The sequence below is a fragment of the Phyllobates terribilis genome, unplaced genomic scaffold (genome assembly GCF_046119375.1).
Source record: "Phyllobates terribilis strain yellow unplaced genomic scaffold, ASM4611937v1 Scaffold_14__1_contigs__length_39327217, whole genome shotgun sequence".
NCBI lineage: Eukaryota > Metazoa > Chordata > Amphibia > Anura > Dendrobatidae > Phyllobates > Phyllobates terribilis.
Genome location: NW_027362774.1, coordinates 5,769,410 through 5,913,588, shown reverse-complemented (window position 1 = coordinate 5,913,588; position 144,179 = coordinate 5,769,410).

Here is a 144,179-nt window from a genome sequence, read left to right as displayed (position 1 = left end):
GGAGGGATGTTATTGGTGGGCCATTGGCACCACAATCCGACACTGATGACATCCCTTTAAAATACTGATTGTGAGCATTGGTTTGCTGGATTCTATTTTCTATCAGGCCTTCCAGTTCCTTGCAGGACTTTCCCCTGGTCGTATAATTTTGTCCATATCATATAAGAAAAAGAGTGATGAGGCCATGATGATCTTTTATGGGACATATGCCACTGGGGATTCAATAAGTAAGTAAGACTATGGCCATTGGATTGTGCAGTACTTTATTGTATTACATGACATATCTGAATCTTTCCGCTCCTGATTACATTTCTGGTCACTTTGACCAAAATCAATTTTAAATGGTTAATGTCATTTTAACAAACTCTGCAAAAATCAATAGTACATTGTATTAGATAAATCTGCTTCCCTTCTCCACATATGAGCCACTTCTTCTCCGTTCTCTGACTTGATCGCTCACTCTGAAAAATGGCTAAAATCCATTTTGCTCAAGACAAGACTGCCTACTAGATCACTAAGAGATCAGCTTACAGCTGCCTGTTGAAGTCTGTGACTGGACAAGGAGGGAGGAAAATTGACAAAGATAATATTGCTGCTTTCCAGTAAATATTTATCTCATACCACAGATGGAATCACAGCTATGCTGCTCAGCACTTCTGTATTATTTCCTCTAAGATGCTGCATAATAGTACGTGGTTTAACTTACATGAGCTGCATTCACAGCTAAACTGCTCAGTACTGCTCTCTAATGTCCTCCAAGCTGCTGCTCTCAAGTAAATATTTATCTGACACCAGAGCTGGAATCACAGTTAAACTGCTCAATACTTCTGTAATATGTCCTTCAAGCTGCTGCTCTCTAGTAAGTGGTTTAACTCAGATGGGAACTGCTTTTACAGCTAAACTGCTCTGTACTGCTCTATAATGTCCTCCAAGCTGCTGCTCTCTAGTATGTATTTATCTCACACCAGAGCTGGAATCACAGTTAAACTGCTCAATACTCTTGTAACAAGTCCTTCAAGCTGCTGCTTTCTAGTAAGTGGCATAACTCAGAAGGGAGCTGCTTTTACAGCTAAACTGCTCTGTACTGCTCTATAATGTCCTCCATGCTGCTGCTCTCTAGTATGTATTTATCTCACACCAGAGCTGGAATCACAGTTAAACTGCTCAATACTCTTGTAACAAGTCCTTCCAGCTGCTGCTTTCTAGTAAGTGGCATAACTCAGAAGGGAGCTGCTTTTACAGCTAAACTGCTCTGTACTGCACTATAATGTCCTTCAAGCTGCTGCTCTCTAGTGCGTTAGCAAACCCCAGAGCTGGATTCACAGATTCATTGCTCAATATATCTGTATAATGTTCTCCGTGCTGTTTCTGTGCATTCTGATAGGGGATAAGGAATTTAAGTTTATAGAGAAAGAAAGAAAAGAAAGAAGCAAAGTAAGAAAGGAAGAGAGACACACAGATTGTGTTCCTACTCAAGAACTGGATTCACAGCTACACTAATCAGTACTGAAATATAATGTCCTCCATGCTGCTTCTACTGCTATATTGTGTTAGGGAAGAAGGAAGTTCAATTTATAGAGAGAAGAACAAAGAGGATAAGCAGATTGAGAAAGGCAGAGATGTAACATGGGTACTTTAGATGCTGCTTCTGAACATGTGCCACATAGATATAGGAGAGCAAGAATTCCTCATGTCTGTGTGTGTTCCTCTATGGAAGACATCATAGCAGTTATTTTCCACCCACTAGCTCAGAGACAACTGAAAATTAGAGATGCCGACTGAAGAGGGGAAATATCGTGAAAAATCCAGAAAATAAGTCATGCAATGGGCAGAAATAATGTTATACTTCATGTACACACATGCCAACTTATACCAAGTACGCTTCATGCTTTCATTGCCCCCCTTAGGTCTTGCTTGGACAGCCCTTATACTAGTCTGCATTAGTGATGAGCGAGCACTAAAATGCTCGGGTACTCGTTGCTCCGGTCAAGCACATTGGAATACTCGGGTGCTCGAACCGAGCAATGAGCCCAATGTAAGTCTATGGGAGACCCGAGCATTTTCAGGCGGCTCCCCCCGGCGGTCTGCAGAGGGCCGAAAAATTACCCAAATCGATGGGAACAGTGCTCAAATGACATGAGAACAGCACGGGGAAGATCCCTGGAAACATTTCTGACTCCCAGGTCACTGCTGTCAACAACGTGGTCAGAGTATTACACCACTTTTAAGGACTCACAGTAAAACATACAAAACAAAACCAAAATGGATTTTCCTGGGAAATATGTTAAGGAACATCCTTTCCAGGGTAATGACTTGTGTATAAGGCAAAATAAATCACAAAAATCAAAAATACTCCTCCACAACTTGAGCTATGTTCACACGTAGCGTTTTTGATGCTTTGTTGCACTTTTGCATTGCTTTCAACCAAGACAAATGCATTCACCAGGAAATGTCATTTTAACATTTTACAACCTTATCTGGCCATGTGGTGTGTGACACATCATCAGACACCAGTGCTGAAAAGACATGGGAACAGCATGGGGAAGACTTCTGGAAGCATCTCTGACTCCCAAGTCACTGCCTAAAAGTGTGCCCATCATAAGTGATCCTTGGCGCATGCTAAGATGCCTCCCGCCAAGCACCTGTCATTGCAGACTTGCAACAATCACTGTCCACGTCCTTGTCCCAGTGCAGCGTTCAGTTGTCCCTACCCCATTCCTTGAAATGCAAGCGCAAGTATGCAGCCAGCCACCCACCCACCCACAGGCTGCATTACTATACTGCCAAATTTCTGACAGCTGCTTGCACTTGAAATGTGGCCTTTTAGGCTCGTGTAGGCGGAAGCTTTTCATAACCTCATGCCGGCGGCGGCCGGGTGTCCATACTCGGTCCCCAGCCGCCACTATATTTCTCGGTATCGCCTCCGCCTTCCACAAGCACGGGTCCCACAACATTACCCGTGCCCTCCCCAGTGCACTTACTGGGAAGGACCGCCTAACCACAAACACGTGGACAGGTGAATGTGGCCAGGGACGGTACGGAAACAGCCCACAACTTTTTTTGCTGAGAGTTGTATTTAGCTCGTTGAAAGGACTGGCATAGAGGGAAACCGTATGTACCCTGCATGTCATTTCTCCCAGGAAGTCCTATAATTGAGCTTGTTGCAGAAGCAATGGCAGCCCGTCCAACATCAACTCACACTTGTCGGTGGTGCTTTGACACACACACATCTTTCTTTGCGCATTTAATTTCTTGAATACAGAGTTGGACAATGGCCTGAGCTGTAATGCGTTTTTTTGAGAAATAACATGCATAAGCATGGCCGATCCACATTGAAAAAGCAGTCATAGAGTGTCCGGGAACCTTCCCCCACACTTTTCTTAGCCAGGGCTGCTTTTCGGTAGGGTTGGACGGGCCCACCAGAGAACCGGAGACTCCTCCGGCGGGCCTTGGCTTCTCCTTCAGGAGAGTTCATAGTGCCGAGGTGAGGCCATGATGATGATAGAGGCCACCATTTGCTTAGTTTTCTGTTACTTGGAATGCAAGTGCAAGTATGCAGCCAGCCACCCACCCACAGGCTGCAATACTAAACTGCCAGATTTCTGGGCAGCTCTTTGCACTTGAAATGTGGCCTTTTAAGCTCGTGGAGGCAGAAGCTTTTCATAACCTCATGCCGGCGGCAGCCGGGTGTCCATACTCGGTCCCCAGCCACCACTATATTTCCCGGTATCGCCTCCGCCTTCCAGATGCACGGGTCCCACAACATTACCCATGCCCTCCCCAGTGCACTTACTGGGAAGGACCGCCTTACCACAAACACGTGGACAGGTGAATGTGGCCAGGGAGGGTACGGAGCCAGTCCACAACTTTTTTGGCTGAGAGTTGTATTTAGCTCAGTGAAAGGACTGGCATAGAGGGAAACCGTATCTACCCTGCATGTCATTTCTCCCAGGAAGTCCTCTAAAGCTGCTTGCACTTGAAATGTGGCCTGAACATTACTGCTGGTACTTTTCTGTGGGAATTTGCTTGCCTCCTACCAGCCTGGAATATTTCCAGCAAACTATGGTACGACGCCATGGTATTAGCACTGCCCCCAGTACCAGTAGCGAAGCCATCTCCAATTTCCTTCTCAGGAATTTTATTTGGTAGACTGAGTGGCTGCCCAAATACATTAGTTTCTCACAAAGGAGCTGAAGATAGAGTGGCAGTAGGTGCAAGTTTCTCCAGCCTGTTAGATATTAGAGGGTGAACGGCAGCACATTGGATCAGTGGTTAGCACTGAAGCCTTGCAGTGCTAGGATCCTGGGTTCAAATCCCAGCAAGGACAACATCTGCAAGGACTTTGTATGTTCTCCCCGTGTTTGTGTGTGTTTCCTCCTCAGTAAAAATAGAGTGTCCCTGAACCTTCCCACACACTTTTCTTAGCCAGGACTGCTTCTCGGCAGGGTTGGACGGTCCCACCAGAGAATCCTCTGGTGTGCCTTGGCTTCTACCTCAGGAGAGTTCATGATAGCGCTAACTTTGCAGCTGCTATGGGGCTCTTGAGCAGGTGAGAAAGGTTAGCCCTCAGAATCAAATTCTCTGGTGGGCACAATGTTTTTCAATCTGAAACTGCTTCTCAGTGGGAGTTGTATTTCACCACAGCCATATTCTTTAGCTCGGTGAAAGGACTGGCATAGAGTGAAACCGTATCTACCCCGGCTGTCATTTCTCCGTCACCAGGTTCCGCCCATTGTCACACACGACCATGCCTGGCTGTATGTTCAGCGGTGAGAGCCACAGATCAGGCTGCTATGTTACAGCTTTCAACAACTCTGCAGCGCTGGGTGGTTTGTCAGTTAAGCATTAAGCATGTTATCTTCAGCACAGCCTGTTGCCGCTTGGCCAAGGCAGTGCTGAAGCGCTGTCAGCTTGTGACTGATGTGGTCATTTCGGAGATGGAGGAGGAGGTGCATGAGCTGAGCAATGTGATTACATTGAGGTTAAATTGGTGACGCTGTTTTTTATACTAAAGAAAGATCCTATTGTTTTGTTTACGTTACTTTTTAAGACAAATGCATTCACCGGGAAATGTCATTTTAACATTTTACAACCTTATCTGGCAATGTGGTGTGTGACACATCATCAGACACATTGTGTTTTATTTATGATGGAGGGACTCTGAAAGTCATAAAGCCTATTTTTATAGGGCCATCAGACGGCCCTTACTATTCTTAAAAGGCCAGCAGTCGGCCCTAGCTATTGTTAGAGAGTCATCAGCTGGCTATGCTTTGTTGTTCCCATTATTAACAAGTGGGTCTCCTATACTGTTATTGCGTATCCAGTGACTGCAAGGGCTGCCAAAAATTTGGTCGCAACGAATACCCCTTTGAAGAGACATAGAGGAGGGTCTCAGTAAAAAAATTTTTCCCATTATAAAGGAGCGGGTCTCCTATAGTGGTAATGCCCATGCTGTGACTGCAAGGGCTGCCAAAATTTGGGAAAAACCCCACTAAGAATTTAAAGACACAGAGCAGGGCCACAGTAACGACAAATTCCATTTAGAAAGGAGAGGGTCTGCTATACAGTTATAGGGTATGCAGTGAGTCCAACGGCTGACGAATTTTAGGAAAACCCCACTAAGAATTTAAAGACACACAGAGCAGGGCCACAGTAACAAGGTACGACATGTTCCCATTAGAAAGGAGAGGGTCTGCTATACAGTTATAGGGTATGCAGTGAGTCCAACGGCTGACGAATTTTAGGAAAAACCCCACTAAGAATTTAAAGACACACAGAGCAGGGCCACAGTAACGACAAATACCCATTAGAAAGGAGAGAGTCTCCCATAGTGGTGGCCTATGCAGTGAATGCAAGGGCTGCAAAAAATTTGGAGGCACTTCAATGCCCCTTGGAAGAGACGTGGAGGAGGGCCTCATAAAAAATGTTCCCATTAGAATGGAGCAGGCCTCCTATACCTGTAATGCCCATGCACTAAGTGTATGGGCAGACAAACAATTACCCCTGGGGGGTATACATGAACATACTGTATAAAAAAAATTTTTTACGGGCATCATAAACACCCTTTAAAAAAATTATGTGGGTGTTGCATCACGGACCACGGTCACCCTGGTGATATGGTGGTGGAGGATGAGGAGAAGGAGGAGGACAAGAGCAAATAGCCAAAATCAGGAAGCGTATACCCATGTGTGGGTGTGAAAAGGTGCATGGGAATACACCTCCCAAGAAAAGACACTGGATTGGAGTTTATGCTAAGCTGCTATCATTCGGTGGTGTTGAGAAGTCTGGCCCAATCCAGCCCTTGTTTATTTTTATAAGAGTCAACCTGTCAGCATTTTCAGTTGACAGGCGGATGCGCTTATCAGTTATAATTCCACCAGCGGCACTAAAAACCCGCTCTGATAAAACGCTGGCGGCAGGGCAGGCCAGGACCTCCAAGGCGTAGAGAGCCAGTTCATTCCACGTATCCAGCTTGGATACCCAATAATTATAAGGCACAGCGGAATCACGGAGGACGTTGGTACGGTCGGCAAGGTACTCCCTCAGCATCTTCCCAAACTTTGCACTCCTTGTGAGAGTACCCCGCGCCTCAGGGCCTGTGCGATGGGAGGGTCTGAGAAAACTCTCCCAGAACTTTGATAGTGTTCCCCTGCCTCTAGTGGATTGAAGTTGTGTCTCTCTTGCCTGTACTCCTTGGTTGTCCAACTAACTGTGCCCTCTGCTGCCTGCGTTTTCAGGTGGGAATTTTTTTAATAGTTCCGCAACAAGGGCCTTCTGGTACTGCCCCATTTTTGTTGACCTGTCCACCTCAGGAATAAGAGATATAAAGCTCTCCTTGTAGCGTGGGTATAGAAGTGTCACCAACCAGTAATGACTGTCACCCAAAATTTTGAGAACACGAGGGTCATGGGAAAGGCAGCGTAACATAAACTCAGCCATGCGTGCCAGACTACTAACAGGCAAGACTTCCGTGTCCCCACCAAGAGGATGACTGACCATGCTCTCCTCCTCCTCCTCCTCCTCTCTGTCCTCTGGCCATCCATGCTGAGCAGACAGTATGACAGCTGTGCAGGTAGTACCGTCTATGGTGCATGAAACTAGCTCCTGTCCTTAATCCTCCTCCTCCTCTTCCTCATTGTCACCCAATCCACATTGGTATGAGATGAGGCTTGGCTGTGTGTAATCACCCTGTATGGTTCCTTGCTCCATCTCATCGTGCACCTCCTGCAATGCATCCTCATTGATTGTGAGCAGAGAGCGTTTCAGAAGACAGAGCATCTCGAGCAGTAAGATGCTCGGGCGAGTACCGAGCAGTAGCGAGCATGCTCGCTCATCACTAGTCTGCATCCTTTATGCCATCTCTTATTCTGCAATAATACTAGCAATGTAGGAATCAGTCGACTTGAAGCTATCTATCCCTTAAGGAAACCCCTATTTTGGCAGTAAATCCAGCACATTTAATAAATATAATGAATTCCGTTCGCTTCATTATTCCAACGGTTCCAAAGCTGAGCAACAAGTGGCCTGACGGAAAGCTTCATTTTCGTGATTGAGAAAACGCTGTCGGGCGATGAATTAATTAATATTACAGGTTTCATCTGTTCCACGAATCACCGAGAAGTGTTCTACATGAAAGGACAACATGTCTCATTTTCCACTGAGGATGAGTGATTTGTCATGCAAAACTGTCCATTACTTGTAGACCATTACTAAAAACATTCGAGGTTATAAATCATCTTTTGTATTAACTGAGGAACCGGCACCTCGCTCGGTTTGGCTGCGGACTCCTAATCATGATCGATGGAATAACCGTCGCAGGTGAAATTTTAATCGACGTCCAAATGCACTCTGGCTAATTAGATAATGGGATTCAAAACTTTTTCTGACACCTGGGATAAAGCCGAAGTTCTGCTAACCTTCAGATTGCAAAATATATGACGCCCCGTAAAACTGGGATGCCTGGCATAATGTTTCCTGCCTGCATTTAGAAACAATCAGCGGTTTATGGGAGAGATTTTCGGCAGTGATTGCAAGTATGCAAATATCTCTCTTTTAATTGGCTTTTTAGTTGCATAATGTTTATCTTAAAAACAAAGATACTGGCGAACGTGAACGGCGGAGCGTAATTAGATAATGCTCAATCACGTCAAGGTTATCTCTGTCTCTGGCTCTGACATTCTCCGCTGCTAATCGGGTTGAATTTTCCATCAAGCTGCTCACTGTATCTATCCAGCCTGTGGCTCCGCAGCTGTTGCAAAACTACAACTCCCAGCATTCCCAGAGTTCTGGGAGCCAAACTCTGGCAACGGTGGGAGTGATGTAGATAGATTCCGACATTTCTATTGACTGCCCTTTGGACAATTGGAATGGCCATGTTTGATTTTTATAGACAAGCCAATGGAGTGCCACTCTTTTACCCTCCAGAGTAAGCATCAAAGTGAGGAGCAGGGATGGGAATATTTGACTTGTTTGGGCATTGTCACTTACCTGTCCCAGGTCCAGCCTGAGCGTTGCTGACTGGTGCCATCTTTTCTTTATGGCAACCCAGTCCACTCCAATAATGTCACCAAACGTGGCTCAAGTGGCAAGATGACTGTTAGAACCCTCCTGTTTGTTTTTTTCCATCTTGTGTTTTGCGGTCATGTGACCATCTGCCTTTGTATTCCAGCTCCGCCCTTTTGGCTGTGCTGGACTTCAGTGTTTGACTGTTTCTCTAGCCAGGTGCTTCGGTGCCCTTCTCTGTCAGTTCGCTTGGTCCTTCTGGGACCTCTAGTACCTTTTCGTCAGTTTGTCTTTTTGTGTTCTGCAACAACTTCTCTGTTTAGGAGGTGTCCCATTTTTGTTCCAGTCCTTAGTTCTTTTAGGGACCCCTCCCCTTATGCTATAGGTCTTCATTCAGACTAGCCGAGGACTAAGGTGGGTCTGTTCGCTAGGAACAGGCAGCCCGCTACATCGTAGGGATTCAGCTTAGTCTTACTGTAGGGACAGCTTTCCCCTATCTTTCCTTAGTACATGTTGCAGATCATAACAATGACACCTGAGTATTCTGCCACTATTCTGTGCTGGACATCTGCTATAACTTTGCCATACTGTATCAAATTATATGATTTCAGCTCTACTCCATCAGCTGTTTTGCTAAAACTCTGCTACATCATAAAAACCGCTCCAACAACTCTGCAACATTCTGGATCCTGCATCATTACTTAGAGTTCACTAGCCCTGTTCTGCTGCATCAGTCATTGCTGTGTCAGCTCTGCTACTTTATTCATTGCTGTTCCAGATTAGCTACATCAGTCATTGTTGTTCCAGCTCTTGTACATCAGTCATCACTGTTCCATTTGGCAACTCCTCTGTACTTTTACAAAACTCATTGCTGTTCCAGCTCTTCTACATCAGTCATCACAATTACAGTTGGCAACTACTCTGTACTTTTACATCAGTCATTTCTGTTCCAGCATTTCTACATCAGTCATCACAGTTCCAGTTTGGCAACTCCTCTGTACTTTTACATCAGTCATTGTTGTTCCAGCTCTTCTACATCAGTCATCACTGTTCCAGTTTGGCAATGCCTCTGTACTTTTACATCAGTCATTGCTGTTACAACTCTTCTACATCAGTCATTACAATTCCAGTTTGGCAACTACTCTGTACTTTTACATCAGTTATTGCTGTTCCAGCTCTTCTACATCAGTTATCACTGTTCCAGTTTGGCAACTCCGCTGTACTTTTAGATCAGTCATTGTTGTTCCAACTCTTCTACATCAGTCATTACAATTCCAATTTGGCAACTCCTCTGTACTTTTACATCAGTTATTGCTGTTCCAGCTCTTCTACATCAGTTATCACTGTTCCAGTTTGGCAACTCCTCTGTACTTTTAGATCAGTCATTGTTGTTCCAGCTCTTCTACATCAGTCATCACTGTTCCAGTTTGGCAACTCCTCTGTACTTTTACATCAGTCATTGCTGTTTCAACTCTTCTACATCAGTCATTACAATTCCAGTTTGGCAACTCCTCTGTACTTTTACATCAGTCATTGTTGTTCCAGCTCTTCTACATCAGTTATCACTGTTCCAGTTTGGCAACTCCTCTGTACTTTTACATCAGTCATTGTTGTTCCAGCTCTTCTACATCAGTCATCACTGTTCCAGTTTAGCTATTCCTTTGTACTTTTACATCAGTCATTGCAGTTCCAGCTCTTCTATATCAGTTATCACTGTTCCAGTTTGGCAACTCCTCTGTACTTTTAGATCAGTCATTGTTGTTCCAGCTCTTCTACATCAGCCATCACTGTTCCAGTTTGGCAACTCCTCTGTACTTTTACATCAGTCATTGCTGTTACAACTCTTCTACATCAGTCATTACAATTCCAGTTTGGCAACTCCTCTGTACTTTTAGATCAGTCATTGTTGTTCCAGCTCTTCTACATCAGTTATCACTGTTCCAGTTTAGCAATTCCTTTGTACTTTTACATCAGTCATTGCTGTTCCAGCTCTTCTTCATTAGTCATCACTGTTCCAGTTTGGTAACTCCTATGTACTTTTACATCTGTCATTGCTGTTCCAGATCTTCTACATCAGTCATCACTGTTTCAGTTTGACAACTCCTTTGTGCTTTTACATCAGTCATTGCTGTTCCAGCACTTCTACATCAGTCATCACTGTTCCAGTTTGGCAACTGTAATTTGTTACATCTTTGGTACCACTTCTTCCCAGAACCAGAGCCACCTGTCCCGTTGCTCAAGAATTGCTCATCTGGACCAGGTGCTTTTAGGATCCACCACACCAAGTGAGACACAAAAGACATTATGTTCTGGATTCATCAAGACTGGCGATGAGGGGGCAAGTTAGACACAGATGCATCTTAAAAGTGACACCTTGCCATAACTGGTAGTGTACCCCACAACTAGACACTTCCGTCATGCCCCTATCCTGCACCAGCTCTGCCCATTTTGGTGTGAAACCTCAAAAGTCACAAAATGTTGGCGTAATTCCTCATTGTGTAAAAATTTTGCAACTTTACAATCGATTTACTCCAAAATTCTGCCATTTTCCTTTGAAGAATCAGGGCCTATATTTGAAAGAAAGAGTTAAGATGAAGGAGAGGAGACTTTCTGGAGTTCTTGGCCATTTTACGGCTATGAGATTGGCCAGGTTTGATTTTAATATTCTGTACATTGTATAAGCCAATGGATCATGATCCCCTTCCCCCCCAACATTTATGTCAGTATTGAGAATAGGGGGCTGCCTGACCTCTTTGGACGTTGTAAAGAAAAAATATTGGCAATGTTAAACTTTTAAAGATAAGCCAATGGAGTATTAACGCTTTTCCCCATAATAAGTGTCAAGTCCTGGTGTCACCTGCTGCCAATCTCCATGAACATTCTAGAGCAATCTACCAACCGATCAATACAATACACTACTTTATCCCAAGAAAAGTGTTGAAAGAATCGACAGGGGGATGACTGACCTCCTTGTACAGTTTTGGACCATTAGATTGGCTGTGTCTTTGTAATATACACCATTGTCTTATTTTGCTGCTATTTTTTTTCCAGACTCCAGGCTGAAAGTGCTGTTTAACTGACAAATTCATGCACTTTTAGCAGCTGATTTTAGCTGCAGCTGAAGCAAGAATTGTACTCATACGCTGCTTCTGTGTTCAGTGGTGTAAGTCGAGTCTGATGGGCCCCAGTGCAACATTTGAACCTGGGCCCCCACCTACATGCTGTTCAGATATATTAGCGCATGTAGTATTCTATATCCTATAAAGACGTGTGTTGCCCCACCCCATAATATAATAATATCCTGTACTAATGTCACCCATCCTGGGCCTCTTGCAGTAATAATGTCCAACATCCTGGGCCCCTTCTAGTAATAATGTCCCCCATCCTGTACCCCTTCCAGTAATAATGTCCAACATCCTGGGCCCCTTCTAGTAATAATACCCCCATCCTGGACCCCTTCCAGTAATAATGTCCAACATTCTGGGCCCCTTCTAGTAAAAATGTCCCCCTTCCAGTAATAATGTCCAACATCCTGGGCCCCTTCTAGTAATAATACCCCCCATCCGGGACCCCTTCCAGTAATAATGTTCAACATCCTGGGCCTCTTCCTGGCATAATGCCCCCCTTCCTGGGACCCTATCAGTAAGAATGCTCCCCATCCTGGGCCCCTTCCAGTAATAATGTCCAACATCCTGGGCCCCTTCTAGTAATAATGTCCCCCATCCTGGACCCCTTCCAGTAATAATGTTCAACATTCTGGGCCTCTTCCTGGCATAATGCTCCCCTTCCTGGGACCCTATCAGTAAGAATGCTCCCCATCCTGGGCCCCTTCCAGTAATAATGTCCAACATCCTGGGCCCCTTATAGTAATTATGTCCCCCATCCTGGACCCCTTCCAGTAATAATGTTCAACATCCTGGGCCTCTTCCTGGCATAATGCCCCCCTTCCTGGGACCCTATCAGTAAGAATGCTCCCCATCCTGGGCCCCTTCCAGTAATAATGTCCAACATCCTGGGCCCCTTCTAGTAATAATACCCCCCATCCTGAACCCCTTCCAGTAATAATGTTTAACATCCTGGGTCTCTTCCTGGCATAATGCCCCCTTCCTGGGACCCTATCAGTAAGAATGCTCCCCATCCTGGGCCCCTTCCAGTAATAATGGCCAACATCCTGGGCCTTTCCTGGTATAATCAAGAAGGAAAAAATTGTGCGGTGTTAGGGAAGCGCTAGAACAACTAGACAGGGAATTAAGGTTATAAAACACAAACCTTTTATTGTTAAATACGCTCTCTAATGCCACAACGCGTTTCGATAGCAGAAGCTATCTTCCTCAGGTAGATTAGAGAGCAAGTGAAAGATCATCCTTTATATAGGGTAGGTGCACCAATCCAAAGACACTAACAATTATGACAACACAGGAAATACAAAACAAGAAGTAAATTTACAAAAAAAAAGGAAATGAATATCGTATAAATATGAATATAAATATAAAAACTACATTAGATCAAAAGATTAAAAAAGAGGATAAAAGATGCCACAATATACCCAATAATGTCATGATGTACTAAAAGCAGGGATTATAAATAAAATATAAAATGAATAAAAACTAGTAATGCGTGAATAAGAACCAAGAGAGAACTAGGGCTAATGAGTCGCATTCTCAATCGTTAAATTAAGGCCCTTGGGGGACAGAGTGCCCAATCTAAAAATCCAATAACTCTCACGATTAATTAATCATCATACAGACACCCACCTGGAAGCGTTTTCCCTTGTTGTGCGGGGCTCCTTGGCACAACAGGACCAGGTGAGTGGTCACAACATCTCCCCCTCCCCCCCCCCCAAACCTCAGGCTCTTCGCCATTGGCGCTCCAACTGTTATTGTTTTCCATTTCCTGGTATAATGTCCCCCACCATTGGCCCCTTCCAGTAATAATGACCAACATCCTGGCCCCTTCCTGGTATAATGTCCCCCAACCTGAGTCCCTTTCTGTTATAGGTCCTCCATCATGGGACTCTTTCTGGTATACTCTTCCCTACCTGGATCCCTTTCAGTAATATATTTCCCCTATCCTGGTCTCTTCCAGTAATAATGGCCCCCATCCTGGTGTAATGTCCCTATCCTGGTCCTTTCCAGTAATAATGTCCCCCATCCTGGTGTAATGTCCCTATCCTGGTCCTTTCCAGTAATAATGTCCCCCATCCTGGCGTAATGTCCCTATCCTGATCCTTTCCAGTAATAATGGCCCCCATCCTGGTGTAATGTCCCTATACTGATCCTTTCCGGTAATAATGGCCCCCATCCTGGTGTAATGTCCCTATCCTGGTCCTTTCCAGTAATAATGTCCCCCATCCTGGTGTAATGTCCTTATCCTGGTCCTTTCCAGTAATAATGTCCCCCATCCTGGTATAATGTCCCTATCCTGATCCTTTCCAGTAATAATGGCCCCCATCCTGGTGTAATGTCCCTATCCTGATCCTTTCCAGTAATAATGGCCCCCATCCTGGTGTAATGTCCCTATCCTGGTCCTTTCCAGTAATAATGTCCCCCATCCTGGTGTAATGTCCCTATCCTGGCCCCTTCCAGTAAGATATGTCCCTCATCCAGTTGAAATAGTCCCTTATGTTTGCGGGCCCACCTCTTGCACATGCCCGATAGCGGTCGCATCCTTTGAGACTGCGATGGTTACACCCCTGCCTATGTGAGCTTTCCTGCTCCTCTCCTCCATGTTCAAACCAAGAGTATTTATAAATACAATAGATTTTTGCTAAAGCTTCAGTTCCAATCAGCTTCTTAAACTGCATAAACCAGGCAGGTAAAACAGAACTTTCAGCATGAAGTTTGGTAGAAAAAAGGAAGTAAAAGACAAAGAATCACAATATTGATCAACAATTATTACCTAATTGATCGTATCGCATACAGTGACAATTACGACTATGCTGATGAGTATTTGGAAACATTTTCGTAAGTTTATTTTCTGCTTGGAATGGCGACATTAATTCTGCATTGATGGGGACATTTCCCTCTAGTCACTTCATTATAGAAAGTTTAGCATTGGAATTAGCATTTTTAAGCTATTGACTGATTATATTACTTTGTACTCCTAAAAATTACATTCATGGCGGCGGAGAAGTTCTAAGCGGACGTGACTGTCCATTTTTAATACTACCGCATGTATGGAAATGAAGGCATTACTCTCCCCTGCTCCTGCCCCTGGCTGGTGGAGGAGCCATGTCAGGCATTGTTCCGGGGAATCTGAGCCTTTAGCTTCTTTCCTTCCTCTGAATAATGTTAGCAGGGAACAAATAGCGACGTCGACCGAGCTCAGGTTCGCCAGAAGATAAAATAATTTGTATCCGCTGTCTAATATGCAGCTAAGAGCTGTCATATTACCGCTACACTGCGTGCACAACACCGAAGAGGAGCCTGAGTCTTCAAGAAAGAAGTGTTAATTACATCGGTAACAAAGGTTATGTGCTTAATAATAATCTTTAATTGCAGCGGAGAATCACAGAGTAAATAAAGCCCTATGAAATTCCAATCATAATATCCTCCTCTATGGCGGCATAAATTGCCATAACTGCAGACATTTCATTGAGGGATTGTCTGCGGCGTACGGTGCATTGTAAAGCTAAGATGGATTCTCCGAACACAGCAAATATATTTCATGGTGTTTTCTGGGCTTTTTTTTTTTTTCCCTAAAACAGAAGGGAAATGCATCAAAAATGGAAGCAAATACAAGGTGACTTGAAGGTTATTGTGTCATCTTACACTCTCTAAGAATTTCATATGAAGAAAAAGTCAAAATAAAGATGTCCTGCATCTATTCCTGATTTTAGAAGGCAGTATTATAATAGTTATTTTCTTGTACATAGGAGCAGTATTATAGTAGTTATATTCTTGTACATAGGGGGCAGTATTATAGTAGTTATATTCTTGTACATAGGAGCAGTATTATAGTAGTTATATTCTTGTACATAGGAGCAGTATTATAGTAGTTATATTCTTGTACATAGGGGGCAGTATTATAGTAGTTATATTCTTGTACATAGGGAGCAGTATTATAGTAGTTATATTCTGGTACATAGGAGCAGTATTATAGTAGTTATATTCTGGTACATAGGGGGCAGTATTATAGCAGTTATATTCTTGTACATAGGAGCAGTATTATAGTAGTTATATTCTTGTACATAGGGGCAGCATTATAGTAGTTATATTCTTGTACATAGGGGGCAGTATTATAGTAGTTATATTCTTGTACATAGGGGCAGTATTATAGTAGTTATATTCTTGTACATAGGAGCAGTATTATAGTAGTTATATTCTTGTACATAGGGGGAGTATTATAGTAGTTATATTCTTGCACATAGGGGGGCAGTATTATAGCAGTTATATTCTTGTACATAGGAGCAGTATTATAGTAGTTATATTCTTGTACATAGGGGGCAGTATTATAGTAGTTATATTCTTGTACATAGGAGCAGTATTATAGCAGTTATATTCTTGTACATAGGGGCAGTATTATAGTAGTTATATTCTTGTACATAGGGGCAGCATTATAGTAGTTATATTCTTGTACATAGGGGCAGTATTATAGTAGTTATATTCTTGTACATAGGGGGCAGTATTATAGTATTTATATTCTCTTACATAGGGGGCAGTATTATAGTAGTTATATTCTTGTACATAGGGGCAGTATTATAGTATTTATATTCTCTTACATAGGGGGCAGTATTATAGTATTTATATTCTTGTACATAGGGCTGGTAGCTCCACAACACACGGCTTTGAGTAACCCGAGGGCCATGCTGTAATGCTCTTTACCTATTATCATCATTTACAGAAGGCAGACCTGTCCAGCGTCTGTACATTGAGATTAGTATACAGGTCACAGACACTTTCCGGTGAGGAGGAGCAGGTTGCAGTTCACCATTCAGCGGCTTCTTGCCTTGTAGCTTTATTTGACTTCTCAGGTTTAATAAGATTTACACACTCTGCAGCCGGACTTGGGAAAGTCTTCAGAGAGGCAAAAGGAATTATATATTATTCTTTAGTAAAGTAAACTTGTGGAGTTTAGACATTCAGTACAGGTCAGGAACGATCATATCGATCTAGTTTAGCTTCATTGGGTCTTAGAAGCTCTTAAAGGATATCATCCCCAGGCAGGTTAATTTATAGCCACTGATAAATATGTATAAAATTCTACCGGGGGACGGTTCTGTTTTCTATAAATTCAGAAGTATTGAATTAATTTCAGCAGAAATGTTATACATTATTTTTATAAATAAAAAAAATTGAAAAATAATCAAAAACGTTTAAAAAAAGTGTTAAAAAAATCAGACACTACTTACGGAAAATTATTAAAGTCTAATCTTTATCTTTGGCCTTTTTGGGTGGCCAGGGATATATTATCCATTAGCTAGTTGTCTGGCACTGAAAATAATGGATATTAAAGGGATATGCCTCATATAGGATGTTGATGATCTTGTGTAGTCATCATAGTGTATTGGGTTGGAAAACCACAGCTCCATACACTGCATAGTGGCCATTCTTGGTACTGCAGCTCAGATCGCATTCACTTCTGCACCCTACACACTGCTTGATATCTTCTGTATTGATGGATTCTATGACAACAATCCTAGGAAAGTGGCCCGAAAGTCAATATATAATAGGCAGGGACCTGTTATTCCAGAAATATCAATTTTCATGTATATGCAACGATCATATCTTTATCCCTTTAAGGGATCTCATTGAAGTCAGATGCGCTTTAGACCAGAACATATCTGCAATTAATGAAAGAAAAGTTACAATTAAAAAGGGATAGCTAAAGATAAGATTGGAAAAAATATGTATTCTGAGACCCCCTGTAAGAAAGGATATAGTATTTAATACAATTCTTTGGCTCACAGATTCCGCACATGCTCGGAACAAAAGAACGTTGAACATCAATAACAAAAAAGCAACGTATAAGAAAAACATAAACAATTATCCGTTTTCAAGGATCGTTCTTTCGCAAAAGACTTCAAGGAATCTCGTTTCTTTGAGTGCATCTTATCTATAGAACAACATCTTACAGAACATTCTTACAATACCTGCACACTTAGCCTTGATTTCTTTAGACTGGAACAAAGCAATATTTTACATAGCTGGTATATATCAAGTAATATAACATATCGGTAAATTAAGCGTCATCTGTGAAATCCATTTCAGAGGATGGGCTAGTCTCTGTTGTACTAAACATGTGTCAGTTGTCAATTCTGACCTATGCTCACTAGGATTTTGTCACTATGCAGTATTATTTTTAATGCACAGTGACAGTGCGCTCCTTTGCCGGCTGTAACAAGAGATAACAAGCCTGCAAAAGAGCTCACTGTCAGTGTGCATTGAAAATGGGTAACCTGGTGAGCAGGAAGAGCAACACTTGCATGACAGGGCTAATCTCTGCTTTTCATGCTTACCAGGTTTTCTCCTTACAATGCGCACTGACAGTGTGCTTTTTTGCCAGCTCGTCACTTCTCATCAGAGCTGGTGAGGGAGTGCACTTTCACTGTGCATTAAAAAGAATATTGCACAGTGACAAGCTCCTGCTGAGCATACGTCAGAATTGACAACCGCTTTTCCTGCTAATCAACCTTTTTTACCAACTTACTGTTTGATGAAAGGTTTTTTGAAAAGCCCCAGTGAATGCTGCGTTAATTAAATGAGACGTTATCAGGGGGAAGAGGCTGTGGTCACTGACGTTAATGATGTCCATTTCAGGGACTAGATTAATCTCTGCTGTACTGAGTGAGCATGCATCGGCTGTCAATTCTGACAGATGTTCAGTGGGATCTTGTCACTGTGCAAAATTCTTGTTAAAGCACAGTGACAGTGCTCTTCCTCATCGACTCTGATGAGAAATGATGAACCGGCAAGAGACCGCACTGTTAGCGCACATTAAGGAGATTAATTTGTGAGCATGAAGAGCAATGATGTCAATTTTGGGGTGAGGTTAGTATCTGTTTTTTTCTGCTAATCGTGTTATCTCCTTACATTATGCGCTGACAGTGTGTTCTCTTGCTGGTTCGTCACTTTTTATCAGAGCTGGCAAGGGAGTGCACTGTCACTTTGCATTAAAAAGAATAATGCACAGTGACAAGATCCTACTGAGTATACATCAAAACTGACAACCTCAGCCCCCAAATGACGTCTTGTTTGAGTATCCCAGCATGCACTGGGGATTCTCAAATGAAATGTCATCAAACAGAAAGTTGGTAAAAAAAAAAGTTAGAATAGAGAGGGAACTGTAGGGATTTTTTAAATTTAGAAAAGAAATTAGATTATTACATTAAACAAATCAACATTTAGGGTTAAATCACTGTTAGTTTCAGACTACCCCTTTAAAGTAATTTTTTTATTTTAGCTTTGATCTCCAGAACAGCACTTCCGGTGGTCAGGCACGGTATTGCAAGAAAAATAAAAATAAAAATGTTTTGATGTAGCCTTTTGGCAAATATTATATCTGCATGATTTATGCAAAGTGACAATATACTTTCGCATTGCAACAGATATAATCATTTCTGAGAGAGGCAGCTGAGCTCTCTACTATAAATCGTTCTTTTCTTGGATTTAATTCCCCATTTAGCCTACACTTTTCCTACTTTTTTTTTTCTGAACGCATAAAAGAGAAACATAATTGTGAGCTGAGATAACCTGCAGGTTGAGGTATGAGCGCATCCAGTGATCACAGAGCTCTAAGCTGTTGTGTTCGGAGGTCTTTGAGCCGGTCCCTTGTATCGTTATTGATCTATCAGTGGGATATATAGGGGCTTTGTGTTTGCCTTCAAACTCCGTTACTCTACATCTCATCCAGAGATCAGGAATCGCAGCGCCGGGTTCATATATACGGATTAGGTTACGTAATCTCTGGCTTCAGGTAATTCCGAAAACACAACCATCAATTCATTCTCAGAAATAATTTTGCCCGCGTCGAACACGAACAGACTCAACGTCTGCGGTGGGGACGTCAGGAATGGCAGGTGGAATAAGACGAGACTTGGAATTATAGATCGGTGGCTGAGAGTTTTATTAATGCCTGTACTTTTCTCCTGGCATATTGATGTCTATCAGCTCGAGACACCCGGTCAAAATGGGACGGACGAAGTCATCGTCCACTGCACTTAAATTTACCAAACTTCTTAAATCTACCAACAGAAAATTCCAATTTTTTTTTATTTTTTATTTTTTTTTGTCTACTTGAAAGCCCTTAAGTGAGAGAGACTCGAATAATTCAGGAGCTTTGACTGCTGAGCTAAGGAATTGGCTTGGGATAATCACTGCGTTAAATCATGTCTGCTCAACTTAAAATGACTGGAATGGTGAGACTTCTTATTCGAGATAATGAGCGCTTAATAACCCATACAGATGATATTACTCATGCTAAGCGCAAAAATGAAGACCAAGTACTAAAAAAAAAGTACTAAAAAAATAATAATTTCACCTAGTGGCCAACTTTGATGAGTTCTCCTCTTCAGAACCACAACAAGGTCTACTGGCTCAACCGGAGTAGCAACTACAACCGCGGGGTACAGAAGAGGGGTCTCCTCAATGGTCATTTCTGCTTCCAATCATATCAGTGTGGCCCCATAGACATTTCATTGGGCCTAATACACGAAGCACTTAAAGGAACTGTCTCATTAGAGGCAGCCTTTCTTAGATCATGAGCTTCCTACACTTCTGCAAACAGCACCTTGCGCCGCGAGAACACAACAGCCAAGGCAGTGGTCTGTGTGGTCAAATTATATGGACCTCTGGAGTCCAATAGAGTAAAAGGGGGGCTCATAAAGAGGAGCATATGGAATGGGATTATTTTCATGAGTCGACCCATTTAAGGGTGGTATCACATAAAGTAAAGTATGGGATTTAAAGGAGTTGTCCACTACTTTCACATTGAAGCCCCGCACCCGGCACCCCCGCCGAACAGCTGTTGTCGGTGCAGGTGGCGGCGGCCACCGGCCGTAAGTTCTTACGGTGCTTGGCCATTAAGTTGCAGTGGCCAGCGAGGGGTACTGCACATCCTCCTCCTATTCAATTCAATGGGAGGCGGATGTGTAGTACCCTGCGGTGGCCACTACAGATGGACTGCCAAGCACCGCGGGTAAGGACTTTCGCCGCTAAACAAGGGGTACCAACAATTTTGACCACGTGTGTATATGGATATGGATTTAAGGATTTTTTTTTCCCAGGGACATTATCAGGGACACAGTGGCCCAATATCGTGAAATTACTAGGCTAATTTCTCACTTAGGATTTTAGGACATCTTGCATGACAGCCTCTTCCGAAGTATTAATGGATCCGATCACTAAGAAACACCTGAAGAGAATTTCTAAGAAGTAGACAGAAGAGGACGTCTCGAGGATGAAGTGTAGATGAGGTTTAATGAAGCTGATGTACATCGTGCATTTAAAGCCCTAATAGCCATGAGTATAACTGTACGGTCATAATGAATATACGTAATTACAGAGGACGGCGCAGCTTTCATTGCAGATGTTGAACAAAGAAGGAACAATTAGAAGGTCTCTCCGCTCGTACATCAAGAGAAGACTTCTGATGACCAACTGTGATGGGAAACTCTGGAGTAAACAACTACTTTTTATTCCGCAGATGTCTGAAATTTCTGCCTCTATTTTAACGTGAGCCGGATAAATGTGACTCATTTGCAGCCTTTATATCTCCGACAAAATAAAACCATCAGAATGGAAGAGCTAAATGCACCTACAGGTTTTTTTTTTACCAACCAAATTAAATGCATTTAAAGGCCGTCTTTTCAGGCTCTGTACTTTCAGGCTAGTTAGGATAATTAAGAAATAAAGAAATGATGTTACAGATGATTGAAAGTGATTTGTAACTCGTGTCCGTCCACAGCTTAGTGCAGTGCGTAATGACATCAACTCAAAAACTCTACTTTTTAAAGGTTCACATATTGGAAGTAGGTCAGCCAAACCCATCTCCATTGGGTTCAGGTTGGGTGATTGTGGAGGCCATGTCATCTGACGCAGTCTCCATTACTCAACTCCTTGGTCACATCACCCTTACATAGCCTAAAGTTGTCTTTGGGGCCATTGTTCTCTATAAATGAGGTTCTACTGAGTGTGGACGAGATAGGATGGTGGTCTCCGCTGAACGCTGTGGTCACCATGCTGGGCAGTGTTCCTCGAATTTGGGATAAATCACCAGCAATGATACCAAAATAGCACCTGGATACCATCACACCTCCCCTTTCATGCTTCACGGTGGGCACCATACATGTAGAAACCATCCGTTCACCTTTTTTGTATCTCATAAAGGCGTGGTAGTTGGCACCAAAAATCTAACATTTATCTCTTCAGACCACAGTACAGATTTCCACTGATCTGATGTCCACTCCTTGTGTTACTTCGCCCCCAAAAAAGTCTCTTCTTGTTATCGTTCCTCAAACAGGCTTCTTTGTACCAATTCCATCATAAAGGCCACTTCTCCTCTGGACAATTGATGTTGAGATATGACTGCTACTTGATGTCTGTGCATCATTTATGAAGGCTGTTATCTGCGGTGCTGGCAATTTGTGGTTTCTGAGGTTGGTAACTTTGATGAACTTATCCTCTGCAGCAGAGGTGATTCTTGGTCTTCCTTTCCTGAGGCATGAGAGCGAGTTTAATCATTGTGATCGATGATTTCCATGACTGCACTTGAGGATACCTTAAATGTCCCTGATTCACTGATCTTTATGTCTTATAGTAATGCTGGACTGTGGTTTGTCTTGAATTAGTTAAGTGATTCTTGCCTTTTTCGGGCTTAGAACTGTTGTGGAATATGACTCAGCACTGTATGGAGCTGTGGACCAACACTGCCTCAACAAAACACAACTGATAGTCGTAAAACTTTTCAGAAGTCCGGTGATTCCACCTATGACCTCTTGATGAGACGTAGCTGTTCACTGGAAGCCGTTCCAGGTGATGACCTGATGAAGCTTCTGGAGAGAATGACAAGGAGGTGTAAAGCGGTCATCAGAGTAATGAGGAATCTAAGATGTGACACATTTTCTGGTTTGCTTCACACTTGTTCTTTTACTCCGTGTTTCCATAGGTTTCTCTTTGTGGTTTTGCAGCCTTCAGTCTGAATCTCCAATTCCAATAAGAACAAAGAAAACCATTTCATGAATGGCAGTGTCCAACCTTTTGACTGTTACTGTACATCATGAAACTTATTTTTTTAATTGGAGAAATAAAGTTTGACCTTTTAAACATATAGCTTTCCCAGCTGGACATTGGATCTTTATTTGGAAATCCTAAGATTAGAGGAAAAATAGAGGTAAACAGGCTCCCATGAGTGCTATCTTTTACACCATGAAAAATAATAATAAAGGAGTAATGGTTTTATTTTCTGCACTGCTATGAAGGTCCAATAAAGAGACCGGAGATCGTTGATGAAATGGACCCAGGAAGCCAGGAGAAATTCAATTGTGGTCTTTATAGTCAACGCGTTTCGAATTTCACATTTTCACATGCTTCTTCTTCAGGACAAACCCCAATAACACGATAAATCCAAGTATAAATAGACACTACATTCAAATAGGTGCAGACCATGTGGGGTGTCAGATGAGGGATTAGTTGTTACTTTGAAGAAAGTTTGACAAGAGAAAAAAGTTTTACATGAACTTGACAAAGGCAAAACTTATTATAAAGACAAGTAAACTTCTGTTTTCTAGTCCCTTTCTTCAAATATTTTACACCTTGACAAAACTAATGCATCCGGCCTGGGGCAGGACTTTAAAAGCAGGAGCAAATCATAATTTGTCAATTTGTCAAGACCCACCCCCGTGGAACCAAAACTACCTATCACAAAGTGTTTCTACTCTCCCAAAGCATTGATTTAAAGGGGATTTTCAAGACTGTGACATTGATGAGCCATTCTTCGAACAGGTTACCATTATCAGACTGGTTGGGTCTGACAACCAACACCTCCAACGATCAGCTGTTAGTAGGTCCTAAGGGCATTGGAAGTGCATTGTACAGAGTCAGGACAGCACAGCTCCATACGTCGTGTAGTGGTTATTCACAGGTACTGCAGCTCAGAGCAGAGCCACAGTATGGAGTTTGTCCTGGCTTTGTACACTGTGTACTTCCAACAGCCTCGGGACTTCTTGGATCCCCCAACTTTCTGCTATGATGACCTATCCTAAGGACAAGTCATTAACATCGTAGCTCGGGAACATGCAAAAAAATGAGTTGAACCTCGCCCTAACCTCGGAGTGTGAACCTGACCCGACTGCAACATGTGAATGCATTACAATAGACTTGCAATTTATTCAGCCAAAGTAAATCAGCCGATTGCATTTTCACAGCAGTTTCCTATCGACACCGGCTAATGACTTCTAATTAAACAAGCAGTCCTGTATGTCAGTGTTATTAATTATAATGATCTGTCAGTTATACTTCTGGAGGAGTTCACAACACTAGAAAGACTTTATTTTCAGAACTTAACGTGGTTGTCATTTGCAGCAATTGGGGAAAAAAAAAGCCAAATCGTGTCCAAAATCCCGAAGCCTCGCTCTACTCTGAAGAGCATTGACTGTAGACATTGATATAATGACCAATCTGCCGGTGCGTCCAACAGATGTTCATGAATTTAGGTCAATGGGGATATAATTGAACATGATTTCCTGCCACCCTTCTCCATTCGGAGCTCTCGCTTATGTCTGTAGAATTTAGATCAGTAACTTGGATAACGAGTGTAGACTTGATATCTACCATGTTAACAAATTAATCGAGGCGACGACCATGGGTGGAAAATAGGAAAGTCAAGTCATATCTAAAATTACTAACCTTCAGATTGACTCTAATAGGAAAGTAAGATCACGCCGGTAGGTAATTTATATGGAAATATAAAATTAACCAATGGCCAACGAGATCTACTGGGAAATGATAGAATAATACAGAACAGGCTCTTGACCGCTCTACTAACGAAAAGATTAATATCCCGGACATGATTCCAGAGGAAATTTTGCATTTTCCTATAATTTCTCTTTAGAAATTAATGAACAGCGTTGATTCTTTGCACCATTTTTCTTCCCTTGGAGATACTTTTATGCCTCATCCATGTTTCTACGCTTCCTCAAAACTCTCACGAGAGTCTCCACTACTTTGATTTTGGAGGCTTCACGTCTTGGCAAGAACTTTATGATTACTAGACCCTCGGAAGTGGAGCATTGCTGAAATATGACAAAATAAAGGTGTAACTTCATGGTCTCTAGCGTAAAATCTGTAAAAGGTTTCTCCACCTATTTTCATGAGTATCAAAGTCCAACACAACAAAAATACAATGCAACTCATAAAATACATTTCAGTAGCTAAAAACATAAGAATCCAGTATATATAAATCACGGGGCCCCATAACAAAAATTCAAATCAGACTCTTTCACCCCCTCCCAACCCATAACAATCCATTAGACTCCATTGGATTCCCACAATCGCATTGCGGAGGCACAATGAGATGACAGGAGAAGGTCCTCTTTCGGTCTAACCGCTTAGATGCCATGATTGCTGTTCATCAGAGCATCTAAGGGGTTAAACAGAGGTAGCTCCAATTTCAGCAGTTACTAGTGGATGTCTGCTGTTTAAATCAGCCAGCACCAACCGAGCATGGAGCAAGTGTGAGCCGACCCCACACCGCTCTTCTCAACCTCTGCAGAGGACCCCGGGCAGTGGATAGGACTGTTCAACACTGGTGATCCCCAACTCATGGGCTCCATAGCAGCTTCATTGAAAGTTGCCAGTAGCCAGTTATACAGAAAGTGAATGGGACTGAGCTGCAATGCCACATACAGCCACTAGCCAATATATGGCGCTATTTCTGATAAGCAATAAAGGGGACACATTGCTTGTGGGAGTGCCATGAAGAGTTTATTCAGGTGGTCAGTGGTGGAGTTGGACCCCTAATGGATAATCCATCATTATTACTTTACCAGAAATCTTTTTAATAGTTTTGACGCGCCCAAGGGATGCGGACTCGGCGCGTGGGCCTTGCTGTTAGTTTTGGGGGATGCCGCGGTGGCCGGCTCCCGGGGCCATACCCTGGGGTCACTCTTAAAAAGCAAGGAATTGGGGGAAACGGTGTATGGGAAAGGGAAAGTTCGTGACTCCACCCGTGGTGTCTGGTGAGGATCACCAGTGCTGCTACAGTCCTCTGAAGCCGGTGGTCAGGCAGCTTAGTTGGTGCGGCTCCCCACAGGGCAGCGTAGGAAAAGGGATGCAGGACAGAGGGGACCCAGCCGGGTCAGAGGAAGAATAGGCACACTCACGACAGTTCACTTCAGTACCTTTACTGGTGGTGTTTCAGGCACGATCCAGGGCACTGTAGGGTGAAGGGTGCATTTCAGGACTCTCCCCAGTGAGCGGGTGTGGGGCCTCCTGTTTCTTGCCTTTTCCTGATAAGTTTATGACCTGCCTGGAGCTAGGATTAACTTGGTCTCTGTCTTGCACCCGCTGACCTGGTGGTAGGGCCTTCTGTTGGAGATCACACTCCCCGATCTCATGGGCCTCAGTGACTCATGACCCTGGTATGACAGTCAGCTTTTGGTGTTCCTGGGACATATAGTTCACCAGGGGTTCCGGTAGTTTCTGCTGGTCGTAGAGATCCCTGCAGACACGGACCCGGTATCCCGTAGATGGTTGTGGGGTGAGCTGGTTAAGCTCCTCTGCCTCCTATGTAGCTCGCTTACTCCACTTGCCTTCGGCCACGCTCGGGGCCCTCACTAGGCTTCACACTGGCAGTAGGCCTTGCTACTCTTCACCACTCTTATGGTGCCGGCACGCCTTAGGCTCACTAACCTGAGCTCCCTGAGTCTGGGCTGGACTGACTTCCTCACAAACTTCACTCTCTGTGGACTCCAGACTGAACTGCCTAGCTCCACCTTCCCTTTTTATATCCCTATCCGGGCTCCCTCTGGTGGTCTGAGGTGGAAGGTGGAGGTGTGTGTATGCTGTGAGGGCCTCTTGTGGAGGAATCCGTCCATGCACCCATCTAGGATCTGTGGCACCAATGCGCAGCAGGGCGCCACAGTTGTGATGGTAAGCTTAAAGGGGCTGTCCCATAAACAATATCGATCACCTATCCACAGGATAGATGATAAATATATGATTCCGTCAGGTCCGGCTGCTAAAACCCCCACCGATCCTGAGTATGAAAGTCCCAAAATCCCCTGTGTGGATGGAACAATAGTGAGCATGTGTGACCACTGCTCTATTAACTTCCTGTATGGTAGAGGTGGTCGCACATGTGCAGAAACACTTCATTCACACAAGAGGCTTGGATCTCCGGTTCAATGCGTGTCTCAGCAGTCGGACTCCCAGCGATCACTGTAGATAAATGTTGCTTATGGGGGACCTTTTAAGGAGAAGATAACAATCAGCTGGAATCCTTGGGAACAAGTGTTTAATTCTTCTGTAGCGCCACCACAGGGCAAATTAAGCATTACATAGATCTCAATCGAAGCAATTAATTGTCGTATATATGACGTGGATGTGTTGAGTCCTCCAGAGAAAGGACCTTCCTTTGGCTCCAATCTGGATAATAGAGAAGGTTCCTAATGTGAGACCGCCCTCTATTAACTCCGAAGGACATAAACTGAGTATTAAAAAGCAGATTCTTCAAACCTTTAGCTAAAACTCTCCCAGCATTTAGAAAATGTCATTTAGGCTCTCCGTATAAGAGGCAAAATTGTAATTTCTTTAATCTAGTTTGTTCTCTAAAGTGCAGAAATATAATAAAACAAAGCTGTCTTTGTCCAGAGCGCGGCCGGTCCGGCATCGCTGGAAGTTACAGACTTATCTTCATTCAGCAGTTTTGCCTTTTCTGACATCAGCTGGAAGCATTGTCGTAAATCAGTGATTACTGTATTGTAGTCCAGTTACTGAGTAAAGTAAAAAAGCTGAAAAATGTAACTGTGAGGCTGGAGGGACTTCAGAGCCGAGTCCCACTTCTGATGGACACTACGAAAGCTGGGAATGTTATTATGTAGAGCAAAATATCCCGAAGCTGTAACCAAATAGGTTTTATATAAGTTATTCTTCATCCAAAATAATCACAATGGCACGTACATGAACCAACATGGGAAGGATCATCTAAAAGAGGCGCCTAAAGTAGAAGAGACCCTTTAAAATGTATAGAAATTGGACTACTGTGTCAATGCCACCAGGACTGATGGACATGGATCTTGGTCACATGCCTGAGGTCAGTGTTTGCTAATGTCTCTTCACACCAATTCCCTAGCCATAAATATGAGATAGCTTCCGGCCAAACGAATGATCTATCTAATTCTTCCATATCCCTCATTCACATCTGCGCGAGAGAGAGTAGAAAGTCTAGGCCAGACTCCTCTAGAAATGGCTTATCTCCCCTGGAAAAAAAAGGTTTCGAAATTGAAATTCCATTTGCCCCATCCATTTCTTCACCAACAGTATCTGTTAAATGAGAGTCTGGTCTTGCCGAAATCAGTCAATTTGGCTGACCTTCATCTGATGTCTTTGGTGGCCAATTTGCTAAGGAACAAGGAGCGAGAAGATTATATCTGTCCTGGAAGCCGATTTATACAGAAATATACTTACCAACATTTCATTGCCCCAGAACTGTCGAGAAACTCTCCAAAAATGCCTACTTTAGGACCAGGTTTGCATAAGCACCTTCTATTGAAAGGTGGCTTCCAGAATTATCCCATCCAAATCAGGATTGTTGGCAAGTATGGAGGAATTGTCCCGCCAAGCCTTGTCTGCTGATTGAGGTTCATACCCGGTCCTGGCTCTCTTTTCTCGTGCTTAGTTCCTGATTCTGACTTTTGATTAACCCTGATCCTGACTTGGTCTTGCTGTATATCTCCAATGTCATTTACTTGGGATTATTCATCTTATGCCTGTTGTCCAGTCTCAGCTTTGTTTGGTTCCTGTCTATGCCCTCGTCTTGACCTATGGTCTGCCATAACCTGACTCTTGGCTCCATTCCTGGCTACAGAATCATTGCTGTTGGTATCGATCTATAACTTCTCAAGGAACAATGACCTTATGATCCTCTTACAGAAAAGTCCATGTGTCCTACAGGTTAAGGATGAAGATCAATGTCCAAGGTCCACATGGATTATGGCTCTGAAAACCATATTCCCAGTAAGTGCCCATAACTCATTCATAGGGAAGAGCAATGTGGCCAATCTTAGATTGGGCACCACGTCTCTAATTGCCAACATTGAGCTCTCTACTTTATGAATCCATAGTATGTCCATGCTTGGTATTAGTTTGGTCAATATGGTTGATTCATAGGTCAATGTTCTTTTTTCCTTACCAAAAATCCAACCATACTATCCCTTAGAAATTATGACTCTCTCCCTTACCCCCAAATTACAATATTGCTATACATTTTAGAAAACTGAAAAGTTAAAAAGAGTTCTTTGTCCCTATGTCAGATATTTTATAAAAGTTTAATGTCTACTTCAAAACTACTGTAATAGTGTTCTCATACATAAACCTCCAAATAACCAATTTTTTTTATCCTCAATGGTAATGACCCCCTTTTGGCTCAATGCAAAAGGCTGAAATATTAAATGTCAGGTTCCCACATCTCGAGTGAGCATAAAAAAACGGATTAATGAATGTGCAAATCCTTTGAATACAAGGCAAAGCCTTCATGGAAGACGCGGGGAGCACAATTTAAATACATTTATTGCATGAAGTTAAATTAAGTGGCTAAAAGTGGAACGGAGAGAAATTGCCGTACAACTATTCACACTCGAAAGGAGACTATGCCTGCAACCCACAAAGCCTCCACATACCTGCACTACATTAGTGGTATTATCATTTGTTTGCTATATTCATAATATTTCCCATAGCTGTGCAATGAAAGCTTAATAACATGACATGGGTAATGCTACTGTTAAAGTAGTAAGGAACATGACTGGTTTCCAGAACGAAATGATACAGTATGTCCAATGCAACCTTTATGGTACGTTCAGCTGATAGAGAAGGGTCCCTGAACGTTTCTCTCTTTCATTTGCAAAGGTTTAGACTCTAAGCAGCATATCTCTTGGACCTGAGGGTATTGTAGTACTCACATTGATATAAGAGGATGCAATGGACGCCAGTAGATATGCATGGGTGCCCTGCCAGGCTTCAGCTCCCCTCTGCACTAGCAGTCACAGAAAATAGCTGATTACATAAGAGGAGCAATAACACCATGATTACAATTTCTAAGAGGGATCTTTAGTCAGACGTGATGATATTTGGCTTCACTATACCATGACCATGGGCCATATTATACCACAACCCTGGGCTCCATTATACCATGACCCTTGCCTCCATTTTACCATGACCCTTGGCTCCATTATACCATGACCCTTGGCTCCATTATACCATGACCCTGGGCTCCATTATACCATGAGCCTTGGCTCCATTATACCATGAACCTTGGCTCCATTTTGTCATGACCCTTTACTCCATTATACCGTGATCCTTGGCTCCATTTTGCCATGACCCCGTGCTCCATTATACCATGAGCCTTGGCTCCATTATACCATGATCCTTGGCTCCATTTTGCCACAACCCCAGGCTCCATTATAACATGAGCCTGGGCTAAATTATACCATGAGCCTTGGCTCCATTATACCATGACCTTTGGCTCTGTTATACCACAACCCAGGGCTCCATTATACTATGACCCCGGGCTCCATTATACCATGACCCTTGGTTCCATTGTACCGTGACCCTGGGCTCCATTGTACATGACTCTTGGCTCCATTATACCACAACCCTTAGCTTCAATATATCACGACCCTTGGCTCTATTATACCATAACCCTTGCCTCCATTTTACCATGACCCTTGACTCTATTATACCATGACCCTTGGCTCCATTATACCATGAGCTTTGGCTCCATTATATCATGAGCCTTGGCTCCATTATACCATGAACCTTGGCTCCATTATACCATGAACCTTGGCTCCATTTTGCCATGACCCTTCGCTCCATTATACCGTGATCCTTGGCTCCATTTTGCCACGACCCCGGGCTCCATTATACCATGAGCCTTGGCTCCATTATACCATGAATCTTGGCTCCATTTTGCCATGACCCTTCGCTCCATTATACCATGATCCTTGGCTCCATTTTGCCACGACCCCGGGCTCCATTATACCATGAGCCTGGGCTCCATTATACCATGAGCATTTGGCTCCATTATACCATGACCTTTGGCTCCGTTATACCACAACCCTGGCCTCCATTATACCATGACCCCGGGCTCCATTATACCATGACCCTTGGTTCCATTGTACCATGACCCTGGGCTCCATTGTACATGACTCTTGGCTCCATTATACCACAACCCTTAGCTTCAATATATCACGACCCTTGGCTCTATTATACCATGACCCTTGCCTCCATTTTACCATGACCCTTGGCTCCATTATACCATGCTTTACCACTATATCTGAGCCTTAGTACCAGCAAAGTTGAACACCATTATATCATTCCAACATTATCCTTCATTGTGATAGTGTCCACCACCCAAGGGATACAAGATCATCAACGACTATCATCGGAGGGCTCAGAGAGCTAGCCAAATGGGGCACTTACCAAATCACAACTGCCCAATCAAACCCTCAGTACAGAAGCTATATTTTGGTGCATCATAATCTTCCGGGGTCATGGACAGAAGAACAACAATGGTGCCGACTGATACTTATGTGGAAAGATCAGCTGGAGATGGAAAATGGAGGAACTGGACTTAATATATCAATGCAGGTGTATACATCAGTCAGAGACTGTAAAAAAATGACAACTCGCAGGAACACCATAATGGTGGCCAATAATGATTGTCGCCTACAGAGTATAGCTCAAGCTCAAAATCGTGGACAAATCTGGGGTACATATTTAGGGTTATGTTTCTAGAGTAGGTAAATGATGTCTATCGTGTTGGAGCCTGTACGTTGCCATATTTCTCCATGCTCATTTTAATATCTGAGATATAGGAGGATACAAAGTGGCCAGTGTAAGGTCAAAGCTGTGGACTCAGAGATTCTACCAAATGGATCCGGTGTCTGTAGTTCTGTTTCGTTCCACCACCCTACGGAGCAGAAAGCATCAGGGCGAGAACTGTCTGATGTTCACAAAAATTCCCTCAGAAATCTGGATTTTAATTTTTTAAAGAATTCTACTCTCGAGAATAGACGCCTAATACTTCAAGGTGATGGCTTCCGATAGTCCATCATACTGAGATGATGTTGAGTTTTTTGAGTAGATGACATCCCATGATTGCATGATGTTGAAGATGTTAAGGTTTCCATGAAATATCTCACCCGACTGAACCCTTTTTGTCCGCCAGATCTCTCCTTCCTTCCCATGGCCACCAAGTTCCCTGTCAATTCTCCCTTATCTATCATTAATGCCCATCTAATTATAAGAATTCAACATTCATATAAAAATAGATTAATTAGGGTCAACTAATTGGTTAAGGCACCGGGCAACAATTAATGGCCCGGGGAATAATTAGCCTTAGAGGTTCTTTACCAACTGGAAAAACAGCAAAGTCAACACCTTTAACCTTCAATCAATCTATCGTGATGTCATCATGTGGGATAAGTGATGTCATCAGTTCTATTCCAGAAGCAATGAACGCTCATAGCTAGGGCTATATGCCATATGTGTCCCTATTACTGAACCTGCTGTTTAGCATGATAACAGCGCTCCTCTTACTGCCCCGCATAATAATGTCCCCACTGTGCCCCTTACAAAGTAAAATGCCTCATTTATACCCTCTAGATGGTAATTTCCCCCAGAATATATTAATGCCCTGTGCAAGTGCCCTAGAAAACAGTGTCCACATGTTGCCCCTACAAAGTAAAAATGCCCCCCTGTGCACTTTTAATGGTCACAGTACCCCTATAACAATAATGCTTCTTAAGTGCCCATTTAACATTTAATAAAGTCCCCTGAGTCCTCCCATGTAACGCTTCTATATACACAGTATGATGGACCCACAGCTCCCCTATTCACTGTATGATGGGCCCACAGCTCCCTTATATACAGTATGATGGGCCCACAACTCCCCTATACACAATATGAAGGGCACACAGCTCCCTTATACACAGTATGTTGGATCCACAGCCCCCCTATACACAGTAGGATGGACCTTCAGCTCCCTTATACACAGTATGATGGGCCCACAGCTCCTCTATATACTGTATGATGGGTCCATAGCTCCCATATGCACAGTATGATGGACCCACAGTTCCTCTATATACAGTATGATGGGCCCACAGTTTCCCTATACACAGTATGATGGACCTACAGCTCCCTTATGTACAGTATGATGGACCCACAGCTCCCCTATACACAATATACTGCCCCCACAGCTCCTCTATACACAGTATGATGGGCCTATAGCTCCCCTATACACAGTATAATGGACCCACAGCTCCTCTATATACAGTATGATGGGACCATAGCTCCCCTATACATAGTATGATGGGCCCTCAGGTCCCTATACAAAGTATAAAGCCCCCACAGCTTCCCTATATACAGTATAATGGGCTCATAGCTCCCTTACACACAGTATGATGGGCCCACAGCTCCTCTATACACAGTATGATGGTCCCATTGCTCCCCTATACACAGTATTATGGGTTCACAGCTCCACTATACACAATATAATGCCCCCACAGCTCCCCTATACACAGTTTGATGGGTCCATAGCTCCACTATACACTGTTTGATGGGTCCATAGCTCCCCTATACATGGTATGATATCCCCACTACTCCCCCAAAGCACAGTATAATGACCCCTACAGTAGTCCTCACTCTGTATAATGGCCCCAAAACACTGATTAATGGCCCGTACACTGTATTATAGCCCATATATTATATAATGGCTCACATGCCTCCACAGTCGCACCACAAAGGAGGACCAAATCACTAATGTTCTCATGCCAGAGCACACACAGGATGTGATTCCCGGTGTAATCATATCGCCACGTCAGGACTCTGATGTCCTATGTTTGTGACGGAACTCGGAAAGTGCATCAACCTGCAGTTCTGTAGACTGTAGGCTTAAAGCGACCTGTGGTTTATGGAACGGAGAGACGTAGTGCAGGGAGACCCCCTTCCCCGTTATTGCTTGTGCTCAAATGTCCCTATGGGCAATCAAGTCCAGCCAAAACTTTTCATATTTATAATTAATGATGGCCCACATTGGCCAATAATGATTGTCATCCAACAGATAAGGAAAATCATCAAGAACACTCAGGAACAGCTGACGTTACCAATGCTGTAATTCCAGGGCTTTCTGAATGTGACAGTCACAAGTAGTGCAGTTGCTTTAAAAGCATTCAGCAACTATTAGAAGTAACACAAGCACGAGACAGGAAGTGTTGTGCTCCAGAAGCATCCAGCAACTAGAGGGGTTAACACAGTCACAGGAGACAGAGAGTGTTTAAGCAGAGCCCCAGGGGGATTGTGGGGAAGTTGTTTATTGACTGGCTGGAGCGAAGAGAAAGGTGGTGTGTGTGTGTTCTGTATCTCACACTTGCTTTAAAAGCATTCAGCAACTATTAGAAGTAACACAAGCACATGCGACAGGAAGTGTTGTGCTCCAGAAGCATCCAGGAACTAGAGGGGTTAACACAGTCACAGGAGACAGGGAGGGTTTTAGCAGAGCCCCAGGGGGATTGTGGGGAAGTTGTTTACTGTCTGGCTGGAGCCGAAGAGAAAGGTGGTGTGTGTGTTCTGTATCTCACAGAAGCGCCCCTGCAAGTGAAAAAGATTCAAGTCAGGAATGAAGCTAAGCACAGGTCAGGTAGAGTTCCTAAACTAGCAGTGCAGAGTATTGTCAAGCAGAAAGATAAGGACTGTAAGAAATGGTGTCACAGGGATCATCTCCCTCAGCAAACCCTCCCCCCTCCTCCATCTCACTGTGCTGTAAAGATTGCTGTGTTCATTGATTTGCCTTTGCATTAGAACTGTGCTGTCCTGTACTACTGGGAAGACTGTGAACTGCTGTGCTGCTAAGGAAACTGTACTCTTTGTCACTGGAGCCTGTTGCTGATAAGACTTAATTTGCACTGGCTGTGCGGCTTCTTATTAAATGCTACTGTTCTACCGTTTATGAGGACTCTTGTCAAGTGTGTCTGGTCAGCAAGTGAAACAACCTACGTGTCTGTGCCTGAGGGTCAATACTCCTGTGTGCCTGAGAGAAGCTGCAGCACATGGTCTATGGTCACCCTGAGTAACGGTTCCCCCAGGATTCCAAAGAATTCATGTAACCTGTCTCGCCCCTATCTGAACCTAGTGGCGTGCGTGTAACAACGAATACTAAAAAATGAGTAACAGAATAATATTTCCCGATGTTCTCGCATGGATCATGGCTATATCCCAACATATAACCAAGAGCAAATGCTTTGAGAATATCTGGAAAGTCTGGAAGTTTTCAAACTTTAAAAAACAAAAACAAAACTGATTAGTTGTCAGCCTTTTGTACAAAAAACACAACTTTTTCCTATGATGAAATACGTTTCAACTGACAGCAGATCTGCCCCCGGAGGGTGCAAGCACCGAGGCAAAGTTCCAGGAAAGAATCCTGACCAGTGACAACCTCTCAGAGGTCTTAAAGTCCTTAGATCTGATGGTTTTTTTTAGCTCACAGCTGTCAAAAGTCTAACTAAAAAGAGCGAAGAGCCGCTGGTCGGAGAAAACAAAAGAAAATGACCTCCACTTCCAGTATTGCGGATGTGCGCTACATAAAAAAGACAAACAAAAAAATATCACTAGAAATAAAACAAAATAAATACTACAAATTTTGACAAAACAATTCCACAATTTATTAATTCTACTTTTATAAAAAAAATATATATATATATACTAGCTGTACTACCCGGCTTCGCCCGGGTTAATAACTGCTATTAGCAAAATAGAATGTGTTAACAAAAATTTATTCTCCACACAAAAAACACAAAACAAATAGATAGAAATGTAATTATTAAAAGGCAAAAACTAAGCTAATAGAAGCATTTCACAACATATATTTCAACACCAGAGATATTCCACACAGATTTAACTAAATTGGCTAAGTAATCTGAAGTAATCTTCTACTCCTTATTCGAGAGCCTTTTGATAAGCGACATTCTTAGTTCTTCCTTCAGGTGCAAACACAAACAGATTTTTGGCTGTTCAAACTCTTGAACAGGCCACATAAAGTTGACCACGAGAAAAGCATGGAGATTGTAAATCGATTCCAACTACTTTCAAGGACGGTCCCTGAGCCTTGTTGATGGACATAGCGAATGCCGGTCGAACAGGAAACTGGATGCGTTTAAAATCAAAAGGCAAATCAGATGGAATGAGAGGAATTGTTGGAATGAAAACATCTTCTCCTGTAGCACATCCTGTCAAAATGGTTGCCTAAATTACATGTGGAAACTTTATGTCTGACTGGTAACAAAAGGCAGCATGTTTCAAATCTCCAACCATTTCCTGTGCCCTGGTGGAAGAAATAGCAATTCTCTTAGTGGCAAGTCAGGCTTCTCTCTGCTGAGATGACTCATTGGCCCTTGAGGAAGCAGCTCTTCTTTTTGTAGTGCCGGCGTCCCTGCCCTCTGCTAGGCAGGGACGCTGCTCCCCTCACCGCTCTGCTCCGTGCCCGGCATCTTCCCCCCGCTCTGCTGTCAGCGCGTGCTCCGTCCCGGCGTCCTCCTCCTGCTCTGCTCTCAGCGCGCGCTCCTTCCCGGCCCCTGTGCTTAGGGCGCGCGCGCGCTCCCCTCCTCTTAAAGGGGCCGCACGCGCCGCCCTAAAGAGTCCCCGGCCAATGGCCGGAGGACTTCATCATATATAAGGCACCTCCTCCAAAATGGAGGTGCCCGAGCAATGTTGTTTGCACCTGTGTCTCACCTGTGCTTCAGCCCTCAGGTCCCGTTGCCAGTTACCTGCCAGTTTCCTGCTAGTTACCTGCCAGTTACCTGCCTGATTCCTGCCTGAATACTTGTTACCTGTCTGCCAGTCTGAGGTCCGACGGTCTGCCTTACTACTCCTGTCAGTCTGTCTAAAGGACCAGCCTGCCCGCTCACCTGGGAGCGCATATCAGCTACCTGCCTGCTTGCCTGAGGTCCGACGGTCTGCCTTACTACTCCGGTCAGTCTGTCTATGGACCAGCTTGCCCGCTCACCTGGGAGCGCTTCTCCGTTATCTGCCTGCTTGCCAGCCCGGAGGCTCCGTTGTCACGTGCTGTGACCACCAGCTATCTCAGAGACTCTTGCCCGCTCACCTGGGAGCGCATCTCCGTTACCTGCCTGCTTGCCAGCCCGGAGGTCCCGTTGTCACGTGCGGTGACCACCAGCTATTCCAGAGACTCTTGCCCGCTCACCTGGGAGCGCTTCTCCGTTACCTACCTGCCTGCCAGCCCGGAGGTTCCGCCGTCACGTGCCGTGACCACCTGCTATTCCAGAGACTCTCGCTTGCTCACCTGGGAGCACACATCTACCATCTGCCTGCTAGCCTACCCGGAGGCTCTGCCATCACAGGTCGTACCTACCCCTTACCCAGAGACTGCCCTGATCACTTGCCGTAACTCCCTGTCCGTTCACCCAGAGACTGCCACCCGCTCCCTTACAAGGGCCGCCCCCTTGTATAGTAGCTCAGAGGTTCCGCCTCCCGGACCCGTTACAGTCCGCCTCCCGGACCCGTTACAGTTTGCTCGGGCCATGGAACCCGGTGGCACCCAAGCTCCCTCGCTCACGGACCTGTGTCATGAACTGTCCCGTCAAAGGTCCCAACAGGAGTCCATCCTGGGTCACCTGCGGAATGTCAATACTCGCCTGGACACTCTGACTGCACCACCTGCAGCCACTGCCAGTACCATGACTCGCAACCCGGCAGCTCCGCTACCCACTAATACCATGGTAACCTATCCCGGTCCCCGGCTGTCTGCACCTCCTCGCTTCGGAGGCGACTCCGTCCAGGCTCGGGGCTTCATAAATCAGTGCACCCTGCACTTTGAACTTTTGTCCCATCAGTTTAATTCCGACCGGGCCAAAATTGCCTTTATCATGTCCCATCTCACCGGGGAGGCCCTGGCCTGGCTAAATCCTCTATGGGAGAGAGGAGACCCCCTGGTGTCCAACTTGCCTGCTTTTCTCTCGGCTTTCCGGAAAGTCTTCGACGAACCCGGACGGAAGACCTCATCCGCATCCTCTCTGCTACGCCTCCGTCAGGAGGGTCTCACCGTGGGCCAATATGCCATACGGTTCCGCACCCTTGCCTCGGAGCTGGCTTGGGATAACGACGCTCTGGTATCCGTCTTCTGGGAGGGTCTGTCCGGTCGTATTAAAGATGAACTTGCTGGTCGGGACATTCCTACCTCTCTCGATGATCTAATAACCCTTGCCACCCGGATTGACCTACGGTTCCAGGAGCGTGCCAAAGAGGTCACCCGTGAGAGAAGGATTCCACGTTTAGCTCCTACTTTCCAGAAACCCGTCATTCCCTCCATCTCTCCCCAGGTACACTCTCCTGAGCCTATGCAGGTCGACCAGACCAAGATGGTCAAAACCCGTCAGGACTCACGCCGTGCCGAGGGGAGCTGCTTCTACTGTGGCAGTAAGGAGCACCGGATCCGTGCCTGCCCGGAGAGGTCGGGAAACGCCTGTGTCTAGGTTCGCTCAGAGAGGTCCACCTAGACAAGAATAAATCCTCTCCATCCCTGCTGTTGTCAGTTTCGATCATCTACGGGGAGAACCGTTATTTCGAACTAGCCCAACTTGACTCTGGAGCAGCCGGGAACCTTATTTCACAGTCCATGGTTGAGAAATACCGCATCCCCACGAAACCTCTGGCTGTACCCTTGTCTGTCGCTGCCGTGGATGGGGGCCTCTTACCTCGCCCCATTCAACTCATCACCGAATCCATTACCCTGCAGGTGGGAATGCTGCATTCTGAAAGTATCTCCTTTCATGTTCTGCCTGGACTCTCTCACGCCCTCTTGCTAGGTCTGCCCTGGCTCCAGAGACATGCACCCGTGCTAGACTGGCAAACCGGAGAGGTCCTTCGCTGGGGACAAGACTGTCATAAAACCTGCCTGGTTCCCGTCCATCCCGTCCGTCCCTCTCCTACCCCAGCTAATCTACCTGGACTTCCGATTCCTTATTGGTCTTATGCAGATGTCTTTAATAAAAAGGAGGCAGAGACATTACCACCACATAGACCATACGACTGTCCCATCGATCTGCTACCCGGTACTACTCCTCCCCGTGGGCGTATCTATCCTTTATCCGCTGCTGAGACCCGGTCAATGTCCGAATATATTGAGGAGAATCTGGCCAGAGGATTCATCCGGAAATCTACCTCCCAGGCGGGAGCAGGCTTCTTTTTCGTCAAAAAGAAGGACGGCTCTCTCCGTCCCTGTATAGACTATAGAGGCCTAAACCTGATCACGGTGAAGAATAAGTACCCCCTTCCGCTCATTCCAGAATTATTTGATCGTCTGAGGGGGGCTAGGATCTTCACCAAACTGGACCTTCGTGGGGCGTACAACCTGGTTCGTATTCGTCAGGGGGATGAATGGAAGACGGCATTCAACACCCGGGACGGCCACTATGAATACCTGGTAATGCCCTTTGGTCTCTGTAACGCTCCTGCCGTCTTTCAAGAGTTGGTCAATGACATCTTCCGGGACCTTCTCTACTCCTGCGTAGTGGTGTACCTGGACGACATCTTGGTCTTCTCTCCGGATCTCCAGACTCACCGGAGGGACGTTCGTCAGGTCCTGCTCAGGCTAAGGCAGAACCATCTCTACGCTAAATTTGAGAAGTGCCTCTTTGAGCAGACCTTGCTTCCGTTTCTGGGCTACATTATCTCTCAGACCGGCCTACAAATGGATCCTGAGAAACTGTCTGCCATCGAGAAATGGCCCCGACCGGAGGGGTTGAAGGCCATTCAGCGATTCCTGGGCTTCGCCAACTACTACCGCCTCTTCATACCACACTTCTCTTCCCGGACGGCCCCAATTTCTGCGCTCACCCGTAAAGGTACTAATCCCAAAGAGTGGCCACCCGAAGCAGAGGAGGCCTTTCTTTCCCTTAAACAGGCCTTCTCTTCCGCCCCGGTGCTGCATCGCCCAGATGGCAACAAGCAGTTCTTCCTGGAAGTTGACGCCTCCTCCTCTGGAGCCGGAGCGGTACTTACTCAAAAATCATCTTCCGGGAGGATGGTAACTTGTGGCTTCTTCTCTAAACTCTTCTCCTCCTCTGAGCGCAACTATTCCATAGGAGACCGAGAGTTATTGGCCATCAAACTGGCATTGGAGGAGTGGCGTTACCTGCTCGAGGGGGCTCTTCACCCGGTAATAATTTACACTGACCACAAGAACTTGGCTTACCTCCAGCATGCCCAGAGACTTAACCCGCGCCAAGCCCGGTGGTCCTTGTTTTTTGCTCGTTTTGATTTTGTCCTTCATTTTCGCCCGGCTGACAAAAACGTCAAGGCGGACGCCTTGTCTCGGTCCTTTCTGGTGTCTGATCTCGAGGAGGATCCGAAACATATCATCGATCCCGCCAGAGTAATGCAGGTGGCTCCCGTGAGTCTAAATGGTCTTCCTCCTGGTAAGACGTTCGTACCAGTACCTGATCGGGAGAAGATCCTACACTGGGGTCATTCGTCTAAACTAGCTGGCCACGCCGGTCAGAAAAAGACCCTCCAGCTTATTACCCGGCACTACTGGTGGCCTAACCTGCACAAGGATGTAATAGACTTTGTTTCTGCCTGTGTGTCCTGCGCCCGCAACAAAGTTCCGAGACACCTGCCGGCCGGCCGCCTCCTACCTCTGCCAGTACCTGCTGCCCCCTGGCAGCATATAGCGATGGACTTCATTACTGATCTGCCCGTCTCTGCCGGTTGTACGGTCATTTGGGTGGTCGCTGACCGCTTCTCCAAGATGGCTCACTTCATTCCACTGCCAGGTCTTCCGTCTGCACCCGAGCTGGCTAAAGACTTTATCCGCCACATCTTCCGTCTTCATGGCCTGCCCCGTCACATCGTGTCGGATCGTGGGGTACAGTTCACTTCCCGTTTCTGGAGAGCCACTTGTAAATTGCTGGACGTCACCCTGGACTTCTCCTCCGCTTACCACCCACAGTCTAATGGTCAAGTGGAGCGGATCAATCAGAACCTGACCAGTTACCTTCGGCACTTCGTTAATGCCCACCATTCTGACTGGGTGGATCTCCTGCCATGGGCCGAATTCTCGTACAACAATCACGAGAGCGAGTCTTCCTCCAAATCCCCGTTTTTTGTAGTCTACGGTCAGCATCCTCGGATCCCGTTTCCCGTCTCCACCTCGGCGGACAATCCGGCTGCGGAATCTCTTGTTAACAAATTTTCCTCCATATGGGAGAGTACCCGGTCCGCACTCCTTCTGTCATCCGAGCGTATGAAAAGACACGCTGACAAAAAACGTCTGGACCCTCCTCAATTCCGCCCTGGGGATAAAGTCTGGCTCTCGTCCAAATATGTCCGGCTCAAGATCCCTTCCTATAAGTTAGGGCCTCGGTTCATCGGCCCACTGGAGGTCATCAGTCAGATCAATCCGGTGGCCTATAAATTGAAACTCCCGGCCAACTTACGGATCCCTAACTCCTTCCATGTGTCTCTCCTCAAACCTGTGGTGCTTAACTCTTTTTCCAAGTCTACAGGTACGCCTCCTGCTCCGGTTTCTGCTGAGGACGAGTTTGAGGTAGAGAACATTCTTGCCACCAAAAGGGTAAGAGGAAAGACCTTTTTCCTGGTAGATTGGAAGGGGTTTGGTCCTGAGGAGAGAACGTGGGAGCCCCGGGAGAACATCCATGCCCCTCTCATCCTTGCTAAATTTCTGTCTGGCCTAAAAAAGGGGGGGCCTAAAGGGGGGGGTACTGTAGTGCCGGCGTCCCTGCCCTCTGCTAGGCAGGGACGCTGCTCCCCTCACCGCTCTGCTCCGTGCCCGGCATCTTCCCCCCGCTCTGCTGTCAGCGCGCGCTCCGTCCCGGCGTCCTCCTCCTGCTCTGCTCTCAGCGCGCGCTCCTTCCCGGCCCCTGTGCTTAGGGCGCGCGCGCGCGCGCTCCCCTCCTCTTAAAGGGGCCGCGCGCGCTGCCCTAAAGAGTCCCCGGCCAATGGCCGGAGGACTTCATCATATATAAGGCACCTCCTCCAAAATGGAGGTGCCCGAGCAATGTTGTTTGCACCTGTGTCTCACCTGTGCTTCAGCCCTCAGGTCCCGTTGCCAGTTACCTGCCAGTTTCCTGCTAGTTACCTGCCAGTTACCTGCCTGATTCCTGCCTGAATACTTGTTACCTGTCTGCCAGTCTGAGGTCCGACGGTCTGCCTTACTACTCCTGTCAGTCTGTCTAAAGGACCAGCCTGCCCGCTCACCTGGGAGCGCATATCAGCTACCTGCCTGCTTGCCTGAGGTCCGACGGTCTGCCTTACTACTCCGGTCAGTCTGTCTATGGACCAGCTTGCCCGCTCACCTGGGAGCGCTTCTCCGTTATCTGCCTGCTTGCCAGCCCGGAGGCTCCGTTGTCACGTGCTGTGACCACCAGCTATCTCAGAGACTCTTGCCCGCTCACCTGGGAGCGCATCTCCGTTACCTGCCTGCTTGCCAGCCCGGAGGTCCCGTTGTCACGTGCGGTGACCACCAGCTATTCCAGAGACTCTTGCCCACTCACCTGGGAGCGCTTCTCCGTTACCTACCTGCCTGCCAGCCCGGAGGTTCCGCCGTCACGTGCCGTGACCACCTGCTATTCCAGAGACTCTCGCTTGCTCACCTGGGAGCACACATCTACCATCTGCCTGCTAGCCTACCCGGAGGCTCTGCCATCACAGGTCGTACCTACCCCTTACCCAGAGACTGCCCTGATCACTTGCCGTAACTCCCTGTCCGTTCACCCAGAGACTGCCACCCGCTCCCTTACAAGGGCCGCCCCCTTGTATAGTAGCTCAGAGGTTCCGCCTCCCGGACCCGTTACAGTCCGCCTCCCGGACCCGTTACACTTTTCTTATCTGCAAGCCTCGCTTCCCTCTCCTCAGAAAGTTCATTGGCTCTTGAGGAAGCAGTTCTTGTTCTCTTGTCTGCAAGCCTCGCTTCCCTCTCCTCAGAAAGTTCATTGGCTCTTGAGGAAGCAGTTCTTGTTCTCTTGTCTGCAAGCCTCGCTTCCCTCTCCTCAGAAAGTTCATTGGCCCTTGAGGAAGCAGCTCTTGTTCTCTTGTCTGCAAGCCTCGCTTCCCTCTCTTCAGAAAGTTCATTGGCTCTTGAGGAAGCAGTTCTTGTTCTCTTGTCTGCAAGCCTCGCTTCCCTCTCCTCAGAAAGTTCATTGGCCCTTGAGGAAGCAGCTCTTGTTTTCATGTCTGCAAGCCTCGCTTCCCTCTTCTCAGAAAGTTCATTGGCTCTTGGGGAAGCAGCTCTTGTTTTCATGTCTGCAAGCCTCGATTCCCTCTTCTCAGAAAGTTCATTGGCTCTTGGGGAAGCAGCTCTTGTTTTCATGTCTGCAAGCCTCGCTTCCCTCTCCTCAGAAAGTTCATTGGCTCTTGAGGAAGCAGCTCTTGTTTTCATGTCTGCAAGCCTCGCTTCCCTCTCCTCAGAAAGTTCATTGGTCCTTGAGGAAGCAGCTCTTGTTCTCTTGTCTGCAAGCCTCGCTTCCCGCTGCTCAGAAAGTTTATTGGCTCTTGAGGAAGCAGCTGCTGTTCTCATGTGTGTCAGCCTTGTTTCTCGGTCTTCACATTTTTCATTGGCCCGTAATGCAGCTTTTCTTTTCGCATCAGCTGACATTCGTGCCATGAAATTCCTTTTCTTATGAGGCATTATTGTGGTAAAAATAGTCTGTAACTGGCAGTTTCTATATCCTCTCACATTGAAGTAATGTGACTGACATCAGCCTTTCCACCAACACACCCTAACTGGCATCTTATTACCTTACCCAAGCTTTGTTATACTGAGAATGTCCTTTGTTGCCTATATTAACCAATCACAGCTCAGATTAATTAACTGTAGCAAAATAGAAGCTGAGCTGTGATTGGTTGCTATTGGCAGCCTGATAAATCTTTGTGAGATGAGTTTTGTGTGTGCTGAGGGTGGTATATGTGTTCAAGCACGTGGTAGTGTGTGGCGCATTTTGCGTGTGTGTTCGTATCCCCGTGTGTGGTGAATATGAGTATCCCATGTCGGGGCCCCACCTTAGCAGCTGTACGGTATATACTCTTTGGTGCCATCGCTCTCATTCTTTAATTCTCCCTTGTTCACATGTGGCAGCTGTCAATTTGCCTCCAACACTTTTCCTTTCACTTTTTCCCCATTATGTAGATAGGGGCAAAATTGTTTGGTGAATTGGAACGCACGGGGTTAAAATTTCGCCTCACAACATAGCCTATGACGCTCTCGGGGTCCAGACGTGTGACTGTGCAAAATTTTGTGGCTGTAGCTGCGACGGTGCAGATGCCAATCCTGGACATACACACACATACATACATACACACACATACATACACACATACATACATACATACACACACATACATACACACATACATACATACACACATACATACACACACATACATACACACATACATACATACATACATACACACACATTCAGCTTTATATATTAGATTGAAACTGAAGAAACAGAGAAATATGCCTCTTATGAGCCACTTCTTCTTCTCCATCTGCATCCTGAACTGATTATTCTTCCTAAAAGTCTGCTAAAATCTGTCTGGCTCAAGACCTGGTAGACTGCCAGTTCACTGAGGGATTAGATTACAGCTGCCTATTAAAGTCTATGGCTAGGTGAGGGAGGAGGAGGAGCATAGTGGGAGAGACACAGACACAGAAAGAGATACTTCTGTTTTCTAGTGAGTGTTTTATCTCAACTCAGTGCTGGACTCACAGCTGCACTGCTCAGTTCTGCTTTATAATGTCCTCTATAAAGCTAATTTATTATACATGATCCAGAGTTGGATTCACAGCTACACTGCTCAGCACTTCTCTAAATTGTTCTCCATACTGCTGATTTCTAGTAAATGCTTTCTCTTACTCTAGAACTGGATTCACAGCTTCACTGCTCACCACTACTCTAAATTATTCTCCATACTGCTGATTTCTAGTAAATGATTTACCTTACCCCAGAACTGGATTCAGAGCTACACTGCTCAGCACTGCTCTAAAATATTCTCCATACTGCTGATTTCTAGTAAATGCTTTATCTTACCCCAGAACTGGATTCACAGCTTCACTGCTCAGCACTTCTCTAAATTGTTCTCCATACTGCTGATTTCTAGTAAATGCTTTATCTTACCCCAGAACTGGATTCACAGCTACACTGCTCAGCACTGCTCTAAATTATCCTCCATACTGCTGATTTCTAGTAAATGCTTTATCTTACCCCAGAACTGGATTCACAGCTACACTGCTCAGCACTGCTCTAAATTATTCTCCATACTGCTGATTTCTAGTAAATGATTTACCTTACCCCAGAACTGGATTCACAGCTACACTGCTCAGCACTGCTCTAAATTGTCCTCCATACTGCTGATTTATAGTAAATGCTTTATCTTACCCAGGAACTGGATTCACAGCTTCGCTGCTCAGCACTGCTCTAAAATGTCCTCCATACTGCTGATTTCTAGTAAATGATTTACCTTACCCCAGAACTGGATTCACAGCTACACTGCTCAGCACTGCTTTAAATTGTCCTCCATACTGCTCATTCTAGCAAATGCTTTATATCACCCCAGAACTGGATTCACAGCTACACTGCTCAGCACTGCTCTAAATTATCCTCCATACTGCTGATTTCTAGTAAATGCTTTATCTTACCCCAGAACTGGATTCACAGCTACACTGCTCAGCACTGCTCTAAATTATCCTCCATACTGCTGATTTCTAGTAAATGCTTTATCTTACCCCAGAACTGGATTCACAGCTACACTGCTCAGCACTGCTCTAAATTATTCTCCATACTGCTGATTTCTAGTAAATGATTTACCTTACCCCAGAACTGGATTCACAGCTACACTGCTCAGCACTGCTTTAAATTGTCCTCCATACTGCTCATTTCTAGCAAATGCTTTATCTTACCCCAGAACTGGATTCACAGCTACACTGCTCAGCACTGCTCTATATTGTCCTCTATACTGATGATTTCTAGTAAATTCTTTCTCACATCTCAGAGTTGGATTCACAGCTACACTATTCAGTACTGCTCTATATTTTCCTCCATACTTCTGATATTTAGTAAATGCTTTCTCGCACCACAGAGTTGGAATCCTAGCTACACTGCTCAGTACTGCTCTATATTGTCCTCCATACTGCTGATTTTTAGTAAATGCTTTCTTGCACCCCTGAACTGGATTCACAACTATACTGCTCACTACTGTTTTTTACTGTCCTTCATGCTGCATCTTAAGATGTTACATAGAGACAGTAGAACAAGAATCTGTGTTTGCTGTCTTCACCAATTAGATTAGCAACAACTAAAATTATAGATAAAGCGCCAGATACACTTTAAGGGTGTCTGTATATGTAGCAATGACCAGCTGTAATCGGTTGGGGAACCTGACAACAAGTGTTTGATTACACCACAGCTCCACCACAGGAGGAATGAGGTATTACACATACGCAGCATATTGGGTCCTCCAAGGTGCTATTTTCAGCCCTTCTACATCAAGACAAATGTTAGGTCTCCACTTTATGTAGACTATGCCAGAATCAGACGCAGCTTTATGACTCCAGATTCAAAGAATTTTTATGATAAATAAGTTATTCCATGATAATTAAACATACTAAAGCTGCAACACTGTTAAAAAGGTCGCACATATAAAAATACAGTACATATAATAAATGTTACTTTAGGACTCTTAGGTTTTTCTCAGTGCAAATGTTAAAAAAAAAATTAAATTATATAGTTCAGATCAACATATGGTGGAACATGTAGAAATGTATATAAATATTATATAGATGTGAAAAAAATGGAAGTGTTCAACCCTCTGGCAAAATGCCGATAGAAGAAAAAAAAGAAAAATAACTGTGTGCTCCAGCATCTTGCATTAAGATAACTCATACATTACAAGTATTGATCTTCAATTACAATTGTATCTGATGACTTCATTATTTAGGAGCAGGTAAATGTCCACACAAACTATTCAATAATTTAGTTAACAAACATAGTTAGTGGAAATACTCAATAGTTTATTGATCTCATCTCAGGATAATTCTGCAGCTCCATTTATAGAGGAAGAAAATGTTTATTAGATTGTCTGGAAAGTCTGTGTATAGAAAGATATGGGAATTATATTATATGATACTAGCTATTGAGCCCGTTCTACGCCCGGGTGGAGAGCATTTTTATTGGTATATGGTCTTCCATGCTGGTATGTGCTGCCCCCCTCCTCTTATGTGCTGCCCCCATCCTGGTATTTGTGCTACCCCCATCCTGTTCCCCCATCCTGTTACGTGCTGACCCCATACTATCCTGGTATGCATGGTACCCCTTATCCTCCAATCCTGGTATGCATGGCACCCCTCACCCCCAATCCAGGTATGCATGGGACCCCTCATCCCCCAATCCTGATATGCATGGCACCCCCCTTGTATATAGGGGGTAGTATTATAGTAGTTATATTCTTGTACATAGGAGCAGTATTATAGTAGTTATATTCTTGTACATAAGAGCAGTATTATAGTAGTTATATTCTTGCACATAGGAGCAGTATTATAGTAGTTATATTCTTGTACATAAGAGTAGTATTATAGTAGCTATATTCTTGTACATAGGGGCAGTATTATAGTTGCTATATTCTTGTACATAGGGAGCAGTATTAGAGTAGTTATATTCTTATACATAGAAGCAGTATTATAGTAGTTATATTCTTATACATAGGAGCAGTATTATAGTAGGTATATTCTTGTACATAGGGAGCAGTATTATAGTAGTTATATTCTTATACATAGAAGCAGTATTATAGTAGTTATATTCTTGTACATAGTAGGCAGTATTATAGTAGTTATATTCTTGTACATAGGAGCAGTATTAAAGTAGTTATATTCTTGTACATAGGGAGCAGTATTATAGTAGTTATATTCTTGTACATAGGAGCAGTATTATAGTAGTTATATTCTTGTACATAGGAGCAGTATTATAGTAGTTATATTCTAGTACATAGGGGGCAGTATTATAGTAGTTATATTCTTATACATAGGGGGCAGTATTATAGTAGTTATATTCTTGTACATAGAGGGCAGTATTATAGTAGTTATATTCTTATACATAGCAGCAGTATTATAGTAGTTATATTCTTGTATATAGGAGCAGTATTATAGTAGGTATATTCTTGTACATAGGGAGCAGTATTATAGTAGTTATATTCTTATACATAGGAGCAGTATTATAGTAGGTATATTCTTGTACATAGGGAGCAGTATTATAGTAGTTATATTCTTATACATAGAAGCAGTATTATAGTAGTTATATTCTTATACATAGGAGCAGTATTATAGTAGCTATATTCTTGTATATAGGAGCAGTATTATAGTAGGTATATTCTTGTACATAGGGAGCAGTATTATAGTAGTTATATTCTTATACATAGAAGCAGTATTATAGTAGTTATATTCTTATACATAGGAGCAGTATTATAGTAGTTATATTCTTGTATATAGGAGCAGTATTATAGTAGGTATATTCTTGTACATAGGAGCAGTATTATAGAAGTTATATTCTTACACATAGGAGCAGTATTATAGTAGTTATATTCTTGTATATAGGAGCAGTATTATAGTAGTTATATTCTTGTACATAGGGGGCAGTATTATAGTAGTTATATTCATGTACATAGGAGCAGTATTATAGTAGTTATATTCTTGTACATAGGAGCAGTATTATAGTAGTTATATTCTTATACATAGAAGCAGTATTATAGTAGTTATATTCTTATACATAGGAGCAGTATTATAGTAGCTATATTCTTGTATATAGGAGCAGTATTATAGTAGGTATATTCTTGTACATAGGGAGCAGTATTATAGTAGTTATATTCTTATACATAGAAGCAGTATTATAGTAGTTATATTCTTATACATAGGAGCAGTATTATAGTAGTTATATTCTTGTATATAGGAGCAGTATTATAGTAGCTATATTCTTGTACATAGGAGCAGTATTATAGAAGTTATATTCTTACACATAGGAGCAGTATTATAGTAGTTATATTCTTGTATATAGGAGCAGTATTATAGTAGTTATATTCTTGTACATAGGGGGCAGTATTATAGTAGTTATATTCATGTACATAGGAGCAGTATTATAGTAGTTATATTCTTGTACATAGGAGCAGTATTATAGTAGTTATATTCTTGTACATAGGGGGCAGTATTATAGTAGTTATATTCTTATACATAGGGGGCAGTATTATAGTAGTTATATTCTTGTACATAGAGGGCAGTATTATAGTAGTTATATTCTTGTACATAGTAGGCAGTATTATAGTAGTTATATTCTTGTACATAGGAGCAGTATTAAAGTAGTTATATTCTTGTACATAGGGAGCAGTATTATAGTAGTTATATTCTTGTACATAGGAGCAGTATTATAGTAGTTATATTCTTGTACATAGGAGCAGTATTATAGTAGTTATATTCTAGTACATAGGGGGCAGTATTATAGTAGTTATATTCTTATACATAGGGGGCAGTATTATAGTAGTTATATTCTTGTACATAGAGGGCAGTATTATAGTAGTTATATTCTTGTACATAGTGGGCAGTATTATAGTAGTTATATTCTTGTACATAGGAGCAGTATTATAGTAGTTATATTCTTGTACATAGGAGCAGTATTATAGTAGTTATATTCTTGTACATAGGAGCAGTATTATAGTAGTTATATTCTAGTACATAGGGGGCAGTATTATAGTAGTTATATTCTTATACATAGGGGACAGTATTATAGTAGTTATATTCTTGTACATAGGAGCAGTATTATAGTAGTTATATTCTTGTACATAGGGAGCAGTATTATAGTAGTTAAATTCTTGTACATAGGAGCAGTATTATAGTAGTTATATTCTTGTACATAGTGGGCAGTATTATAGTAGTTATATTCTTGTACATAGAGGGCAGTACTATAGTAGTTATATTCTTGTACATAGGGGGCAGTATTATAGTAGTTATATTCTTGTACATAGGGGGCAGTATTATAGTAGTTATAATCTTGTACATAGGGGGCAGCATTATAGTAGTTATATTCTTGTACATAGGGGGCAGTATTATAGTAGTTATATTCTTGTACATAGAGGGCAGTATTATAGTAGTTATATGCTTGTACATAGGGGGCAGTATTATAGTAGTTATATTCTTGTACATAGGGGGCAGTATTATAGTAGTTATATTCTTGTACATAGGGGGCAGTATTATAGTAGTCATATTCTTGTACATAGGGGGCAGTATTATAGTAGTTATATTCTTGTACATAGGGGGCAGTATTATAATAGTTATATTCTTGTACATAGAGGGCAGTATTATAGTAGTTATATTCTTGTACAAAGCGGGCAGCATTATAGTAGTTATATTCTTGTACATAGAGGGCAGTATTATAGTAGTTATATTCTTGTACATAGGGGGCAGTATTATAGTAGTTATATTCTTGTATATAGGGGGCAGTATTATAGTAGTTATATTCTTGTACATAGGAGCAGTATTATAGTAGTTATATTCTTGTACATAGGAGCAGTATTATAGTAGTTATATTCTTGTACATAGGGGGCAGTATTATAGTAGTTATATTCTTGTATATAGGGGGCAGTATTATAGTAGTTATATTCTTGTACATAGGAGGCAATTGTTATTATAAAAACAAACATAAATAGAATTATAATAAACAAAAATCATCCAGCATTACAAAACACATATCTCGTAGGTTATATACAGCATACAAAAACATTAAAATAATCAGATCATATACATAAATAAATTAAAGAGTCCACACCTGCAGGAAAGGAAAAAAAAAAAAATATATATATATCATAATATTCCCTAACTGAATTTTACGTTGGTCCATAACGTTATGTTTTTCTGACTCCTTCCAACTTCTAGTGATTTTATCCACCGGAGTTCTGACATCACCTGATTGGCTGCAGCGGTGTGATCGAACGGCTCATTGTGCAGTGACACCCGCGTTCTCATGTGCCAGTGATAGTATTTTATGACACTGATTATAATGTACATGGTCTCTCTGTCGATGTTACTGACAGTGGATGGGACACCATAGATTATGTCAGGATACTTTAGGGTCAGAAGTCTGGGGATTTTTAGATTACCTGACACCTCCTCCCAGATCTTCCTCCCTCCCCAGCAATCACAGATAAAGTGCTCCATAGTCTCCTCCTGCTGATAACCAAGGGGACAATTCCGATCACAGACACTCAGATGTTTCAGGTTCCCCCTGACAAAGAGCCGACTATGTAGTGAAAGCCAAGAGATGTCAAACAGTTTGGGAGGAAGTCGTTTCCCGTTTAGGAACCTGAGACTTTCCTGCAGGGTGGTGGTGACACAATCTCTCAGGGCCAGTGGAGAAAAGAAGAACGTCCCACATACACGAGCATATAGGTCTCTTCTCGTATTGCTCTGAATGTAAGACCTCTCCAGTCCCCACTTCCTGACACACTTCAGACCGTAGTCCAGATACTGGGGGGGTGGTCACCTGTCCATCTCCTCCTCTTGAGACAGCCGCCTCGCACCCAAGACTCTGCAAAAGGCAATATCCAGTACTTGATACTATTCACCCACAGGGAGCTACTGTTTGAGTACATGTTCCCAAAATTCACTTTTAGAAACGGAGTCAAAGAAAACCCTTGGATTTAACATATCCAGCCCACCATCTCTCCGCCGTAGGTACGTTACTCCCCTCTTTATTAGGTTAAACCTATTCCCCCACAAGGGCTGGAAGAACAAGCTGAGGAGCCTCGCTGAGAAAGACTCTGGCAAAGGGAAAATAATAGAGACTTACAAGAAGATGGGGATCAGGTATGTCTTCAACATAGAGACCCTTTCTCTGTAGGGCAGCCTCCAGTTCTTCCATCGCTGAACCTTTGCATTTCCGGTTTCCAATTTCTCTTCCCAATTTAGCTTGCCATTATCATCCCTTCTGAATTTTTACCCCTAAGATCTTAATATGGGTGGAGACTTTAGCAAACTGTGGCAGATCAAAGCCGGGATCAGTTTCTAACGTTCACAGAGCTTGACTCTTGTCAAGGTTGACCAGAGACCCGGAGGCCTCTGAGTAGTTTCTGATGGCCGCAGAAAACATCCGCACCTCTTGAGGATTGGAGATCACCAACGTCACATCATCAGCATAGGCAACAACATTCAGAGGCAGGCAGTGGGGGACCGGCACCGCCTGAAAATCACACTCCTGCAGTGACCTCAGAAACGGGGCTATGGCGAAAACATACAGGAGCGGACTCAGTGGGCATCCCTGTCTCACCCCCGCCCAAACTCCAAAAGTGTCACCCTGCCAACCATTAATCAGAGGAAAGCTCATCACCTCTCTGTACAATGTCTTCAGCCAATCCATGAATTGTCCCGGAATACCGTACTTTGACAAAGTGGCCCACAGATAGTCATGATCAACCCTGTCAAAGGCTTTAGCCTGGTCCAGACTGACAACATATCTCTCACACCGCAGAGCTTTACATCTCTCAGACATCTCCCGTATCGAGATGACTGCTCCAGAGATGATCCGCCCTTTTACTGTGCCAAACTGAGAGCCAGCCAACAGTGCCGGGGACAAACAAACTAACCTAGAAAAGAGGATCTTTGCCAGAATCTTCCTGTCTACATTCAAGAGGGCAATCGGCCTCCAGTTCTTGATGTCGCTCGGCTCTTTACCCTTAGACAGCAGAATTAACGAGGACACTCTCATGGATGGAGGTATCAGGTGATTTTCTAGACAATTCCTATACACAGTAGATGGGCCAGTAGATGCTGGGGTTGTAGTCACCGTGGCGGTGACCCGGTCCGTGACCCAGGTGGTCAATCCGAGGCGTATTATATGTGTATAGGTTATAATGTCCGACTACGCCACCTGTGGATTGCGGTTATGGGTAACCGCCGCTGCGGATCAGTCCACTGAAGCTGATGGTGTGTGCAGCAAGGTGATGTAACTCCCCACAGGAGGAGTGTAGCTTCAGGGCAGCGTGTAAGGATGATGATGGTGGTAGTACAGGGTAGCAGTAATAACAACACAGAGTCTTTGCGGTGCAGTCCCAGGGTCTTTACTGTTGGTAATCATATAGGCCCCAACAGGAGTACTGGCTAGTGAGGAAGGCCTGGTCAGTCTGGGAGCAATCCTAGAGTCCTCCTGGCCAGGTAGAGTTGTAGGCCTGCCGTTCTGAAAGTACTCTTTGGCTATCCCGCTTATAGTCGTGTTGTAGCCCACGTCCCTGAGTGTAACGTGCTGTGCTCACCCGTATGGCTGGCGACTCGGACCCTATGTATTCCTCGCTCCTCTGTGGCGGTACTGGTCCTTTCGTGTGGCTGAGCCTCCGGGCTTCTGATGGGCCTGCAATCTCCTGCCTTGCGGTATCTGCTGCTGGGTATACAATCCCCACAGCCTTGGACTCCGGTGTCCAGTCCTCTGTGTGAACAATCCAGGACGAGCTATCTCCAGCTCCAGTCCCTGGCTTCTTACTCCTGTGTCCTCAACTCGACTACAGGCCCTGTCTGAGCTAACCCCGCCTCCAGATCCAGTTATAAAGGGCAGGATCCTCCCCTTTCTGGCCTGGAGCAGGAGGTGTTGCATGTAGTGTGTTCCCTGACCAGGAAACCCCCGTTTTGCTACCAGACGTGGTATTACTACCACTGTGACAACCAGACCCTCTGGGGTGCCACATTCCCCCCTAGTAAATTTCAGTACTCCGGGACTGAGCATATTTTGCAAAAATACAACAGGTAACAATACATTAACATATTTACAACCATTAGAGTCTTTAAAGGTCACGGTATCATCCGCAACCAGGTGTCCATTTCACTGAAACAAGGTGCAATCTGGGGAACCCGTCCCAAGCCCTCAACGTAGGCCCTGGGGTGGCTACAGGGCATTGATGATCCGGAGTTGGACCACGTCTTCAGCCACCGCCACGGGTTTTTGTTCAGTGGTCTGCTGAAAAGGGGCACTTTACAGGTGCAACTATTTACAAGGTAAGTTTTCGGTTACTCATCGTCCATAACCTGAAAGTCTTTTTGGACCCTGTCGGGTAACTGGATAAGCATGGTTAATACACACATAAAACAATTCAACATTACAGTTATAGTTACATTTAAATTTTCCAACGAGCAGGAATTTGACCTCTGGTGATTCTGGTAGACATACGTAACACACTGTCTGTTTGTGTTCTACCTTGGTCTCCTGCATTTACCCCTGGTGTGGTGGGCTCAATGTTCACCTCACTACAGGTGTTTGGAGGTGTCTCTGGTAGGTTGGGCAGCTTCCTATGGATCCTTTGGCTTACCGTGGGTACGACAGGCTGGCTACAGGTAGATTCTCCTGGTCTGCTGATGAGGAATCTTCTGCCTCAGGGGCCAACTGTTCTTCCAACTCTACTGGGACTTCTGCAGCTTCCTGAGGAGCTGGCTGGAGGAATGTAAGGACTGGTACAACAATGGCGTTATTCACTTGTGTCCATGACCGTGGAAATTCTCAGAGTACCGTGCTGACCATTTCTTCCACTTCCTCTACGGGTTGAGGGATATCCTGGTCTTCTTCAGCATGCTGTAGCTGCTCGGGACATTTCTTCAGGTGGTCTCTGGAAACTGTTGCTGTCGTTTCTCCTCCATCCTTACTTATGAGGTACACCTTGGTGTTATCATGACTTAATGGTAGAATGGTGTACGGCCCTTTTTCCCACTGGTCATCCAATTTATGGAGTCGTCTCTTCCTCTTTAGGACTTGCTCTCCAGGTGACAGGGGAACAGCAGGTGCATGCTGATTGTAAGTCTTCTCTTGCTTTTCTCTTGCTTGGGACAGACTTCTTTCAACACTTTCCTGTACCTTGCGGTATTGCTGTTGCCGCTCAGTATCCCAATCTGCGTCTGGTGAGGCGTCCTCTGGTTTCAGAACTCCCATATCCAAGTCGATGGGTAGCTTACCAGGTCTTGCCCTCATCAGGTAAGCAGGTGTGCAATTGGTGGAATTCACTGGGATATGATTGTAGAGATCTACCAGGGCTGGCAACTTTTCTGGCCACAGGCTGCGTTCCTCCAGGGGCAACATCTTCAGTAGGTCTATCACCACCTGGTTCATCTTTTCACACATCCCATTGGTCTGGGGGTGGTAAGGCGTTGTCCGGATCTTCTTGCAACCGTACAGGTTGCAGAATTCTTGGAATACCTCCGCTTCGAAGGCCGGACCTTGGTCAGCACGCGTTCTGGGTAACCATGCGGGCGGCAGAAGTGCTGTTGGAAAGCTCTGGCTGCTGTCTGAGCTGTTTGGTCCTTGACTGGCACTACTACCAGGAACCGGGAGTAGTGGTCTACGATGGTGAGAGCGTAGACATAGCCTGACCTGCTTGGGGTTAGCTTCACATGGTCCAGGGCTACCAGCTCGAGTGGCTGCTTGGTGATGATGGGTTGCAGAGGAGCCCTCTGGCTGTCACAGTCTTTTCTTCTCAGGTTGCATGGTCAGCATTCTCGACACCACCTCTCGATGGCTGTCCTCATGCCAACCCAATAGAACCGTTCACGTAGCAGGACTTCCAGCTTCTTCAACCCAAAATGTCCTGCTCCATCGTGGTACGCTTCCAGGACCATAGACGCATCGCGCCTCGGGACTACCACTTGCCAGACCAGCTCATGTGTCCGGGAGTTGACAGTTCTTCGACACAGCTTCCCTTCATAGATGAACAGCTTACTGTTTTCTTTCCACAGCTGTTTGGTCTCTTCAGGAGCATCTGAATCAGGGTATGAGTCCGCTTGTGTCAGCAACTCTTGGCGGACAGCTGGGTCACTGTCTTGCGTTTCTGCCCATCCGTGGTGTGGCAATGGATTGAATGTTGTTTCCCTGTTGGCAGAGCACCTGTTCTTCACACAATGGGAGCACTGCTTTATTCCATGGCGGTGGAAAGTGGGGATCTCTATCTCTTCCAATCCTTCTGTGTCTTCTCCCCCGTCTGGCAAGTTAGGCATCCTGGACAGCGCATCTGCGTTTGCATTCTTGTTTCCCGCCCGGTACTTGATGGTGAATTCGTAATTAGACAGTCGGGCCATTCATCTTTGTTCCAGGGCACCAAGTTTTGCAGTGTCCAGGTGTGTCAGCGGGTTATTATCTGTGAAGACGGTGAATTTGGAGGAGGCGAGATAATGCTTGAAGCACTCTGTCACGGCCCAGACTACGGCGAGGAACTCCAACTTGAAGGAGCTGTAGTTTTCTGGGTTCCTTTCTGTGGGCCGGAGCTTCCTGCTGGCGTAGGCTATTACCCTTTCTCTGCCTTGTTGGATCTGGGACAGCACAGCTCCCAGTCCCACGTTGCTCGCGTCCGTGTGAAGGATGAAGGGCTGTCCATAATCAGGGTAGCCCAGGACCTCGTCTCCTGTGAGAGCCATCTTCAGCCTGGTGAAGGACTCATCTTCCAGCTTGTCCCATTTAAATGGTGGTTTCTGGTTCTTGGCCTTTCTGGACTGGCCTATCAGGAGTAGTGTTGAGCCACCCCCGTAGTGTTCGAGTTCGGTTCGGTTCGTCGAACACCCGTGTGTTCGCCGAACTGTTCGTCGAACTGTTCGTCGAACACCTTCGAACACCGTTAAAACCAATGGCAGGCAAACAAAAACACATAGAAACACATAGAAAACACCTTCAAAGGTGTCCAAAAGCTGACAAACTGCTCAGAAGACACAACTAACACATGGAAAAGTGACAAGTACATATAGTCATGCGAAAAGAAAAGAGGTGGAGGAGTAAAAGGAGGGGGAGACACAGATATGTCATGCCCTTCTAAAATCCAAAAAGTGAGAAGCCGAGACGGCCAGTCCGCTCCTGCCCGTGCCACCTCCGTGTCGCCGGGTTTGTGCCAGAGCCGCGGTGAACCCTGACGGCCAGCCCCCCTCTCCCAATACTGGTGCCTGTCCGCTGGTGGGTCGAGAGAGCCCCCCTGTGGTGGAGGCAGCTCTAAGCTTTTTAATTTAAATTGTCCCTCTAATTTGAATGAATACACTTTAAATCCATTTACAAGGATCTATTGGAGGGCAAGTCTCATGCCAGCAGCCGCGTAATTCCAGCTCCAGTAGCGTCCACTAAAGCTGCTGCAGTTAAAAAGCTTTTATAAGGATCGAGCTCGGCTGTCCACCGCAAGGCATCCTAGTGCCAGTCCCAGCCCCTATGCCTTGGGGTGCCTCCTGATGCTCTTCACTAAGTATCCCGTGGTCCCGAAGCATTTCCTTTGAAAAAATTAAGTGTCCAAACTACAGGTGGTGTAGCTTGCTTAACAGCCGGGATAATCCGCTGACTAGCAGACACTGCTACTAGGCACAAAGTATTTCCTGGGCTAGATGCAGTTAAAAATTTGTAAGTAGATACTCTCGTTGGATGCTGAGAAAGCATTCCATAGAGTCTCCTGGCACGCCATATATGATTCTCTTAAAAAGCTTGGGGTAGGGGTCTAGGGGACCCTTTTATAGCCAAAATCACGGCCCTGTATCACAATACGTCACCTAGGCTGAAGATAAATGGAACTGTAGCACCGAGGGCTCGGTTGCTACAGACGTATTGCACCTCACCCAGAGGTGTGATATCTCACTCTCAGATAAGGATGGAGTGTGGATCAGGACCCGACACCTGCATGCATTACACCACATTGCCGTGGGGCAGGGCGACCAATATGCCCCTGAGATGGGCACGACAGTCCCTGTCCCTGGCTGGAGTGGGGGGAGGGAACACTGAGGAAGGGGAACCCTGCAGTGCAGGAGCAGGGAGGAAGCAGTTCCTGGGTGCATTGAGAAGGGAGTATAAAAGGTGGGCACCATCTTAGTTCACTGCAGAGAAGTCTGAGCAGAAGTGGCAGGGAGCAGGGGCTCTGCATGAGCTCTGCTCCGGAGGCGGGCCTAGTAACAGAGGCCCAGGCCTGCAAGAGGGAGAAGGAAGGAAGAGGAGCGGAGAAGGCTCCAGGAACGAGGAATGAAGGGATCCCAGGGGTGCGGACGGGCGAGTCGCCACCGCATGCCCGAATCCACCTGCGTGGAGGGGTCAGGCCAAAGGGGGAGACCAGTCCCCGAACTAGTGGAGGCAGGAAACGACCCTCAGCTAGAAACCGGAGGCTCTGACATTTTATGTGGCGCAGCCCCTTGCTCCACCCGCTAGGAAGGCACCACATAGGGTCAGGGAAACTGGCGCCAAGTTTACCAAGAGGAGGCCCGAGGCAGCCGGACAGAAGTGTTGGTAAGAAAGGCCAGACAAAGGACACACAAAGGGGGTCCTGTGAAGCGCTCCAAAGTTATCTGGGAGTTGTCTGAGCCCCTCACCTGGTGAGCACAGTACGACGTGGGCAGCCGTTACCTGCAGACGTGGTCTGGATAATAAGAACTGTGAGTAAAGGCCCTGAACTGCATCACTGACTCCGTGTCGTTACTGCTGCTGCCCTGCACCATCACCCCCATCCTCCGCATACACTGCCCTGAGGCTATACTCCTCCCGTGGGGAGTTATGCTACGCTCTGCTGCACCCACAACACCAGCCTCAGCGGTCTGCCCTGCAGCGGCGGTTCACTCTGACCGCAATCCACGGGTGGCGTAGTCGGACATTTAAACATCAAAACCACATAAATAGTTCCGCCACTGGTTTGACCGCCCTGAGCCACGGAACCGGATCGCCGCCACGAAGACTACAACCACCAGCATCCACCAAAAAGGGTCCGGCTCCGGGTGTCCCAAGGCCCAGGGGGTGCGTCAGAACATTTTCATCACCTTTCACAATCACCAATGGGACAAGGCAGGGATGTCCTCTGTCTCCTCTCTTATACATCCTAGTGACGGAGCACCTGCTCTCATCAATTCGCCATAACCCCAATATTAGGTGGATTGAGGTGGGAGGCACCGAGTACAAGTGCTCTCTATTTGCTGATGATGTCCTAGTATATATCACTCAATCACATATATCCATCCCTGCTGTTATGGCTGAAATAGATCACTTTGTTACATGGTAAAATTTTAAAATCAATGCAGCGAAGTCTGAGGCCCTCGATGTCTCCCTCCCCAAATCCATATAGGATTCCATCCAGTCCAACTTTCCCTTTGCCTGGCCCTCACAGGGTATCAAATACTTAGGAATTCCTATTCATAGAGACCTCTCCCATCTATGTTATCTTAATTTTGGGCCCTTTATTGAACAATTCCATACAGACCACGGTTGGCAAGTTGGAACTGTGAGATTCACTACGTGAACCACTGGTGTTTTGTGGAAAAGCACATGTAAGATTCTGCAACAGTCTCTGCTGATACTCCTGCATGCGTGCATCCCTTTCTATGGCAGGAATAATTTCTGCAAATTTACTTTTGTACCGGGGATCTAACAGTGTGGCAACCCAGTAGTCAGGATTATTTCTAATTCTCACAATTCGAGGGTCATGTTGCAGGTAGTGCAGCAAGAAGGCACTCATGTGTGTTGCGCATCCAGGAGCACCAAGTCCCTGTTGTGTTGGTGGCGAGGTAACAATCATGCTTCCTTCCTCTGTCCTCTCCCCCAAACCTCGCACAACAGAAATGTGATCAAGGTCTCCCTCATCTGATGAGTCTTCCATCAGTTCGTCCTCCACTTCTTCCTGGGCTCCTGCACCTTCCTCACTAGTTTGGCTGCTACCATGCGCCCTGGTAAAATCATCTCCCCCACCCTCACATGCCTGCCGCCCTGGTGCTGCCGACCGTCTGGACCTTGCAGATGTTAGCCCTTCCGCATACAACTCCTCCTCCTCTACTTCCTCCACCTCCTCTTGTGCCACCACCTGACTCCGAATTCTGTTTAACATGTGCTCCAGCATGTAAATCACCGGAATAGTCATGCTGATAATGGCATCGTCAGCACTAAACATCTTCGTCGCCATTTCAAAACTGTGCAGAAGGGTGCATAGGTCCCTGATCTGAGACCACTCCTCCAGCGTGATTTGCCCCACCTCCGGATCTCGTTGGCCCAGGCTATACGTCAGAACGTGTTGCACCAGGGCTTGTCGGTGCTGCCACAGTCGCTGCAACATGTGCAGAGTTGAATTCCACCGGGTAGGCACATCGCATTTTAGCCGGTGAAGTGGCAGGCCCAACGACTTCTGTAGAGATGTAAGTCGCTGAGCTGCGGGATGCGAACGGCGGAAGTGAGCACACAGCGACCGTGCCCTCTGCAGAAGGCCATCTAGTCTGGGATAGTGGGCTAAAAATTGCTGGACAACCAGGTTCAACACGTGAGCCATACAAGGCACGTGTGTGACATTGCCCCGGCGAAGGGCCGCACCCAGGTTTGCAGCATTGTCGCACACGGCCTTCCCTGGTTTCAGGTCCAGTGGAGACAACCATTCATGAAATTGGTTCTCCAGAGCTGACCACAACTCCTCAGCTGTGTGACTCACATTTCCCAGACATTTCAATGTAAAAACCGCCTGATGACGTTGAGCCCTACTGCCAGCATAGTAAGGAGGTGTGCAGGATCCCTTCTGCGCAGTTAGAAAGCTTGTGGCATGACCAGACAGGCTTTGGGTGCAGGTGGAAGACCGAGAGGAGGTTAAGGAGGCAGAAGCAGTGGAGGAAAAATGACATAAAGAGGATTGACGCACAACTCGTGGGGACGGCAAGACTTGGACAGCAGCCCCTTGTCCTGCTGTCACCATAGTTACCCAGTGCCCAGTCAGCGACATGTAACGCCCCTGTCCATGCCTACTCGTCCAAGTGTCTGTGGTGAAATGCACCCTGTCACACACAGAGTTTCTCAAAGAAGCGGTGATGTTGTGTGCGACATGCTGGTGGAGCGCAGGCACACCTTTCTTTGAGAAGTAGTGCCGACTGGGCATCTGGTACTGGGGCACTGCGACGGACATAAGGTCTCGAAAATCCTCTGTGTCCACCAGGCGGAAAGGCAGCATTTCTGTAGCCAAGAGCTTGCAGATGGTGAAATTCAACCTCTTAGCTTTCTCATGGCTAGGAGGAAATGGTCTTTTACTTGTCCACATCTGAGGGACCGAGGGCTGGCTATTGTGCTTAGACGGGGTTGATAAGGGTGTCCCCGGCAAACTGCCGGTCTGTGAGGAAGATGCAGGCGGACATGTTAGGTTGCCTTGATCCAAAGGTGGTGCTATCGATGTCGGACAGCGCTCAAGACCAGCTGGTGTTACCACCTCCAAAGAAAATGATGACCTGCCAATCACGCTGGCTGTTGCGGGTAAAGAGGTGGCAGGTCTGCGCCCCAAAACAGGTGTGACTGCTGTCCCCCCAGTCACAGAGGATGAAGAGGCCGCGGATGCACAAGATATGGCAGACGGTGGTTGGCCCGGCCGGCTAGACCGCATTGTAGCACACTGAGCTTCCCACTGCAACTTATGCTTCATGTCCATGTGCCGGTTCATGCATGAAGTACTCAAACTATGTATTTTTTGGCCTCTACTTAGCTTTTGCTGACAAATGTTACAGATAACACGAGTTGGGTCATCTTTATCGATCTGAAAAAATGCCCAGGCTATGCAAGGCTTAGCACCCATGCGACCTGGAGAGCCACCACGACTTGTGGTGAGAGGCAGAGTTGTGTTTGAGGATGCAGTTGTTGACGTGCTTCCAGTACTACGTCTCTGTCCAGGAAGGCGCAACCTGACCTCGTCGTCACTAGCATCTTCCTCCACCTCCTCTGCTGACCTCATCTCTTGGCTGACTGTGGGTTGACAGTAAGTGGGATCTCCGACCTCATCATCATCACCCTGTGCGTTATCACACCCGTCGTCCTCAGAGCCAACCTGTTCCTGCCCTGACAAAAAACTAAAGTTGTCGCTCCAATCAGGTATTTGAGTCTTATCATCGTCTTCCTCATTGTCTCCACCAACAGGAGTTACAGTTTGGGAATGAGGGTCTACATTATGGTCAGAACCTTCTGCGTCTGGTCCTGGATCCGACTCATAAAGATTCTGGGCATCAGTGCAGATCATTTCCTCGTCTGGATTCACAGAAGCGCTGGAGTCGACCTCTGATTCCCAGGCTATAGTATGAGTAAACAGCTCTGCAGACTCAACCATCTGTTCTACCTCATACTCAGACGGGCAGCTGGAGATTTGGGAGCTGTGAGGAAGCAAGTGCGATTTGGGTGACACCTTTGAGGACTGGAGTATTTGTGATGTTGAAGTTGATGTGGAGGAGAGCCCACTTAAAGGAGCACTTGATATCCGTTGAAGCACCTGCTGTTTTTGTGCCTCATCTGGAATTTGTAGCGATTGGCGTGGCCGTAAGAAAGGGATCTTATCACATTGTCCGCTAAAAGAAGTAGACATTTTAGTTTGGCTGGAAGATGGTCTTTCTTCTGCACCTACCCCACGGACACAACCTTTTTTCCCCTTCCCAACACGCCTATTCCCCTTTCCACCAGCAGCAGGCCTTTTTCCACTCATTTTGGTGGTTAACTAATTCACAACTCTGGAGTTGTTTGCACAAAAAAACAATGGATGGTAACCGAGCAGAGCTGAGTGGCCAAACTGTGGTATTAGGCCAAAACTATTGGCTGGGTTAGATGCAGAAAAAAATTATTTTTAATTTGCAACCTGATGGAGGTCAGTATAGATGGACTAATAGACCAAGTCCCACACACCGCTAGAAGCCCAAATATTTTTTCAGAGCTAGATGCAGAAAATTTTTTTATTCAATTTGCAACCTGATGGAGGTCAGTATAGATGGACTAATAGACCAAGTCCCACACACTGCTAGAAGCCCAAATATTTTTTCAGAGCTAGATGCAGAAAAAAATTATTTTTAATTTGCAACCTGATGGAGGTCAGTATAGATGGACTAATAGACCAAGTCCCACACACCGCTAGAAGCCCAAATATTTTTTCAGAGCTAGATGCAGAAAAAAATTATTTTTAATTTGCAACCTGATGGAGGTCAGTATAGATGGACTAATAGACCAAGTCCCACACACTGCTAGAAGCCCAAATATTTTTTCAGAGCTAGATGCAGAAAAAAATTATATTCAATTTGCAACCTGCTGGAGGTCAGTATAGAAGGACTAATAGAACAAGTCCCACACACTGCTAGAAGCCCAAATATTTTTTCAGAGCTAAATGAAGAAAAAAATTATTTTTAATTTGCAACCTGATGGAGGTCAGTATAGATGGACTAATAGACCAAGTCCCACACACTGCTAGAAGCCCAAATATTTTTTCAGAGCTAGATGCAGAAAAAAATTATTTTTAATTTGCAACCTGATGGAGGTCAGTATAGATGGACTAATAGACCAAGTCCCACACACCGCTAGAAGCCCAAATATTTTTTCAGAGCTAGATGTAGAAAAAAATTATTTTTAATTTGCAACCTGATGGAGGTCAGTATAGATGGACTAATAGACCAAGTCCCACACACTGCTAGAAGCCCAAATATTTTTTCAGAGCTAGATGCAGAAAAAAATTATATTCAATTTGCAACCTGCTGGAGGTCAGTATAGAAGGACTAATAGAACAAGTCCCACACACTGCTAGAAGCCCAAATATTTTTTCAGAGCTAAATGAAGAAAAAAATTATTTTTAATTTGCAACCTGATGGAGGTCAGTATAGATGGACTAATAGACCAAGTCCCACACACTGCTAGAAGCCCAAATATTTTTTCAGAGCTAGATGCAGAAAAAAATTATTTTTAATTTGCAACCTGATGGAGGTCAGTATAGATGGACTAATAGACCAAGTCCCACACACTGCTAGAAGCCCAAATATTTTTTCAGAGCTAGATGCAGAAAAAAATTATTTTTAATTTGCAACCTGATGGAGGTCAGTATAGATGGACTAATAGACCAAGTACCACACACCGCTAGAAGCCCAAATATTTTTTCAGAGCTAGATGCAGAAAAAAATTATATTCAATTTGCAACCTGCTGGACGTCAGTATAGAAGGACTAATAGAACAAGTCCCACACACTGCTAGAAGCCCAAATATTTTTTCAGAGCTAAATGAAGAAAAAAATTATTTTTAATTTGCAACCTGATGGAGGTCAGTATAGATGGACTAATAGACCAAGTCCCACACACTGCTAGAAGCCCAAATATTTTTTCAGAGCTAGATGCAGAAAAAAATTATTTTTAATTTGCAACCTGATGGAGGTCAGTATAGATGGACTAATAGACCAAGTCCCACACACCGCTAGAAGCCCAAATATTTTTTCAGAGCTAGATGCAGAAAATTTTTTTATTCAATTTGCAACCTGATGGAGGTCAGTATAGATGGACTAATAGACCAAGTCCCACACACTGCTAGAAGCCCAAATATTTTTTCAGAGCTAGATGCAGAAAAAAATTATTTTTAATTTGCAACCTGATGGAGGTCAGTATAGATGGACTAATAGACCAAGTCCCACACACTGCTAGAAGCCCAAATATTTTTTCAGAGCTAGATGCAGAAAAAAAATATTTTTAATTTGCAACCTGATGGAGGTCAGTATAGATGGACTAATAGAATGATGCTATGCCCAAAAGATTTTACTTCACTAGGTGCAGTAAAAAAATTGGTATTCTATACACAGGTGGCATATCTTGCAACACAGATAGGCTACTCCACTGACTAACACACTCTGCAATAGGCCAAAAAGGATTAGCTTTGCTAGATTCAGCCAAATGCTGTGAAAAAAACTTGCACAGCACTGGCACAGACCTGCCTGGCAAAAACTGATAGGAACTGATGTAACCTAGTCCTGAAAAGGACTCCAATTACAATTAGTCTTTACTCCCACAATCTATCTATTTAAGAGCACAGACCTGCCTGATAAAAGTCGTAGGAAATGCTGTAACCTAGTCCTTAAAAGGACTGCAATCACAACTATTCCCTACTCCCAAGCTATCTGTATATTTGTGCGAAAATTGGCTTGAAATTAACAAGGTATAGCGCACACAGCAACAGCGGTGCCGTCTAACACGCAGCTGCAGCAGTGAGAAAATGGTGGCGACGGGGAAAATGGCTTGGTCTTATAGGGCAAGGACATGTGACATACACTGCCAATCACACATGCCCTTGCTTGTGTGAAAAAAAGCACTTCGCTCCGTGTGTGCGCTGCTGATAGGCTGACAGATTGCACCTCCCCACTGCAAATGCGGGAAAGAGAAAAAAAAATGGAGATCTTCATTGTTCCTGCAGAGATCCATCCCCTGCCCCTCCCCCCACCCCGCTGTACACTCAAACTGCGTATTAACATTAATTTTCATCATTACTGATAAAAAATCCAGTTATGATTTTGGTGCACGAACAGTTATCGAACATAACCTCGAACAGCCGAATTTTTCTCAAATTGTTCGTGTTCGCCGACCGGCTCGAACACCGCCCAAAACAGCTCGAATTTGAGATTGGCGAACAGTTCGAGTAGAACAACGCTCATCTCTAATCAGGAGGTCCTGCATGGGTGCCGCCATCTTGGTGAAGCCTGGTATAAACCTTCGGTAGTAGCCTACCAACCCGAGGAACTGCCGCACTTCTTTAATGGTGGAAGGTCTCGGCCAGTCCTTGATTACGGTGATCTTGTCGGGGTCTGGTGCTACACCGTCAGCGTTTACCACATGTCCTAAGTACTGTACTTTGGGCTTCAGCAGGTGGCACTTTGATGGCTTCACCTTCAGGCCAAAGCCAGCCAGGGCTTCAAACACTTCCGCCAGGTGCTTCAGATGATCCGCATATGTCTTGGAGTATACTATGATGTCATCCCGGTACAGGAGGACTGTCTTGAAATTTTTATGTCCTAGACAGCATTCCATCAACCGCTGGAAGGTTCCTGGGGCATTGCAGAGCCCGAATGGCATGCAGTTGAACTCGCTGAGGCCCATCGGGGTGGTGAATGCGGTCTTTTCCTTATCCGCCTCTGCTACAGGAACCTGCCAATACCCACTAGTAAGATCCAAAGTAGAGAAATAATTAGAAGATTTTAATGCAGCTAGTGACTCCTGTATCCTGGGTAGCGGGTATGCATCTTTATGAGTTATGCGGTTAATTTGCCTGTAGTCTACACACATTCTCATTGTGCCATCCTTTTTCTTTACACGAACTAATGGAGCTGCCCAGGGGCTACAACTGTCTCTTATTACCCCAGCCTCCTTCATCTCTTGTAACATCCCTTTGGCATTCTGGTAGTGTGCTGGCGGTACAGGCCGGTACCTTTCTTTAATGGGTGGATGGTCTCCCGTGGGGATATGGTGTTGAACCCCCTTTACCTGCCCGAAGTCGAGTGGATGTTTACTGAAGACCCTTTCATACTCCTGGACCACCCGGTACACTCCTTGTTTTTGGTGCTGAGGGGTGGAGTCAGTGCCCACATGTAGCTTCTGACACCAGTCCTCCATCTGTCCCTTGGAGCCATTATCCTCCGCCTGTTGGGATGGAGGTAAGGGTTCCACTGCCTTTATAGCATTCTGGCTGACGGTGAATAGCTTGGCTAGGGTTGCATACCAGGGCAAATTGACTTAGTTTTCCCCAATGTTCAGGATGCGGACTGGCACTCTCCCGTGGCGAACATCAACCACCCCCCTGGCTGTCAAAATGGTGGGCCTACTATCTGAGTAGACGGGCTCTACTAGGGCCTGGTAATCTCTACCCCATAGACCAATGGCTGTCCGGCACCATATCAGCATTTCACTTTTTGGGGGCATGGCAACAGGGAACGGGTCACTCATCCTAACACTGCCAATCTCACCACCAGACAGTTCTACCTGTTGTCTTTTCATCAGGGCTCTGATCTCTCTTTGTAGAACCCGTTGCTGGCTGGAACTGGCAGTCTCCGCAACCTGCTGTAACAAGACAATTATTTCTGCAAGACAATTTTCAATGACATTAGTGCCTAAGGTTATCAAGGGATGACTTTCTCGGTGATCAATGTCAACAATTATCAGTCCCTGTGCTGGCAGCTCGACTTTGCCAACTTTTATGGTCACTTCTTTAAACCCCACCTGGGGTACGGGCTGACCATTGCTGGCATATATACTCAAATGTTCATCTGGATGGCGCGTAATGTCCGAATCAGTCCAGTATCGTTTGAAAAGAATGTAGGGAATGGTGGTCACCTGGGATCCAGTGTCCAGCAACGCGCTCATTGGAAAGCCGTCCAGCACGACAGGTAGGACCGGTCGTCCTCCCACATATTTGTTTCGCCAGCTTGATGGGCCTGGTGGTCTTATGCCTGGGGGTTGGCCCTCTGCCCCAGGTTTTGCTCGTTTAAATGACAGTACCTTGCATAATGTCCTGGCTGGTTGCAGCGGCGGCAGATGGGTTGTCCGTCCTGGTCGTAGCGGTCGCTGTTCCTCCCTCTGGATGGTGGAATCCTCTTCTGTGGGCACCGCGGGACATCCTCCGGACTGGAAGCCAGCTGGATCTTTCCTTTGGGAGACACCTGCAAGGACTGCACAGTTTTGGTTAGCGCAGCTACACTTTTAGTCAGTTCTTGGACCTGATGGTGCAGGTCTGTAGACGGGGCATTTTCCAGAGTCTGTTCATCAGCTCCTACAGGCTTTGGGGAAAAGGGTGCCACCTCCTGGTGGTAGGTGATAGCTGGGCGCTGGTGAGATATAGCGCCACCTGGTGCCGGTTCTCGAAGCACTCGGATGGCTCTGTCCTTAAATTGAGCAAAGTCTAAATCAGGGTTTTGCAGAGCCATCATGCGCAGCTGGGTTCGGTGGGCGCTGGACAGTAAACCCTCAATAAATTGCTCAGTTAACAGTCTGCTTTCATCATGCACACTGTCAGGGTCTACCTGTTTGATGGTCCTCAGTGCCTCCTGCAGGTTTAAAGCATAGTCCCGTACACTGTCCTGTGCCCGTTGTTTGCACCCATAAAACTTCATTTTGATCTCTGCTGTAGTGCGGGTGTCAAAAGTGTCCTTTAGGCGGCCCAGTATCTCTTTTACAGTCCCTTTTTCTCTGGCTGACCAGGACTTTACTTCTCTCTGGACTGCACTGTCAGGAAAACAGCACCCACTTTTGGGTCAGACCTTGCAGCTCTCTGGCGCCCCCTTATCCTGCCGGTCAAACACGGTATTGACCGACGATAAGCACGGGTGCAGCTGCTCTAATTTATGTCGACTATTGCGGCACGTGATGTGACAGGACGTATATATACCTCCAGTTCCTTCCAGGAACGTATATATACCTCCGACTAGCCACCCTCAAACCACAATATCACATAAATACTGGTATGCTGCCACCACCGATCGCTTAACAGGTGGATCGGGTACCTGGTAGGTAACGTGAATTAGCGGGTGAGGACCGTGTTTGCTCGACATAGGACAAGAAGAACGAAACTGGTAAATAATTATGATTTACTCCCAAAGGGGGGCAGTGTTTACAAAATATATATAAGATATTATAAAGGAGACAATTTACATGTATGCATAAACAGTTATTAAAATAAAAGGGATAAGTAATAGCAAAACCTGCTTCACAAGGTGATGGTCTCAGATTCTGTGGGGGGGACGGCTCCCCGGAAATTAGAGGTCATTCTTCTATGCCGCGTGGTGTGCGTGCGTCCGACGTCCCTGAGAAGAATGACCTGAAAATGTCCGATTTTCTTTTTTGAAAAGCAGCCAAAACTCTGGGAGACACCCATTATTTACCTCACAAGGGGGGCTCGGCTTTGTGAGACCACCCAGCTGCATAGAACATAAAAACCTTCATGTTTCATATCTTGGTGTGGGGGGGTCCCACATCCAAGATGGAGACATCATGTTGACCGTCACTAATTTTCATGCAGATGGATATTAAACAGGACCTCTCTATGATGCTCAGAAGCTAAGAAACCAATTCCTCGATTTCTGGGGGTATCCCAGTTATGAAAAATATATCATTGTAACCAGGAAAATGTGAACATTCCAAAAATCTGGTCCCTGGGTTAGTGACCGTCATGTGCGTTTTTAAATTCTACATTAACTGTACAAGCTTTTAAACAATGGGAATTTTGGAGGGAATAATCTAGTTTGAGCTAGAAGCTGCGCTACACTGAGGGTTTACGACGCTAATAAAAATTCTTAGGGTGGGGGCCAGCACTGCAGTTCTATGTCTTCTTACAAACAACCGGGGGGTGGGGGGTTTTCTTTTTTAAAACATCTCTCATTTTTAAAATTCGGGAAAAAATACCTTCCAGAGTCTGTTCATCAGCTCCTACAGGCTTTGGGGAAAAGGGTGCCACCTCCTGGTGGTAGGTGATAGCTGGGCGCTGGTGAGATATAGCGCCACCTGGTGCCGGTTCTCACAGCACCCGGATGGCTCTGTCCTTAAATTGAGCAAAGTCCAAATCAGGGTTTTGCAGAGCCATCATGCGCAGCTGGGTTCGGTGGGCGCTGGACAGTAAACCCTCAATAAATTGCTCAGTTAACAGTCTGCTTTCATCACGCACACTGTCAGGGTCTACCTGTTTGATGGCCCTCAGCGCCTCCTGCAGGTTTAAAGCATAGTCCCGTACACTGTCCTGTGGCCGTTGTTTGCACCCATAAAACTTCATTTTGATCTCTGCTGTAGTGCGAGTGTCAAAAGTATCCTTTAGGCGGCGCAGTATCTCTTTTACAGTCCCTTTTTCTCTGGCTGACCAGGACATTACTTCTCTCTGGACTGCACCAATCAACTGGCCTATGAGGATGCTCACTTTCTGCTCCTCAGACAGGGGGTATACTTTAAATAAACTGCTTAGTCTCACCTTGAAGTCACTCAGGGTGTGCGACTCTCCTGAGTACTGGGGCAACCACGCTGCCCCCGGTATATAAGGCATGGTGACTGGCATTACGGCGGCAGCGGCCGCGCCGGTGGTTGAAGTTCCCTCCATATCGGGTGTCTTCCTCCCCCCTAGTGAACCGTGGCCTACCTTCTTTCTCTCTTCTTCCGTAGGCCGCAGTTCCGCAGGCGAGGGTCTCCGTCGAGGACCTGGCGTCGCACGCGTCTCACGTCAGCGTTCGCTTTGGCTCCTTCCAGGATCTGGCGTTGCGTCAGCGCGCAGGGCGGGGCTTCGGACTTCGCGGGTTTTCAGCGATCACGCCCCTCTTCTTCCCTCTTGGCAACCCGAAAATGGCGGACAATGGCGAGAAAACAGCGGCAATGGCGGGAAAACTTCACCACGGTATGCGACACAGTTTCTTAAAGGCGCGCAGTACCTGGTGGTAACGGGCACGAAATCCTGCTGACTATGCCAAAATTGTCGCGCCCCCTGGGCCGTGGGGTACCCGGAGCCGGGCCAGTAGATGCTGGGGGTTGTAGTCACCGTGGCGGTGACCCGGTCCGTGACCCAGGTGGTCAATCCGAGGCGTATTATATGTGTATAGGTTATAATGTCCGACTACGCCACCTGTGGATTGCGGCTATGGGTAACCGCTGAAGCTGATGGTGTGTGCAGCAAGGTGATGTAACTCCCCACAGGAGGAGTGTAGCTTCAGGGCAGCGTGTAAGGATGATGATGGTGGTAGTACAGGGTAGCAGTAATAACAACAAGGAGTCTTTGCGGTGCAGTCCCAGGGTCTGGCTATCCCACTTATAGTCGTGTTGTAGCCCACGTCCCTGAGTGTAACGTGCTGTGCTCACCCGTATGGCTGGCGACTCGGACCCTATGTATTCCTCGCTCATCTGTGGCGGTACTGGTCCTTTCGTGTGGCTGAGCCTCCGGGCTTCTGATGGGCCTGCAATCTCCTGCCTTGCGGTATCTGCTGCTGGGTATACAATCCCCACAGCCTCGGACTCCGGTGTCCAGTCCTCTGTGTGAACAATCCAGGACGAGCTATCTCCAGCTCCAGTCCCTGGCTTCTTACTCCTGTGTCCTCAACTCGACTACAGGCCCGGTCTGAGCTAACCCCGCCTCCAGATCCAGTTATAAAGGGCAGGATCCTCCCCTTTCTGGCCTGGGGCAGGAGGTATTGCATATAGTGTGTTCCCTGACCAGGAAACCCCGGTTTTGCTCCCAGACGTGGTATTACTACCACTGTGACAACCAGACCCTCTGGGGGTGAAACACATCCACGAGGATTGGAGCCAGGAGGTCTCTGAATTCCTTATAAAATTCTGCTGTTATACCATCTGGACCTGGTGCCTTCTTCATATATAATTTATCAATAGCCGCCTTAACTTCCTCCACCTTTAATTCTGCTGTCAAAGGAGAAAAGTCAAGATAATTGGTATCAGGCACTGGAGTTGCCTCCAAGAATTGAGCCATCTTATCTTATCCCAAACTTTCCTCTGAAACAAGTCAGCATAGTAAGATCTCACCACCCCCAGGATACCCTCCCGTGAATCCTGCAATACACCCTGGGAGTCAGTGAGACCTGGGACCATTTTTTTGGCCACTCTCTCCCTACAATTCTCTAAGGGATCAGGTGCCCCTAAGGACCCATAATCCCGTTCAAGAACCAGGGAGGTATACCTGCTGTACTGATACTGCCTTATCTCAGATTTCAGCCGATCGATCTTCACTTTGTCATCCCCGCCTGCCGAATACAGTGACTCCAATTCTTTACGCAGCTTTAGGTACTGGCTGTACTTATTCCTCCCTTTATTAACTGACAGTCTCTTTAAGAGGGATCTGATATCTTCCTTGACGTCCTCCCACCAGTCAGCCATGTTGTCATAAAAATCAACCCTGTCTAGATGGACCTGAATAAGGGAGTGGACACGACTCTGGACATAGGCATCATCTAGGAGACTTTAATTAAGCTTCCACAACCCTCTACCAATGTCCGGACGGTTAGAGGTCCCCAGACAGAAGCACAAGGCGAGGTGATTAGAGTAAGGGACGACCTTCTCACTCAGGGAGCTGACAGCCTCAGTAGGACTCACAAAAACAAAATCTATCCTACTGCTCCTGTTGGAACAAGAATGCGTGAATTTTGGCTGATGACCTCCCTGTGTGAAAACGTCAGTCAGTCCTGCCTGCATTATGATGTTATGTAGGACCTTGCCGTCCCTGGTCACTGTCCTACCTGAGGAGCTGCCACCTGATGTCAGTATGGCATTAAAGTCTCCCGCCATCACCACCAGAAGAGATGTGAAGAGGAAAGGCTTGATGTCATTAAACAGCTGGATCCTGACAGTCACCATCTGTGGCCCATAGATGTTAATAAGCCGGAGTCGCCTACCATGGATAGTGACTTCCAGGACCAGACACCTTCCCATGACCACTTCTGTCATCCTATGTACAGTCACATCATGGGTGTTAAACAGCACAGCAACCCCGACGTAAGGCTCCACAGCCAGTGACCAGAAAGATGGACCGGACCGCCGTTCCCTCTCCGCCTCTCTCATAAGCCCCAGAGATGTCAGTCGTGTCTCCTGCAGGAAGATGACATCTGTGTCCAGGTATCTGAGATGTTCATACACCGTGTGTCTCGTCCTCCTCACCTTAATACTATTCACGTTACTCGATGTCAGTGTTAATGAGAACCCTGCCATCACAACACAATATAGAAGGAGTAGAGTAACAGCCATCATTATGAATCAGAGATGTTCTGTCCACCACCGGTGTCCATGTCAGCCTCTGCCTGAGGGTCCACAGATAAGGGCTTCCGCTTTGGCGGAGGATGGTCCTCTGTGTCCCTGTCACACTCAGCATCAACTTTCCTCAACTCTTTCTCATAGTCATAATCATTATACTCAGATAAGACTCCATATTTGTTGGATACGACCATCACATCTGCAGAACTCTGGACCTTCTTACTAGCACTCTGACCAGAGTCATATTCTGCCTCAGGTTTACGGGAGGATGTGTTCTTTTTCTTCCTTTTATTATGATTAACGCTCCAGTCATCAGATACAGACATTGATGCTGAAGGGGGGGCTACCTGGGGCACGACCTCCATGTTCCCCTCTGCACCCCGCTGCTCTGGTGTTACATGGGTGGACTCCTGGAGGGCATCTGAGCTGTTCACTATCTCTCCTGACATTAAATCCTCCTCCTCCTGCACCCCTGCCACCACCTCCTGAGCCTTTGCCCCCGCCACCAAATCCTCATCAGGGAAGCCTCTGCAGATATTGTGCCAGGCATCTGGACAGTCCCTGTGAGGGTGGCCGATCTTACCACAGAGGTTGCACCTGATGTTCTGACAGTCTGCAGCTACATGGCCGACTTCCCCGCACAGGCTGCACTTCACCACTGTACAGGTATTCGCCAGGTGACCTGCCTTGCCACATTCGAAGCACTTTCTGGGCTGGCCGGGGTAGAAACATACACCCTTCTCCCTCCCAATAAAGAAGGAGTTGGGTAAGTGGGCAGTGATGTTATTACACTGGCGCAGCTTCACCAAGACCTTCCACCCGTCCAGATACCATCGTTATCTCTGCTTCTGGTGAGGTCAGAGACGAGGTCACAATGGCTCCGGAGCCACACCACAATGTCCTGCGGGGGAACAGACTCATTCCAGAAGATGACATTAACCAAAACCGTATCTGGCTTAGAGATGGGAATAAAACTGAACTTACTCCAGCCCTCAGCATCTCTGAACTTGGGGAAATTGGCCCAGAATCTGTCCAGATCAGACATGAGCTTAAAGCTGACATCATAGCCCTGCCTGTCTGGTAGATTAATTACTGCCCAGATGTTAACTGGCGCAAACCCCATCTGGTGGCACAAACCTCCTGTCGGGCAGATCCTCCTTGGCACCTCTGTGCCTGAAACGCACGACGTTCCTCCGTTTAAACGCCTGGTCGGTATAATTAGCGCCAGAAGTAAAGGACGGAGCACCACGGCTCTAGGCATTACTGGGGGGAACTTGCGGGGTCACACTGGGCTGACTAACAGGGTGAGGGTCTGCTGCAGGGGGACCTTGTGTGCTTGGAATTAAAGGAGGAAAATCACAGACATTATCATGCACATTATTATCATCAACATCAATGTCATTATCAGACTGTGCCATGTCCACCACAGACTCTGTGCTCCCTCCAGCCCCCGACCCCACAGATACACTATGATTATCCCCAGCATGAGAGCCCTGCTGGGCACCACCAGAAACTAATGACAAATGTCCACTGTCCGGCTGCTGTGCTGGGTATCCTGGGACTTGTGGTACCACCGCTGTACCCTGCACTCCATGCTCCTGCTTGGGATCTGCCGCAGGCTGTGGCGGCTGCTGGTGCAGTATTCGCCCCTTTTGGAACAAGAAGCTTGCGGGTTGCAGCACTGGCCGCACCGGCTTCTGGGGCCCACATGGGACAATGTCTGACTGTGAATCAGCAGAGTACTGCACGTACAACATAGGCAGTTCCTGGTTCCTGTCAGTCTCTGCCAGGGGCCCCAACCTCTCAAAGACACAGTCCATGTCCTTCACCACATTTGCCAGCTCTACCCCCAGTGAGTTCAGCCTCCGGTCATACACGGTGTGATCCCCGGGATCCTCAGCCTTTACTTTATATACACAGTCTATTGATACCTGTATTAGCTGCTTCTGCTGCTGTAACACACGCAACCTCTCCACCAGTCCTGGGATGTCCTCTGCAATCTGCAGCCCTGGTGCACATGGAGTCTCCTGGGATCCTGCCTTCAGCGAGGTCTCTGGCTGCTTCGACCTAGATGTCTCCTTGGGTTCTACCACTGCTGGTTTCATGGCTCCAGGCTCCACAGCACTTTTACTGCTGCCACCTGACTGCGACCTCGTGCGTCCAGAGCACGCCTTGCTGGTCACCACGTGCTTCTGCTGCAGGTTCTCCTGGAGGGTCTGTCTCTCCAGAGATGTCCTCCTCTGCCGGCTTGGAGTGAGCTGCACACCTGAGGCTGGTGATGGGATCTGCCTCCCCTCCCGGCCAACAAGCTGCTTTCCTCCATTCAGCTTCCCAGCAGTAGATTCCTTCTGGATCTTTCCTAATTGCACTTCACTCTGCTTGCCTTGGCTGGCCGACTGCTTTACTGTGACCTTCTTACATACGACCACGGCTTTTCCTTCTTCCTTTACTTTACTCACTTTCACAACTTCATCTTTCTTGCTGCTGCTGTTACTTCCATTCGGAGCTTTGTTCTCCTCAGAAGTCACTTTGGGATTTGCATCCACATTAGAACGAGCTTGGGAGTTTCCTCCCAGTGTAGGCCTGGAAGCCTGGGCCTTGCTTGGAGATCTTTCCCGCCCAGGGAGGCCCCTCCCCGGGCTTGCTCCAGACATCAGGAGAACCACTGACACACGTCCTCACAGCTAGGAGGCAGTATTATAGTAGTTATATTCTTGTATATAGGGGGCAGTATTATAGTAGTTATATTCTTGTACATAGGGGTAGTATTATAGTAGTTATATTCTTGTACATAGGAGCAGTATTATAGTAGTTATATTCTTGTACATTGGAGCAGTATTATAGTAGTTATATTCCTGTACATAGGGGCAGTATTATAGTAGTTATATTCTTGTACATAGGAGGCAGTATTATAGTAGCTATATTCTTGTACATAGGAGCAGTATTATAGTAGCTATATTCTTGTACATATGGGGCAGTATTATAGTAGTTATATTCTTGTACATAGGGGCAGTATTATAGTAGTTATATTCTTGTACATAGGGGCAGTATTATAGTAGTTATATTCTTGTACATAGGAGCAGTATTATAGTAGTTATATTCTTGTACATAGGGAGCAGTATTATAGTAGTTATATTCTTGTACATAGGGGCAGTATTATAGTAGTTATATTCTTGTATATAGGGGCAGTATTATAGTAGTTATATTCTTGTACATAGGAGGCAGTATTATAGTAGCTATATTCTTGTACATAGGAGCAGTATTATAGTACCTTTATTCTTGTACATATGGGGCAGTATTATAGTAGTTATATTCTTGTACATAGGGGCAGTATTATAGTAGTTATATTCTTGTACATAGGGGCAGTATTATAGTAGTTATATTCTTGTACATAGGAGCAGTATTATGGTAGTTATATTCTTGTACATAGGAGCAGTATTATAGTAGTTATATTCTTGTACATAGGGGCAGTATTATAGTAGTTATATTCTTGTACATAGGATCAGTATTATAGTAGTTATATTCTTGTACATAGGAGCAGTATTATAGTAATTATATTCTTGTACATAGGGGGCAGTATTATAGTAGCTATATTCTTGTATTTAGGAGCAATATTATAGTATTATATTCTTGTACATAGGGGCAGCATTATAGTAGTTATATTCTTGCACATAGGGGGCAGTATTATAGTAGTTATATTCTGGTACATAGGGGCAGTATTATAGTATTTATATTCTTGTACATAGGAGCAGTATTATAGTAGTTATATTCTTGTACATAGGAGCAGTATTATAGTAATTATATTCTTGTACATAGGGGGCAGTATTATAGTAGTTATATTCTTGTATTTAGGAGCAATATTATAGTATTATATTCTTGTACATAGGGGGCAGTATTACAGTAGTTATATTCTTGTACATAGGGGTAGTATTATAGTAGTTACATTCTTGTACATAGGGGGCAGTATTATAGTAATTATATTCTTGTACATAGGGGGCAGTATTATAGTAGTTATATTCTTGTATTTAGGAGCAATATTATAGTTTTATATTCTTGTACATAGGGGCAGTATTATAGTAGTTATATTCTTGTACATAGGGGCAGTATTATAGTTATTATATTCTTTTACATAGGAGGCAGTATTATAGTAGTTATATTCTTGTACATAGGGGTAGTATTATAGTAGTTGTATTCTTGTACATAGGGGGCAGTATTATAGTAATTATATTCTTGTACATAGGGGGCAGTATTATAGTAGTTATATTCTTGTATTTAGGAGCAATATTATAGTTTTATATTCTTGTACATAGGGGCAGTATTATAGTAGTTATATTCTTGTACATAGGGGCAGTATTATAGTTATTATATTCTTTTACATAGGAGGCAGTATTATAGTAGTTATATTCTTGTACATAGAGGTAGTATTATAGTAGTTGTATTCTTGTACATAGGGGGCAGTATTATAGTAATTATATTCTTGTACATAGGGGTCAGTATTATAGTAGTTATATTCTTGTATTTAGGAGCAATATTATAGTTTTATATTCTTGTACATAGGGGCAGTATTATAGTAGTTATATTCTTGTACATAGGGGCAGTATTATAGTAGTTATTTTCTTGTACATAGGAGGAGTATTATAGTAGTTTTATTCTTCTATACTGGAAGCAGCAAGGTAAAAGCAGTTTGAACTTGCTGTGGATGATTTGGGTAGTAAGACCACGCTGTTTCTTTAGTGATATGTGAAAGGACAATTACAGTTTATGGACATTTAACATCTAGTAGAGAAGTCAGTGTATTCCTGTTTGTAGTTCTGCTTTGAACTTCATGTCTCTTTCATGAGCTCCCAGCAGTTGTCACTTTTTTTCCACTTTTGTTCTTTGGCTTTACCCAGCTGGGGGCGACACTGAGCACAGAAGTTCTCTATCTGTAAATCCTTGTCTCTTTCTGATGTAAAATGCATAAAAGATGGCATTTAATAAAACCTCCAGTATTTTTAGAATCTGTTTCCCACACACCAATTTTATGGAATCTTAAAATAGTTGGCCAAGTATAGGGAGTGTTAAAAATCAATTAAATAATCAGCGGCTCCAATTCTAGTCATTCCCCCCACACTCCTGTCCAGCACTGATGATGTCTATTATTCATGTGACCGCTACAGCCAGTCACTGGCAGCAGCAGTCATGTGCTAAATATGTAAAAATCACCATTGAGGCCTATGATTGGCTGCATCGGTCACATTAATCTGCGCCGATGATTATTTTCTTTACTTTTCAACAGTCTTTACTCTCAGTCAACATTTTGACAACTTCTCTAAAAACTCATAATACCCTTTTAGAAAAATGTAAAGGTTTGCTTGATTCTTCCATCACGAGTAGGATATTCTGACAAAATGGGGAGAAAACGGCGCAATTTGAAGAAAGATAAGGCAACATTATATTATTTAAGCAGAATATTGATGACTTATTGAACCCCATTAAACTACGACTTCCTTAAGGTAAAAGCTACTTTTTAACATACTTTAACCCCTTAACAACATTTGCCGTACTAATACGCGTCTGTGCCCTGGGACTTAAGAGCCAGACCCGTATTAGTACGTCATGGCGATCGCGCGCGCACACAGGCTGTGCGGGCGCGATCGCCGCCGGGTGTCAGCTGATTGTCACAGCTGACACCCGGTACTATGTGCAGGGAGCGGTCCTGCACCGCTCCCAGCACATTAACCCCCGCGATGCTGCGATCAAAGTCGATCGAAGTCGATCGCAGCATTGCGGGGGCAAGGGGAGGTGATCGCCGATACTCACCTCCTCTTCCGGCTTTCAGCGCAGTCTGCAAAGGCTTCCCGGGTGTTGCCATGACGACCCGATGTCGTCATGACAACATCCGGGTCACCAGACAGCAGGAAGATTGCTTGGACATGCGCAGTGCATCCCCAAGCAATCTTCACACTGTGCATTTCTGACAGCTTGCATGGCATAGGGATGGTGCTGCATTCCTGTGCCATGCAGGCGATCAGAGAAAAAAAAGTGAAAGTCCCAGAGTGGGACAAAGTAATAAAGTGTATAAACTGTGTGAAAGTGGAAAAAAAAAATATGCAAAAATATAAAAAAAAAATAAAAAAAATAATCCACCAAAAATAAAAATATAATGTACCCATCAATAAATATTATTATTATTAAAAAAAAAAACAATAAAAGTACACATATTTGGTATCGCCGCGTCCAGAACAACCTGACCTATAAAACTGTCCCACTAGTTAACCCCTTCAGAGAACACGGTAAAAAAAAAAAAACGAAGCAAAAAACAATGCTTTATCACCATACCGCCAAACAAAAAGTGGAATAACACGCGATCAAAAAGACGCACATAAATAAAAATGATACCGCTGAAAATGTCATCTCGTCCCGCAAAAAACAAGCCACCATACAGCTCCATCAGCCGAAAAATAAAAAAGTTATAGCTCTCAGAATAAAGCGATGCTAAAAAATATTTTTTTCTATAAAATAGCTTTTATTGTGTATAAGCGCCAAAACATAGAAAAATGATACAAATGTGGTACCGCTGTAAACGTACTGACCCGAAGAATAAAGATACCTCATCAATTTTACCACACGCGGAACAGAATTAAAAAAAAAAAAAAAATTCCTGAATTGTTGGTTTTTGTTTATTCTGCCTCCCAAAAATCGGAATAGAAAGCGATCAAAAAATGTCACGTGCCTGAAAATGGCACCAATAACAACGTCAAGTCATCCCGCAAAAAACGAGCCGTCACATGACTGTCTGCCAAAATCTGGAAAAATTATAGCTCTCAAAATATGGCGATGCAAAAACTAGATTTTACAAAAAATGCGTCTTTTAGTGTGTGACAGCTGTCAGTCATAAAAACCCCATATGATTCTAGCATTGCTGTAATCACACCGACCCGAAGAATAAAGTCGTCTAATCACTTATACCGCACAAGGAACAGCGTCAAAAATAAACTCTTGGGTTAGGATTGGGCTAGGGTTAGGGCTGGGTTTGGGGCTAGGGCTGTGCTGGGGCTAGGGTTGTGCTGGGGCTAGGGTTGTGCTGGGGCTAGGGTTGTGCTGGGGCTAGGGTTGTGCTGGGGCTAGGGTTGTGCTGGGGCTAGGGTTGTGCTAGGGTTAGGGCTGGGGTTGGAATTTTTTTCAAAAGTAAGAAAAAAAGATGACGATATGGCGACTAGTGTTGAGAGCAAGTGCTCGCTACTTGAGTTTGCATCGGGTGCTCTGGTATGCATTGAGTATCGTGGGTATTTGAGTGACATGCTCGAGTCTCTGCCCTATATGCTTCCCGGCCAAAAAACTTTACGGGGATTGCCTGCCATGCACGAGCGATTCCCGCATGTTTTTTTTTGGGTGTCTAATAACCGTGAAACATGCGGAGCAGGGACTCGAGCATGTCACTCGAGCACACGCTGTACATGGTGCATACCTGAGTACCCGATGCAAACTCAAGTAGCGAGCACTTGCGCTCAAGAATAATGACAACTTATTCAATATGATGACCTAATGTAAACAAATTCTGTGCCGTACCTCTGGGTTCAAAATGTTCACTATACACCTTAATAAAATCCTTGAGGGGTATAGTTTCCAAAATGGGGACACTTGTGGGGGAGCTCCACTGTTTAGGCACATCACGGGCTCTCCAAACGCGACATGGTGTCCGCTAACAAATTGAATGGAAAATCGGCTCAAATTGTTAGTGGACGCCATGTTGCGTTTGGAGAGCCCCTGTGTGCCCAAACATTGGAGCTCCCCCACAAGTGACCCCATTTTGGAAACTAGACCCCCCAAGGCACCTATCTAGATGCATAGTGAGCACTTGGAACCCCCAGGTGCTTCACAAATTGATTCGTAAAAATGAAAAAGTGAAAAAAAAAACACTTTTTCATTTTTATGAATCAATTTGGGAAGCACCTGGGGTTCCAAGTGCTCACTATGAATCTAGATAGGTGCCTTGGGGGGTCTAGTTTCCAAAATGGGGTCACTTGTGGGGGAGCTCCAATGTTTGGGCACACAGGGACTCTCCAAATGCAACATGATATCCGCTAACAAATTGTCGGCTCAAATTGTTAGCGGACACCATGTTGCGTTTGGAAAGCCCCTGTGTGCCCAAACTTTGGAGATCCCCCACAATTGACCCCATTTTGGAAACTAGACCCCCCAAGGCACCTATCTAGATGCATAGTGAGCACTTGGAACCCCCAGGTGCTTCACAAATTGATTCGTAAAAATGAAAAAGTGAAAAAAAAAACATTTTTTCATTTTTATGAATCAATTTGTGAAGCATTTGGGGTTCCAAGTGCTCACTATGCATCTAGATAGGTGCCTTGGGGGGTCTAGTTTCCAAAATGGGGTCACTTGTGGGGGAGCTCCAATGTTTGGGCACACAGGGACTCTCCAAATGCAACATGATATCCGCTAACAAATTGAATGGAAAATCGGCTCAAATTGTTAGCGGACACCACGTTGCGTTTGGAGAGTCCCTCTGTGCCCAAACTTTGGAGCTCCCCCACAAGTGACCCCGTTTTGGAAACTAGACCCCCCAAGGCACCTTTCTAGATGCATAGTGAGCACTTGGAACCCCCAGGTGCCTCACAAATTGATTCGTAAAAATGAAAAAGTGAAAAAAAAAACACTTTTTCATTTTTATGAATCAATTTGGGAAGCACCTGGGGTTCCAAGTGCTCACTATGAATCTAGATAGGTGCCTTGGGGGGTCTAGTTTCCAAAATGGGGTCACTTGTGGGGGAGCTCCAATGTTTGGGCACACAGGGACTCTCCAAATGCAACATGATATCCGCTAACAAATTGTCGGCTCAATTCAATAAACTGCTGGATGCTGAAAACTGGGAAAACGTGGCTTGTGTGCTCTGATTGACCTGGTGCAGCGAGTGTCCCCCAGTATGATGACTAGCACTGCCTTACAACATACACTGCTCAAAAAAATAAAGGGAACACTCAAATAACACATCCTAGATCTGAATGAATGAAATATTCTCATTGAATACTTTGTTCTGTAGAAAGCTGAATGTGCTGACAACAAAATCACACAAAAATCATCAATGGAAATCACATTTATTAACCAATGGAGGCCTGGATTTGGAGTCACCCCCAAAATTAAAATGGAAAAACACACTACAGGCTGATCCAACTTTGATGTAATGTCCTTAAAACAAGTCACAATGAGTCTCAGTATTGTGTGTGGCCTCCACGTGCCTGTATGACCTCCCTACAACGCCTGGGCATGCTCCTGATGAGGCTCAGTATTGTGTGTGGCCTCCACGTGCCTGTATGACCTCCCTACAATGCCTGGGCATGCTCCTGATGAGGCTCAGTATTGTGTGTGGCCTCCACGTGCCTGTATGACCTCCCTACAACGCCTGGGCATGCTCCTGATGAGGCTCAGTATTGTGTGTGGCCTCCACGTGCCTGTATGACCTCCCTACAACGCCTGGGCATGCTCCTGATGAGGCTGAGTATTGTGTGTGGCCTCCACGTGCCTGTATGACCTCCCTACAACGCCTGGGCATGCTCCTGATGAGGCTGAGTATTGTGTGTGGCCTCCACGTGCCTGTATGACCTCCCTACAATGCCTGGGCATGCTCCTGATGAGGCTGAGTATTGTGTGTGGCCTCCACGTGCCTGTATGACCTCCCTACAATGCCTGGGCATGCTCCTGATGAGGCTGAGTATTGTGTGTGGCCTCCACGTGCCTGTATGACCTCCCTACAACGCCTGGGCATGCTCCTGATGAGGCTGAGTATTGTGTGTGGCCTCCACGTGCCTGTATGACCTCCCTACAACGCCTGGGCATGCTCCTGATGAGGCTCAGTATTGTGTGTGGCCTCCACGTGCCTGTTTGACCTCCCTACAACACCTGGGCATGCTCCTGATGAGGTTGCGGATGGTATCCTGTGAGATCTCCTCCCAGACCTGGACTAAAGCATCCGCCAACTCCTGGACAGTCTGTGGTGCAACGTGACGTTGGTGGATGGAGCGAGACATGATGTCCCAGATGTGCTCAGTCGGATTCAGGTCTGGGGAACGGGTGGCCAGTCCATAGCTTCAATGCCTTCATCTTGCAGGAACAGCTGACACACTCCAACCACATGAGATCTGGCATTGTCCTGCATTAGGAGGAACCCAGGGCCAACCGCACCAGCATATGGTCTCACAAGGGGTCTGAGGATCTCATCTCGGTACCTAATGGCAGTCAGGCTACCTCTGGCGAGCACATGGAGGGCTGTGCTTCCCTCCAAAGAAATGCTACCCCACACCATTTCTGACCCACTGCCAAACCGGTCATGCTGAAGGATGTTGCAGGCAGCAGATCGCTCTCCACGCCGTCTCCAGACTCTGTCACGTCTATCACATGTGCTCAGTGTGAACCTGCTTTCATCTGCGAAGAGCACAGGGCGCCAGTGGTGACTTTCCCAATCCTGGTGTTCTGTGGCAAATGCCAAGCGTCCCCCATCTGTGGACGTCGGGCCCTCATACCACCCTCATGGAATCGGTTTCTAAACGGTTGTGCAGACACACGCACATTTGTGGCCTGCTGGAGGTCATTTTGCAGGGCTCTGGCAGTGCTCCTCCTGTTCCTCCTTGCACAAAGGCGGAGGTAGCGGTCCTGCTGCTGGGTTGTTGCCCTCTTACGGCCCCCTCCACGTCTCCTGGTGTACTGGCCTGTCTCCTGGTAGCGCCTCCAGTCTCTGGACACTACGCTGACAGACACAGCAAACCTTCTTGCCACAGCTCGCATTGATGTGCCATCCTGGATGAGCTGCACTACCTGAGCAACTTCTGTGGGTTGTAGAGTCCGTCTCATGCTACCACGAGTGTGAAAGCAAAACCAACATTCAAAAGTGACCAAAACATCAGCCAGAAAGCATTGGTACTGAGATGTGGTCTGTTTTCCCCACCTGCAGAACCACTCCTTTATTGAGGGTGTCTTGATAATTGCCAATAATTTCCATCTATTGTCTATGCCATTTGTACAACAGCGTGTGAAATTGATTGTCAATCAGTGTTGCTTCCTAAGTGGACAGTTTGATTTCACAGAATTTTGATTTACTTGGAGTTATATTATGTTATTTAAGTGTTCCCTTTATTTTTTGAGCAGTGTATATACAGTATATATGACTCGCTCTGTAATACTAAATAAATTGCTGTCCATGATAAATAAATAACACAATGATAAAAATGGTGAAAAAGTTTAAGAGCCCATAATTAAAAATGTTTGACAAAATATAACTACTATAATACTAACCTCTATGTACTAGAATATAACTTCTATAATACTGCTCCTATGTACAAGAATATAACTACTATAATACTACACCCTATATACAAGAATATAACTACTATAATACTGCCCCCTATGTACAAGAATATAACTACTATAATACTGCCCCCTATGTACAAGAATATAACTACTATAATACTGCCCCCTATGTACAAGAATATAACTACTATAATACTGCTCCTATGTACAAGAATATAACTACTATAATACTGCCCCCTATGTACAAGAATATAACTACTATAATACTGCCCCTATGTACAAGAATATAACTGCTATAATACTGCCCCTATGTACAAGAATATAACTACTATAATACTGACCCTATATACAAAAATATAACTACTATAATACTGCCCCTATATACAAGAATATAACTACTATAATACTGCCCCTATGTACAAGAATATAACTACTATAATACTGCTGCTATGTACAAGAATATCACTACTATAATACTGTTCCTATGTACAAAAATATAACTACTATAATACTGCCCCTATATACAAAAATATAAATACTATAATACTGCCCCTATATGCAAGAATATAACTACTATAATACTGCCCCTATGTACAAGAATATAACTACTATAATACTGCTGCTATGTAAAAGAATATAACTACTATAATACTGTTCCTATGTACAAGAATATAACTGCTATAATACTGCTCCTATGTACAAGAATATAACTACTATAATACTGCTCCTATGTACAAGAATATAACTACTATAATACTGCCCATATGTACGAGAATATAACTGCTATAATACTGCTCCCTAAGTACAAGAAAAGAACTACTATAATACTGCTCCTATGTACAAGAATATAACTGCTATAATACTGCTCCCTATGTACAAGAATATAATTACTATAATACTGCCCCCTATGTACAGGAATATAACTACTATAATACTGCTCCTATGTACAAGAATATAACTACTAAAATACTGCCCCCTATGTACAAGAATATAACTACTATAATACTGCCCCCTATGTACAGGAATACTACTATAATACTGCTCCCATGTACAAGAATATAGCTACTATAATACTTCCCCATATGTACGAGAATATAACTACTATAATACTGCTCCTATGTACAAGAATATAACCACTAAAATACAGCTGCCATGTACAAGAATATAACTACTATAATACTGCCCCTATGTACAAGAATATAACTACTATAATACTGCTCACTATGTACAAGAATATAACTACTATAATACTGCCCCTATGCACAAGAATATAACTACTATAATACTGCTCCTATGTACAAGAATATATCTACTATAATACTGCTCCTACATACAAGAATATAACTACTATAATACTGCCCCCTATGTACAAGAATATAATTACTATAATACTGCTCCTGTATACAAGAATATAACTTCTATAATACTGCTCCTATGTACAAGAATATAACTACTATAATACTGCTCCTATGTACAAGAATATATCTACTATAATACTGCTCTTACATACAAGAATATAACTACTATAATACTGCCCCCTATGTACAAGAATATAACTACTATAATACTGCTCGTATGTAGTAGAATATAACTACTATAATATTGCCCCTATGTACAAGAATATAACTGCTATAATACTGCTCCCATGTACAAGAATATAACTACTATATTACTGCTCCTATGCACAAGAATATAACTACTATAATACTGCCCCCTATGTACAAGAATATAACTACTATAATACTGCCCCCTATGTACAAGAATATAACTACTATAATACTGCTCCTATGTACAAGAATATAACTGCTATAATACTGCTCCTATGTACAAGAATATAACTACTATAATACTGCCCATATGTACGAGAATATAACTACTATAATACTGCCCCCTATGTACAAGAATAGAACTACTATAATACTGCTCCTATGTACAAGAATAAAACTACTATAATACTGCCCCTATGTACAAGAATATAACTACTATAATACTGCTCCTATGTACAAGAATATAACTACTATAATACTACCCATATGTACGAGAATATAACTACTATAATACTGCTCCCTATGTACAAGAAAAGAACTACTATAATACTGCTCCTATGTACAAGAATATAACTACTATAATACTCCTCCCTATGTACAAGAATATAACTACTATAATACTGCCCCCTATGTACAGGAATATAACTACTATAATACTGCTCCTATGTACAAGAATATAACTACTATAATACTGCCCCCTATGTTCAAGAATATAACTACTATAATACTGACCCCTATGTACAGGAATACTACTATAATACTGCTCCTATGTACAATAATATAACTACTATAATACTGCTCCTATGTACAAGAATATATCTACTACAATACTGCTCCTACATACAAGAATATAACTGCTATAATACTGCCCCCTATGTACAAGAATATAACTACTATAATACTGCTCCTATGTACAAGAATATAATTACTATAATACTGCTCTTATGTACAAGAATATAGCTACTATAATACTTCCCCATATGTACGAGAATATAACTACTATAATACTGCTCCTATGTACAAGAATATAACCACTATAATACTGCTCCTATGTACAAGAATATATCTACTATAATACTGCTCCTACATACAAGAATATAACTACTATAATACTGCCCCCTATGTACAAGAATATAATTACTATAATACTGCTCCTATGTACAAGAATATAACTACTATAATACTGCTCCTATGTACAAGAATATAGCTACTATAATACTTCCCCATATGTACGAGAATATAACTACTATAATACTGCTCCTAAGTACAAGAATATAACCACTATAATACTGCTCCTATGTGCAAGAATATATCTACTATAATACTGCTCCTACATACAAGAATATAACTACTATAATACTGCCCCCTATGTACAAGAATATAATTACTATAATACTGCTCCTGTATACAAGAATATAACTACTATAATACTGCTCCTATGTACAAGAATATAACTAGTATAATACTGCTCCTATGTACAAGAATATAACTACTATAATACTGCTCCTATGTACAAGAATATAACTGCTATAATGCTGCTCCTATGTACAAGAATATAACTACTATAATACTGCTCCTATGTACAAGAATATAACTACTATAATACTGCCCATATGTACAAGAATATAACTACTATAATACTGCTCCTATGTACAAGAATATAGCTACTATAATACTTCCCCATATGTACGAGAATATAACTACTATAATACTGCTCCTATGTACAAGAATATAACCACTATAATACTGCTCCTATGTGCAAGAATATATCTACTATAATACTGCTCCTACATACAAGAATATAACTACTATAATACTGCCCCCTATGTACAAGAATATAATTACTATAATACTGCTCCTGTATACAAGAATATAACTACTATAATACTGCTCCTATGTACAAGAATATATCTACTATAATACTGCTCCTACATACAAGAATATAACTACTATAATACTGCTCCTATGTGAAAGAATATATCTACTATAATACTGCCCCCTATGTACAAGAATATAACTAGTATAATACTGCTCCTATGTACAAGAATATAACTACTATAATACTGCTCCTATGTACAAGAATATAACTGCTATAATGCTGCTCCTATGTACAAGAATATAACTACTATAATACTGCTCCTATGTACAAGAATATATCTACTATAATACTGCTCCTACATACAAGAATATAACTGCTATAATACTGCCCCCTATGTACAAGAATATAACTACTATAATACTGCTCCTATGTACAAGAATATAATTACTATAATACTGCTCTTATGTACAAGAATATAGCTACTATAATACTTCCACATATGTACGAGAATATAACTACTATAATACTGCTCCTATGTACAAGAATATAACCACTATAATACTGCTCCTATGTACAAGAATATATCTACTATAATACTGCTCCTACATACAAGAATATAGCTACTATAATACTGCCCCCTATGTACAAGAATATAATTACTATAATACTGCTCCTGTATACAAGAATATAACTACTATAATACTGCTCCTATGTACAAGAATATAACTACTATAATACTTCCCCCTATGTACAGGAATGTACAGGACTACTATAATACTGCTCCTATGTATAATAATATAACTACTATAATACTGCTCCTATGTACAAAAATATATCTACTATAATTCTGCTCCTACATACAAGATTATAACTACTATAATACTGCCCCCTATGTACAAGAATATAACTACTATAATACTGCTCCTATGTACAAGAATATAACTACTATAATACTGCTCCTATGTACAAGAATATAGCTACTATAATACTTCCCCATATGTACGAGAATATAACCACTATAATACTGCTCCTATGTACAAGAATATAACTACTATAATACTGCCCCCTATGTACAAGAATATAATTACTATAATACTGCTCCTGTATACAAGAATATAACTACTATAATACTGCTCCTATGTACAAGAATATAACTACTATAATACTGCTCCCTATGTACAAGAATAGAACTACTATAATACTGCTCCTATGTACAAGAATATAACTACTATAATACTGCCCTTATGTACAAGAATATAACTACTATAATACTGCTCCTATGTACAAGAATATAACTACTATAATACTGCCCCTATGTACAAGAACATAACTACTATAATACTGCTCCTATATGCAAGAATATAACTACTATAATATTGCCCCCTATTTACAAGAATATAACTGCTATAATACTGCCCCATATGTAAGACAATATAACTACTATAATACTGCCCCTATCTACAAGAATATAACTACTATAATACTGCTCCTATGTACAAGAATATAACTACTATAATAATATAATAGTATAATAATATATATACTATAATAATGTTGAGAAGACCGAACTTTTTAATTCCTATTTTGCATCTGTTTTCTCTCAGAAAGAAAATGTAACATCAACTGATCTTCACTGTCCTTTTAAAGGAATAGAGGAATCCAAGTTATCTGTAAACAGAAAGATTGTGAGGGAATATTTAGCTAACATAAATGAGTTCAAGTCTCCAGGTCCAGATGAATTACACCCCAGAGTACTGAAGGAGATCGTAGAAGAAATTTTAGAACCACTCTCCATAATCTTTGAAAATTCTTGGAGAACAGGAGAAGTCCCAGAAGACTGGAGAAGAGCAAATGTTGTTCCTATCTTCAAAAAGGGGAAGAAGGTGGACCCAGGGAACTATAGGCCGGTGAGTCTGACTTCTATACCAGGAAAGATCTTTGAACAAATTATTAAACAACATGTATGTAAGTACATGGATAAGAATGAATTGATTAACCAGAGTCAGCATCGGTTTGTAACTAACAAGTCATGTCAGACTAACTTAATTTCCTTCTATGACAGAATCACTGACTGGGTGGATCAGGGAAATGCTGTAGATATAGTATATCTTGACTTCAGCAAAGCATTTGACAAAGTATCTCACACCATCCTTATTGAAAAAATGACCAAGTATGCAATGGACCAGGCAACTGTTAGGTGGATTCATAACTGGCTTAGTGATCGGACTCAAAGGGTGGTTGTAAATGGCTTCACATCCAGCTGGATGAATGTCTCAAGTGGAGTACCACAGGGCTCCGTCCTGGGACCTGTATTGTTCAACATCTTTATCAGTGATTTAGATGAAGGAATTGAGGGTAAACTGATTAAATTTGCTGATGACACAAAGCTAGGAGGGATAGCTAATACTAGAGAAGAGAGAGAGAGGATTCAAAATGACCTAAATAAACTGGAGCAGTGGGCAGCAACCAACAGAATGGTTTTTAACAGGGAAAAATGCAAAGTACTACATCTGGGCAATAAAAATGAAAAAATCATATACAGAATGGGAGGAATAGACTAAGCAACAGTACATGTGAAAAAGACTTAGGTATACTAATAGATCATAGACTGAACATGAGTCAACAGTGTGATGCAGCAGCAAAAAAGGCAAATACAATTCTGGGATGTATTAACAGAAGCATACAGTCTAGATCACGTGAAGTCATTATCGGTCTTTACTCCTCTTTGGTCAGACCTCATCTGGAATACTGTGTACAGTTTTGGGCACCACATTTTAAAAAAGACATCGACAAACTGCAGTAAGTTCAGAGAAGAGCGACCAGAATGGTGACTGGTCTGCAAACCATGTCCTATGAGGAACGGTTGCAGGATTTGGGAATGTTTAGCTTGCAAAAAAGAAGACTGAGAGGAGACTTAATAGCTGTCTACAAATATGTCAAGGGCTGTCACATTGTAGAAGGATCATCTTTATTCTCATTTGCACAAGGAAAGACTAGAAGCAATGGGATGAAACTAAATGGGAGGAGACACAGATTAGATATTAGAAAAAACTTTTTGACAGTTAGGGTGATTAATGAGTGGAACAGGCTGCCACGAGAGGTGGTGAGTTCCCCTTCAATGGACGTCTTCAAACAGAGGCTGGACAGACATCTGTCTGAGATGATCTAGTGAATCCTGCTTTGAGCAGGGGGTTGGACCAGATGACCCAGGAGGTCCCTTCCAACTCTACCATTCTATGATTCTATGATTCTATGATACTGCCCCTATGTACAAGAATATAACTACTATAATACTGCTCCTACATACAAGAATATAACTACTATAATACTGCCCCCTATTTACAAGAATATAACTACTATAATACTGCTCCTATGTACAAGAATATAACTACTATAATACTGCTCCCTATGTACAAGAATATAACTACTATAATACTGCCCCCTATGTACAAGAATATAACTACTATAATACTGCTCCCTATGTACAAGAATATAACTACTATAATACTGCCCCCTATTTACAAGAATATAACTACTATAATACTGCCCCATATGTAAGACAATATAACTACTATAATACTGCTCCTATGTACAAGAATATAACTACTATAATACTGCCCCCTATGTACAGGAATATAACTACTATAATACTGCTCCTATGTACAAGAATATAACTACTATAATACTGCCCCCTATATTCAAGAATATAACTACTATAATACTGCCCCCTATGTACAGGGATACTACTATAATACTGCTCCTATGTACAATAATATAACTACTATAATACTGCTCCTATGTACAAGAATATAACCACTATAAAACTGCTCCTATGTGCAAGAATATATCTACTATAATACTGCACCTACATACAAGAATATAACTACTATAATACTGCCCCCTATGTAAGAGAATATAATTACTATAATACTGCTCCTGTATACAAGAATATAACTACTATAATACTGCTCCTATGTACAAGAATATAACTACTATAATACTGCTCCTATGTGCAAGAATATAACTACTATAATACTGCCCCTATGTACAAGAATATATCTACTATAATACTGCCCCCTTTGTACAAGAATATAACTAGTATAATACTGCCCCATATGTAAGACAATATAACTACTATAATACTGCTCCTATGTACAAGAATATAACTACTATAATACTGCCCCTATGTACAAGAATATAACTTCTATAATACTGCTCCTATGTACAAGAATATAACTACTATAATACTGTCCCCTATGTACAAGAATATAACTACTATAATACTGCCCATATGTATGAGAATATAACTACTATAATAATGCTTCCTATGTACAAGAATAGAACTACTATAATACTGCTCCTATGTACAAGAACATAACTACTATAATACTTCCCCCCATGTACAAGAATATAACTACTATAATACTGCTCTTATGGACAAGAATATAACTACTATAATACTGCTCCTATGAACAAGAATATAACTACTATAATACTTCGCTATATGTACAAGAATATAACTACTATAATAATGCTCCTATGTACAAGAATATAACTACTATAATACTGTCCCCTATGTACAAGAATATAACTAATATAATACTGCCCCTATGTACAAGAATATAATTAATATAATACTGCCCCCTATGTACAAGAATATAACTACTATAATACTGCTCCTATGTACAAGAAAATAACTACTATAATACTGCCCCCTATGTACAAGAAGATAACTACTATAATACTGCCCCTATGTACAAGAATATAACTACTATAATACTGCCGCCTATGTACAAGAATATAACTACTATAATACTGCCCCTATGTACAAGAATATAACTACTATAATACTGCCCCTATGTACAAGAATATAACTACTATAATACTGCCCCCTATGTACAAGAATATAACTGCTATAATACTGTTCCTATGTACAAGAATATAACTACTATAATTCTGCCCCTATGTACAAGAATATAACTACTCTAATACTGCTCCTATGTACAAGAATATAACTACTATAATACTGCCCCCTATGTACAAGAATATAACTACTATAATACTGCTCCTATGTACAAGAATACAACTGCTATAATACTGATCCTATGTACAAGAATATAACTACTATAATACTGCTCCTATGTACAAGAATATAACTACTATAATACTGCCCCTATGTACAAGAATATAACTACTATAATACTGCTCCTATGTACAAGAATATAACTACCATAATACTGCCCCTATGTACAAGAATATAACTACTATAATACTGCTCCTACATACAAGAATATAACTACTATAATACTGCCCCCTATGTACAAGAATATAACTAGTATAATACTGCCCCATATGTAAGACAATATAACTACTATAATACTGCTCCTATGTACAAGAATATAACTACTATAATACTGCCCCTATGTACAAGAATATAACTTCTATAATACTGCTCCTATGTACAAGAATATAACTACTATAATACTGTCCCCTATGTACAAGAATATAACTACTATAATTCTGCCCCTATGTACAAAAATATAACTACTCTAATACTGCTCCTATGTACAAGAATATAACTACTATAATACTGCCCCCTATGTACAAGAATATAACTACTATAATACTGCTCCTATGTACAAGAATACAACTGCTATAATACTGATCCTATGTACAAGAATATAACTACTATAATACTGCTCCTATGTACAAGAATATAACTACTATAATACTGCCCCTATGTACAAGAATATAACTACTATAATACTGCTCCTATGTACAAGAATATAACTACCATAATACTGCCCTTATGTACAAGAATATAACTACTATAATACTGCTCCTACATACAAGAATATAACTACTATAATACTGCCCCCTATGTACAAGAATATAACTAGTATAATACTGCCCATATGTAAGACAATATAACTACTATAATACTGCTCCTATGTACAAGAATATAACTACTATAATACTGCCCCTATGTACAAGAATATAACTTCTATAATACTGCTCCTATGTACAAGAATATAACTACTATAATACTGTCCCCTATGTACAAGAATATAACTACTATAATACTGCCCATATGTATGAGAATTTAACTACTATAATAATGCTTCCTATGTACAAGAATAGAACTACTATAATACTGCTCCTATGTACAAGAATATAACTACTATAATACTGCCCCTATGTACAAGAATATAACTACTATAATACTGCCCATATGTACAAGAATATAACTACTGTAATACTGCTCCTACATACAAGAATATAACTACTGTAATACTGCCCCCTATGTACAAGAATATAATTACTATAATACTGCCCCCTATGTACAAGTATATAACTACTATAATACTGCTCCTATGTACAAGAATATAACTACTATAATACTGCCCCCTATGTACAAGAATATAACTACTATAATACTGCCCCCTATGTACAAGAATATAACTACTATAATACTGCCCCTATGTACAAGAATATAGCTACTATAATACTGCCCCCTATGTACAAGAATATAACTGCTATAATACTGCTCCTATGTACAAGAATATAACTACTATAATACTGCCCCTATGTACAAGAATATAACTACTATAATACTGCCCCCTATGTACAAGAATCTAACTGCTATAATACTGCTCCTATGTACAAGGATATAACTACTATAATTCTGCCCCTATGTACAAGAATATAACTACTCTAATACTGCTCCTATGTACAAGAATATAACTACTATAATACTGCTCCCTATGTACAATAATATAACTACTATAATACTGCTCCTCTGTAGAAGAATATAACTACTATAATACTGCTCCTATGAACAAGAATATAACTACTATAATACTGCCCCCTATGTACAGGAATATAACTACTATAATACTGCTCCTATGTACAAGAATACAACTGCTATAATACTGATCCTATGTACAAGAATATAACTACTATAATACTGCTCCTATGTACAAGAATATAACTACTATAATACTGCCCCTATGTACAAGAATATAACTACTATAATACTGCTCCTATGTACAAGAATATAACTACCATAATACTGCCCCTATGTACAAGAATATAACTACTATAATACTGCTCCTACATACAAGAATATAACTACTATAATACTGCCCCCTATGTACAAGAATATAACTAGTATAATACTGCCCCATATGTAAGACAATATAACTACTATAATACTGCTCCTATGTACAAGAATATGACTACTATAATACTGCCCCTATGTACAAGAATATAACTTCTATAATACTGCTCCTATGTACAAGAATATAACTACTATAATACTGTCCCCTATGTACAAGAATATAACTACTATAATACTGCCCATATGTATGAGAATTTAACTACTATAATAATGCTTCCTATGTACAAGAATAGAACTACTATAATACTGCTCCTATGTACAAGAATATAACTACTATAATACTGCCCCTATGTACAAGAATATAACTACTATAATACTGCCCATATGTACAAGAATATAACTACTATAATACTGCTCCTACATACAAGAATATAACTACTGTAATACTGCCCCCTATGTACAAGAATATAATTACTATAATACTGCCCCCTATGTACAAGTATATAACTACTATAATACTGCTCCTATGTACAAGAATATAACTACTATAATACTGCCCCCTATGTACAAGAATATAACTACTATAATACTGCCCCTATGTACAAGAATATAACTACTATAATACTGCCCCCTATGTACAAGAATATAACTGCTATAATACTGCTCCTATGTACAAGAATATAACTACTATAATACTGCCCCTATGTACAAGAATATAACTACTATAATACTGCCCCCTATGTACAAAAATATAACTGCTATAATACTGCTCCTATGTACAAGGATATAACTACTATAATTCTGCCCCTATGTACAAGAATATAACTACTCTAATACTGCTCCTATGTACAAGAATATAACTACTATAATACTGCTCCCTATGTACAATAATATAACTACTATAATACTGCTCCTCTGTACAAGAATATAACTACTATAATACTGCTCCTATGAACAAGAATATAACTACTATAATACTGCCCCCTATGTACAGGAATATAACTACTATAATACTGCTCCTATGTACAAGAATATAACTACTATAATACTGCCCCCTATATTCAAGAATATAACTACTATAATACTGCCCCCTATGTACAGGGATACTACTATAATACTGCTCCTATGTACAATAATATAACTACTATAATACTGCTCCTATGTACAAGAATATAACCACTATAATACTGCTCCTATGTGCAAGAATATATCTACTATAATACTGCTCCTACATACAAGAATATAACTACTATAATACTGCCCCCTATGTACAAGAATATAATTACTATAATACTGCTCCTGTATACAAAAATATAACTACTATAATACTGCCCCTATGTACAAGGATATAACTACTATAATACTGCTCCTATGTGCAAGAATATAACTACTATAATACTGCCCCTATGTACAAGAATATAACTACTATAATACTGCATCTACATACAAGAATATAACTACTATAATACTGCTCCCTATGTACAAGAATATAACTAGTATAATACTGCCCCATATGTAAGATAATATAACTATTATAATACTGCTCCTATGTACAAGAATATAACTACTATAATACTGCCCCTATGTACAAGAATATAACTTCTATAATACTGCTCCTATGTACAAGAATATAACTACTATAATACTGTCCCCTATGTACAAGAATATAACTACTATAATACTGCCCATATGTATGAGAATATAACTACTATAATAATGCTTCCTATGTACAAGAATAGAACTACTATAATACTGCGCCTATGTACAAGAACATAACTACTATAATACTTCCCCCTATGTACAAGAATATAACTACTATAATACTGCTCCTATGTACAAGAATATAACTACTATAATACTGCTCTTATGGACAAGAATATAACTACTATAATACTGCTCCTATGTACAAGAATATAACTACTATAATAATGCTCCTATGTACAAGAATATAACTACTATAATACTGTCCCCTATGTACAAGAATATAATACTGCCCCTATGTACAAGAATATAATTACTATAATACTGCCCCCTATGTACAAGAATATAACTACTATAATACTGCTCCTATGTACAAGAATATAACTACTATAATACTGCCCCCTATGTACAAGAAGATAACTACTATAATACTGCCCCTATGTACAAGAATATAACTACTATAATACTGCCCCCTATGTACAAGAATATAACTACTATAATACTGCCCCTATGTACAAGAATATAACTACTATAATACTGCCCCTATGTACAAGAATATAACTACTATAATACTGCCCCCTATGTACAAGAATATAACTGCTATAATACTGCTCCTATGTACAAGAATATAACTACTATAATTCTGCCCCTATGTACAAGAATATAACTACTCTAATACTGCTCCTATGTACAAGAATATAACTACTATAATACTGCCCCCTATGTACAAGAATATAACTACTATAATACTGCTCCTATGTACAAGAATACAACTGCTATAATACTGATCCTAAGTACAAGAATATAACTACTATAATACTGCTCCCTATGTACAAGAATAGAACTACTATAATACTGCTCCTATGTACAAGAATATAACTACTATAATACTGCACCTATGTACAAGAATAGAACTACTATAATACTGCTACTATGTACAAGAATATAACTACCATAATACTGCCCCTATGTACAAGAATATAACTACTATAATACTGCTCCTACATACAAGAATATAACTACTATAATACTGCCCCCTATGTACAAGAATATAACTTGTATAATACTGCCCCATATGTAAGACAATATAACTACTATAATACTGCTCCTATGTACAAGAATATAACTACTATAATACTGCCCCTATGTACAAGAATATAACTTCTATAATACTGCTCCTATGTACAAGAATATAACTACTATAATACTGTCCCCTATGTACAAGAATATAACTACTATAATACTGCCCATATGTATGAGAATATAACTACTATAATAATGCTTCCTATGTACAAGAATAGAACTACTATAATACTGCCCCTATGTACAAGAATATAACTACTATAATACTGCCCCTATGTAAAAGAATATAACTACTATGATACTGCCCCTATGTGCAAGAATATAACTACTATAATACTGCCCCTATATACAAGAATATAACTACTATAATACTTCCCCTATGTACAAGAATATAACTACTATAATACTGCTCCTATGTACAGGAATATAACTACTATAATACTGCCCCCTATGTACAAGAATATAACTACTATAATACTGCTCCCTATATACAAGAATATAACTACTATAATACTTCCCCTATTTACAAGAATATAACTACTATAATACTGCCCCTATGTACAAGAATATAACTACTATAATACTGCCCCTATGTGCAAGAATATAACTACTATAATACTGCCCCTATATACAAGAATATAACTACTATAATACTTCCCCTATGTACAAGAATATAACTACTATAATACTGCTCCTATGTACAGGAATATAACTACTATAATACTGCCCCCTATGTACAAGAATATAACTGCTATAATACTGCTCCTATGTACAAGAATATAACTACTATAATACTGCTCCCTATGTACAAGAATATAACTGCTATAATACTGCTCCCTATGTACAAGAATATAACTACTATAATACTGCTCCTATGTACAAGAATATAACTACTATAATACTGCCCCTATGTACAAGAATATAACTACTATAATACTGCCCCCTATGTACAAGAATATAACTACTCTAATACTTCCCCTATGTACAAGAATATAACTACTATAATACTGCTTCTATGTACAGGAATATAACTACTATAATACTGCCCCCTATGTACAAGAATATAACTGCTATAATACTGCTCCTATGTACAAGAATATAACTACTATAATACTGCTCCCTATGTACAAAAATATAACTACTATAATACTGCTCCCTATGTACAAGAATATACCTACTATAAAACTGCTCCTATGTACAAGAATATAACTACTATAATACTGGTCCTATGTACAAGAATATAACTACTATAATACTGGTCCTATGTACAAGAATATAACTACTATAATACTGGTCCTATGTACAAGAATATAACTGCTATAATACTGCTCCTATGTACAAGAATATAACTACTATAATACTGCCCCCTATGTACAAGAATATAACTACTATAATACTGCTCCCTATGTACAAAAATATAACTACTATAATACTGCTCCCTATGTACAAGAATATACCTACTATAAAACTGCTCCTATGTACAAGAATATAACTACTATAATACTGGTCCTATGTACAAGAATATAACTACTATAATACTGGTCCTATGTACAAGAATATAACTACTATAATACTGGTCCTATGTACAAGAATATAACTGCTATAATACTGCTCCTATGTACAAGAATATAACTACTATAATACTGCCCCCTATGTACAAGAATATAACTACTATAATACTCCTCCTATGTACAAGAATATAACTACTATAATACTGCCCCCTATGTGCAAGAATATAACTACTATAATATTGCTCCCTATGTACAAGAATATAACTGCTATAATACTGCTCCTATGTACAAGGATATAACTACTATAATTCTGCCCCTATGTACAAGAATATAACTACTATAATACTGCCCCTATGTACAAGAATATAACTACTATAATACTGCCCCTATGTGCAAGAATATAACTACTATAATACTGCTCCTCTGTACAAGAATATAACTACTATAATACTGCTCCTATGTACAGGAATATAACTACTATAATACTGCCCCTATGTACAAGAATATAACTACTATAATACTGCCCCTATGTGCAAGAATATAACTACTATAATACTGCTCCACTGTACAAGAATATAACTACTATAATACTGCTCCTATGTACAAGAATATAACTACTGTAATACTGTCCCCTATGAACAAGAATATAAGTACTGTAATACTGCCCCTATGTACAAGAATATAACTTCTATAATACTGCCCCCTATGTACAAGAATATAAGTATTATAATACTGCTCCTATGTACAAGAATATAACTACTATAATACTGCTCCTATGTACAGGAATATAACTACTATAATACTGCCCCCTATGTACAAGAATATAACTACTATAATACTGCTCCCTATATACAAGAATATAACTACTATAATACTTCCCCTATGTACAAGAATATAACTACTATAATACTCCTCCTATGTACAAGAATATAACTACTATAATACTGCCCCCTATGTGCAAGAATATAACTACTATAATATTGCTCCCTATGTACAAGAATATAGCTACTATAATACTGATCCCTATGTACAAGAATATAACTACTATAATACTGCCCCTATGTACAAGAATATAACTACTATAATACTGCCCCTATGTACAAGAATATAACTACTATAATACTGCCCCTATGTGCAAGAATACAACTACTATAATACTGCCCCTATGTACAAGAATATAACTACTATAATACTTCCCCTATGTACAAGAATATAACTACTATAATACTGCTCCTATGTACAGGAATATAACTGCTATAATACTGCTCCTATGTACAAGAATATAACTACTATAATACTGCTCCTATATACAAGAATATAACAACTATAATACTGCCCCTATGTACAAGAATATAACTACTATAATACTGCTCCCTATGTACAAGAATATAACTACTATAATACTGCTCCAATGTACAAGAATATAACTACTATAATACTGCCCCTATGTACAAGAATATAACTACTATAATACTGCCCCCTATGTACAAGAATATAACTACTCTAATACTGCCCCTATGTACAAGAATATAATTACTACAATACTGCACTTATGTACAAGAATATAACTACTATAATACTGCCCCCTATGTGCAAGAATATAACTACTATAATACTGCTCCCTATGTACAAAAATATAACTACTATAATACTGCTCTCTATGTACAAGAATATACCTACTATAAAACTGCTCCTATGTACAAGAATATAACTACTATAATACTGCTGCTATGTACAAGAATATAACTACTATAATACTGGTCCTATGTACAAGAATATAACTACTATAATACTGGTCCTATGTACAAGAATATAACTACTATAATACTGCTCCTATGTACAAGAATATAACTACTATAATACTGGTCCTATGTACAAGAATATAACTACTATAACACTGCTCCTATGTACAAGAATATAACTACTATAATACTTCTCCTATGTACAAGAATATAACTACTATAATACTGCTCCTATGTACGAGAATATAACTACTATAATACTGCTCCCGATGTACAAGAATATAACTACTATAATACTGCTCCTATGTACAAGCATATAACTACTATAATACTGATCCTATGTACAAGAATATAACTACTATAATACTGCCCCTATGTACAAGAATATAACTACTATAATACTGCCCCCTATGTACAAGAATATAACTGCTATAATACTGCTCCTATGTACAAGAATATAACTACTATAATACTGCCCCCTATGTACAAGAATATAACTACTCTAATACTCCTCCTATGTACAAGAATATAACTACTATAATACTGCCCCCTATGTGCAAGAATATAACTACTATAATATTGCTCCCTATATACAAGAATATAGCTACTATAATACTGATCCCTATGTACAAGAATATAACTACTATAATACTGCCCCTATGTACAAGAATATAACTACTATAATACTGCCCCTATGTACAAGAATATAACTACTATAATACTGCCCCTATGTGCAAGAATACAACTACTATAATACTGCCCCTATGTACAAGAATATAACTACTATAATACTGCCCCTATGTACAAGAATATAACTACTATGATACTGCCCCTATGTGCAAGAATATGACTACTATAATACTGCCCCTATATACAAGAATATAACTACTATAATACTTCCCCTATGTACAAGAATATAACTACTATAATACTGCTCCTATGTACAAGAATATAACTACTATAATACTGCTCCCTATGTAGAAGAATATAACTACTATAATACTGCTCCTATGTACAAGAATATAACTACTATAATACTGCCCCCTATGTGCAAGAATATAACTACTATAATACTGCTCCTATGTACAAGAATATAACTACTATAATACTGCTCCTATGTGCAAGAATATAACTACTATAATACTGCCCCTAAGTACAAGAATATAACTACTATAATACTGCCCCTATGTACAAGAATATAACTCCTATAATACTGCCCCCTATGTACAAGAATATAACTGCTATAATACTGCTCCTATGTACAAGAATATAACTACTATAATTCTGCCCCTATGTACAAGAATATAACTACTCTAATACTGCTCCTATGTACAAGAATATAACTACTATAATACTGCTCCCTATGTACAAGAATATAACTACTATAATACTGCTCCTATGTACAAGAATATAACTACTATAATACTGCTCCTATGTACAAGAATATAAGTACTATAATACTGCCCCTATGTACAAGAATATAACTACTATAATACTGCCCCCTATGTACAAGAATATAAGTACTATAATACTGCTCCTATGTACAAGAATATAACTAATATAATACTGCTCCCTATGTACAAGAATATAACTACTATAATACTGCTCCTATGTACAAGAATATAGCTACTATAATACTGCCCCCTATGTGCAAGAATATAACTACTATAATACTGCTCCTATGTACAAGAATATAACTAATATAATACTGCTCCTATGTACAAGAATATAACTACTATAATACTGCCCCCTATGTACAAGAATATAACTGCTATAATACTGCTCCTATGTACAATAATATAACTACTATAATACTGCTCCTATATACAAGAATATAACAACTATAATACTGCCCCTATGTACAAGAATATAACTACTATAATACTGCTCCTATGTACAAGAATATAACTACTATAATACTTCTCCTATGTACAAGAATATAACTACTATAATACTGCTCCTATGTACGAGAATATAACTACTATAATACTGCTCCCGATGTACAAGAATATAACTACTATAATACTGCTCGTATGTACAAGCATATAACTACTATAATACTGATCCTATGTACAAGAATATAACTACTATAATACTGCCCCTATGTACAAGAATATAACTACTATAATACTGCTCCTATGTACAAGAATATAACTGCTATAATACTGCTCCTATGTACAAGAATATAACTACTATAATACTGCCCCCTATGTACAAGAATATAACTACTCTAATACTCCTCCTATGTACAAGAATATAACTACTATAATACTGCCCCCTATGTGCAAGAATATAACTACTATAATATTGCTCCCTATGTACAAGAATATAGCTACTATAATACTGATCCCTATGTACAAGAATATAACTACTATAATACTGCCCCTATGTACAAGAATATAACTACTATAATACTGCCCCTATGTACAAGAATATAACTACTATAATACTGCCCCTATGTGCAAGAATACAACTACTATAATACTGCCCCTATGTACAAGAATATAACTACTATAATACTGCCCCTATGTACAAGAATATAACTACTATGATACTGCCCCTATGTGCAAGAATATAACTACTATAATACTGCCCCTATATACAAGAATATAACTACTATAATACTTCCCCTATGTACAAGAATATAACTACTATAATACTGCTCCTATGTACAGGAATATAACTACTATAATACTGCCCCCTATGTACAAGAATATAACTACTATAATACTGCTCCCTATATACAAGAATATAACTACTATAATACTTCCCCTATGTACAAGAATATAACTACTATAATACTGCCCCTATGTACAAGAATATAACTACTATAATACTGCCCCTATGTGCAAAAATATAACTACTATAATACTGCCCCTATATACAAGAATATAACTACTATAATACTTCCCCTATGTACAAGAATATAACTACTATAATACTGCTCCTATGTACAGGAATATAACTACTATAATACTGCCCCCTATGTACAAGAATATAACTGCTATAATACTGCTCCTATGTACAAGAATATAACTACTATAATACTGCTCCCTATGTACAAGAATATAACTGCTATAATACTGCTCCCTATGTACAAGAATATAACTACTATAATACTGCTCCTATGTACAAGAATATAACTACTATAATACTGCCCCTATGTACAAGAATATAACTACTATAATACTGCCCCCTATGTACAAGAATATAACTACTCTAATACTGCCCCTATGTACAAGAATATAATTACTACAATACTGCACATATGTACAAGAATATAACTACTATAATACTGCCCCCTATGTGCAAGAATATAACTACTATAATACTGCTCCCTATGTACAAAAATAAAACTACTATAATACTGCTCCCTATGTACAAGAATATACCTACTATAAAACTGCTCCTATGTACAAGAATATAACTACTATAATACTGGTCCTATGTACAAGAATATAACTACTATAATACTGGTCCTATGTACAAGAATATAACTACTATAATACTGGTCCTATGTACAAGAATATAACTGCTATAATACTGCTCCTATGTACAAGAATATAACTACTATAATACTGCCCCCTATGTACAAGAATATAACTACTATAATACTCCTCCTATGTACAAGAATATAACTACTATAATACTGCCCCCTATGTGCAAGAATATAACTACTATAATATTGCTCCCTATGTACAAGAATATAGCTACTATAATACTGATCCCTATGTACAAGAATATAACTACTATAATACTGCCCCTATGTACAAGAATATAACTACTATAATACTGCCCCTATGTACAAGAATATAACTACTATAATACTGCCCCTATGTGCAAGAATACAACTACTATAATACTGCCCCTATGTACAAGAATATAACTACTATAATACTGCCCATATGTACAAGAATATAACTACTATAATACTGCCCCTATGTGCAAGAATATAACTACTATAATACTGCCCCTATATACAAGAATATAACTACTATAATACTTCCCCTATGTACAAGAATATAACTACTATAATACTGCTCCTATGTACAGGAATATAACTACTATAATACTGCTCCTATGTACAAGAATATAACTACCATAATACTGCCCCTATGTACAAGAATATAACTACTATAATACTGCTCCCTATATACAAGAATATAACTACTATAATACTGCTCCTATGTACAAGAATATAACTACTATAATACTGCTCCTATGTACAGGAATATAACTACTATAATACTGCTCCTATGTACAAGAATATAACTACTATAATACTGCTCCCTATATACAAGAATATAACTACTATAATACTTCCCCTATGTACAAGAATATAACTACTATAATACTCCTAATATGTACAAGAATATAACTACTATAATACTGCCCCCTATGTGCAAGAATATAACTACTATAATATTGCTCCCTATGTACAAGAATATAGCTACTATAATACTGATCTCTATGTACAAGAATATAACTACTATAATACTGCCCCTATGTACAAGAATATAACTACTATAATACTGCCCGTATGTACAAGAATATAACTACTATAATACTGCCCCTATGTGCAAGAATACAACTACTATAATACTGCCCCTATGTACAAGAATATAACTACTATAATACTGCTCCTATGTACAGGAATATAACTACTATAATACTGCCCCCTATGTACAAGAATATAACTGCTATAATACTGCTCCTATGTACAAGAATATAACTACTATAATACTGCTCCCTATGTACAAGAATATAACTGCTATAATACTGCTCCCTATGTACAAGAATATAACTACTATAATACTGCTCCTATGTACAAGAATATAACTACTATAATACTGCCCCTATGTACAAGAATATAACTACTATAATACTGCCCCCTATGTACAAGAATATAACTACTCTAATACTGCCCCTATGTACAAGAATATAATTACTACAATACTGCACTTATGTACAAGAATATAACTACTATAATACTGCCCCCTATGTGCAAGAATATAACTACTATAATACTGCTCCCTATGTACAAAAATATATCTACTATAATACTGCTCCCTATGTACAAGAATATACCTACTATAAAACTGCTCCTATGTACAAGAATATAACTACTATAATACTGGTCCTATGTACAACAATATAACTACTATAATACTGGTCCTATGTACAAGAATATAACTACTATAATACTGCTCCTATGTACAAGAATATAACTACTATAATACTGGTCCTATGTACAAGAATATAACTACTATAATACTGCTCCTATGTACAAGAATATAACTACTATAATACTTCTCCTATGTACAAGAATATAACTACTACAATACTGCTCCTATGTACGAGAATATAACTACTATAATACTGCTCCCGATGTACAAGAATATAACTACTATAATACTGCTCCTATGTACAAGCATATAACTACTATAATACTGATCCTATGTACAAGAATATAACTACTATAATACTGCCCCTATGTACAAGAATATAACTACTATAATACTGCCCCCTATGTACAAGAATATAACTGCTATAATACTGCTCCTATGTACAAGAATATAACTACTATAATACTGCCCCCTATGTACAAGAATATAACTACTCTAATACTCCTCCTATGTACAAGAATATAACTACTATAATACTGCCCCCTATGTGCAAGAATATAACTACTATAATATTGCTCCCTATGTACAAGAATATAGCTACTATAATACTGATCCCTATGTACAAGAATATAACTACTATAATACTGCCCCTATGTACAAGAATATAACTACTATAATACTGCCCCTATGTACAAGAATATAACTACTATAATACTGCCCCTATGTGCAAGAATACAACTACTATAATACTGCCCCTATGTACAAGAATATAACTACTATAATACTGCCCCTATGTACAAGAATATAACTACTATGATACTGCCCCTATGTGCAAGAATATAACTACTATAATACTGCCCCTATATACAAGAATATAACTACTATAATACTTCCCCTATGTACAAGAATATAACTACTATAATACTGCTCCTATGTACAGGAATATAACTACAATAATACTGCCCCCTATGTACAAGAATATAACTACTATAATACTGCTCCCTATATACAAGAATATAACTACTATAATACTTCCCCTATGTACAAGAATATAACTACTATAATACTGCCCCTATGTACAAGAATATAACTACTATAATACTGCCCCTATGTGCAAGAATATAACTACTATAATACTGCCCCTATATACAAGAATATAACTACTATAATACTTCCCCTATGTACAAGAATATAACTACTATAATACTGCTCCTATGTACAGGAATATAACTACTATAATACTGCCCCCTATGTACAAGAATATAACTGCTATAATACTGCTCCTATGTACAAGAATATAACTACTATAATACTGCTCCCTATGTACAAGAATATAACTGCTATAATACTGCTCCCTATGTACAAGAATATAACTACTATAATACTGCTCCTATGTACAAGAATATAACTACTATAATACTGCCCCTATGTACAAGAATATAACTACTATAATACTGCCCCCTATGTACAAGAATATAACTACTCTAATAGTGCCCCTATGTACAAGAATATAATTACTACAATACTGCACTTATGTACAAGAATATAACTACTATAATACTGCCCCCTATGTGCAAGAATATAACTACTATAATACTGCTCCCTATGTACAAAAATATAACTACTATAATACTGCTCCCTATGTACAAGAATATACCTACTATAAAACTGCTCCTATGTACAAGAATATAACTACTATAATACTGGTCCTATGTACAAGAATATAACTACTATAATACTGGTCCTATGTACAAGAATATAACTACTATAATACTGGTCCTATGTACAAGAATATAACTGCTATAATACTGCTTCTATGTACAAGAATATAACTACTATAATACTGCCCCCTATGTACAAGAATATAACTACTATAATACTCCTCCTATGTACAAGAATATAACTACTATAATACTGCCCCCTATGTGCAAGAATATAACTACTATAATATTGCTCCCTATGTACAAGAATATAGCTACTATAATACTGATCCCTATGTACAAGAATATAACTACTATAATACTGCCCCTATGTACAAGAATATAACTACTATAATACTGCCCCTATGTACAAGAATATAACTACTATAATACTGCCCCTATGTGCAAGAATACAACTACTATAATACTGCCCCTATGTACAAGAATATAACTACTATAATACTGCCCCTATGTACAAGAATATAACTACTATAATACTGCCCCTATGTGCAAGAATATAACTACTATAATACTGCCCCTATATACAAGAATATAACTACTATAATACTTCCCCTATGTACAAGAATATAACTACTATAATACTGCTTCTATGTACAGGAATATAACTACTATAATACTGCCCCCTATGTACAAGAATATAACTACTATAATACTGCTCCCTATAAACAAGAATATAACTACTATAATACTTCCCCTATGTACAAGAATATAACTACTATAATACTCCTCCTATGTACAAGAATATAACTACTATAATACTGCCCCCTATGTGCAAGAATATAACTACTATAATATTGCTCCCTATGTGCAAGAATATAGCTACTATAATACTGATCCCTATGTACAAGAATATAACTACTATAATACTGCCCCATGTACAAGAATATAACTACTATAATACTGCCCCTATGTACAAGAATATAACTACTATAATACTGCCCCTATGTGCAAGAATACAACTACTATAATACTGCCCCTATGTACAAGAATATAACTACTATAATTCTTCCTCTATGTACAAGAATATAACTACTATAATACTGCCCCCTATGTACAAGAATATAACTACTATAATACTGCTCCCTATATACAAGAATATAACTACTATAATACTTCCCCTATGTACAAGAATATAACTACTATAATACTGCCCCTATGTACAAGAATATAACTACTATAATACTGCCCCTATATACAAGAATATAACTACTATAATACTTCCCCTATGTACAAGAATATAACTACTATAATACTGCTCCTATGTACAGGAATATAACTACTATAATACTGCCCCCTATGTACAAGAATATAACTACTATAATACTGCTCCCTATATACAAGAATATAACTACTATAATACTTCCCCTATGTACAAGAATATAACTACTATAATACTGCCCCTATGTACAAGAATATAACTACTATAATACTGCCCCTATGTGCAAGAATATAACTACTATAATACTGCCCCTATATACAAGAATATAACTACTATAATACTTCCCCTATGTACAAGAATATAACTACTATAATACTGCTCCTATGTACAGGAATATAACTACTATAATACTGCCCCCTATGTACAAGAATATAACTGCTATAATACTGCTCCTATGTACAAGAATATAACTACTATAATACTGCTCCCTATGTACAAGAATATAACTGCTATAATACTGCTCCCTATGTACAAGAATATAACTACTATAATACTGCTCCTATGTACAAGAATATAACTACTATAATACTGCCCCTATGTACAAGAATAAAACTACTATAATACTGCCCCCTATGTACAAGAATATAACTACTCTAAAACTGCCCCTATGTACAAGAATATAATTACTACAATACTGCACTTATGTACAAGAATATAACTACTATAATACTGCCCCCTATGTGCAAGAATATAACTACTATAATACTGCTCCCTATGTACAAAAATATAACTACTATAATACTGCTCCCTATGTACAAGAATATACCTACTATAAAACTGCTCCTATGTACAAGAATATAACTGCTATAATACTGGTCCTATGTACAAGAATATAACTACTATAATACTGGTCCTATGTACAAGAATATAACTACTATAATACTGGTCCTATGTACAAGAATATAACTGCTATAATACTGCTCCTATGTACAAGAATATAACTACTATAATACTGCCCCCTATGTACAAGAATATAACTACTATAATACTCCTCCTATGTACAAGAATATAACTATTATAATACTGCCCCCTATGTGCAAGAATATAACTACTATAATATTGCTCCCTATGTACAAGAATATAGCTACTATAATACTGATCCCTATGTACAAGAATATAACTACTATAATACTGCCCCTATGTACAAGAATATAACTACTATAATACTGCCCCTATGTACAAGAATATAACTACTATAATACTGCCCCTATGTGCAAGAATACAACTACTATAATACTGCCCCTATGTACAAGAATATAACTACTATAATACTGCCCCTATGTACAAGAATATAACTACTATAATACTGCCCCTATGTGCAAGAATATAACTACTATAATACTGCCCCTATATACAAGAATATAACTACTATAATACTTCCCTTATGTACAAGAATATAACTACTATAATACTGCTCCTATGTACAGGAATATAACTACTACAATACTGCCCCCTATGTACAAGAATATAACTACTATAATACTGCTCCCTATATACAAGAATATAACTACTATAACACTTCCCCTATGTACAAGAATATAACTACTATAATACTCCTCCTATGTACAAGAATATAACTACTATAATACTGCCCCCTATGTGCAAGAATATAACTACTATAATATTGCTCCCTATGTGCAAGAATATAGCTACTATAATACTGATCCCTATGTACAAGAATATAACTACTATAATACTGCCCCTATGTACAAGAATATAACTACTATAATACTGCCCCTATGTACAAGAATATAACTACTATAATACTGCCCCTATGTACAAGAATATAACTACTATAATACTGCCCCTATGTACAAGAATATAACTACTATAATACTGCCCCCTATGTACAAGAATATAACTACTCTAATACTGCCCCTATGCACAAGAATATTATTACTACAATACTGCACTTATGTACAAGAATATAACTACTATAATACTGCCCCCTATGTGCAAGAATATAACTACTATAATACTGCTCCCTATGAACAAAAATATAACTACTATAATACTGCTCCCTATGTACAAGAATATACCTACTATAAAACTGCTCCTATGTACAAGAATATAACTACTATAATACTGCTCCTATGTACAAGAATATAACTACTATAATACTGGTCCTATGTACAAGAATATAACTACTATAATACTGGTCCTATGTACAAGAATATAACTACTATAATACTGCTCCTATGTACAAGAATATAACTACTATAATACTGGTCCTATGTACAAGAATATAACTACTATAATACTGCTTCTATGTACAAGAATATAACTACTATAATACTGCTCCTATGTACAAGAATATAACTACTATAATACTGCTCCTATGTACAAGAATATAACTACTATAATACTGCCCCCTATGTACAGGAATATAACTACTATAATACTTCCCCCTATGTACAAGAATATAACTACTGTAATACTGCCCCCTATGTACAAGAATATAGCTACTGTAATACTGCCCCTATGTACAAGCATATAAGTACTATAATACTGCTCCTATGTACAAGAATATAACTACTATAATACTGCCCCTATGTAAAAGAATATAACTACTTTAATACTGCTCCTATGTACAAGAATATAACTACTATAATACTGCCCCCTATGTACAAGAATATAACTACTATAATACTGCCCCCTATGTACAAGAATATAACTGCTATAATACTCCTCCTATGTCCAAGAATATAACTACTATAATTCTGCCCCTATGTACAAGAATATAACTACTCTAATACTGCTCCTATGTACAAGAATATAACTACTATAATACTGCTCCCTATGTACAAGAATTTAACTACTATAATACTGCTCCTATGTACAAGAATATAACTACTATAATACTGCTCCTATGTACAAGAATATAACTACTATAATACTGCCCCTATGTACAAGAATATAACTACTATAATACTGCCCCCTATGTACAAAAATATAAGTACTATAATACTGCTCCTATGTACAAGAATATAACTACTATAATACAGCTCCCTATGTACAAGAATATAACTACTATAATACTGCTCCTATGTACAAGAATATAACTACTATAATACTGCCCCTTATGTGCAAGAATTTAACTACTATAATACTGCTCCTATGTACAAGAATATAACTACTATAATACTGCTCCTATGTACAAGAATATAACTACTATAATACTGCCCCCTATGTACAAGAATATAACTGCTATAATACTGATCCTATGTACAAGAATATAACTACTATAATACTGCTCCTATATACAAGAATATAACTACTATAATACTGCCCCTATGTACAAGAATATAACTACTACAATACTGCTCCTATGTACAAGAATATAACTACTATAATACTGCTCCCTATGTACAAGAATATAACTACTATAATACTGCTCCTATGTACAAGCATATAACTACTATAATACTGGTCCTATGTACAAGAATATAACTACTATAATACTGCTTCTATGTACAAGAATATAACTACTATAATACTGCTCCTATGTACAAGAATATAACTACTATAATACTGCTCCTATGTACAAGAATATAACTACTATAATACTGCCCCCTATGTACAGGAATATAACTACTATAATACTTCCCCCTATGTACAAGAATATAACTACTGTAATACTGCCCCCTATGTACAAGAATATAGCTACTGTAATACTGCCCCTATGTACAAGCATATAAGTACTATAATACTGCTCCTATGTACAAGAATATAACTACTATAATACTGCCCCTATGTACAAGAATATAACTACTTTAATACTGCTCCTATGTACAAGAATATAACTACTATAATACTTCCCCCTATGTACAAGAATATAACTACTATAATACTGCCCCCTATGTACAAGAATATAACTGCTATAATACTCCTCCTATGTCCAAGAATATAACTACTATAATTCTGCCCCTATGTACAAGAATATAACTACTCTAATACTGCTCCTATGTACAAGAATATAACTACTATAATACTGCTCCCTATGTACAAGAATTTAACTACTATAATACTGCTCCTATGTACAAGAATATAACTACTATAATACTGCTCCTATGTACAAGAATATAACTACTATAATACTGCCCCTATGTACAAGAATATAACTACTATAATACTGCCCCCTATGTACAAGAATATAAGTACTATAATACTGCTCCTATGTACAAGAATATAACTACTATAATACTGCTCCCTATGTACAAGAATATAACTACTATAATACTGCTCCTATGTACAAGAATATAACTACTATAATACTGCCCCTTATGTGCAAGAATTTAACTACTATAATACTGCTCCTATGTACAAGAATATAACTACTATAATACTGCTCCTATGTACAAGAATATAACTACTATAATACTGCCCCCTATGTACAAGAATATAACTGCTATAATACTGATCCTATGTACAAGAATATAACTACTATAATACTGCTCCTATATACAAGAATATAACTACTATAATACTGCCCCTATGTACAAGAATATAACTACTACAATACTGCTCCTATGTACAAGAATATAACTACTATAATACTGCTCCCTATGTACAAGAATATAACTACTATAATACTGCTCCTATGTACAAGCATATAACTACTATAATACTGATCCTATGTACAAGAATATAACTACTATAATACTGCCCCTATGTACAAGAATATAACTACTATAATACTGCCCCCTATGTACAAGAATATAACTGCTATAATACTGCTCCTATGTACAAGAATATAACTACTATAATACTGCTCCCTATGTACAAGAATATAACTACTATAATACTCCTCCTATGTTCAAGAATATAACTACTATAATACTGCCCCCTATGTGCAAGAATATAACTACTATAATATTGCTCCCTATGTACAAGAATATAGCTACTATAATACTGCTCCCTATGTACAAGAATATAACTACTATATTACTGCCCCTATGTGCAAGAATATAACTACTATAATACTGCCCCTATATACAAGAATATAACTACTATAATACTTCCCCTATGTACAAGAATATAACTACTATAATACTGCTTCTATGTACAGGAATATAACTACTATAATACTGCCCCCTATGTACAAGAATATAACTACTATAATACTGCTCCCTATAAACAAGAATATAACTACTATAATACTTCCCCTATGTACAAGAATATAACTACTATAATACTCCTCCTATGTACAAGAATATAACTACTATAATACTGCCCCCTATGTGCAAGAATATAACTACTATAATATTGCTCCCTATGTGCAAGAATATAGCTACTATAATACTGATCCCTATGTACAAGAATATAACTACTATAATACTGCCCCATGTACAAGAATATAACTACTATAATACTGCCCCTATGTACAAGAATATAACTACTATAATACTGCCCCTATGTGCAAGAATACAACTACTATAATACTGCCCCTATGTACAAGAATATAACTACTATAATTCTTCCTCTATGTACAAGAATATAACTACTATAATACTGCCCCCTATGTACAAGAATATAACTACTATAATACTGCTCCCTATATACAAGAATATAACTACTATAATACTTCCCCTATGTACAAGAATATAACTACTATAATACTGCCCCTATGTACAAGAATATAACTACTATAATACTGCCCCTATATACAAGAATATAACTACTATAATACTTCCCCTATGTACAAGAATATAACTACTATAATACTGCTCCTATGTACAGGAATATAACTACTATAATACTGCCCCCTATGTACAAGAATATAACTACTATAATACTGCTCCCTATATACAAGAATATAACTACTATAATACTTCCCCTATGTACAAGAATATAACTACTATAATACTGCCCCTATGTACAAGAATATAACTACTATAATACTGCCCCTATGTGCAAGAATATAACTACTATAATACTGCCCCTATATACAAGAATATAACTACTATAATACTTCCCCTATGTACAAGAATATAACTACTATAATACTGCTCCTATGTACAGGAATATAACTACTATAATACTGCCCCCTATGTACAAGAATATAACTGCTATAATACTGCTCCTATGTACAAGAATATAACTACTATAATACTGCTCCCTATGTACAAGAATATAACTGCTATAATACTGCTCCCTATGTACAAGAATATAACTACTATAATACTGCTCCTATGTACAAGAATATAACTACTATAATACTGCCCCTATGTACAAGAATAAAACTACTATAATACTGCCCCCTATGTACAAGAATATAACTACTCTAAAACTGCCCCTATGTACAAGAATATAATTACTACAATACTGCACTTATGTACAAGAATATAACTACTATAATACTGCCCCCTATGTGCAAGAATATAACTACTATAATACTGCTCCCTATGTACAAAAATATAACTACTATAATACTGCTCCCTATGTACAAGAATATACCTACTATAAAACTGCTCCTATGTACAAGAATATAACTGCTATAATACTGGTCCTATGTACAAGAATATAACTACTATAATACTGGTCCTATGTACAAGAATATAACTACTATAATACTGGTCCTATGTACAAGAATATAACTGCTATAATACTGCTCCTATGTACAAGAATATAACTACTATAATACTGCCCCCTATGTACAAGAATATAACTACTATAATACTCCTCCTATGTACAAGAATATAACTATTATAATACTGCCCCCTATGTGCAAGAATATAACTACTATAATATTGCTCCCTATGTACAAGAATATAGCTACTATAATACTGATCCCTATGTACAAGAATATAACTACTATAATACTGCCCCTATGTACAAGAATATAACTACTATAATACTGCCCCTATGTACAAGAATATAACTACTATAATACTGCCCCTATGTGCAAGAATACAACTACTATAATACTGCCCCTATGTACAAGAATATAACTACTATAATACTGCCCCTATGTACAAGAATATAACTACTATAATACTGCCCCTATGTGCAAGAATATAACTACTATAATACTGCCCCTATATACAAGAATATAACTACTATAATACTTCCCTTATGTACAAGAATATAACTACTATAATACTGCTCCTATGTACAGGAATATAACTACTACAATACTGCCCCCTATGTACAAGAATATAACTACTATAATACTGCTCCCTATATACAAGAATATAACTACTATAACACTTCCCCTATGTACAAGAATATAACTACTATAATACTCCTCCTATGTACAAGAATATAACTACTATAATACTGCCCCCTATGTGCAAGAATATAACTACTATAATATTGCTCCCTATGTGCAAGAATATAGCTACTATAATACTGATCCCTATGTACAAGAATATAACTACTATAATACTGCCCCTATGTACAAGAATATAACTACTATAATACTGCCCCTATGTACAAGAATATAACTACTATAATACTGCCCCTATGTACAAGAATATAACTACTATAATACTGCCCCTATGTACAAGAATATAACTACTATAATACTGCCCCCTATGTACAAGAATATAACTACTCTAATACTGCCCCTATGCACAAGAATATTATTACTACAATACTGCACTTATGTACAAGAATATAACTACTATAATACTGCCCCCTATGTGCAAGAATATAACTACTATAATACTGCTCCCTATGAACAAAAATATAACTACTATAATACTGCTCCCTATGTACAAGAATATACCTACTATAAAACTGCTCCTATGTACAAGAATATAACTACTATAATACTGCTCCTATGTACAAGAATATAACTACTATAATACTGGTCCTATGTACAAGAATATAACTACTATAATACTGGTCCTATGTACAAGAATATAACTACTATAATACTGCTCCTATGTACAAGAATATAACTACTATAATACTGGTCCTATGTACAAGAATATAACTACTATAATACTGCTTCTATGTACAAGAATATAACTACTATAATACTGCTCCTATGTACAAGAATATAACTACTATAATACTGCTCCTATGTACAAGAATATAACTACTATAATACTGCCCCCTATGTACAGGAATATAACTACTATAATACTTCCCCCTATGTACAAGAATATAACTACTGTAATACTGCCCCCTATGTACAAGAATATAGCTACTGTAATACTGCCCCTATGTACAAGCATATAAGTACTATAATACTGCTCCTATGTACAAGAATATAACTACTATAATACTGCCCCTATGTACAAGAATATAACTACTTTAATACTGCTCCTATGTACAAGAATATAACTACTATAATACTGCCCCCTATGTACAAGAATATAACTACTATAATACTGCCCCCTATGTACAAGAATATAACTGCTATAATACTCCTCCTATGTCCAAGAATATAACTACTATAATTCTGCCCCTATGTACAAGAATATAACTACTCTAATACTGCTCCTATGTACAAGAATATAACTACTATAATACTGCTCCCTATGTACAAGAATTTAACTACTATAATACTGCTCCTATGTACAAGAATATAACTACTATAATACTGCTCCTATGTACAAGAATATAACTACTATAATACTGCCCCTATGTACAAGAATATAACTACTATAATACTGCCCCCTATGTACAAGAATATAAGTACTATAATACTGCTCCTATGTACAAGAATATAACTACTATAATACTGCTCCCTATGTACAAGAATATAACTACTATAATACTGCTCCTATGTACAAGAATATAACTACTATAATACTGCCCCTTATGTGCAAGAATTTAACTACTATAATACTGCTCCTATGTACAAGAATATAACTACTATAATACTGCTCCTATGTACAAGAATGTAACTACTATAATACTGCCCCCTATGTACAAGAATATAACTGCTATAATACTGATCCTATGTACAAGAATATAACTACTATAATACTGCTCCTATATACAAGAATATAACTACTATAATACTGCCCCTATGTACAAGAATATAACTACTACAATACTGCTCCTATGTACAAGAATATAACTACTATAATACTGCTCCCTATGTACAAGAATATAACTACTATAATACTGCTCCTATGTACAAGCATATAACTACTATAATACTGGTCCTATGTACAAGAATATAACTACTATAATACTGCTTCTATGTACAAGAATATAACTACTATAATACTGCTCCTATGTACAAGAATATAACTACTATAATACTGCTCCTATGTACAAGAATATAACTACTATAATACTGCCCCCTATGTACAGGAATATAACTACTATAATACTTCCCCCTATGTACAAGAATATAACTACTGTAATACTGCCCCCTATGTACAAGAATATAGCTACTGTAATACTGCCCCTATGTACAAGCATATAAGTACTATAATACTGCTCCTATGTACAAGAATATATCTACTATAATACTGCCCCTATGTACAAGAATATAACTACTTTAATACTGCTCCTATGTACAAGAATATAACTACTATAATACTGCCCCCTATGTACAAGAATATAACTACTATAATACTGCCCCCTATGTACAAGAATATAACTGCTATAATACTCCTCCTATGTCCAAGAATATAACTACTATAATTCTGCCCCTATGTACAAGAATATAACTACTCTAATACTGCTCCTATGTACAAGAATATAACTACTATAATACTGCTCCCTATGTACAAGAATTTAACTACTATAATACTGCTCCTATGTACAAGAATATAACTACTATAATACTGCTCCTATGTACAAGAATATAACTACTATAATACTGCCCCTATGTACAAGAATATAACTACTATAATACTGCCCCCTATGTACAAGAATATAAGTACTATAATACTGCTCCTATGTACAAGAATATAACTACTATAATACTGCTCCCTATGTACAAGAATATAACTACTATAATACTGCTCCTATGTACAAGAATATAACTACTATAATACTGCCCCTTATGTGCAAGAATTTAACTACTATAATACTGCTCCTATGTACAAGAATGTAACTACTATAATACTGCTCCTATGTACAAGAATATAACTACTATAATACTGCCCCCTATGTACAAGAATATAACTGCTATAATACTGATCCTATGTACAAGAATATAACTACTATAATACTGCTCCTATATACAAGAATATAACTACTATAATACTGCCCCTATGTACAAGAATATAACTACTACAATACTGCTCCTATGTACAAGAATATAACTACTATAATACTGCTCCCTATGTACAAGAATATAACTACTATAATACTGCTCCTATGTACAAGCATATAACTACTATAATACTGATCCTATGTACAAGAATATAACTACTATAATACTGCCCCTATGTACAAGAATATAACTACTATAATACTGCCCCCTATGTACAAGAATATAACTGCTATAATACTGCTCCTATGTACAAGAATATAACTACTATAATACTGCTCCCTATGTACAAGAATATAACTACTATAATACTCCTCCTATGTTCAAGAATATAACTACTATAATACTGCCCCCTATGTGCAAGAATATAACTACTATAATATTGCTCCCTATGTACAAGAATATAGCTACTATAATACTGCTCCCTATGTACAAGAATATAACTACTATATTACTGCCCCTATGTACAAGAATATAACTACTATAATACTGCCCCTATGTACAAGAATATAACTACTATAATACTGCCCCTATGTACAAGAATATAACTACTATAATACTGCCCCTATGTGCAAGAATATAACTACTATAATACTGCCCCTATGTACAAGAATATAACTACTATAATACTGCCCCTATGTACAAGAATATAACTACTATAATACTGCCCCTATGTTCAAGAATATAACTACTATAATACTGCCCCTATATACAAGAATATAACTACTATAATACTTCCCCTATGTACAAGAATATAACTACTATAATACTGCCCCCTATGTACAAGAATATAACTGCTATAATACTGCTCCTATGTACAAGAATATAACTACTATAATACTGCTCCCTATGTACAAGAATATAACTACTATAATACTGCTCCCTATGTACAGGAATATAACTACTATAATACTGCTCCTGTATACAAGAATATAACTACTATAATACTGCCCCTATGTACAAGAATATAACTACTATAATACTGCCCCTATATACAATAATATAACTAGTATAATAATGCTCCTATATACAAGAATGTAACTACTATAATACTGCTCCCTATGTACAAGAATATAACTACTATAATACTGCTCCTATGTACAAGAATATAACTGCTATAATACTGCTCCTATGTACAAGAATATAACTACTTTAATACTCCTCCTATGTACAAGAATATAACTACTATAATACTGCCTCCTAGCTGTGAGGACGTGTCTGAGTAGCTCTCCTGATGTCTGGAGCAAGCCCGGGGAGGGGCCACCCTGGGCGGGGAAGCTCCCCAAGCAAGGCCCAGGCTTCCCGGCCTACACTGGGAGACAACTCTCAGGCTTCTTCTAATGGGAATACAAATCCCAGAGTCATCGTTAAGCAATGCAAAGGAACAAGCCAAAGCTCCACTGTTTCCAAGAAGGAAGAAAGCAGAGTGAATGTGAGTAAAGTTATGGAAGGAACAGCAGCTGCAGTTACAGCAAAGAAACCTGAAGTGAAACTGTCAGTAAGTAAAGAAATGCAGCAAAGTCCAAAAACAAGTAATTCCCCAAAGGAATCTTCTGTCAGCAAACAGAGGCAGCCTGGTGCAGAGAAGGTGAGGCAGCTGCCATCACCGGCCTCAGGTGTGCAGCTCCCATCACCGGCCTCAGGTGTGCAGCTCCCATCACCGGCCTCAGGTGTGCAGCTCCCATCACCGGCCTCAGGTGTGCAGCTCACTCCTCCACCCAGGCAGAGACGGACATCTCTGGAGAGGCAGACATTGCAAGAAAACCTGCAGCAGCAAGACACGGTGACCGGCATGGCGCGCTCAGGACGCACAAGGGCACAGGCGAGTGGCAGCAGTAAGAGTGCTGTGGAGCCCGGAGCCAGCAGTGGTACCATAAAGTCATCTGTGGTAAAACCAAAGGAGACCTCTGTGTTCAAAAACCCAGAGCCATTGTCCAAGCCTCAGAAGGAGACGGCGCGTGCACCCGAGCTGCAGCTGGCAGAGGAGATACCCGGCCTGGTAAAGAAGATGGGTGAGTTACAGCAGCAAAGACAAATGCTGCAAATGGAGATTGATGTTATCTATAAACTGAAGGCTGCTAATCCTGACAGTAATGCTATGTGTGACCAGAGACTTTACTCCCTGGGTGTGGAGCTGGCGAATGTGGTCAGGGACATAGACTGTATCCTGGAGAGGATGGGGCCCCTGGCAGAGACCTACAGAAACCAGGAGCGGTTCACCTCTCACAAGCAGGACTTTGTTGTGGAGTCCAGGACCTCTGATGCTGGATTAGGGTCAGAGACTGTACAGGATGAACCCCTGAAGCAGCAGACACGACCTGTGTTACAAGCTGCACGTTTCTGTTTCCAGGAGGGACAAATACTGCAGCAGCAACAGACTGTAGCTGAGCCTGAGCAGCAACATGTACCTCAGAATCCAGCAGAGGCACCACAAGTCCCAGAATGCTCAACACAAGAGCAGGACATTGCATGTATGACTGTGTGTATTGATGGTGCACAGCACAGCCCTAATGCTGATGCACAGGCTGGGGATGACCCCACTGTACCCAGGGGCTCTGAGGCTGGAGGGGGCTCGCAGTCTGTGGTGGATGTCACATTGCCTCATAAAGATATTGTGGTTGATAATAATGTGTGTGATTTTCCCCCTTTGATACCTAATGCACAAGAGGTGACAGGTCCCCCTGCAGCGGACCCTCCCCCTGTTAGTCAGCCCAGTGTGACCCCACAGGTTCCCCACAGTAATGCCTGGAGCCGTGGTGCTCCGTCCTTCACCTCTGGCACCAACTATACCGGCCAGGCCTTCAAAAGAAGGAACGTGGTGCGATTTAAGCATAGAGGTCTCAAGGAGGATCTGCCGGACAGGAGGTTTGTGGTCAGGGAGCTCCTGTGTAGAGATGAGCGTTGTTCTACTCGAACTGTTCGCCAATCTCAAATTCGAGCTGTTTTGGGCGGTGTTCAAGCCGTTCGGCGAACACGAACAATTTGAGAAAAATTCGGCTGTTCGAGGTTATGTTCGATAACTGTTCGTGCACCAAAATCATAACTGGATTTTTTCTCAGTAATGATGAAAATTAATGTTAATACGCAGTTTGAGTGTACAGCGGGGTGGGGGGAGGGGCAGGGGATGGATCTCTGCAGGAACAATGAAGATCTCCATTTTTTTTTCTCTTTCCCGCATTTGCAGTGGGGAGGTGCAATCTGTCAGCCTATCAGCAGCGCACACACGGAGCGAAGTGCTTTTTTTCACACAAGCAAGGGCATGTGTGATTGGCAGTGTATGTCACATGTCCTTGCCCTATAAGACCAAGCCATTTTCCCCGTCGCCACCATTTTCTCACTGCTGCAGCTGCGTGTTAGACGGCACCGCTGTTGCTGTGTGCGCTATACCTTGTTAATTTCAAGCCAATTTTCGCACAAATATACAGATAGCTTGGGAGTAGGGAATAGTTGTGATTGCAGTCCTTTTAAGGACTAGGTTACAGCATTTCCTACGACTTTTATCAGGGAGGTCTGTGCTCTTAAATAGATCGGTTGTGGGAGTAAAGACTAATTGTAATTGCAGTCCTTTTCAGGACTAGGTTACATGAGTTCCTATCAGTTTTTGCCAGGCAGGTCTGTGCAAGTGCTGTGCAAGTTTTTTTCACAGCATTTGGCTGAATCTAGCAAAGCTAATCCTTTTTGGCCTATTGCAGAGTGTGTTAGTCAGTGGAGTAGCCTATCTGTGTTGCAAGATATACCACCTGTGTATAGAATACCAATTTTTTTACTGCACCTAGTGAAGTAAAATCTTTTGGGCATAGCATCATTCCATTAGTCCATCTATACTGACCTCCATCAGGTTGCAAATTAAAACTAATTTTTATCTGCATCTACAGTACCTCTGAAAAAATATTTGGGCTTCTAGCAGTGTGTGGGACTTGTTCTATTAGTCCATCTATACTGACCTCCATCAGGTTGCAAACTGAATATATTTTTTTCTGCATCTACCTCTGAAAAAATATTGGGCTTCTAGCTGTGTGTGGGTCTTGTTCTATTAATCCATCTATACTGACCTCCATCAGGTTGCAAACTGAATATATTTTTTTCTGCATCTACCTCTGAAAAAATATTTGGCCTTCTAGTAGTGTGTGGGACTTTCTCTATTAGTCCATCTATACTGACCTCCATCAGGTTGCAAATTAAAACTAATTTTTATCTGCATCTACAGTACCTCTGAAAAAATATTTGGGCTTCTAGCAGTGTGTGGGACTTGTTCTATTAGTCCATCTATACTGACCTCCATCAGGTTGCAAACTGAATATATTTTTTTTTGCATCTACCTCTGAAAAAATATTTGGCCTTCTAGTAGTGTGTCGGACTTTCTCTATTAGTCCATCTATACTGACCTCCATCAGGTTGCAAATTAAAAATAATTTTTATCTGCATCTACAGTACCTCTGAAAAAATATTTGGGCTTCTAGCTGTGTGCGGGACTTGTTGTATTAGTCCATCTATACTGACCTCCATCAGGTTGCAAACTGAATATATTTTTTTCTGCATCTACCTCTGAAAAAATATTGGGCTTCTAGCTGTGTGTGGGTCTTGTTCTATTAATCCATCTATACTGACCTCCATCAGGTTGCAAACTGAATATATTTTTTTCTGCATCTACCTCTGAAAAAATATTTGGCCTTCTAGTAGTGTGTCGGACTTTCTCTATTAGTCCATCTATACTGACCTCCATCAGGTTGCAAATTCAAAATAATTTTTTTCTGCATCTAACCCAGCCAATAGTTTTGGCCTAATACCACAGTTTGGCCACTCAGCTCTGCTCGGTTACCATCCATTGTTTTTTTGTGCAAACAACTCCAGAGTTGTGAATTAGTTAACCACCAAAATGAGTGGAAAAAGGCCTGCTGCTGGTGGAAAGGGGAATAGGCGTGTTGGGAAGGGGAAAAAAGGTTGTGTCCGTGGGGTAGGTGTTAAAGCAACAGTAACATCTGCAGAAGAAAGACCATCTTCCAGCCAAACTAAAATGTCTACTTCTTTTAGCGGACAATGTGATAAGATCCCTTTCTTACGGCCACGCCAATCGCTACAAATTCCAGATGAGGCACAAAAACAGCAGGTGCTTCAACGGATATCAAGTGCTCCTTTAAGTGGGCTCTCCTCCACATCAACTTCAACATCACAAATACTCCAGTCCTCAAAGGTGTCACCCAAATCGCACTTGCTTCCTCACAGCTCCCAAATCTCCAGCTGCCCGTCTGAGTATGAGGTAGAACAGATGGTTGAGTCTGCAGAGCTGTTTACTCATACTATAGCCTGGGAATCAGAGGTCGACTCCAGCGCTTCTGTGAATCCAGACGAGGAAATGATCTGCACTGATGCCCAGAATCTTTATGAGTCGGATCCAGGACCAGACGCAGAAGGTTCTGACCATAATGTAGACCCTCATTCCCAAACTGTAACTCCTGTTGGTGGAGACAATGAGGAAGACGATGATAAGACTCAAATACCTGATTGGAGCGACAACTTTAGTTTTTTGTCAGGGCAGGAACAGGTTGGCTCTGAGGCCGACGGGTGTGATAACGCACAGGGTGATGATGATGAGGTTGGAGATCCCACTTACTGTCAACCCACAGTCAGCCAAGAGATGAGGTCAGCAGAGGAGGTGGAGGAAGATGCTAGTGACGACGAGGTCAGGTTGCGCCTTCCTGGACAGAGACGTAGTACTGGAAGCACGTCAACAACTGCATCCTCAAACACAACTCTGCCTCTCACCACAAGTCGTGGTGGCTCTTCAGGTCGCATGGGTGCTAAGCCTTGCATAGCCTGGGCATTTTTTCAGATCGATAAAGATGACCCAACTCGTGTTATCTGTAACATTTGTCAGCAAAAGCTAAGTAGAGGCCAAAAAATACATAGTTTGAGTACTTCATGCATGAACCGGCACATGGACATGAAGCATAAGTTGCAGTGGGAAGCTCAGTGTGCTACAATGCGGCCTAGCCGGCCGGGCCAACCACCGTCTGCCATATCTTGTGCATCCGCGGCCTCTTCATCCTCTGTGACTGGGGGGACAGCAGTCACACCTGTTTTGGGGCGCAGACCTGCCACCTCTTTACCCGCAACAGCCAGCGTGATTGGCAGGTCATCATTTTCTTTGGAGGTGGTAACACCAGCTGGTGTTGAGCGCTGTCCGACATCGATAGCACCACCTTTGGATGAAGGCAACCTAACATGTCCGCCTGCATCTTCCTCACAGACCGGCAGTTTGCCGGGGACACCCTTATCAACCCCGTCTAAGCACAATAGCCAGCCCTCGGTCCCTCAGATGTGGACAAGTAAAAGACCATTTCCTCCTAGCCATGAGAAAGCTAAGAGGTTGAATTTCACCATCTGCAAGCTCTTGGCTACAGAAATGCTGCCTTTCCGCCTGGTGGACACAGAGGATTTTCGAGACCTTATGTCCGTCGCAGTGCCCCAGTACCAGATGCCCAGTCGGCACTACTTCTCAAAGAAAGGTGTGCCTGCGCTCCACCAGCATGTCGCACACAACATCACCGCTTCTTTGAGAAACTCTGTGTGTGACAGGGTGCATTTCACCACAGACACTTGGACGAGTAGGCATGGACAGGGGCGTTACATGTCGCTGACTGGGCACTGGGTAACTATGGTGACAGCAGGACAAGGGGCTGCTGTCCAAGTCTTGCCGTCCCCACGAGTTGTGCGTCAATCCTCTTTATGTCAAAGTTCCTCCACTGCTTCTGCCTCCTCAACCTCCTCTCGGTCTTCCACCTGCACCCAAAGCCTGTCTGGTCATGCCACAAGCTTTCTAACTGCGCAGAAGGGATCCTGCACACCTCCTTACTATGCTGGCAGTAGGGCTCAACGTCATCAGGCGGTTTTTACATTGAAATGTCTGGGAAATGTGAGTCACACAGCTGAGGAGTTGTGGTCAGCTCTGGAGAACCAATTTCATGAATGGTTGTCTCCACTGGACCTGAAACCAGGGAAGGCCGTGTGCGACAATGCTGCAAACCTGGGTGCGGCCCTTCGCCGGGGCAATGTCACACACGTGCCTTGTATGGCTCACGTGTTGAACCTGGTTGTCCAGCAATTTTTAGCCCACTATCCCAGACTAGATGGCCTTCTGCAGAGGGCACGGTCGCTGTGTGCTCACTTCCGCCATTCGCATCCCGCAGCTCAGCGACTTACATCTCTACAGAAGTCGTTGGGCCTGCCACTTCACCGGCTAAAATGCGATGTGCCTACCCGGTGGAATTCAACTCTGCACATGTTGCAGCGACTGTGGCAGCACCGACAAGCCCTGGTGCAATACGTTCTGACGTATAGCCTGGGCCAACGAGATTCAGAGGTGGGGCAAATCACGCTGGAGGAGTGGTCTCAGATCAGGGACCTATGCACCCTTCTGCACAGTTTTGAAATGGCGACGAAGATGTTTAGTGCTGACGATGCCATTATCAGCATGACTATTCCGGTGATTTACATGCTGGAGCACATGTTAAACAGAATTCGGAGTCAGGTGGTGGCACAAGAGGAGGTGGAGGAAGTAGAGGAGGAGGAGTTGTATGCGGAAGGGCTAACATCTGCAAGGTCCAGAAGGTCGGCAGCACCAAGGCGGCAGGCATGTGAGGGTGGGGGAGATGGTTTTACCAGGGCGCATGGTAGCAGCCAAACTAGTGAGGAAGGTGCAGGAGCCCAGGAAGAAGTGGAGGACGAACTGATGGAAGACTCATCAGATGAGGGAGACCTTGATCACATTTCTGTTGTGCGAGGTTGGGGGGAGAGGACAGAGGAAGGAAGCATGATTGTTACCTCGCCACCAACACGACAGGGACTTGGTGCTCCCGGATGCGCAACACACATGAGTGCCTTCTTGCTGCACTACCTGCAACATGACCCTCGAATTGTGAGAATTAGAAATAATCCTGACTACTGGGTTGCCACACTGTTAGATCCCCGGTACAAAAGTAAATTTGCAGAAATTATTCCTGCCATAGAAAGGGATGCACGCATGCAGGAGTATCAGCAGAGACTGTTGCAGAATCTTACATGTGCTTTTCCACAAAATACCAGTGGTGCACGTAGTGAATCTCACAGTTCCAACTTGCCAACCGTGGGACCGTCAAGTGTTCAGCACTCAAACCGTAACAGAACCACAGTATCTGCTGGTAACATCAATTTTGCGGAATCATTTCACCACTTTTTTAGCCCATCCTTTGCAAGGCCACAGGAGACAAGAAGTCTGACACATAGTCAGCGCCTAGAGACGATGGTACAGGAGTATCTCCAAGTAAACATTGAAGCCACGACTGTGTCACTGGACCCTTGCTCTTTTTGGGCTTCCAATCTGGATAAATGGCCGGAGCTAGCCACTTACGCCTTGGAGATCTTGTCATGCCCCGCAGCCAGCGTTCTGTCTGAACGTGTGTTCAGCGCTGCTGGTGGTGTGCTGACAGATAAGTGCACGCGGCTCTCCACTGATAATGTAGACAGACTCACGTTCATAAAGATGAACAAATCATGGATCCGAAACGACTTTTCTACCCCTGTGTCATCCTGGGGAGAGTAAAAGCTTGATGATTGGTTAAAATCACCCTACCAACCGTTTTAAGCTTTCAAATTACTAATCATGTTTATCTGTATCTTGACTGGAAAATAATTTGGGCTTTGTAGCAGTGTGCAGCACTGATCCTATTAGGCCATCTATAATAAGCTCCACCAGATTTAAAATTAAAAATAATTTTTAGCTGCATCTAGCCCGGAAAATAATTTTGGGGCTCCGAGATGCGCAAGACACATAAGTGCCTTCTTGCTGCACTACCTGCAGCATGACCCTCATATTGTCAGAATTCGAAGTAATCATGACTACTGGGTTGCCACACTCTTAGATCCCCCAAACTTTTCGATCAACCTTTTCATTTTAATAAAGACCAAAAAAATGGTCATTTTTGAAATTATAAGCATTAGCAGGTTGTTAGAAACTGAAATCAAACAGTTTTCAGCTCAAAACTTTATTCTAGGTGATGTTACATTTTCACATAGGACCCCTTGTTCGAAAGGAGCTTCTGAACTCTCTCGTCCATTGAATTTGTCAGGTTTTGGATGGTTTCTGCTTCAATTGTTTTGCATGAGGACAGAATACCCTCCCAGAGCTGTTGCTTAGATGTGAACTGCCTCCCGCCATCATAGACACTCCTTTTAATGATGCTCCAAAGGTTCTGAATGGGGTAGAGGTCAGGGGAGCATGGGGGTCACACCATAAGTTTGTCCCCTTTTATGCCCATATCAGCCAGAGATGCAGATGTTTTATGTGCAGCATGAGATGGTGCATTATCATGCAGAAAAATGATCTTGCTGTGAAATACACGGTTCTTCTTCTTGAACCATGGCAGGAAGTGCTGTTTGAGAAAATCCACATACATTATGGAGTTCATCTTTAGCGCCTTCAGGGATCCTAAAGGGGCTGACAATCTCTCTCCCCATGATTCCTGCCCAAAACATTACTCCACCTCCTCCTTGTTGGCGCTGTAGCCGTGTTTGCGTGGGGTGTCCATCAACCAGCCATCCTCCACTCCATCCATCTGGACCATCGAGCGCTGCATGGCACTCATCCGTGAACAAAACAGTTTTGAAATCAGTCTTCATGTAATGTTTGGCCCACTGGAGCCGTTTCTGCTTGTGTGAAGTGGATAGAGGAGGTCGACAGGATGGCGTATGCACAGCTGCAAACCTCTGAAGGACCCTGCATCTTGTTGTTCGTGGGACGTTGGAGGCACAAGCAGCTTCAAAAACTTGTCTGCTGCTATGACAAGGCTTTTTTGCCGCTGCTCTTTCAACCTGACGTAATTGCCTGTAGGAAAGAGTCCTCAACTTGCCCTTATCAGCACGCACACGTGTGTACTGTGAATCAGCTACATACTTCTTGATTGCCAAGACACTTCATCCTGATCATCGCACAATGTTGATTGTAGTCATGCCTTGACCTAAACACTCCACAATTTGTTGCTTCTCAGCAGCCGACACATCCTTTTTCTTTCCCATTTTGGCAGAAAATGTAGGCTGCTTAATAATGTGAGAGAGCCTTCTTAAGTAGTCTTGCCTTTCATTGGACACACCTGCCAAACTAATTAGCACAGGTGTCTGCAATTGCTTACAGTGATATAAAGAGCCCTGACACACATCACCATCAATGAGTTTAACTGACAAACAAACAAATTCTTCCCTTATCACTCCTAAACACTTTTTGCATAATAATTTGGAACGCGGTGTACATGTGCTTTTCCACAAAACACCAGCGGTTCACGTAGTGAATCTTACAGTTCTAACTTGCCAACCGTGGTCTGTATGGAGTTGTTCAATAAAGGGCCCAAAATTAAGATAACATAGATGGGAGAGGTCTCTATGAATAGGAATTCCTAAGTATTTGATACCCTGTGAGGGCCAGGCAAAGGGAAAGTTGGACTGGATGGAATCCTATATGGATTTGGGGAGGGAGACATCGAGGGCCTCAGACTTCGCTGCATTGATTTTAAAATTTTACCATGTAACAAAGTGATCTATTTCAGCCATAACAGCATGGATGGATATATGTGATTGAGTGATATATACTAGGACATCATCAGCAAATAGAGAGCACTTGTACTCGGTGCCTCCCACCTCAATCCACCTAATATTGGGGTTATGGCGAATTGATGAGAGCAGGTGCTCCGTCACTAGGATGTATAAGAGAGGGGACAGAGGACATCCCTGCCTTGTCCCATTGGTGATTGTGAAAGGTGATGAAAATGTTCTGACGCACCCCCTGGGCCTTGGGACACCCGGAGCCGGACCCTTTTTGGTGGATGCTGGTGGTTGTAGTCTTCGTGGCGGCGACCCGGTTCCGTGGCTCAGGGCGGTCAAACCAGTGGCGGAACTATTTATGTGGTTTTGATGTTTAAATGTCCGACTACGCCACCCGTGGATTGCGGTCAGAGTGAACCGCCGCTACAGGGCAGACCGCTGAGGCTGGTGTTGTGGGTGCAGCAGAGCGTAGCATAACTCCCCACGGGAGGAGTATAGCCTCAGGGCAGTGTATGCGGAGGATGGGGGTGATGGTGCAGGGCAGCAGCAGTAACGACACGGAGTCAGTGATGCAGTCCAGGGCCTTTACTCACAGTTCTTATTATCCAGACCACGTCTGCAGGTAACGGCTGCCCACGTCGTACTGTGCTCACCAGGTGAGGGGCTCAGACAACTCCCAGATAACTTTGGAGCACTTCACAGGACCCCCTTTGTGTGTCCTTTGTCTGGCCTTTCTTACCAACACTTCTGTCCGGCTGCCTCGGGCCTCCTCTTGGTAAACTTGGCGCCAGTTTCCCTGACCCTATGTGGTGCCTTCCTAGCGGGTGTAGCGAGGGGCTGTGCCACATAAAATGTCAGAGCCTCCGGTTTCTAGCTGAGGGTCGTTTCCTGCCTCCACTAGTTCGGGGACCGGTCTCCCCCTTTGGCCTGACCCCTCCACGCAGGTGGATTCGGGCGTGCGGTGGCGACTCGCCCGTCCGCACCCCTGGGATCCCTTCATTCCTCGTTCCTGGAGCCTTCTCCTCTCCTCTTCCTTCCTTCTCCCTCTTCCAGGCCTGGGCCTCTGTTACTAGGCCCGCCTCCGGAGCAGAGCTCATGCAGAGCCCCTGCTCCCTGCCACTTCTGCTCAGACTTCTCTGCACTGAACTAAGATGGTGCCCACCTTTTATACTCCCTTCTCAATGCACCCAGGAACTGCTTCCTCCCTGCTCCTGCACTACAGGGTTCCCCTTCCTCAGTGTTCCCTCCCCCCACTCCAGCCAGGGACAGGGACTGTCGTGCCCATCTCAGGGGCATATTGGTCGTCCTGCCCCACGGCAATGTGGTGTAATGCATGCAGGTGTCGGGTCCTGATCCACACTCCATCCTTACCTGAGAGTGAGATATCACACCTCTGGGTGAGGTGCAATACGTCTGTAGCAACCGAGCCCTCAGGGTGCTACAGTTCCATTTATCTTCAGCCTAGGTGACGTATTGCGATACAGGGCCGTGATTTTGGCTATAAAAGGGTCCCCTAGACCCCTACCCCAAGCTTTTTAAGAGAATCATATATGGCGTGCCAGGAGACTCTATGGAATGCTTTCTCAGCATCCAACGAGAGTATCTAATTACAAATTTTTAACTGCATCTAGCCCAGGAAATACTTTGTGTCTAGTAGCAGTGTCTGCTAGTCAGCGGATTATCCCGGCTGTTAAGCAAGCTACACCACCTGTAGTTTTGACACTTAGTTTTTTCAAAGGAAATGCTTCGGGACCACGGGATACTCAGTGAAGAGCATCAGGAGGCACCCCAAGGCATAGGGGCTGGGACTGGCAGTAGGATGCCTTGCGGTGGACAGCCGAGCTCGATCCTTATAAAAGCTTTTTAACTGCAGCAGCTTTAGTGGACGCTACTGGAGCTGGAATTACGCGGCTGCTGGCATGAGACTTGCCCTCCAATAGATCCTTGTAAATGGATTTAAAGTGTATTCATTCAAATTAGAGAGACAATTTAAATTAAAAAGCTTAGAGCTGCCTCCACCACAGGGGGGCTCGCTCGACCCACCAGCGGACAGGCACCAGTATTGGGAGAGGGGGGCTGGCCATCAGGGTTCACCGCGGCTCTGGCACAAACCCGGCGACACGGAGGTGGCACGGGCAGGAGCGGACTGGCCGTGTCGGCTTCTCACTTTTTGGATTTTAGAGGGGCATGACATGCCTATATCTGTGTCTCCCCCTCCTTTTACTCCTCCACCTCTTTTATTTTCGCATGACTATATGTACTTGTCACTTTTCCATGTGTTAGTTGTGTCTTCTGAGCAGTTTGTCAGCTTTTGGACACCTTTGAAGGTGTTTTCTATGTGTTTCTATGTGTTTTTGTTTGCCTGCCATTGGTTTTAACGGTGTTCGAAGGTGTTCGACGAACAGTTCGACGAACAGTTCGGCGAACACACGGGTGTTCGACGAACCGAACCGAACTCGAACACTACGGGGGTGGCTCAACACTACTCCTGTGTCGTCAGATGGGGTTTGCGCCATTAAATATCTTGGCAGTGATTAATCTTCCAGACAGACAGGGATATGATGTCAGTTTTAAAATCATGCCTGATCTGGACAGATTCTGGGCTAATTTCCCTAAGTTCAGGGACACGGATGGATGGAACAAATTTATCTTTGTTCCCATTTCCAGGCCAGATACAGTCACTGTAAATATCATCTTCTGGAATGAGGCTGTTACCCCGCAGGACATTGTGGTGTGGCTCCGGAGGCATTGTGACCTCGTCTCTGACCTCACCAAGAATCGTGACGTTGATGGTATCTGGACGGGAGGGTGGAAGGTCCTGGTGAAGCTGCGCCAGTGTAACAATGTCACTGCCCACTTACCCAACTCCTTCTTCATTGGGCGGGAGAAAGGTGTTTGCTTCTATCCTGGGCAGCCTCGTAAATGTTTTAAATGTGGCAAGGCGGGTCACCTGGCAAATTCCTGTGCTGTGGTCAAGTGCAGTCTGTGCGGGGAAGTCGGCCATGTAGCTGCAGACAGCCAGAATATAAGGTGTAACCTGTGTGGGAAGATCGGCCACCCTCACAAGGACTGTCCCGATGCTTGGCATAACATCTGCAGGGACTTTCCTGATGAGGATTTGGTGGTAGGAGCAGAGGCTCAGGAGGAGGAGGCCTTAATGTCAGGGGAGATACTCACTAGATCAGAGGTCCACCAAGGGTCAGACCATGTAACACCAGAGCAGCAGTGTGAAGAGGGTGCACAGGGGAGCATGGAGGTTGTCCTTCAAGGTCAGCCGCCCCAAGAGGCCTGCACATCTGTATCACCATCTCTACCTGATAATAGTAACAGCAAGCAGACCAAAAGGAGGAAAAAAGACACGTCCTCCCGTAAACCCGAGGAACAATATGATGCTGACCATAAAGCCAAGAAAAAAGTCAGCAGTGGTGTTGGTGTGATGGTCGTATCTAACAGATATGAAGTTCTATCTGAGTCAGATGGAGATGTTGATCAGGAATTGAAAAGAATAGAGGCCGAGTGTGAGAGGGAAACAGAAGACCCTCCGCCTACAAAGCGGAAACCCTTACCTATAGACTCTAATGTAGCGTCAGACATGGAGACCAGTAGTGGACAGAACACCTCTGAGTTATGATGACGGGTTCTACTTCTCTGCTCCTCTTATACTGTGTTCTTATGGCCGGATTTTCCCTAAAATTTACATCAAGTAATGTGAACAGCATTAAGGTGAGGAGGACGAGACATGCGGTGTATGACCATCTGAGATACCTTGATGCAGATGTCTTTTTCCTACAGGAAACAAGATTGACATCTCTGGGGCTTATGAGAGAGGCTGAGAGGGAATGGAGATCTGGTCCGTCATTCTGGTCACTGGCTGTGGAGCCTTATGCCGGGGTCGCTATCCTGTTTAACACCAATAATGTGACTTTACATAGAATGACGGAGGTGGTTATGGGAAGGTGTCTGGTCCTGGAAGCCACTGTTTAGGGTAGACGGCTCCGGCTTATTAACATCTATGGGCCTCAGACAGTGACTGACAGGATCCAGCTGTTCAATAATGTGAAGCCATATCTCTTCACCTCTCTCCCGGTGGTGATGGCGGGTGACTTTAATGCCATAATGACATCTGGTGACAGTATCTCAGGCAGGACAGTGACCAGGGATGGCAAAGTCTTAAAAAACATAATTTTGCAGACCGGACTGACTGACGCTTTTACGCAAAGAGGTCGGACGCCAAAATTTACTTACTCATGTTCCAACAGAAGTAGTAGGATAGATTTGGCTTTTGTGAGTCCTACTGAAGTTGTCAGTGCCATCAGTGAGAAAACCGTTCCTTTCTCTGATCACCTTGCCTTGTGTTTCTGCCTGGGGGCCACTAACCGTCCTGACATCGGTAGAGGGTTGTGGAAGCTAAACTCCAGCCTCCTGGATGACATGCATGTTCGGAGTTGTGTCCACTTCCTTTTTCAGGGTCATTTACAGAGGGTAGATTTCTATGACAACATGGCCGACTGGTGGGAGGACGTCAAGGATGATATCAGATCCCTCTTGAAGAGACTGTCAGTTAATAAAGGGAGGAACAGGTACAGCCAGTACCTAAGACTGCGTAAGGAATTGGAGTCACTCTATTCGGCGGGCGGGGATGACAAAGAGAGGATTGACCGGCTGAAATCTGAGATAAGGCAGTATCAGTACAGCAGGTATACCTCCCTGGTTCTTGAGCGGGATTATGGGACCTTGGGGGCACCTGATCCCTTTGAGAATTGCCGGGAGCGGGTGGCTAATAAATTGGTCACAGGTCTCACCAACTCCCAGGGTGTATTGCAGGAATCTCGGGAGGGTATCCTGGGGGTCGTGAGATCTTATTATACTGACTTGTTTCAGAGGAAAGTTTTGGATAAAGACAAGATGGCTCAATTCTTGGAGGCAACTCCAATGCCTGACACTAACGATCTGGACTTTTCTCCTTTGACAGCAGAATTAACGGTGCAGGAAGTTAAGGAGGCCATTAATAAGTTACATCTGAAGAAAGCACCAGGTCCCGATGGCTTAACAGCAGAATTCTATAAGAAATTCAGAGACCTCCTGGCTCCAATTCTTGTAGATGTTTACAAAAATTGTCTAGAAAATCACCTGATGCCTCCATCCATGAGAGTGTCTTCATTAATTCTCCTGTCTAAAGGTAAAGAGCCAAGCGACATCAAGAACTGGAGGCCGATTGCCCCCTTGAATGTAGACAGGAAGATTCTGGCAAAGATCCTGTTTTCTAGGTTAGTTTGTTTGTCCCCGGCACTGTTGGCAGGCTCTCAGTTTGGCACAGTAAAAGGGCGGAATATCTCTGGAGCAGTCATCTCGATACGGGAGATGTTTGAGAGATGTAAAGTTCTGCGGTGTGGGAGATATGTTGTCAGTCTGGACCAGGCTAAAGCCTTTGACAGGGTTGATCACGATTATCTGTGGGCCACTTTGTCAAAGTACGGTGTTCCGGGACAATTCGTGGATTGGCTGAAGACTTTGTATAGAGAGGCGGTGAGCTTTCCTCTGATTAATGGTTGGAAGGGTGATACTTTTGGAGTTGAGGCAGGGGTGAGACAGGGCTGCCCGCTCAGTCCGCTCCTGTATGTTTTTGCCATAGACCCGTTTTTGAGGTCACTACAGGAGTGTGACTTTCAGGGGGTGCCGGTCCCCCACTGCTTGCCTCTGACTGTTGTCGCCTACGCGGATGATGTGACGTTGGTGATATCTGATCCTCATGAGGTGCGGATGTTATCGGCGGCAATCAGAAGCTACTCGGAGGCCTCTGGGTCTCTGGTCAATCTTGAAAAGAGTCAAGCTCTGTGGACATTGGATTCTGAACCAGGCTTTGATCTGCCACAGTTTGCCAAAGCCTCCACCCATATTAAGATCCTAGGGGTTAAATTTGGGAGGGATGATAATGGCAAGCTAAATTGGGAAGAGAAATTGGAAACCGGAAATGCAAAGGTTCAGCGATGGAAGAACTGGAGGCTGACCTACAGAGAAAGGGTCGCTATGTTGAAGACTTACTTGGTTCCCGTCTTCTTGTACGTCTCTGTCATTTTTCCTTTGCCAGAATCTTTCTCGGCGAGGCTCCTCAGCCTGTTCTTCCAACTCTTGTGGGGGAATAGGTTGAATCCAGTAAAAAGAGGGATTACTTACCTGCAGCGGAGAGGGTGGGCTGGATATGCTAAATCCGAGGGTCTTCTTTGACTCCATGTTTCTGAAAGTTAATTTTGGTAACCTGGACTCAAGTGCCCTGTGGGTAAATAGTGTCAGGGATTGGATATTGCCTTTTGCAGAGTCTTGGGTGCGAGGCGGCAGTCTCAAGAGGAGGAGATGGACAGGTGACCACCTCCCCCAGTATCTGGAATATGGTCTCAGGTGTCTGAAGAAGTGGGGAGCAGAGAAGTATGAAATTGAGAATAAGACCAGGAAGGACCTGTATGTCAGGATATGCCGGACTTTCTTTTGTGTGCAGCCTGCACTGAGAGACTGCACAACTACCACCTTGCTGGAAAGTCTGAGGTTTCTCAATGCAGCGAGACTCCCAGCTAAGTTTTTTGACATCGCCTGGCTGTCGCTACATGGAAGACTATATGTTCGGGGTAACCTTAAGTACCTTAGTGTGTCAGATCGAATGTGTCCCCTGGGCTGTCAGCAAGAAGAGACAATGGCACATTTTATAACGGAGTGCTGGGGTGGAAGGAAAATATGGGAAGAAATATCCTGTAAGTTAAAAGTCCCAAGATTGCTGACCCTAAAATACCCAGATATCATCTATGGTGTCCCATCTACTGTAAGTAACATTGACCGGGGGACCATGTATCTGATAATAACAGTCATAAAATACTATCACTGGCATACGAGAACCCGCGTCTCCATCAGCAGTGAACCCTTCCATCATACCGCAGCCGTGAGCCTGATCCTGTCTGAATTGAGGTGTATAAAATGTCTAGAGATCAGGAATAATGGTAAAAACAAAACATTATGGAGGAATGTACACATGGATTAATGTTGATATACAATAACAAATCAATTTTTGTTGGTTAATCGTTTCATTTTATTTTTTTCCTCTCGCCCTATTTCGAGAGCAATGGACTTGAGCTAATTCTACTGTAATATTTTTATGTTATTAGATTTTTATTGTTTTTGTTTCTGCTGAATGATTATGGTTTTGCTTTTGTTTTTTGATCGGATTGTATTGTAATATGTACTGTTTGTTTTTTTACTAATAAAAATTGCCCCCTATGTGCAAGAATATAACTACTATAATACGGCTCCCTATGTACAAGAATATAACTACTATAATACTGCCCCTATGTACAAGAATATAACTACTATAATACTGCCCCTATGTGCAAGAATATAACTACTATCATACTGCCCCTATGTGCAAGAATATAACTACTATAATACTGCTCCCTATGTACAAAAATATAACTACTATAATACTGCTCCCTATGTACAAGAATATACCTACTATAATACTGCTCCTATGTACAAGAATATAACTACTACAATACTGCACTTATGTACAAGAATATAACTACTATAATACTGCCCCCTATGTGCAAAAATATAACTACTATAATACTGCTCCCTATGTACAAGAATATACCTACTATAAAACTGCTCATATGTACAAGAATATAACTACTATAATACTGCTCCTATGTACAAGAATATAACTACTATAATACTGGTCCTATGTACAAGAATATAACTACTATTATACTGGTCCTATGTACAAGAATATAACTACTATAATACTGCTCCTATGTACAAGAATATAACTACTATAATACTGGTCCTATGTACAAGAATATAACTACTATAATACTGCTCCTATGTACAAGAATATAACTACTATAATACTGCCCCCTATGTACAAGAATATAACTACTATAATACTTCCCCCTATGTACAAGAATATAACTACTGTAATACTGCCCCCTATGTACAAGAATATAGCTACTGTAATACTGCCCCTATGTACAAGCATATAACTACTATAATACTGCTCCTATGTACAAGAATATAACTACTATAATACTGCCCCTATGTACAAGAATAAAACTACTATAATACTGCCCCCTATGTACAAAAATATAACTACTATAATACTGCTCCTATGTACAAGAATATAACTACTATAATACTGCCCCTATGTACAAGAATATAACTACTATAATACTGCCCCTATGTACAAGAATATAACTACTATAATACTGCTCCTACGTACAAGAATATAACTACTATAATACTGCTCCCTATGTACAAGAATATAACTAGTATAATACTGCCCCATATGTAAGACAATATAACTACTATAATACTGCTCCTATGTACAAGAATATAACTACTATAATACTGCCCCTATGTACAAGAATATAACTTCTATAATACTGCTCCTATGTACAACAATATAACTGCTATAATACTGTCCCCTATGTACAAGAATATAACTACTATAATACTGCCCATATGTATGAGAATATAACTACTATAATAATGCTTCCTATGTACAAGAATAGAACTACTATAATACTGCTCCTATGTACAAAAATATAACTACTATAATACTGCCCCTATGTACAAGAATATAACTACTATAATACTGCCCATATGTACAAGAATATAACTACTATAATACTGCTCATACATACAAGAATATAACTACTATAATACTTCGCCATATGTACGAGAATATAACTACAATAATACTGCTCCTATGTATAAGAATAAAACTACTATAATACTTTCCCCTATGTACAAGAATATAATTACTATAATACTGCCCCCTATGTACAAGAATATAGCTACTATAATACTGCTCCTATGTATAAGAATATAACTACTATAATACTGCTCCTATGTACAAGAATATAACTACCATAATACTGCCCCCTATGTACAAGAATATAACTGTTATAATACTGCTCCTATGTACAAGAATATAACTACTATAATACTGCCCCTATGTACAAGAATATAACTACTATAATACTGCCCCCTATGTACAAGAATATAACTGCTATAATACTGCTCCTATGTACAAGAGTATAACTACTATAATTCTGCCCCTATGTACAAGAATATAACTACTCTAATACTGCTCCTATGTACAAGAATATAACTACTATAATACTGCTCCCTATGTACAAGAATATAACTACTATAATACTGCTCCTATGTACAAGAATATAACTACTATAATACTGCTCCTATGTACAAGAATATAAGTACTATAATACTGCCCCTATGTACAAGAATATAACTACTATAATACTGCCCCCTATGTACAAGAATATAAGTACTATAATACTGCTCCTATGTACAAGAATATAAGTACTATAATACTGCTCCCTATGTACAAGAATATAACTACTATAATACTGCTCCTAGGTACAAGAATATAACTACTATAATACTGCCCCCTATGTGCAAGAATATAACTACTATAATACTGCTCCCTATGTACAAGAATATAACTACTATAATACTCCTATGTACAAGAATATAACTACTATAATACTGCCCCTATGTGCAAGAATATAACTACTATAATACTGCCCCTATGTACAAGAATATAACTACTATAATACTGCCCCTATGTACAAGAATATAACTACTATAATACTGCTCCTATGTACAAGAATATAACTACTATAATACTGCCCCCTATGTGCAAGAATATAACTACTATAATACTGCTCCTATGTACAAGAATATAACTACTATAATACTGCTCCTATGTACAAGAATATAACTACTATAATACTGCTTCTATGTACAAGAATATAACTACTATAATACTGCCCCCTATGTACAAGAATATAACTGCTATAATACTGCTCCTATGTACAAGAATATAACTACTATAATACTGCTCCTATATACAAGAATATAACTACTATAATACTGCCCCTATGTACAAGAATATAACTACTATAATACTGCTCCTATGTACAAGAATATAACTACTATAATACTGCTCCTATGTACAAGAATATAACTACTATAATACTGCTCCTATGTACAAGAATATAACTACTATAATACTGCTCCTATGTACAAGAATATAACTACTATAATACTGCCCCCTATGTACAAGAATATAACTACTATAATACTGCCCACTATGTACAAGAATATAATTACTATAATACTGCCCCTATGTATAAGAATATAACTACTATAATACTGCTCCTATATACAAGAATATAACTACTATAATACTGCTCCTATGTACAAGAATATAACTACTATAATACTGCCCCCTATGTACAAGAATATAACTACTATAATACTCCTCCTATGTACAAGAATATAACTACTATAATACTGCTCATATGTACAAGAATATAACTACTATAATACTGCCCCCTATGTACAAGAATATAACTACTATAATACTGCCCCCTATGTACAAGAATATAGCTACTGTAATACTGCTCCTATGTACAAGCATATAACTACTATAATACTGCTCCTATGTACAAGAATATAAATACTATAATACTGCCCCCAAGCTGTGAGGTTGTGTTTTGTAGCTCTCCTCATGTCTGGAGCAAGCCCAGGGCGGGGCCCCCCTGGGCGGGGAAGCTCCCCAGGCAAGGCCCAGGCTTCTCGGCCTACACTGGGACAAGGCTCCCAGGCTACTTCCAATGGGAATAATACACCCAGAGTCACTGTGAGACCTGTGACGGCAGCACAAAGCTCCAGCAAGAAAGAAGGAGATAAAGAATCTGTGTGTAAAGTTTTGGGAGGAAAACCAGCTCCAAGTGCAGCAAAGAAGCCAGAAGTGAGTAAAGAAATGCAGCAAAGTGTGAAGCTTTGTAATCCACCTAGTGGAAGTCCAGTCCGTGCACAGCCCCAGCCGGCAGCTCAGCCTCCATCACCATCAGGTGTGCAGCTCAGCTCTCCAGTCCGTGCACAGCCCCAGCCGGCAGCTCAGCCTCCATCACCATCAGGTGTGCAGCTCAGCTCTCCAGTCCGTGCACAGCCCCAGCCGGCAGCTCAGCCTCCATCACCATCAGGTGTGCAGCTCAGCTCTCCAGTCTGCAGACAGAGAAGGACGTCTCTGGAGAAACAAACCCTCCAGGAAAATCTCCAGCAGCAGCATGTGGTGTCCGGCATGGTGAATTCAGGTCGCACGAGGTCGCAGTCTGGTGTCAGCGGTAAACTTGCCGCAGTGCCTGAATCCAACAAGGTAGCCACAAAAACACCTGTGGTGGACGCAAGGGACAAGTCAGTATTCAGAGTCCCTGACCCTGTGGCCAAGCCTAAATCTGTGGAGACGCAGCGTGCCCCCGAGCTGCAGCTGGCGGAGGAGATACCCGGACTGGTCAGGAAGATGGGTGAGTTGCAGCAGCACAAACAACTGCTGCAGATGCAGATAGACTTTATCTATAATCTAAAAGCAACTAACCCTGAGAGTAACGCTGTATGTGACATGAAACTGAACTCACTTGGTGTAGAGCTGGCGAGTGTGGTGCAGGACATGGACAGTGTGCTGGAAAGCATGGGGCCCCTGAAGGAGACCTACGCAAACCGGGCACGGTTCGCCTCCTATAAGCAGGACTGTGCTGCGGAGTCCGGAACCCCTGATGTGAAGTCAGAGACCACCCCAGCTGCAGGCACGACCGGTGTTACTGACGCACCCCCTGGGCCATGTTCAGGGGATACCCGGAGCCGGATCTCGATGGGGGTAGTAGTCCTTGTGGCGGTGACCCGGTCCGTGCCCAGGGTGTCAAACTAAGTGGCAGTCTATGGCAGTAGATGTTAATTTGATCGACTACGCCACCCATTGAGTGCGGCTTTGAAGCTGCCGCTGCAGAGCAGTCCGCTGAGGCCGGTGGTATATGTGCAGCAGTGATGGTATAACCCCCAACGGGAGGGGTATGGCCTCAGGGCAGCAGGTGTGGATGATGGGTGTAGTTATGTTGTAGAAAGGAGAGTCAGAGACTTGAGGTGCAGTTTCAGGGTTTTTACTCACGGTTGTTTTCTCAGTCACTCTGGCCTTGAGTGACCACCCGAGCCGTGCTGCGTCCACCAGGTCCTGGACTCGGCTAACCCCCAGGCAGTTCTGGAGCGTGGTCCTGAGCTCCCTTTCTCTCTCTCTGTCTCTGGCCATTCCCACCAGGGATCCACCTTTGGCCGGCTCCCTCGGGTCTCTTGGTGGTCAAGCCTCCTCTGGGTTCCCTGACCCTATGCTTGGTGTGCCTTTCTGGTGGATTTGGTGAGGGTCGTGGCAAATCTTGACCACGACCTCCGGTTCCTGGCTGAGGATAAGTGGCCTCCACCAGTTCGGGTTCCGGTACCCGTGTCCGCCAACCCTTCACCCTTTTTGGTCTGATTCTGGGTTCTTAGGGTTCCTTCTGACTCTGCTTCTCTCTGGGTCCTTCTTCCTCCTCTCTCTCTTCAATGCAGGCTTGGCCCTGGAGCTGGGCCCAGCCGGAGCCACAGCTCCCTGTCAGCCCTCCTGGCTGAGCTCCTCTGCTAAAAAGACCCTGTCCTAAGATGGTGCCCACCATATATACTCCCTCTATGTGTGAGCCCAGGTGACTAGCACCCAATGAGCTCCTAGCTTTACCCAGAGTACTTCCCCTATCTGCCCCTACACTACTGGGATGTTCCACCCCCCTCCCACTCCAGCCAGGGACAGACGCTGTCGTACCTGCACATATACTTGGTGGGAGTACCGTAGTTCTGTCCCCCGGAAATGGGATGTATGTAGTGCATGCAGCCTACTGAGCTCAGTCCCACACTCCATCCTTACCCGGGAGTGGAATACCACACCTCTGGTTCGAGGTGCAATACCCCTGTAGCAGCCGAGCCCTCAGGGTGCTACATTCCCCCCTGGTAAATCACAGCACGTCCTCGGGCTGTAAAAGAATAAAATATCCAATAACATACAATTTTTTTTTTTTTTTTTTTTTTAAAACATCATAAACATATAAAACACTATATATATATCAGCAGCATAATACTCTTCATATAAAACTTTTCATTATAAACATTCTTGTTCTCTGGCCACTTGTGCAAATTGTGACCAGTTAAGTGCCACAGTCTCTGGTAGAAAAAACAGTTTCCTATAAAACCAGTAGGGGGCGCTTTAAGAAGCGCAACTATTTACAAGGGATATGGCCGCTCTCAGTCCTCGGTCGGTGGGGAAAAGGGATGGCTGCTCACAGTCCTCAGCCTGTGGGGAGATGGGACACACTGGAACAGTTCACTGGTCCCAACGGGGACTATAATGGTAACAGTTCCTGTACCCTAACGGGTAACTATTTTACAGTTCCATTTACCGTACTTTAGTAGCGGCGTCCTCCTGCTCCTTCCTCCGTGTACCCTTCAGACCCGTCCGGGTCCTCTTGCTCCTCCTGACACCTCAGCTCTTTCTCTGTCAGTCGGTGTACATGAAGGGCATAGGGTCCTTTGGCACATTGGTGCCGGGTGAAGGTGACCTCATCACCCAGGTAAAGGTCACGACCTCTGTGTCCCTCCGGTAGGTGGGACTCGACATCTCTTCTGGTCACGAAGACGTCGCCGGGGGTGTGATGATCTCTGATGAAGCCCCAACCGTGCTGCAGTTGGAATTTGATTACAGTCCCGGTGGCACAGGGACCGTGGGCTGCACGGGGGTTCCTTCGGGTCCGGCTCTTTTGTTCTGCACTCTTTACTTGCAGCCGCTCCTCGCGGACCCGTCTCTCTCTCCGTTCTCGCTCAAAGACTTCCAACTGCTGGCGGCAGCACTCCGCACGCTCAGTTGCGGCCACCCGGGTCTCCTGAGTGAACCCGATGAGGTCTCCTCCTGCAGGGTCCCACTCAAACTGCGCCTCCTCTAACGAGAGCGGGGTCATCTTGACGGGCGCCGGAGCTGGGATTAGGGGCTCATCCAGGGGTCTTTCTTTCCGGAGTCGGGGATGGTGGTACTCCGGTGGCCACGCAAAGGGCTGCCCATCCGGGCAAATATGCTGGGCTAACAAGTCTTCACCCAGGTGCGGCACTGTGGAGGTTGAGGGCGCGGTGGTGGTAGCGGCACCTGGGTTCACCAGGCCTTGCGACCAGGCCTGGGGCACCCTGAAGGTGAAGGGCACCGTGAAGACGGCGGCGCCCGGGTGTACTTGACTTTGCGACCAGGCCGGTGGCTCGGTAGAGGGCGCTGTTGGTACTGCGGCGCCTGGGGGTACTCGGCCCTGCGACCAGGCCGGTGGCGTCTCCTGCTTGGCCGCGCTCAGGGTTGAGGCGCGTGACGTCACAAGGGGCGTGGTCGCGGCTCCTGCTTGGGGCCTAGTCTGGAGCGGTAGCGGTGCGGCAACGGGCACGATCAGTGGGACTTCGGGCTCTGCGACGGGGAGCGGGGGTAGGCTTACGGTGGCTGGGCTCGGGGTAGTAACGTCCCCTTTACTTGCCTCCGTCTCTTCAGCTCCCTCTGCGGCGTCGTCTCCGGCCTCCGTCCCTTCTGCATCCTCTTCAGGGGCAGGCGTGCTCCTCGTTGCGGGTGGTGTGCTCCGCTGGCGGGTTCCAGCCTGCTGGGCCATCTCCCTGCTCCACTCCATCAGCGTTTCTCGCTGCACCTGGGCCATCCTCCGTGCGAGGCCCTCCAGCGCGGTCTGTGCACGCTCCCGGTCTCGGGGGAGCTGTGCCAGGATCTCCACCAGGTCTTGTGGGGTGGTTGCTTGCATCAGGCTCCTGACCACAGGGTCGGTGCTGCCTGCCTCTCCCTCCATCTCCGGGTACGGCTCCTCCAGACTCCTCCAGGCTGCACCCATCTTCTCTGTTTTGTTCTGTATCCGCCCCCATTGAGGGCGGTCCTGGGGCAACTTGGTGATTGTCAGTTCCAGGGGCAGACCCCCCACGCTGATGGACATCTCAATCATTGCAGTCTCTGCTGGTGGGGGCGGTCTTCGTTTTTGGCGCCATTCTTGGTCCTGGCCCACGATGGGAGGTGGCCTCTTGCCACCCTCTGGCACGTCCATAATGGCGTCCGCTCTGCCAGGGCGGGAAATCTTCTCAGATGGCGGGAATCGTCTCCCAGTGGCGGGAAACTCCGTGGATGGCGGGAAAAAGCTGCAGATGGCGGGCAACCGGCGGGAAACGACCCGTGATGGCGTCCGATGGCGGGGACCCTCCGGAATTGGCGGGAGACTTCTTTTTACGGTACAGATAAACTTTTCTTCAGGCACGCAGTACCCGGTGGTTGCGGGCACGTTATCCTGCCGACTACGCCAAAGTTGACGCACCCCCTGGGCCATGTTCAGGGGATACCCGGAGCCGGATCTCGATGGGGGTAGTAGTCCTTGTGGCGG